Here is a 144,179-nt window from a genome sequence, read left to right on the forward strand (position 1 = left end):
TGAGCGGTGAGAGCCACAGATCAGGCTGCTGTGTTACAGCTTTCAACAACTCTGCAGAACTGGGTGGTTTGTCAATTAAGCATTAAGCATGTTATCATCAGCACAGCCTGTTGCCGCTTGGCCAAGGCAGTGCAGCAGTGCTGTCTGCTTGTGACTGATGTGGTCATTTTGGAGGAGGAGGAGGTGCATGAGCTGAACAATGTGATCACATTGAGGTTAAATTGGTGATGCTGTTTTTTATGCTAAAGAAAGATCCTATTGTTTTGTTTTTTTACGTTATTTTTTAAGACAAATGCCTTCACCGGGAAATATCATTTTAACATTTTACAGCCTTATCTGTCAATGTGTTGTGTGACACATCATCAGACACATCCTTTTTTATTTATGATGTAGGGACTCTGAAAGTCATAAAGCCTATTTTTACAGGGACATCAGATGGCCCTTACTATTCTTAAAAGGCCAGCAGTCGGCCCTAGCTATTGTTAGAGAGCCATCAGCCGGCTATGCTTTGTTGTTCCCATTATTAACAAGAGGGTTTCCTATACAGCTATTGCGTATCCAGTGATTGCAAGGGCTGCCAAAAATTTGGACGCAACCCAATATCCCTTTGAAGAGACATAGAGCAGAGTCTCAGTAAAAAAAATGTTCCCATTATAAAGGAGCTGGTCTTCTATAGTTGTAATGCTCCTGCTGTGACTGCAAGGGCTGCCAAAATTTGGGAAAAACATCACTAAGAATTTAAAGACACATAGAGCAGGGCCACAGTAACAAGATACGACATGTTCCCATTAGAAGGGAGAGGGTCTGCTATACAATTATAGGGCATGTAGCAAGTCCAAAAGCTGACAAGTTTTAGGAAAAACCCCACTAAGAATTTAAAAACACATAGAATAGGGCCACAATAACAAAAAATTCCCATTAGAATGGAGAGAGTCTCCCATAGTGTTGGCCTATGCTGTGAATGCAAGGGCTACGAAAAATTTGGAGACACTTCAATGCCCCTTGGAAGAGACGTGAAGGAGGGCCTCATAAAAAAAATGTTCCCGTTAGAAAGGAGTGGGCCTCCTATACTTGTAATGCCCATGCACTAAGTGTATGAGCTGACAAACATTTACCCCTGGGGGGTATACAAGAACATACTGTATAAAAAAAAAATGATCACGGGCATCATAAACGCCCTTTGAAAAAATGATGTGGGTGTTGCATCGTAGACCACAGTCACCCTGGTGATATGGTGGTGGAGGATGAGGAGAAGGAGGAGGACAAGAGCAAATAGCAAAAATCAGGAAGCGTATACCCATGTGTGGGTGTGAAAAGGTGCATGGGAATATACCTCCCATGAAAAGACACTGGATTTGAGTTTGTGTTACGCTGCTATCATTTGGTGGTGGTGAGAAGTCTGGCCCAATCCAGCCCTTGTTCATTTTTATAAGAGTCAGCCTGTGAGCATTTTCAGTTGACAGGAGGATACGCTTATCAGTTATAATTGCACCAGCGCCACTAATAACCCTCTCTGATAAAACGCTTGTGGCAGGGCAGGCCAGGACCTCCAAGGCATAGAGAGCCAGTTCATTACACATATCCAGCTTGAAAACCCAATAATTATAAGGCACAGAGGAATCACGGAGGACGTAGGTACGGTCAGCAAGGTACTCCCTCAGCATCTTCCAAAACTTTGCACTCCTTGTGAGAGTACCTTGTGCCTCAGGGCCTCTGCGATGGGAGGGTCTGAGAAATCTCTCCCAGAACTTTGACAGTGTTCCCCTGCCTCTGCTGGATTGAAGTTCTGTCTCTCTCGCCTGTACTCCTTGGTTGTCCATCGAACTGTGACCTCTGCCGCCAGCGTTTTCATATGGGAATTTTTTTAATAGTTCCGCATCAAGGGCCTTCTGGTACAGCCCCATTTTTGTAGACCTGTCCACCTCAGGAATAAAAGATATAAAGTTCTCCTTGTAGCATGGGTCTAGAAGTGTCACCAACCAGTAATGACTGTCACCCAACGTTTTGAGAACGCGAGGGTCATGGGAAAGGGAGCGTTACGTAAACTCAGCCATGCGTGACAGACTACTAACAGGCAAGACTTCCATGTCCTCACCAAGAGGATGACTGACCATGCGATCCTCCTCCTCCTCTCTGTCCTCTGGCCATCCATGCTGAACAGACAGTATGACCGCTGTGCAGTTAATACCGTCTGTAGTGAATGAAACTAGCTCCTGTCCTTCCTCCTCCCCCTCCTCTTCCTCATTGTCACTCAATCCATGTTGGGATGAGATGAGGCTTGGTTGTGTGTAATCACCCTGTATGGCTCCTTGCTGAATCTCAGTGCTCCACCTGCAATGCATCCTCTTTGATTGTGAGCAGAGAGTGTTTCAGAAGACAGAGAAGCAAGATGGTGATGCTAATTATGGCGTCATCGCCACTCGCCATCTTGGTGGAGTCCTCAAAGTTTTGGAGGATGGTACATATGTCCGACATCCATGTCCACTCCTGAGGTCTTATGTGTGGAGTCTGAACTGAATACCGATGGCCTTCTTGATGCTGGCACTCAACAACTGCCCTCTTCTGCTCACAAATCCTTCCCAACATCTGCAGTGTAGAGTTCCAACGCGTGGTGACATCACTCACCAGTCTGTGAGCCAGAACCTGCAAAAGGTGCTGAAACACTACAAGGGCAGCAGAAGCTGTAGCTGACTTTCTAAAATGGACACACAGGCAGCGTACTTTAAATAGCAGATCCGGCAGCTCCGGGTAGGATTTGAGAAACTGCTGAACCACGAGGTTAAGCACATGGGCCAGACATGGTACGTGTGTGAGCTCGCCTCGCCTCAGAGCCGCCACCTGGTTCCGGCCATTGTCACACATGACCATGCCTGGCTGTAAGTTCAGCGGTGTGGGTCACAGATCTACCTGCTTTTTCAGAGCTGTCCAGAACTCTTCAGCATTGTGCGTTTTTTCACCTAAGCATATTTGCTTCAGCGCAGCCTGGTGCCGCTTGGCCGAGGCAGTGCTGCAGTGCTTTCAGCTTGTGACTGATGTGGTCATTTCAGAGATGGAGGCTGTAGAGGAGGTGGAGGCTGAGGAGGAAGAGGTGCTTGAGCTGTAGACAGTGGGGGCAACCCTGATTGACCTAGGGTCCGCAATCCTTGGCGTGGGGAGGACGTGTTCCATCCCTAGGTCCGACAGGGTCCCGGCTTCCACGATGTTAACCCAGTGTGCCGTCAGCGAGATGTACCGTCCCTGCCCGCAAGCACTTGTCCACGTGTCCGTGGTTAGGTGGACTTTTCGGGTAACTGCATTGTTGAGAGCACGGCTAATGTTTTGGGACACGTGTTTGTGTAATGCTGGGACGGCACACCGGGAGTAATAGTGGCGGCTGGGGACCGAGTACCGAGGGACGGCCGCCGCCCTCAGGTTGCGGAATGCTTCTGGCTCCAAGAGCCTAAAAGGCAACATTTCGAGCTCAAGCAGTTGTGAAATGTGAGAATTTAGTAGTGTGGCCTGTGGGGCGTTGGCTGCATATTTGTGCTTGCGTTCCAAGGACTGGGATATGGACTACTGAACGCTGCGCTGGGACAAGGACATGGACGTGCTTCCTGATGCTGCTACTTGAGAGTGTGCAATGACAGGTGCAGGGCAGGATTCGTCTTCGCGTGCAACATGGACAGGGGATTGGCTTGCATGCACAACAGCGGAAGAAGCAATGGTGCCACCCACAGACACTGTTCCTGGACCCTGGGGTTCGGCCCACAAATTCGGGTGCTTTGATGCCATGTGCCTGATCATGCTGGTGGTGGTCAGGCTGGTCATTTTGCCACCCCTGCTGATGCTAGCCTGGCAGGTGCTGCAAATGGCCTTTTTGGGGTTATCGGCAGAGTCTTTCAAAATCGACCAGACTCGGGAAGACCTAACAGTTGTACTTGCTACTTCCTTCATGTTGATGTTATGGGGAGCGGTTGCCTGCCTTCTGTCTGCCGCCACCACACTGCTTCTTCCTGCCTGTTGGTGTGCTCTGCCTCCTTTCCCCTGTGTGCTGCTGTCCTCGCTCTGCATATCCTTCTGCCAGGATGGGTCAGTTACTATATCATCCACCACCTCGTCTTCCACTTCTGCACCCTGGTCCTCCTCCTGACTTTCTGGCTATTGTGTCTCATCATTGTCCACGTCTTGTGACACTTTCCCACCGACACCTTCATGTGACCACGGCTGCTCAAATATTTGGGCATCGCTACACGCGATCTCCTCTTGCCCCGCTTCAAGTGGACCGGGCGAGAGGCCCGCATCTATAAATGGAAAAGTGAACAGCTCCTCAGAGTGTCCTAGTGTGGGATCAGTTGTCTCTGGGTAATCGGCATGGTGGGAGGAAGGAGAATCAGGGTGAGGAATATGCGGTCAAGACTCATGGCTACTGAGACTTGACCGTGTGGAAGACAGGGTGGTGGTGGTGGTGGCTAAGTGACTGGAAGCCTTGCCCGTTTTAAATGGAGGAAAGTATCTTCCACGATCACTACAAATGACTGAGTTGGAACGAACTTATATGTGATCTGTGTGATAGAGAAAAAAAGTTTTAAATACCTGGCCTGTAGGTAAGTAGTTTGAACAGCAAACTGCGGTGAATTGCTTCAATGACACACTAAAGGAAATTTTTAATGGAGGCCAGAAATGGCAGTATTTTCTGACAACGTATATGTGATCCGTTTGACGGAGAAAACATAGTTTTAAATAACTGACCTGTAGGTAAGTAGCTTGAACAGCAAACTGCAATGAATTGCTGCAATGACACACTAAAGGAAATTTAATGGAGGCCAGAAATGGCAGTATTTTAGGACAACGTATATGTGATCCGTGTGACGCAATAAACACAGTTTTAAATAGCTGGCCTGTAGGTAAGTAGCTTGAACAGCAAACTGGTGTTAATTGCTTCAATGACACACTAAAGGAAATTTTTAATGTAGGCCAGAAATGGCAGTATTTTCTGACAACGTATATGTGATCCATTTGACGGAGAAAACACAATTTTAAATAGCTGGATTTCAAGCGCTCTAATATGGAAAGGACCGGGCTGTATTCTGCAGTGCCAACAAGCAAATGGCACAGAAAAAATGGTGTTCTCTGGATTGCTTTTTAAGCAAATAATGAGGATTATGATCCAAAGAAAAGTATTCCTGACCCCTGAGACCTGGGCCTTTGTATAGAAATATCTAACAGCAGCAGAAGGCAGAATTGGAATGGAGCCTCTTGTGCTATATGCACTGCAGTCTGCTATTTACACTGCCTGCCTATACACCTTGCCTGCCTGATATCTCTGCAGATAGATTAGTCCTCAGAAGAACTGTTTGTTAAGATGGATATGTGTAATGTATGGTTTTTCTCCCTACACTACCTAATACACAAGCAAATCTGTCCCTGGCTCAGCAGCACCTCTCCCAAAACAAGGAAATGGTGCAGAAAAATGGTGTTCTCTGGATTGCTTTTTAAGCAAATAATGAGGATTAAGATACCAAGAAAAGTATTCCTGGCCCCTGAGACCTGGGCCTTTGTATAGAAATATCTAAAAGCAGCATAAGATAGAATTGGAATGGAGCCTCTTGTGCTATATGCACTGCCTGCCTATACACCCTGCCTGCCTGATATCTCTGCAGATAGATTAGTCCTCAGAAAGACTGTTTGTTTAAATTAATATGCGTAATGTAAGGTTTTTCTCCCTACACAATCAAATCTCTCCCTGACACAGCAGCACCTCTCCCTACACTGTCAGATCCGGAGTGACTGTGACGAGCATGGCGGCACCAGGTCTGCTATAGACCTGATGATGCTGTGGGGCCAACCAATCACTGTAATGCCCACAACCAACATGGCTACGGCATTAAAGTGCATGGCAGGCAAGCCCTGCATGTTCATTGGCTCTATAAAGTGCGCCAAACATGCAGGGAGGGGACCCGAGTTCCCGCCCGAGCAACCTAGAAATGCTCGATAAGCGCCGAGCATCTCGAGCAGTGAGATGCTCGGGTGAGCACCGAGCAGTAGCGAGCATGCTCGCTCATCACTAGTCTAGATGATATAATTGTTCATCTGGCTTGACATTGGTTATTACCTTGTTTCCTGCTAGGATTGTACACTCATAATCTTTGAATTTTACAGTAAGTCCTTTAGCTGTTAAGCATTTTACAGATAACAATCCTCCTTCTAATCCTGGAACATATAACACATCCTGTACAAGTATTTTTGAATCATGCCCAAACTTGTTAGAACAGTTTAGCATTCCTCGTCCAATACCTTCTGCAGTTATTTTGCTTCCATCTGCAAGATAAATGGCTTCCTTCTTATTTAAATTAAGTTCAGTAAAGAAATTTTTATTACTTGTCATGTGACTTGTTGCTCCTAAGTCCATAAACCAACCCAACGATGATTTCTTATCAGTCACTTTAAATGTGCCATTCCAATTATTTTCACATGAATCAGAAATTGTGTTTTTCACCTTCTGTGTATTTTCTTTATGATTAGTGTTGAGCGATACCTTCCGATATCGGGAAATATCGGATCAGATTGGATCGGACCGATACCGAAAAAGTATCGGATATCGCCGATTCCGATACCGGAAACCAATGCAAGTCAATGGGACAGAAATATCGGAATGAAAATAAACCCTTTCTTTCCTTGTAGGTTAATTCTACATGAAGGAAAACAACTAAGAATAATGTAGAATGTATTGGGGGAGGTGGGGGAGACAATAAAGGCATAGAGGTTTAGCCCAATCAAATGGAATAGCAGGAATTAATTTTTTTTTTAAGACGTTCTGAGTTACGGAAATATTGACTATGTTAAGTATTTTTATATTTTGTCAGATATTTATGTTTCACTACTTCCATGCTCTTCACCTTCTTTTTTACTTCTCCCACACTTTCTCCTTCATCATCTTCAGCATCTTTTTCATCCACTTCTTCTTCACCTTCTTCATCTTCTTCTTCTTCACCTTCTTCGTATTATTCTTTTTTTTTACATTCTTCATATTCTACTTCTTCATCTTCTTCATCTTCTTCTTCTTCATCATATTCTTATTTGTGGCAGGCATTCCTGTAGTTGTTATCTACGCGGACATTACACCTTTCGTTCTGCCCGTCACAAAAGATTTACAACAGGATTTGTCCGCGTTCAGTTTGGCCTGCAGCAACAGGTCTTTTCCAGGGGCACCACGAGGAGGAACGGACTCACCCCCATACACTGCTTAGTCATCTTCTGCTTATAATTTAGATATTATCTTTTGCTCTGATATTTAGTCTTATGCTTAATGTTCTTCCGCTTTTTGTTCTGCAGCTTCTTGTATTTCTGCTTCTTGGTTTTCTGTCTCTTGTTCTTCTGTATCTTGGTGCTTGTCTTCTCTTCTTTGTCCTCTTGGTCAACTTCTTCAGGGTCATCTTCTTGGTCTTCTTCGGGGTGGTCTTCAGGGTCGTCGTCTTCGGGGGTCCTCGTCTTCGGGGTCCTCGTCTTCTTCGGGGTGGTCTTCTGGGTCCTCGTCTTCGGGGTCCTCGTCTTCTTCGGGGTGGTCTTCAGGGTCCTCGTCTTCGGGGTGATCTTCAGGGTCCTCGTCTTCTTCGGGGTGGTCTTCAGGGTCCTCGTATTCAGGGTCGTCATCTTCGGGGTCCTCGTTTTCTTAGGGTTGGTCTTCGGGGTCCTCGTCTTCAGGGTCCTCGTCAGGGAGATCTAGAGTGATTACCAAGAACCATTTCAAAAAGCTTGAACTTGGAAATGTAGCAGAAGGTACAAGAAAGCTGAGGAACTACCGAGGACCAGCTGACGGTACTGGAACCCGGATGGGTAGCAGAAGGTACAAGAGCGAATGGAACTGCCGAAGACCAGCTGACGGTACTGGAACTCGGTTACTAAGCAGGAGGTACCTGTGCCAGAAAGCACTACCAAGGACCAGCAGATGTTGGTGGAACTTGGATACCGAGAAGGAGGCACCTAATCCAAAGGCACTGCCGAGAACCAGCTGACGGTACTGGAACCCGGATGGGTAGCAGAAGGTACCCATGTAAAAAAAAGTTCAAGGCCGCGAGCCGGCCGCAGTTACCAAAACCCACAGTCCTACAGGGGGTGATTGTCCTATTGGCACTATGGAACCAGCCTTCATTGCCAGATCCCGCAGCCCACATAGGAGTCACCTAAACTGCAGGCACCATAGAGTCGGCTAACCCGACCGCAACACGACAGGACAACGCATTGGAGGCAAAGTGACGTTGACACTACCCGGAAACAGCTGGCGTGCTGGAACCAGGCTGGGCAGGAGGGAGTATCCGTGCCAAAGTCACTGCCGAGAACCAGCTGACGGTACTGGAACCCGGATGGGTAGTAGAAGGTACAAGAGCAAATAGAACTACCGAGGACCAGCTGACGGTACTGGAACCCGGATGGGTAGCAGAAGGTACACGAGCCAATGGAACTGCCGAAGACCAGCTGACGGTACTGGAACTCGGTTACTAAGCAGGAGGTACCTGTGCCAGAAAGCACTACCAAGGACCAGCAGACGTTGGTGGAACTTGGATACCAAGAAGGAGGCACCTAATCCAAAGTCACTGCCGAGAACCAGCTGACGGTACTGGAACCCGGATGGGTAGTAGAAGGTACAAGAGCAAATGGAACTACCGAGAACCAGCTGGCGGTGCTGGAACCCAGGGTAAATACTAAAAACAGAGTGGAGCCAGAGGTGTAATTGGAGCAAGTTTTAAATCCGTAGAACAGTGGATTTGGACAAAGCAGGAGAATTTGCCGGACACTCAGCTGGGGATCAGCTGACGTTACTGAACCCCAATAACACTGGAGCAAGCGTTGACTGTGCAGACAGCACTTCTGAGCAGAAACTAGTGGTATTGGAGCCCAGGGTAAATACTAAAAACGGAGGAGCCAAAGGTGTATTTGGAGGAGGTTTAAAATCAGTAGTACAGTGGATGTGGACAAAGCAGGAGAATTTGCCGGACACACAGCTGGGGATCAGCTGACGTTACTGAACCCCAATAACACTGGAGCAAGCGTTGACTGTGCAGACGGCACTTCCGAGCGCCAACTGGTGGTGTTGGAGCTCAGGGATAATACTGAAAACAGAGGAGCCAGAGGTGTAATTGGAGCAACTTTAAAATCTGTAGTAGTGAGAATGTGGACAGAGCAGGAGAAATTGCCATCCGCACAGCAGGGGAACAGCTGACGTTACTGAACCCCAATAACACGGCAGCAAGTGTTGACTGTGCAGACGGCACTTCCGAGCGCCAACTGGCGGTGTTGGAGCTCAGGGATAATACTGAAAACAGAGGAGCCAGAGGTGTAATTGGAGAAACTTTAAAATCTGTAGTAGTGAGAATGTGGACAGAGCAGTAGAAATTGCCGTCCGCACAGCAGGGGAACAGCTGACGTTACTGAACCCCAATAACACGGCAGCAAGTGTTGACTGTGCAGACGGCACTTCCGAGCGCCAACTGGCGGTGTTGGAGCTGAGGGATAATACTGAAAACAGAGGAGCCAGAGGTGTAATTGGAGAAACTTTAAAATCTGTAGTAGTGAGAATGTGGACAGAGCAGGAGAAATTGCCGTCCGCACAGCAGGGGAACAGCTGACGTTACTGAACCCCAATGACACGGCAGCAAGTGTTGACTGTGCAGACGGCACTTCCGAGCGCCAACTGGCGGTGTTGGAGCTCAGGGATAATACTGAAAACAGAGGAGCCAGAGGTGTAATTGGAGAAACTTTAAAATCTGTAGTAGTGAGAATGTGGAGAGAGCAGGAGAAATTGCCATCCGCACAGCAGGGGAACAGCTGACGTTACTGAACCCCAATAACACGGCAGCAAGTGTTGACTGTGCAGACGGCACTTCCGAGCGCAAACTGGCGGTGTTGGAGCTCAGGGATAATACTGAAAACAGAGGAGCCAGAGGTGTAATTGGAGAAACTTTAAAATCTGTAGTAGTGAGAATGTGGACAGAGCAGGAGAAATTGCCGTCCGCACAACAGGGGAACAGCTGACGTTACTGAACCCCAATAACACGGCAGCAAGTGTTGACTGTGCAGACGGCACTTCCGAGCACCAACTGGCGGTGTTGGAGCTCAGGGATTACAGTTCAGGTGGTAGAAACATGAACAGAACAGGAGACCTGGATACTGTTGCCAACCAATTATTTATTTTGGAAGAGGACTGGCAAATTCATGAGCGATCCAGGCCTTGTTCATTTTGAGAAAAGTAAGCCGGTCAACGTTATTGGAGGATAGTCGCATGCGACGGTCTGTTAGTACACCACCTGCGGCACTAAAGACGCGTTCCGATAATACACTAGCAGCAGGGCAAGCTAGCACCTCCAATGTATACTGACTAAGCTCTGGCCATGTATCCAGCTTACAGACCCAAAACTTGAAGGGAGAAGAGCCGTCTGGGAGTACACTAAGAGGGCAAGACATGTAGTCTGTCACCATCTGACGGAAACGTTGCCTCCTGCTGACTGGAGCCGTCTGTGGTGGTGTAGACATTTGTGGCGGCGGGGACACAAAACTTTGCCACATTTCGGCCATACTGGTCTTGCCTTGTGCTGAGGCACTGCTTCTGCTCCCTCTTTGTGCAGAGCTTCCTCCACTGCCTCGACGCACTGAGCTGCTTTGTAAAGCACTAGCAGCACTGCTCTCGGTTGGAATGGAGAACATGATGGAATGCACCAGTGCGTCTTGGTACTCCCGCATTTTACGCTCCCGGTTCAACGGTGTTATGAGGCTTTGTAAGTTGTCCCGGTAGCGAGGATCTAGGAGGGTGGACACCCAATAATCAGCCGTGTTGAGAATGTGGGCGATGCGGCGGTAGTTTCTCAGGCACTGCAGCATGAAATCAACCATGTGCTGCAGACTGCCAACTGGCCAAGAAACGCTGTCCCCTGCTTGAGGCGTGATCTCTGCCTGCTCTGCATCACCCCACCCTCGCTCTAGATACTGACTACTAGAGCATTGTGTACCTCCCTCCTCTGGACAGATGTCTTCCTCATCCATTGACTCCTCCTCATCCTCCTCACAAAGTGTCCCCTGCCTAGGCCTTTGTGAGGAACCACGTTGCGCAGACTGTAGAGAAGCAGATGGCATTTGTGACTCCTCATCCTCCACCTCTTCCAAAACCTCGTCCCTTAGTGCTTGCAGTGTTTTTTCAAGCAGGCAGATAAGGGGGATAGTCATGCTGACTAGTGCATCATCTGCACTCGCCATCCGCGTGGAATAATCGAAGGCATGCAAAACGTGGCAAATGTCCTTCATAGAAGCCCACTCAGTGGTGGTGAAGTGTGAACGGCGCGCACTGCGACTTGCTTGCGCCTGCTGCAGCTGGTACTCCATTACTGCTGCCTGCTGCTCACACAACCTCTCCAACATATGTAACGTTGAATTCCACCTGGTGGGTAGGTCACATATGATGCGATGTTCCGGAAGACGTAATCGGCGCTGCAGAGCTGCAATGCGTGATCTTGCGTTGCTGGAACGCCGCAAGTGAGCGCACTCTATGCGGACCTTGTGAAGCAGTGCATCAAGATCCGGATAGTCCCTCAAAAATCTCTGCACGACCAAGTTGAGCACATGTGCCAGACATGGGATGTGAGTGAGGTTGCCTAGGCCCAGAGCTGCCACCAGATTTCGGCCATTGTCACACACTACCATGCCTGGCTGGAGATTCGCTGGCACAAACCACACGTCGCTCTGCTGCTTGATGGCATTCCAGAGCTCCTGCGCTGTGTGGCTTCGATTCCCCAAAGAAATTAATTTTAATATGGCCTGTTGACGTTTGGCCACGGCTGTGCTCATATCGGTCACCATAACAGGTAACCGTTCACGGGTCGATGTGAAGGTAGACCGTGACGGCTTCTGCAGCGCTGATTCAGAGGAACTGGAGTATGAGGAGGAGTCAATGTGTACAGACTGGATTCCTGCAATCCTTGGAGTTGGCAGAACACGTACAGCGCCACTCTCAAGATCTGTACCCGGCTCCACAACATTTACCCAATGGGCAGTGAGGGAAAGGTATCGTCCCTGTCCATGCATACTGGTCCACGCATCGGTGGTCAGGTGGACCTTGCTACTGACGGCGTTTTGTAGTGCATGTTTAATTTTTCCCTCCACATGATGTTGCAGGGCAGGGACGGCTTGCCTGCTGAAATAAAATCGGCTGGGCACGTTGTATTGTGGGACTGCCAATGCCATAAAGTTACGGAATGTGTCAGTCTCCACCAGCCTGAATGATAGCATTTCAAGGGCCAGTAGTTTAGCAATGCCAGCATTCAGAGCCTGTGCTCGGGGGTGGTTTGCCGAGTATGGGCGCCTTTTCTCCCATGCCTGTGCTAACGATGGCTGTAGACTGGCCTGGGAGTGTGAGGATGACTGGGAAAGTGGTGCTGTGGGTGGAATTACACTGTGTCTCTGTACAACAGTGCCAGAGATTCTTCCATGGCGATCCTGTGAGGAAGCCGAACCAGCTGTGTGTGAGCTGGAGGAAGAGGCTACAACACGAGCTGAAGAGGTGGTAGGTGGCGCTGTAGGTTGGCCTAGGTCTTCAGTGTGTTTTTGTAACTCCACCACGTGCTTGGTCCGCACATGTTTCCACATATTTGTGGTATTGAGGTTGCTGACACTTTTCCCTCTTTTCACCTTCTGATTACACAGCTTGCATTTGACAAAGCAAGTGTCATCTGCAACTGTGTCAAAAAAGGACCAGGCACTGCAAGTCTTGGGAGCGCCCACTTTGGATTTTGGAAGAGCCATGCTCCTAATGGGTGCCGAAGTGGAGGCTACAGGCAACCAAGTCTGCCCCCTCCCTCTCCCTCCTTTTTGGGCCATTCAGGGAATCTCTTCCTCAGAGCTGCTCCCACCACTTTCCTGTCCCTCACGCCATGATGGGTCAAGGACCTCATCATCTACACCACCCTCTTCAAACAACTGCTTCTCCTGGGTAGTCTCGATAGCACAGTACGCACCAGAAAGTGGCACCTGAGTCTCATCATCAGATGCGTACTGAGGTGTGCTGCTGACCATAGGCACTGGCCCACCCGCCTCTTCAGATTCAGAGAGACAAAACGGTTGCGCATCACTGCATACTACCTCTTCTTCAAATTCTAGAATTCTGCTTGGCTGGCCCCCTCTTTCCAAGCCAAGAGATTCAGAGAACAGAAGTAGAGATGGTTCCTGTCCAGGGCTCTCTGACTGCCTGGGCAATTTGGCAGGTGGTGAAGAGACAGATGGGTGCTCTTCAGTGCTCAGGACCTGAGAGGATCTGGAACTAATTGAAGTCGATGCGTTAGCTGCCATCCATCCGACAACGGCTTCAATTTGGTCCTCGCGCAGCAGTGGGGTACGGCTAGCTCCTACAAAGCTGCACATAAAGGACTATTCCCTGGTAAAACTGGGGGATGCTGAGTCACTGGTGCCCGCAGCAGGCACAGAATCCCCACGTCCTCTCCCTGCAGGCACAGAATCCTCACGTCCTCTCCCTGCAGAAACTCCACGCCCACGCCCACACCCACGCCCACGACCACATGCCTTACTCCCTGCCTTCTTCATCTTGGTAGACTGATAAAGATAGGCAGAAAAGTACTAAGGGCTTAGTGTGCTTATTCCTGAACAGCTGCTAACAGGTATAAGAAACACTAATTTTATAAAGTGTGGACTAGACTTTAATATGAGCTAATGTGGCCTACACAACTTTAAAGTGGAGTGTTTAGTGAACTTTATTTAGGTTTTTTTTGTCACAAAAAGACACTGGATGTGCCTAAAGATGTAATAACGATAGTATCACAAACTTTTTGTAGCTATTACAATGTAGGGAGGTAACCTACAATGCAATAGATGAGGCTGCAAAAAATAGGCTAATACTAATCTGCCTGGGGCTGCAGGGCCCAATGCTGCAGAAAGGCTCCTCTAACTGCTCCTATATAGTGTGTTTGGAACCAATATAGCTGAATACGGATGGAACCACCACACTAATAGGAGAAATCAGGAAAAATTATGAATTGGCAAAAAAGGACAATGTATGAGGCAGTGACACACACTGAGTGTACTACAACCAGACGTGGTTGAAGCACACACTACAGGTTGAGCTGCACTCACACACCAGACCTTGCAGACAGCGGTGAACAGTACAGATGCAGAGCACTGTGCACTAGCGCTGCAAGACCAAAAAAATTTCTCTATCTACTCCTATATAGTGTGTTTGGAACCACCACACTAATAGGAGATATCAGGAAAAATTATGAATTGGCAAAAAAGGACAATGTATGAGGCAGTGACACACACTGAGTGCACTACAACCAGACGTGGTTGAAGCACACACTACAGGGTGAGCTGCACTCACACACAGAGACCTTGCAGAAAGCGGTGAACAGCACAGAGAACTGTGCACTAGCACTGCAAGGCACAGTGATTTATAAAGTAGCTTGAGTAAAGCAGAGTAGACCAAATAGGTAGCTAAAACTGTCCCTCAGAACAACAGCGTCCTATCCCTAACTGAATTCACAGCAGAGTGAGCTCAAAATGGCGGCGGCAGCTTTTATAGTGCATCATGACATCATTTCAGCAGCCAATCACAGCCATGCCATTAGTTAAGATGCCTACATGCCTAACAGGATGTGCCCACACTTCTTAGGATCCTCATTGGCTGAATAAAATGAAAATGACTCATTGCATTATGGGAACTTCCGATTCCGGTATACGATATTGCAAAAGTATCGGAATTAAGTATCGGAATTCCGATACTGCGAATATCGGCCGATACCCGATATTTCAGTATCGGAATGCTCAACACTATTTATGATGTAATTTCTGTTTTTCTACTTTCCATATAGTACAGTCTTTCTTTAAATGTCCATTTTTCCTACATCTGGTGGTCATGGGGGATTCCCTGTTAAGAGGAACAGAGGTCGCTATCTGCAGACCAGACATAACCTCAAGAGAAATGTGCTGTCTTCCAGGAGCAAAAATTAAAGATGTGTCGGACAGGATATCAAGACTCTTCAGACCTACAGATCACTACCCATTCCTGCTAATACATGTGGGGACAAATGACACCGCAAGAAAGGACCTGGAAACCATCTGCAGTGACTTTGAAGACTTAGGCAAGAAAGTGAAAGAATTGGGAGCGCAGGTGGTCTTCTCATCCATCCTCCCAGTGGATGGCCATGGAACAATGAGGTGGAATAAGATTCTACAGGTGAACAACTGGCTACGTCGATGGTGCCGTCAACAAGGATTTGGATTTCTGGATCACGGAATGAATTACCTATACGATGGACTACTTGCTAGAGATGGGGTGCACCTTACGAAGACTGGAAAACATGTATTTGGAAGTCGCCTTGCTACACTCATCAGAAGAGCTTTAAACTAGAACAATGTGGGAAGGGAAGCAAAAGGCCAGAAAAAGCCATACAGCTGACAAATACTATTGAGATCTCTGCTACTGGAAGTGGAAAGGAAGAACAAAGACAAAACAATTTAAATAATAAAAATATGGGAGGAAGAGAAACCAATCACAAACTAAAATGTTTTTATACAAATGCACAAAGCATGGGCAACAAACAAGGAGAATTGGAACTACTAATGCAGGAAAAGGAATATGATGTCATTGGAATCACTGAAACTTGGTGGGACGATACACATGACTGGAATAAAAGGCTAAAAGGATACAACTTATTTGCAAGAAACAGACTTGATAAACGAGGAGGAGGTGTTGCATTGTATGTTAGAAAAGCGTATATCTGCACAGAGATTGAAGCTTCAGAGACTGGGAGTTCTGTGGAAACTGTTTGGGTAAGAATACAAGGAGAGAACAACGGAAAGGACACCATTGTAGGCATTTACTACAGGCCACCTGGGCAAGCTGAAGATATGGATGAACTCTTTATGTATCAAATGACCAAGTTCTCCAAAAAATATGACGTAGTGGTCATGGGAGATTTCAACTATCCAGACATTTGTTGGGAATCTCTCTCAAGTAAAACTAACAGGTCAAGCAAATTCTTATCCTCTCTTGCTGACAACTTTATCTTCCAAAAGGTAGGGGAGAAAACAAGGGGATCTGCTACTTTGGATCTAATCCTTATAAACAGGGAGGAAATGGTTGAGGAGGTAAAGGTGGCTGGGACCCTAGGAGGCAGCGATCATGCTATTATAGAATTTTGGATAACTAGAGGAGGAAGACATGTGAAGACTCAAACTTCAAGGTTAGATTTTAGAAAGGCAGATTTTAAGAGACTCAGAAAGAGAATAGGAGGGATCCAATGGCTGGATGTCCTTAAGGACAAAAATGTCCAGGAAGGATGGGAAATTTTTAAAAATGAGATTCTCAAAGCACAATCGTTAACAATCCCGAAAAGTAGGAAGAATGGGAAGCATTTAAGGAAACCAGGATGGATGAACACAGAACTTAAACACATGCTAAAAAGAAAGAAAGAAATGTTTATTAAATGGAAAGAGGGAGGCATATCTAAAGAAGATTATAATACAGTCTGCAGTTCCTGTAGGGCACGTATCAGGGTAGCTAAAGCTGACAATGAATTAAGGCTTGCAAGAGATGTCAAAAGCAATAAAAAAGGATTTTGGGGGTATGTCAAAAGTAAAAGAAAAGTCAAAGATGCTATAGGATTTTTACAGGATGAAAATGGAGAAATGGTAAGAGAGGATGTTGAGAAGGCCGAACTTTTTAATTCCTATTTTGCATCTGTTTTCTCTCAGAAAGAAAATGTAACATCAACTGATCTTCACTGTCCTTTTAAAGGAATAGAGGAATCCAAGTTATCTGTAAACAGAAAGATTGTGAGGGAATATTTAGCTAACATAAATGAGTTCAAGTCTCCAGGTCCAGATGAATTACACCCCAGAGTACTGAAGGAGATCGTAGAAGAAATTTTAGAACCACTCTCCATAATCTTTGAAAATTCTTGGAGAACAGGAGAAGTCCCAGAAGACTGGAGAAGAGCAAATGTTGTTCCTATCTTCAAAAAGGGGAAGAAGGTGGACCCAGGGAACTATAGGCCGGTGAGTCTGACTTCTATACCAGGAAAGATCTTTGAACAAATTATTAAACAACATGTATGTAAGTACATGGATAAGAATGAAGTGATTAACCAGAGTCAGCATGGGTTTGTAACTAACAAGTCATGTCAGACTAACTTAATTTCCTTCTATGACAGAATCACTGACTGGGTGGATCAGGGAAATGCTGTAGATATAGTATATCTTGACTTCAGCAAAGCATTTGACAAAGTATCTCACACCATCCTTATTGAAAAAATGACCAAGTATGCAATGGACCAGGCAACTGTTAGGTGGATTCATAACTGGCTTAGTGATCGAACTCAAAGGGTGGTTGTAAATGGCTTCACATCCAGCTGGATGAATGTCTCAAGTGGGGTACCACAGGGCTCCGTCCTGGGACCTGTATTGTTCAACATCTTTATCAATGATTTAGATGAAGGAATTGAGGGTAAACTGATTAAATTTGCTGATGACACAAAGCTAGGAGGGATAGCTAATACTAGAGAAGAGAGAGAGAGGATTCAAAAAGACCTAAATAAACTGGAGCAGTGGGCAGCAACCAACAGAATGGTTTTTAACAGGGAAAAATGCAAAGTACTACATCTGGGCAATAAAAATGAAAAAAGCATATACAGAATGGGAGGAAAAGAGCTAAGCAACAGTACATGTGAAAAAGACTTAGGTATACTAATAGATCATAGACTGAACATGAGTCAACAGTGTGATGCAGCAGCAAAAAAGGCAAATACAATTCTGGGATGTATTAACAGAAGCATACAGTCTAGATCACGTGAAGTCATTATCGGTCTTTACTCCTCTTTGGTCAGACCTCATCTGGAATACTGTGTACAGTTTTGGGCACCACATTTTAAAAAAGACATAGACAAACTGGAGCAAGTTCAGAGAAGAGCGACCAGAATGGTGACTGGTCTGCAAACCATGTCCTATGAGGAACGGTTGCAGGATTTGGGAATGTTTAGCTTGCAAAAAAGAAGACTTAGAGGAGACTTAATAGCTGTCTACAAATATGTCAAGGGCTGTCACATTGTAGAAGGATCATCTTTATTCTCATTTGCACAAGGAAAGACTAGAAGCAATGGGATGAAACTAAATGGGAGGAGACACAGATTAGATATTAGAAAAAACTTTTTGACAGTTAGGGTGATTAATGAGTGGAACAGGCTGCCACGAGAGGTGGTGAGTTCCCCTTCAATGGACGTCTTCAAACAGAGGCTGGACAGACATCTGTCTGAGATGATCTAGTGAATCCTGCTTTGAGCAGGGGGTTGGACCAGATGACCCAGGAGGTCCCTTCCAACTCTACCATTCTATGATTCTATGATTCTATGATTCTATGAAACATTCTCTTGTCTCTTTATTATAGGGTCTTTTTGATTCTGTAGCTTTAAGAGCATTTCCATTATCTTTTCAGTAGAAGAATCATTTGGTTGTTCTTTCCTTCTTTGATATTCATCTATGAGTCTGGCCTTCACAAACTCTAATGTAATGTCTGTTTCAGGTCTTGTCTCTAGTGCATTTATCAAAGCAGTATATGAATCCGGTAAACAGCACAATAATATTGCTGCTACCTGGCTTTCCTTAATATCTTCACCAATTGATCGCAGCTGTGATATCACTTCCATAATAGAGAATATATGCTTCTGCATGTCTTTGTCTGCACTTAGTCTCATACTGTAAAGCTTTCATAGCAGAAATAACTTGTGATTTAAGCTGGGTCTTTAATGTAGCTTTCTTAGTGCATCCCACATTCCCTTTGCTGTATCCTCATTCCTTATGTGGATTAATTGAGCATCATCCACTAATAGGCTGATGGTAGCTCTAGCTTGTCTATTTTTCTTAGACCAGATGAGGATAATCAGACATGGGATATCTGTAGTGATTACTTCCCATAAATCATCTTTAGACAATAACATTTCTACTTTGAACCTCCATAGCTGATAATTCTCATTATTCAGCTTAGCTACTGTGAGTTTTAGCTCTGTGCTGCTTGTCATCTTTAACTTGTCTTACTTGTTTGGAGAGAATTGTACTGAAGAATACTTCTGCATTCACCAGGGTCTTGCTGAGAGTTATGGTGTCCTGGGTGTCTCTGGTCCTCGGTGCCTGGGCCCATAACCTGTTGCACAGCTTCTGGATCCCCACAGTTGCAGTAGTAACTTCACAGAGCTGATTACATGAGATAACAACAAGTTTTACTTCTCAGAAGATGAGGTAAAGGAAAAGCGCACAGTCACACAGCACTGCACCAGGAAGTAAGAACAAAACAGAAAATACAAGAGAGACCTTTTTTCTTTAACAATACAGTAAGCAAGGAAACTTTACACAACATTGCCATCTACTGTCAGATCACCATAAAGTCCTCCTTCCCACAAACAAAGAAGTCCACAACTGTTGCATATACCAACACAAGGAAGGCTGTGCCAGCTGCTATTTGAGAGTTTTCAGGCTGTCTTCAGTTTCCAATGCCGCCTGAAACCCCTGAAGGGAATAGACGAGACCACTACGTCTCCTATCAGATCCCCGGGACCTGTCTCTTGGCCCCGTCTGACCTGGCAGCCACTTGGTTGGGAAGGGCAGAAGCAGTCGAACCCCTGAGGGGCTCCTGGGGCCCCGGCACTATCACTGCATGTGACAGAAGTCACAGCCACTGCAGCCACAGGTAATGCTCACTTCCCCTCTGCTTCTGACCAAGTAGTCAATCCAGACTTACTAACCCGGCCCTCTGACATCCCAGTGGTGGAAGAACTTTGCACTGAGGACTTACCAGAAAGCCCTACCTTTTCTGGGACAGCCCAACCCTCAATTGCATGTTCCTCCTCTACACCTGTCTGCCCCATGTCTGTCCTCTCTGTGACAAGCTTACAGAACAAGCGGTTTCAGCATGCTTGCTGGCCACACTCTAAGGCATTATTACAGCTTGATTGATCTCCTCCCAACCTCCCTGAGGTGAGAGGGACACAGTGCATCACCCACCCCCACATCCCCATCAGTAGGCATGTTATTCACATTGACATCAACAACAGGGGTGGAGATTACATTGCAGTCTGGAGGATCAGACCTTGGGGATTCAGTGGTCACATACTGGGACACTATTCGCCCTAAGACTTTCACAAGCAAAACACTTGCAGGAATATTCGAGGCTACCCCCTCCCCCCGCACTCCTTTCCTGGTACCCCAGTCCAACTACACCTTGGTGACGTACAGCGCCGGTTCAGCTCCTCCAATCCTGGAGACAAGAAGTGTTTTCCTGGGTACCAAGCCCTGTGGGGACACCAGCTCAGGCCGCACAAAAGTCATCTTAGCACCGGTGTCCCGCAGACCCATGGCCACAGCCTGGCCTACGGTGATGGGCTGAAAGTTGTCAAGGAACCTCCCACCACACCCACACAAAACAGTGGACAGTTTCTGGGACAGGAATGGGCCCTTCATAAGCTAGGTCCATAAACAACTGACAAACAAAGCAACACACTGTAACGCTAAGTATGCAAATATGAAATATATGAAATTTAATATATTTCATGTTCGCATACTTAGCGTTACAGTGTGCTGCTTTGTTTGTTAGTTGTTTATAGAGGTAACTGCTCTTAAGTAAGCACTTGTTCACACCTATTTCTTGTTTTGGAAGTGCCGGACAATTTTTTTCTGTTTTTATGTGTAAGCTTTGACTGAGCATTCAGCCTCTATGCCACAAGTGATTTTAATTGCAGCAGGATCTTATTATCCCACACGCAAGCAGACATAATCTCTTAGAGAGGTATTCACATTGATAGGGTCCTGGTATTTTGAGAGACGCCTTAATGTTGCTTCCAGGTACACATGAATTGGCCAATTTATGCGCTCATATTTCTTATTTATCTATTTTTTCTACAGCAGTAATGCTATTCAAATTTCATATATTTCATGTTTGCATACTTAGCATTACCGTGTGTTGCTTTGTTTGTTTGCTGTTTATGGAGATAGCTGCTCCTAAGTAAGCACCTGTTCATACCTATTTCTTGTTTTGGAAGTTCTGGACAGTTTTTTTCTGCTTTATAAGCTGGGGACATATGGTTTTAAACTGTTCTGGCTGTTTGCAGAGATGGCATAGTCGGAGTTCCCTTGCTGACATGGAGGGGGAAGCATGGGTAGGTGCCCTCTTCTGCTTGGGGGCAGGGGCAGTCGGCACCAAGCTCATCTTACCCCCTCTCCACCTGGTAGAATTCTTGGCCTCAGAAGTCTTGTTGTTGGAGTAATCGTCAACAAATGTCGCTGCTGCAGAGGCTCCCTTTGGCTTTGGGTCATGGAAATACTGCTGGAGGTCCTTCGGGCTGTTCCACAAAAACTGCTCGGTTGTGATGAGTTCCTTCAGCTGACGTTGGTGACCTCCAATCCTGTGGTCCATTGGTCAACTGCTCTCAGTAGAGCCTGCATGTGATTGGCCAAGATGTTGTCAGGACCCTGCTGCATACTCTGGAGCTTTTTCTGATACATCTCAGGGGTCAAATTGTACTGCCGGACAAGAGCCTGCTTGATATCCTCATTGCTCAGGGTGGTCTCACTGGGCAAGTACTCAAATATTTCCAAGGCTTTACCCCTGAGGCAATGGGAACCAGATCCACTGGTCCTCAGGCAGATGGCATTGATGGTAAGTTTTTTCAAATGCCAGAAAGGTGTCCAAGTCCCCTCTTTTGTCCAGCAGCGGAAAGTGCTCTGCTCGTAGCTTTGGAAACCAGATCTCACGGCACTCGCATCTGGATGGGGTTTGCGGCTGGAGCTGCAGTTGTAGCAGGAGCATTTTTAGCTGGTGCTCATGCTCACGCTGACATTCTGCCATGAGGGTCTCAAAGGTGGCCTTGTCTCCATCTGGAGCCTGATCAGGGAAGCTTGAAGGAGGGCATCTGAGCCTGCCTGGGGGATGGGCAGGTGGTGAGCGACCCACTGTGGGACTGACCACCGGTAACTGGGATCCTTGGCTTCATTCCCCCTTTGCTTGAGCAACATCGCCTTTCACCTCTTCCCCACGGTTTGTTGCATTGGCCTTCTCCCTAGCACTGCACCTGGTGCCACTAGCCATCCTTGCAGCCTTTGGTCACTGACCAGAGCTGCAACCTGATGCACCCACATACTTTACAGTATTTTCACTCGGATTTTCTAGTGCTAAGCTGCTCTTAAGACCCCTGTGACAAAAAGCTACTGCTGGTAGTCTTTCATGTCTAAAAGTATGGGTCCCGCACTCACACACACCATTATCGTGATCCCACAGCTGCCACCACATGTGAAGAACCTGCACCTCACAGCCCCGTCTGACATCATTATTATGGATCCCTATCAAGGGGTACAATCTCCTCACTTGCACCAACTTGACGTTCCGCACCCCTGGGGACACATACCATCAGCTTGGTACAGTTTTACACAGACACTCCCTATACACACAGGCCCAAGGAGGCATGTGGAGTGAGAGAATGTGGCCCATGCAACTTTCACTAGTACCAGTGAAAGAGAGCCTTGCCAGCCTGGTAAGACTGCTACCAGTTCCTCGTTAGATATATGGCTGGTTTATTAACCTATGAAGGTCACAGGCTGTCAGTTTTGCTGCAATTGGATCTGTCTGGGCCCCCCATTACGCTTGGAGAACAAACACAGCTTTGCTACCTAGCTTCTACTAGCCGTTCTGCGCATGTCCCCACCCTAGGATGGTAGAACCGATCAAGACCGTGGCATGCGTCGGGCCCATTCCAGAGATCTCAAAAATGTAACCGGTATACAGCTAGGACATATGATAACTCCATAATCTCCGTATGAAATTCCCATCTGTCTGAATTCAACAATTAAACACCATCAGGGGGGTCACAGTATCATGAGATCCTTAGTACTAGCTAAGTTGGTGGGGGTGTTTTTTCCCTTTGAAGTTCTGAGGCTGGACCACCTGCTTAGCTAGGTGTCCTGTTTCAGCTGCATATTTTGGAGGAGAATTGACCAGATTTGATCCAGTTGTCATGACATTAAATCCCCCCCATATTCCTCACAATGTCATTATGCACTATCGGTATTTAGCTTGAGATTTGTTGTAGAGTGGTGGTTTATTATATATATTTTACAAGATTTAAAAAAAAATTTCCTCTACTCATGGAGCAAAGACACTTGCTCAGTTTTGAACGGGATGAAGTAATTGCTACTTAACTATATGAAAAATATGTTCATTTCATTGGGACCCCAGCAGGCTTACTATTCTCAAAATAATTAAACAATTACAAAGGTTTTTTATCAAGCTTTTCAAAAATTATCTTTAAGAAGCAAGAACAGGTTAGCCGTTGCCAAAATGAAAAATCCATTTTTTGTCAACAAGCTTTTAAAAAACGATCCCCATTTTGGGAGCTGTTTAAGGTTTGTTCATTATCCATTTAATATGTTTCCCAGACTCAGTACTGCTTACCACCATAAAACACAATGTGAGGTCAGTTGATGTGGCCCTGATGTGGTTGTGCAGTGACTGAAGCCGCATGGTAGGTAATTATGAAGAGGAAATCAAGGAAATGCCTGCCAGAAATACAGTGGGAAATAGCAACCCCGTCAGCAGAAGTAAGACACAGTGGTCTGTCAAGTGATGTATTGATGGCGTGGCTGAGCAGTGATAAATGGGCTATGGAGCAGAGAAAAGCTCAATCGGGTCTTATCCGGTATACATTTTAGAGAATAAAAAGGTTATGCTAACCTTGTTTGGTTGTGCGCACACAACAAGGTTAAACTATAGAATCCCAGCTGCTGTAGGTTCATGTGTAATTGACGCGCCCCCTGGGCCATATTCTTTAGGGGGAATATCCGGAGCCGGATCAGATGGGAGTTGTAGTCTTCCGAGTGGCTGTGACCCGGTCCGTGCCCAGGGTGTCAAACTCAGTTGTATGTGGCAGTCCTACAGATGTTATAAGTTCTTTATTGTCGACTACGCCACCCGTTGTGCTGCGGTCACTATGGCCGCCGCTGCAGCAGGGTCCGCTGAGGCTGATGGTGTAGGTGCAGCTTTTGGTGGTATAACCCCCAACGGGTGGGGTATAGCCTCAGGGGGATCAGGTGCAGAGGATGGGGGTTGTGGTGATGCAGTGTAGACGGCAATCAGAGACAGAGTCGGGTTATGCAGTTTAGGATGTTTACTCACTGCTGATGTTCCGGTCACTCCAGCTTCGAGTGACCTCCCGAGCCGTGCTGCGTCCACCAGGTTCTGGATCCAGCCAACCCCCAAATAAGTCCGGAGCGTGACCCTGAGCTCTCCTTCTGTCTTTTCCTCTGGCCGTCCCCACCAGAGATCCACCCAGGTCCAGCTCCCTCGGGCCTTCTGTTGGGAGACCCTTGGCCTTGGGTTCCCTGACCCTCCACGTGGTGTGCCTTCGTGGTGGATGTGGTGGGTGGCCGTGGCAAACGCTGCCCACGGCCTCCGGTCTCTGGCTGGGGTGTGTTTTTGCCCCCACCAGCTTGGGTTCCGGTACCCTGCGCCGACTCTTCACCCGGGGATTTAATTTGGGGTCTTAGAGTCCTTTCTTCTGTTTCCCCCTCTGGGTCTCTCTCTCTCCTCTCTCACTCTGGGTCTCTCTTCTCCTCCGCTCGCTGACTTTCTCTCTGCAACTGACCCTGTTCTTAGTTGGTGCCCACCTTATATACACCCTCTATGTGTGAGCTCAGGTGACCAGCACCCAATGAGCTCCTATCTTTACCCAGGCTGCTCCCCCTATCTGCCCCTACACTACTTGGGATGTTCCACCCCCCTCCCACTCCAGCCAGGAACAGACTCGGTCGTACCTGCACATTTCTAAGTGGGAGTACCGTCGGTCTGCTCCTCGGAAATGGGATGTATGTAGTGCATGCAGCCTACCGAGCTCAGATCCACACTCCATCCTTACCCGGGAGTGGAATATCACACCTCTGGGTTGAGGTGCAATACCCCTGTAGCAGCCGAATCCTCAGGGTGCTACATAATGAGACTAGATACATAAGTGAAGAAAGGAATTGTGGATGTTCCACACTGCTGGTAGGTGGAAAGGCAAGTCCAGGTACACACAAAATAGATTTGCATTTTTTATTGTTGACTCGTTTTGAATTTTAGATACTTCTTTTTCAGGGCAAAAAAACATATAGAAGCAACACAAGACAGACACATTCATAGTATTGAGATTTCAAATAATGTCATGGTAAGACACAGCCATTACACAGTACATAGTAGGGACACATTTATAAGATAATCTCAGACAGGAACATTTTTTTAAACATATCCAATTGTGGAACTTATTATTATTCCATCAGCTATTGATTAATTTAATTTTGTTTCTGGGAAAATTACCAGAAATATTGCTACCATTTTAGCCATTATTCAATCTTGTGGCAATGTCCATGTTACAAGTGCGTCTAAAATAATCAAATACATTGGTCTGTCAATTACTGGTCGCAACTCCCTGTATATTTATGTATTAATGCCTTCTGGCCTGGGGCTTTTTTAATATTTAACTTGCTCAGCCATACTTCCTTCATTAAGTTAAATTATATTGGGTGATGAGCCTTGATTGCTACCTTGCTGAAAGCTATCTGGCACAAGCGCTTCATTGGTGAAAACAATGGAAACACACCCTTATGAGGCAGATGGAGTCACTCTGGACTCCATCTGGTCTCTGTTCCAGTGGTGTCCCATCATTTTTGCCGTCTTCTTAGCGCACAAGTGTAGTCGACCACAGATCTGTGCACGCCTAAAAAGATGGACACCACCGGAACACAAGAATGTGATCCCATCCTTATACTGGATCACATTAAATGTTATGTACCCCAAATGTTATTAGTAAAAACACTAACTTATGCCACACAAAACCAGCCCCCATTCAGGTCCGTCATCTGTCCTGGAAATGTAGGGGTTCCCATGTTACTGGTAGAACAAAGACTCTGGGAAAAATGACATGGCTCCCACCCCTCAAATAAAATTCAATTTAATCTGAACTCCCAAATCCACACAAGCTCAAGCTGGGCACAATATATAGGGGCACTACACTGTATGGGGCAAAATGTATGGGCACCAACCAGGCATATTTGCAATTCTCTAGAACAAAGCATGGCGTGAAAATTACAAAATAGTCACTGCTGCAATAGATGAATTCATTGAGAGGAGCAATTTATACAATGGGGGTCACTTTTGGGTGTTTTCTGCTGTTCTGGCAAACTTAGGGGATCTGCAAATGTCACCCGCAAAGTATTCTAGCAAAATCTGTGCTCCAAAAGCCAAATAGTGCTCCTACCTTCTCTGCCCTGATGTCTGGCCTAACAGTAGTTTCCGATGATAAATAGGGCATCACCGCGTTTTGTCCCTTTGCTCTATGTAACCCCGCCCACACCACTGATTAGCAGATTTCAGTAAATATACAGTATACACTAGGGTGGTCCTTACTTTCACACTTAAAGTGTGTTTTCTTGAGTAGGCACCCCTACATTCTGTTTCTGTATGTAAACTAAAAATGTAGAAAATAATTCAGCCAGATACACACAGATTTAGGGGTCCCTACCTACCATTTAAATGCAAATTTTGCCAAATATAGGCTAACAATAATAACACGCTCCTTCTCCAGCTTGCTCAGCCAATCAGTTCTGTCCTCTGATGCTGCTCCTCCTCCCCCAGGTTGCCATGGCAATACTGCTCTGAGAGGATTAATGTCTCTTTCTGAGAATCACTGTCTTTTCTGTTTGCATCAGTTCCTGTACACCATGCTCCTTTTTCTGGAGTTACAAAAATAAAACAATAGTTTGAAGAAGGAGGAAGAATGGAATGCAGGTTTGGACAACCTGTTTGATATCTCACATGTTAGGGCTATGCATATGACAAGAATACTGGTAGACAAGGAGATTTTGCTAGCTCAGAGACAAGCTGGACAAAATGGAAAAATGGGAGGCGTTGACAATGAGTTTGAGAAAAAACAAAGAAATTTTGAAGAAAGAGGCAAATTACAAGAAAAGAATTGAGAAAGAGAGACAACAAAGAAGTGCTAGAGAGGAAAAGGTGGTGTTGCAGTCATCATGTGATGAAGTAGATTCAGCCATGGAAGAAACATCAGAGGTACTGCCATCAGCAAAACAAGCCAAAAGAGGAAGAGTCAGTGTAGTAGAAGACAAACTGTTGGCAAGCTGTGACATGGCCAAAGTTAGTGACAGAAATGCTGCATTAATTCTCACACAAACCCTTCAGCACCTTGGCCATGATCCTACAGATTTTAATGTAAATTGTTCATCAGTTCATAGAGAAAGAATAAAACGCCATCAGACAATGGCTCTAAACATGAAACAGGAGTTTCAGCCAACTGTACCTTTAACAATTCACTGGGATGGAAAGCTGTTAGAATACATCAATGGCAGGAAAACTGTAGACTGTCTTCCCATTCTAGTATCAGGAGCTGGCATTGATCAGTTGTTTGGCATTCCAAAGCTTGCCAAAGGAACAGGTGAAGCTTGTGCTAATGATGTTTATGCTGCAGCAGTGACCTGGAACGTTACTAACAATGTGAAGTGCATATATTTTGACACCACATTTGTTGACACAGGTTTCAGCAACAGCGCCTGCAAACTTCTAGAACAGAAGCTTGGCAAGGACATGCTGTGGTTTACATGCCACCATCATATTCTAGAAATAGTGCTGGAAGCAGTGGTTGTTTATAGCCTTGATCCTTCGAAAGTTCCAGAAAAAATTATCTTCAGCAGGTTCGAGAACAACAGGCATATCATTGACTTGACTACCTTTCAGACAGAACTATCAGACCAGATCATGACAACATCAGTTTCTCACATTGCAGCTGAAATCATAACCTTTGCTGAGATGCAACTGCTTCACTACCAACCCTGTGAGGCCTACTGAGAATTATTGAAGTTAGCAATCATTTTCCTTGGTGATGTTCCATCTAGAGGCATTTCATTCAGAGCACCAGCTGGACTGCACAGAGCCAGATGGATGACAAAGGCCATCTATGCACTAAAAATATGGATGTTCAGGAGTCAGTTCATGCTGACAAGTGAGGAATAAAAGGTTATCACAGACATCTGTCAGTTAAATGTTTTGATCTATGTGAAGGCGTGGTTCCTGGCACCATCATCACCATCAGCTCCACACATTGATCTCCAGCTGTTCAAGGACATCTATCTGTATATGGAACAGAACAACTCAGTGTCAGAAGTTGCAATGAAGATGGTGACAAGACACTTATGGTACTTTCCTGAGGAACTGATTGCTCTATCCTTGTTTGATGATGCTGTGTCAAATGACACAAAGCATCTGGTGGTGACCGTCCTACAAACACCAGCTGCAGAACATCCTCGCAAGAAGATAACTGTCAATTCAGCATCAGTTGTGACAAAGAACCTGGAAGACTTTGTTACTCAGGAAACTTACAGGTTCTTTAGCACCATCGACATGTCATCGGCATTCCTGTCCAAAGATGTAGATCTATGGTCTGCAGTTGAAGGCTACCAGGCTGCCAAGAAAACCGTCAGTGGTATGAGAGTGATCAATGATACTGCAGAATGAGGAGTAGCACTGATGGAAAAATATAACAAGTTGCACAGAACAAATGTAGAACAGAAACAATTTCTTCTGCTGGAAGTCAAGGAGTATCGAGAACAATATGGAGATAGAATGAAGAAGACACTCATAGACTGCATATAATAAGTGACGCTATTAAATAAGCATTTAACTGTCAGGCAACAAAAGTAACTCTATTTGTTGAGCACTAAACATGATTTGTAATTGTTGATCATACTAGTTAATTTTTACCAAGATATGTTCAAACGACTATATATCTTAATTGTTAGGGACTAGTGTTGAGCGAGCATGCTCGACACTGCTCGGTACTCGCCCGAGCATCACGCTACTCGGGATGTTAGGCGGGCACCGAGCATTTCCGGGTTACTCGGGCGGGAGCTCGGGTCTCCGCCCTGAATGCTTGGCGCTCTTTTCAGAGCCAATGAACATGCAGGGATTGCCAGCCAGTCACTGTAATGCTGCAGCCATGTTGTTTGTGGGCGTTACAGTGATTGGCTGGCCGCACAGCATCACCTCGAGTATTTAAAACCGGGTGCCGCCATCTTTGACACAGACGCTCCGGATCAGACTGTGCAGGGACAGCGCTGCTGAGCTAGGGAGAGATTTTTGCTGCAAAATAGCTAGTGTAGGGTCTGTAAAGGCTTCCAGAACAAACAAACAGTCCTTCTCAGGACTAATGTCCATCCTAGATATCAGGCAGGCAGGCAGGCTGTATAGGAGACGCAGTGGGGTTATACCAGCAAACGCTGCATTACAGTCCTGTGTGCTCCGGTTTCTGAAATTTCTGGACTTAGCTGCAGGTCTCGGGGGCCAGTAAAAATCCTTTTTTTTTTCATCTAAATCCTCTTTTTTATTTCCTCATACACACTGTACAAATACCCGTCTTATTAAACTATTGGTGTCCCCCCCCCCCCCCCCCCCAAAAAAAAAGTGTGACTCTGATTTTTCAGACACAAATATATCTGTTGAAAAGAGTCTGGTATAGGCCACAGAAGCAGAAGTGTGGTTTTGCAGTTCAACTGGTAAAATCTGTGTAGTATCCAGTTTTGGGCCTTTGGTATCTAAAAAAAAACAGTTTGAGTGTGTTGCTCACTGTTTAGCCGCAAATCTATATATTTTAAAAAGTCTGGTATACACCAGTAAATTCAAACTGTGGTTTTGCTGTTCCATGGTAAAAAATCTATTATCCTGCTTTTTTCATTTTTTTGCAGTTAAAAAAAACAGTAGTGTCTCCTAAGTGTTCTGACTCAAAAATATATTTGTTGAAAATAGTCTGGTGTACGCCTGACAAATCCCAGTGTGGTTTTGCAGTTGAATGGGTAAAATCTGTGTAGTATCCAGTTTTGGGCCATTTGTATCTAAAAAAAAAAAACAGTTTGAGTGTGTCGCTCACTGTTCAGCGGCTGATCTATATATTTTAAAAAGTCTGGGGCCGTGGCCAATGCGAAAATGTGCCTCAACCAACAGCTACATCTTCTCGCTCCCACTTCTTGACCGAATTACTAGGGAAGCACAGAACAACACCAGTATTGCGAACTTATCAGTGTGAACAGGTTATTAATTGGATAGCAGATAATACTTCCAGTTACCTGGGCACCACCACCTCCGGTCAGTCTTCCTCACGGTCAACTCTTAGTAGCCGTGAATCTCTACCGCATACTCCTCCTCATCCTGATGCTCCTTCCTCCCACCATGCAGAGTGTCGTCAGACAGCAAGTGATCCAACACTTGGACACTCTGAAGAGCTGTTCACTGGTCCATTTCCATATTTGTGCCCCTCGCCTGCTACGCTTGAAGTGGTGGAAGAAGAGATCCCATTTAGAAATGCCCAAATATTTGAACAGCCACAGCCAGAGGAAGCCGATGCTGGCAATTTATCACAAGAGGTGGACGATGACGAGACACAATTGCCAGGAAGTGAGGAGGAGCTTCGTGGTGTGGAATTAAGGCTTGCAAGAGATGTCAAAAGCAATAAAAAAGGATTTTGGGGGTATGTCAAAAGTAAAAGAAAAGTCAAAGATGCTATAGGATTTTTACAGGCTGAAAATGGAGAAATGGTAAGAGAGGATGATGAGAAGGCCGAACTTTTTAATTCCTATTTTGCATCTGTTTTCTCTCAGAAAGAAAATGTAACATCAACTGATCTTCACTGTCCTTTTAAAGGAATAGAGGAATCCAAGTTATCTGTAAACAGAAAGATTGTGAGGGAATATATAGCTAACATAAATGAGTTCAAGTCTCCAGGTCCAGATGAATTACACCCCAGAGTACTGAAGGAGATCGTAGAAGAAATTTTAGAACCACTCTCCATAATCTTTGAAAATTCTTGGAGAACAGGAGAAGTCCCAGAAGACTGGAGAAGAGCAAATGTTGTTCCTATCTTCAAAAAGGGGAAGATGGTGGACCCAGGGAACTATAGGCCGGTGAGTCTGACTTCTATACCAGGAAAGATCTTTGAACAAATTATTAAACAACATGTATGCAAGTACATGGATAAGAATGAAGTGATTAACCAGAGTCAGCATGGGTTTGTAACTAACAAGTCATGTCAGACTAACTTAATTTCCTTCTATGACAGAATCACTGACTGGGTGGATCAGGGAAATGCTGTAGATATAGTATATCTTGACTTCAGCAAAGCATTTGACAAAGTATCTCACACCATCCTTATTGAAAAAATGACCAAGTATGCAATGGACCAGGCAACTGTTAGGTGGATTCATAACTGGCTTAGTGATCGGACTCAAAGGGTGGTTGTAAATGGCTTCACATCCAGCTGGATGAATGTCTCAAGTGGGGTACCACAGGGCTCCATCCTGGGACCTGTATTGTTCAACATCTTTATCAATGATTTAGATGAAGGAATTGAGGGTAAAATGATTAAATTTGCTGATGACACAAAGCTAGGAGGGATAGCTAATACTAGAGAAGAGAGAGAGAGGATTCAAAAAGACCTAAATAAACTGGAGCAGTGGGCAGCAACCAACAGAATGGTTTTTAACAGGGAAAAATGCAAAGTACTACATCTGGGCAATAAAAATGACAAAAGCAGATACAGAATGGGAGGAATAGAGCTAAGCAACAGTACATGTGAAAAAGACTTAGGTATACTAATAGATCATAGACTGAACATGAGTCAACAGTGTGATGCAGCAGCAAAAAAGGCAAATACAATTCTGGGATGTATTAACAGAAGCATACAGTCTAGATCACGTGAAGTCATTATCGGTCTTTACTCCTCTTTGGTCAGACCTCATCTGGAATACTGTGTACAGTTTTGGGCACCACATTTTAAAAAAGACATAGACAAACTGGAGCAAGTTCAGAGAAGAGTGACCAGAATGGTGACTGGTCTGCAAACCATGTCCTATGAGGAACAGTTGCAGGATTTGGGAATGTTTAGCTTGCAAAAAAGAAGACTGAGAGGAGACTTAATAGCTGTCTACAAATATGTCAAGGGCTGTCACATTGTAGAAGGATCATCTTTATTCTCATTTGCACAAGGAAAGACTAGAAGCAATGGGATGAAACTAAATGGGAGGAGACACAGATTAGATATTAGAAAAAACTTTTTGACAGTTAGGGTGATTAATGAGTGGAACAGGCTGCCACGAGAGGTGGTGAGTTCCCCTTCAATGGACGTCTTCAAACAGAGGCTGGACAGACATCTGTCTGAGATGATCTAGTGAATCCTGCTTTGAGCAGGGGGTTGGACCAGATGACCCAGGAGGTCCCTTCCAACTCTACCATTCTATGATTCTAAGATGGTGGATGATCTATTAACTGACCCAACGTGGCAGGAGGACATGCAGAGTGAGGCCAGCAGCACACAGGGGGAGGGAGGCAGAGTACCCCAACAGGCAGGAAGAAGCAGTGTGGTGGCCGCAGACAGAAGGCGGTCAACCGTTCCCCGTAACACCAACACGAGGGACATTGCCAGTACAAGCGGTAGGTCTTCCAGAGTCTGGAATTTTTTTTAAAGACTCTGCTGAAAACCCCAAAAAGGCCATTTGTACCACCTGTCATGCCAGCATCAGCAAGGGTGACAAAACTACCAGACTGACCACCACCAGCATGATCAGGCACATGGCAGCAAAGCACCCGACTTTGAGGGGCGAACCCCTGGGTCCACGACCAATGTCAGCGGGTGTCACCACTGCTTCTTTCACTGTTGTGCATGCAATAGAACCCCCAGTTGTGTGTGCAAGGCAATCCTCTGTCCATACTGCATGTAAAGATGCCCCCTCCTCTCAGTCTTCACTTGTTATGGCAGTTTCTCAAGAAACAGCATCAACATCCACGTTCACGTCCCACCGCAGCGTTCAATTGTCCATATCCCAGACCTCTGAACGAAAGCGGAATTCGCAGCTAATGCTCCACAGGCCACAGTCCTAAATTCGCACATTTCACGACTGTTTGCGTTGGAAATTATGCCTTTTAGGCTGGTGGAGACAGAATCCTTCCGCAACCTTATGGCGGTGGCCGTCCCTCGGTACTCAGTCCCCAGCCGACACTATTTTGCCCGGTGTGCCATCCCCCCACTACACAAGCACGTGTCCCAAAACATCTGCCGTGCCCTCAACAAAGCAGTTACCGAGAGAGCCCACCTGACAACGGACACGTGGACATGTGCTTGTGGCCAGGGACGGTACATCTCCCTGACGGCACACTGGGTAAACATAGTGGAAGCCGGGACCCAGTCGGACCTTGGGACGGAACACATCCTCCCCACACCGAGGATTGCGGGCCCTAAGTCAGTCAGAGTTGCCCCCACAGTGTACAGCTCCGGCGCATCATCAAAATGTTGGGTGACAATCATTACTGGTTGGTGACACTTGTAGACCCCCGCTACAAGGAGAACTTTCACTCTTTTATTCCTGAGGTGGAGAGGTCTACAAAAATGGGCCAGTACCAGAAGGCCCTTGCTGCAGAACTGTTAAAAAAATTCCCATCTTAACACGCTAGCGGCAGAGGTCACAGTTCGTTGACCAACCAAAGTGTACAAGCGAGAGAGAGGCAACTCCAATCCAGCAGAGACAGTTTTCTCAGACCCGCCCAGCTTACAGGCCCTGAGGCGTGGGGTACTCTCACAAGGAGTGGAAAGTTTCAAAGGATGGTGAGGGAGTACCTTGCTGACCGTACCGGCGTCCACGGTGATTCCTCTGTGCTTTTTAATTATTGGGTATCCAATCTGGACACTTGGAATGAACTCTCTATACGCCTTGGAGGTCCTGGCCTGCCCTGCCGCTAGCGTGTTATCGGATCGTGTTTTTAGTGCCGCTGGGGGAATTATAACTGATAAGCGCATTCGATTGTCAACTGACAAGCTGACCCTTATCAAAATGAACAAGGGCTGGATTGGGCCAGACTTCTCATCACCACCAAATGACAGCAGAGTAACAAAGTCAAATCCACTGTTATTTCGGGAGGTGTATTCCATGCACCGCTTCACACCCACACATGGGTATACACTTCCTCATTTCGGCTGATTTATGTTCTTCTCCTTATCCTCAGCCTCCACCACCACTATACCACCAGAGTGACCGAGGTCCGTGTTGCCATTATTGAAAGTTCCTCCGTCCTTATTTTTGTCAGCTTTTGCTTGGAAGGCATAAGCAAAGACTGTGGGAGACCCACTCCCCAATAAAGGGAATAATATTTTTAAGATGCTGTACTGTATGGCTCTTGTAAGGGGCATTAAAAGCGTCTTGTTATACCACTCTGACCTCCACGTCTCTTCTGAGGGGCATTAAAAGCATCTTGTTATACTACTCTGACCTCCACGTCTCTTCTGAGGGGCATTAAAAGCATCTTGTTATACCACTCTGACCCCCACGTCTCTTCTGAGGGGCATTAAAAGTGTCTTATTATACCACTCTGACCTCCACGTCTCTTGTAAGGGGCATTAAAACCGTCTTGTTAAGCTACTGGGACCTCCACGAGTCTTCGAATGGGCACTGCATTTCCTCCTAATTTTTGAAGCTTTTGCTTGGAAGGCATAAGCAAATACTATGGGAGACCCACTCCCCAATGATGGGACTTATATTTGTAATATGCTGTACTGCATGGCTCTTGTTAGGGGCATTGCAAGTTGGTCCGTCCTAATTTTTGAAAGCTTTTGCTTGGAAGGCATAAGCAAATAATATGGGAGACCCACTCCCCAATAATGGGACTTATGTTTGTAATATGCTGTACTGCATGGCTCTTGTAAGAGGTATTGCAAGGTCCTCATAATTTTTGGAAAGCCTTCCATTCACTGCTTAGACCAACAGTGTACAGGAGACCCAGTTGGCATAAATGGAAAAAATGGTTTTAGTTAAGGCCCTCTGACCTCCATGTCATTTCCAACGGGCATTGGAGTGCCTCAAAATTTTTGGTAGGCATTGCACTCACTGTATGCCCTATAACTGTGTAGCCAAACCTCTCCTTTTGTTACAGAAACATAACCTACAAGACATATGTGGTTGACTGGTCTGATATTGATGTGAATGGTCCCTGTTCCTCCTGCTCTTTCTCCTTTGCCACTACCTTATCCATCATTTTATCACCTGAAGCTTTGTTTTAACGGGAGTCATAGAACTGGGATAGTAGCTGGAAAACATCCAGCAATCCACGGAGGAGGTAGGATATGCGCCAAAACGCTGACCACCTCAGGCCTAGCCGCTACTACATACATGCGCTTGCATTCCAAGAAAACAAAGCAGATGCTAACTTGTATCATCATCATCATGGTCCTCACCTTGGCACTCTCAACTCCCCTGATGGAGAAGCCGGGGCCCACCAGAGGAGTCTGGTTCTCTGGTGGCCTCGCCCAATGCTGCCCTGAAGCAGGCCGGGCTAAGAAAAGTGTGTGGGGGGAACTTGACAGGAGAAATAGTGGCGGCTGGGGATCGTGTGTGGACACCCGGCCGCTGGGCGGATGGGGACTGAGCATGGACACCCGGCCACCCCCTGGCGGCTGGGGACCGAGTGTGGACACCCGGCCGCCGGGCGGCTGGGGACTGAGTATGGATTCCAGGCCGCCAACACAGCCATGACGTGGTGGCCAGATTCCGCCTCCACATGCCTAAAAGGCCCAATTTCAAGTTCAAGCAAGCAAGCAGTATGGTATTGCAGCCTGGGGATGGGTGGGTGGCAGGCTGCATACTTGTGTTTGCATTGTAAGGAATGGGAGAGGTACAATTGAACAAGTCTGCAACGACGGGTGCAGGGTGGGAGGCATCTTCGCATGTACCATGAACAGGGGTTTGGCATGCACACAATACAGCGGAATAGGCTGTCCTTCCCACTAAATGCACTGTGGAGGGCACAGGTAATGTTTTGGTATACGCGCTTAATCTTATGTATAAGGCACACCGGGACAAATAGTGGCGGCTGGGGACTGAGTATGGATACCTCGCTGCCGAAGCAGCCATGAGGTAGTGGCCAGCTTTGGCCACCTCCAAACTAAAAGGCCCCATTTCAAGTGCAAGCTAGCAGTATGGCATTGCAGCCTGGGGGTGGGTGAGTGGCAAGCTGCACACTTGTGCTTGCATTAAAAGAAAACAAAGCAGATGCTAACTTCTATCATCATCATCATGCTCCTCACCTTGGCACTCTCAACTCCCCTGATGAAGAAGCCAGGGCCCACCAGAGGAGTCTGGTTCTCTGGTGGTCTCGTCCAATGCTGCCCTAAAGCAGGCCGGGCTAAGAAAAGTGTGTGGGGGGAAGTTGACAGGAGAAATAGGGGTGGCTGGGGACCGTTTATGGACACCCGGCTGCCCCCAGGTGGCTGGGGACCATGTGTGGACACCCGGCCACAGGGAGAATCTGGAGAATTACATATGTTGTTCTATGAAACTCTCAAAATGGCCAGAAAAAGAGAACTTTCATGTGAAACTCAACAGTCTATTCTTGTTCTTAGAAATGAAGGCTATTCCATGCGATAAATTGCCAAGAAACTGAAGATTTCCTACAATGTTGTGCACTACTCCCTTGAGAGGAGAGCACAAACAGGCTCTAACCAGAGTAGAAATAGAATTAGGAGGCCCCGCTGCACAACTGAGCAACAAGACCAAGTACATTAGAGTCTCTAGTTTGAGAAATCGACGCCTCACAGCTCCTCAACTGGCAGCTTCATTAAATAGTGCACGCAAAATGCCAGTGTCAACGTCTACAGTGAAGAGGCGACTCCGCGATGCTGGCCTTCAGGGCAAAGTGGCAAAGAAAAATCCATATCTGAGACTGGCTAATAAGAGGAAAAGATTAATAAGGGCAAAAGAACACAGACATTGGACAGAGGAAGATTGGAAAAAAGTTTTATGGACAGACGAATCAAAGTTTGAGGTGTTTGGATCACACAGAAGAACATTTGTGAGACGCAGAACAACTGAAAAGATATCAAGCATGGTGGAGGTAATGAGATAGTCTGGGGTTGCTTTGGTGCTGGTAAAGTGGGAGATTTGTACAAGGTAAATGGGATTTTGAATAAGGAAGGCTATCACTCCATTTTGCAACGCCATGCTTACCCTGTGGACAGCGCTTGATTGGAGCAAATTTCATCCTACAACAGGACAATGAGCTAAAGCACACCTCCAAATTATGCATGATCTATTTAGGGAAGAAGCAGGCAGCTGGTATTCTATCTGTAATGGAGTGGCCAGAGTAGTCACCAGATCTCAACCCCATTGAGCTGTTGTGGGTTTAGTTGAGCCACCCCCGTAGTGTTCGGGTTCGGTTCGGTTCATCGAACACCGGTGGCATGCAAACAGAAACACATAAACACATAGAAAACACCTTCAAAGGTGTCCGAAAGCTGACAAACTGCTCAGAAGACACAACTAACACATGGAAAAGTGACAAGTACATATAGTCATGCGAACAGAAAAGAGGTGGAGGAGTAAGAGGAGGGGGAGACACAGATATAGGCATGTCATGCCCTTCTAAAATCAAGAAAGGCAGGAGTTAAAATCTAAAATCAGCCTACCAACACCCAGACGTCGTGACAAGAAAATTAAAAAAAGAAATATCTTTAGGTAGAATGGCGGTTCCATTCAGAACACTTTCCTTACAAGACGTAGTGGTATCCCCGTTGTGAGTTGTGCCAAAAACGGAACCCAATACATTCGGACTAATCCACCATTTGTCATATCCAAGGGGCAGGTCAGTAAACGACAACATCGACGCGGAACAAGTACAGTAGTATGTACTGTACATCCTTTGACAAGGCAATCAGGCGGATCAAGAAGTTGGGAAGGGTCAACCTAATGGCCAAAACAGACATTGATGCGGCGTTCCGGTTACTTACTGCCTGTGCCTCCGAATAGTGTCCACCTATTGGGTTGCTTCTGGGAAGAAGCATACTATATAGATCGCTGTTTGCCCATGGTGTGCTCCAGATCCTGCTCACTATTTGAGGCGTTTAGTTGCTTCCTCGAATGGGTTGTAATGGACATTTCTAAAGGGGCACATATTATCCATTACCTCGACAACTTCTTATGCCTGGGCCCAAAAGATTCGCCACAGTGTGAATACACGCAGTAGTCCACCTGTGAGAAGGAGAGAGCTGGAGCGAGAGCGGACACCAGAGAGACCAGGGGTTAGATGGAGAACGGAAGAAGGAAAGAGGGTGAGGGAGGTAAGGGAGTACAGTAGAAGGCCGACCTGAGCTCCCCCACGTTCCTGCTGGGCGTGGAACAGAACTGGGAAGAAAAGCCACTTGCGCATCCCTTTGAGGTGACGGGCGCGAGCGGGCAGAGGGACTACGCTGGAGTGCGAAGCCGACACGGCCGGTCCGTTCCTGCCCGTGCGACCTCTGTGTCGCCGGGTTTGTGTCAGAGCCGCGGTGGACCCTGACGGCCAGCCCCCCTCTCCCAATACTGGTGCCTGTCCACTGGTGGGTCGAGACCCCCGGCGGTGGGTGGGGGAGTAACATCTGCAGAAGAAAGACCATCTTCCAGCCAAACTAAGATGTCTACTTCTTTTCGTGGACAATGTGATACGATCCCTTTCTTATGGACACGCCCATCGCAACAAAATCCAGATGACGCACAAAACAGCAGGTGCTTCAATGGATATCAAGTGCTCCTTCAATTGGGCTCTCCTCCACCTCAACTTCAACATTACAAATACTCCAGTCCACAGAGGTGTCACCCCAATCGCACTTGATTCCTCACAGCTCCCAAGTCTCCAGCTGCCCGTCTGAGTATGGGGTAGAACAGATGGTTGAGTCTGCACAGCTGTTTACTCATACTATAGCCTGGGAAACGGAGGTCTGCTCCAGAGCTTCTGTTAATCCAGATGAGGAAATTATCTGCACTAATGCCCAGAATCTTTGGGTCGGATCAAGTACCAGATGAAGAAGGTTCTGAGCATAATGTAGACCCTCATTCCCAAACTGTAACTCCTGTTGGTGGAGACAATGATGAAGGCGATGATGAAACTCAAATACCTGATTGGAGCGACAACTTGACTTTTCGGTCAGGGCGGAAAGAGGTTGGCTCTGAGGACGACGGGTGTGAGAACACACAGGGTGATGATGATGAGGTTGGAGATCCCACTTAATGTCAACCCACAGTCAGCCAGTTGATGAGGTCAGCAGAGGAGGTGGAGGGGGATGCTAATGACGACGAGGTTAGGTTGTGCCTTCCTGGACAGAGACGGAGTACTGGAAGCACGTCAACAACTGCATCATCAACCACAACTCTGCCTCTGACCACAAGTTGTGGTGGCTCTTCAGGTCGCATGGGCTCTAAGCCTTGCATAGCCTGGGCATGTTTTCAGATCGATAAGGATGAACCAACTCGTGTTATCTGTAATATTTGTCACCAAAAGCTAAGTAGAGGCCAAAAAATCCATAGTTTGAGTACTTCATGCATGAACCGTCACATGGATATGAAGCATAAGTTGCAGTGGGAAGCTCACTGTGCTACAATGCGGCCTAGCGGGCCGGGCAAACCACCGTCTGCCCCATATTGTGCATCCGTGGCCTCTTCATCCTCTGTGACTGGGGGGACAGCAGTCACACATGTTTTTGGATGTAGACCTGCAACCTCTTTACCCACAACAGCCAGTGTGATTGGCAGGTCATCATTTCATTTGGAAGTGGAAACACCAGCTGGTGTTGAGAGCTCTCCGACATCGAGAGCACCACCTTTGGATCAAGGCAGCCTAACTTTTCCGCCTGCATCTTTCTCACAGACCGGCAGTTTGCCGGGGACACCCTACTCAACCCCGTCTAAGGACAACAGCCAGCCCTCTGTGCCTCAGATGTGGACAAGTAAAAGACCATTTCTCATAGCCATGACAATGCTAAGAGGTTGAATTTCACCATCTGCAAGCTCTTGGCTACAGAAATGCTACCTATCCGCCTGGTGGACACAGAGGATTTTTGAGACCTTATGTCTGTCGCAGTGCCCCAGTACAAGATGCCCAGTCGGCACTACTTCTCAAAGAAAGGTGTGCCTGCGCTACACCAGCATGTCGCACACAACATCACCGCTTCTTTGAGAAACTGTGTGTGTGACAGGGTGCATTTCACCACAGACACTTGGACGAGTAGGCATGGACAGGTGCGTTACATGTCGCTGACTGGGCACTGGGAAACTATGGTGACAGCAGGACAAGGGGTTGCTGTCCAAGTCTTGCCGTCCCCATGAGTTGTGCGTCAATCCTCTTTATCTAGAAGTTCCTCCACTGCTTCTGCCTCCTCAACCTCCTCTCGGTCCTCCACCTGCACCCAAATTCTGTCTGGTAATTCCACCCACTTTCTAACTGCGCAGAAGGAATCCTGCACACCTCCTTACTATGCTGGCTGCAGGGCTCAATGGCATCAGGTGATGTTTACTTTGAAATGTCTGGGAAACGTGATTCACAAAACTGAGGAGTTGTGGTCAGCTCTGGAGACCCAGTTTCATGAATGGTTGACTCCACTGGGCCTGCAACCAGGGAAGGCCGTGTGCAACAATGCTGCAAACCTGGGTGCGGCCCTTCGCCAGAGCAATGTCACACACGCGCCTTGTATGGCTCACGTGTTGAGCCTGGTTGTCCAGCAATTTTTAGCCCACTATCCCGGACTAGATGGCCTTCTGCAGAGGGCACGGTCGCTGTGTGCTCACTTCTGCCATCCGCATCCCGCAGCTCAATGACTTGCATCTCTACAAAAGTCGTTGGGTCTGCCTGTTCACCGGCTGAAATGCGATGTGCAGACACTGTGGAATTCAACTCTGCACATGTTGCAGCGACTGTGGCAGCACCGACAAGCCCTGGTGCAATACGTTCTGATGTATAGCCTTAGCCAACGAGATCCAGAGGTGGGGCAAATCACGCTGCAGGAGTGGTCTCAGATCAGGGACCTATGCACCCTTCTGCACAGTTTAGTGCTGACGATGCCATTATCAGCATGACTATTCCGGTGATTTACATGCTGGAGCACGTATTCTACAGAATTCGGAGTCAGGTGGAGGGACAAAACTGCATTTAGCCCAGGCAATACTTTGGGCGTAGTAGCACAGCTGCGAAGCAAGCTGCACTGCCTGTGTATCTAATAAGAATTTTTAACTGCATCTGACCTAGGCAGACTTTGGGGACCCCCAACCAAACCCAGACGCTCACCCCCCCCTACCCCCCTCCTTTCCTTGACAATACAATAATGTAACTCTTTCAACTGGATAGGTGAGGATCGGTCACAGCTTTATTAACCCTTTATACTCATTCCATTAGAAAGGCATTATATTTCTAAAATAATTCAGCTTGTTGCAGCATGCCCTATGTCTCCACACCGGCAAGTTGGCAAAAAAATGTAACTCTCCAGCATGTCCTTTCTATTTCCAGGCCACGGAGGATCCTGCGTACTCGTATGCAGGACTCTGACCCCCATGCATCACTCTTAACGCTTGTTCCACTCCGTCCTGGAATCCTGACAGGAATATGTCCAGTCCAATATCCATTAAGTGAACACCGTTGGGCATTATGAGGCCTGCTTTATCTCCTTCCAGTTGTCGGTGTCGTATCACTACACTGCCTCTGTCTCTTCTAAATTTTGCCATCCGAATATTTGTTACCCGCCTTTTCCGTTCGATGGCCGTGATGTCTCGCGCACCTTGCCATACCGCTATCGGCACAATCTCTTACCATACTATAGTTAGTTTTGTGAAAAATTCTCTGAAGCTCTGTGTATAGTTTCACTATTGCCATTAGTTATGCGCTCTTGTGATAACCTAGGTCATTTCCCCCGGCCTGTATAACTAAGATGACCGGACCTCTTGCCTCTCTGCCTACCTTGATTACCTCCATTAGTACCTGTGGCCATTGCAGGCCTCTAATACCTCTCCAGTTGAAATATGTGTTATGACACTCCAATTTCCTCCCGCCTGGGTGGGCTTTCACCCTTTTTTCTGCCCAATATATATACGAGTGGCCTATCACCCACACTGTTGGCTTAGCGTCACCTGTAAAAGAAACAAACCACGTTAGGATAACCAGTCCGGTCTTATGTATCTCGCCAAACACGTGGATCGCCATCTCCCTATCCTCTGAACTTCCGTTTCTGACAGTCCTGCTCTTGCTGCTTCCGTGGCCGCGCCTTTGCGGAATGAGTGTGTTCCAAAATCTTTGGGGTGGTTCCCTGCCGATGTTAGGCATTTATTAAATATAGCTTTGAACTGTTATCTTGATAATGGCATTCCATCAATGTGTGATAGGAAAAAATTACTTTGTGATCTGATGGTTATATATGTTTTTACTATTGCTACCTGACTCAGTGTACCGTTTGTGGGTTGTAGAAGTACCCAAGTGCCCCTGCCCGCTGGAACCGTTTTCGATTTGCATATGCGTAGACTTATTGCATTATTGCCTATGAATATGTTCTGGTACAATAAGCCTCCACTGGTGGTAATTTTGGATTGAGGGACTAATTCACTTATGCATAGCGCCCCGAAGAAGGCGATCGCAAATGCAGTAGACAGTAGTGTTGCTTAAAATTGTGAGTGTCATGTTAATGGTGTTAGGGATATGATGTGAGGAATCAGTTTTAGTGACACGGGACGGGACGTCTACACTCCTGACTTGGCTGACCCCTTTTCCACCCTTTTATGGATTGTCTGATGATGAATCTCTTTGTCACATCTCCCCAATTCAGTAGTTGGAAGTGAAATGCTACTCCGGTCAGACACCATTGCGCTGACGCCCTTGATATGCCCCTTTATCATTAGCTGGTGGAGAAATTCTATAGTGACTTGTAATCTGGCTTGTTCACATTTGTCAACCCGTCTGCCTGCTACTAGTCGTGTCCACTCTTCCAATGCCTTACCGTATGCTTGCCACGTCGACGGGGCAACTGACGCTCTAATTAAAGGCATCAACTATTCGCCACTAGATCCCATAGGGAGGGTGGGCAACTGTTGCCCGATGGGTGGGCGTTGGGGAGGAGCTCTGTGAAAATCGGCCAATTGAATTGTGATAAAGCGTTAGCAGCAGCGTTAGACCCCTCAGCATCGTGGCTTGCGCGGACCCATACATTGTGTTTTAGGCACAGGAATGCTAGCCTGCGTAGTAGGCCTAGCACTGGGAGAGACGATGATGCCATCTTATTAATGCAGTGCGCTAGGCTGGTGTTTTTTGTTATGAAGCGTATACATTTGTTAGCCAGGCGCGCACCCCATATTTCTATTGCTACCACTATTGGGAAAAGTTCCAGGAGTGTCTGTTTTTTTGTGAGCATTTGTTCTGCCCAATACGGAGGCCATAAGCATGTGCACCATTGGTTATTTAGTATCGCTGCATATCCGTACAGATGGGCTACTTCAATGAGTAACAGACACTGCTACTATGCCCAAAAGGTTTTACTGGGCTAGATGCAGTAAAAAATTGTTATTAAATACAAAGTCGATGTTGCTTGGTACAGATGTGCTACTCCAATGAGTAACAGACACTGTTACTATGCCCAAAAGGTTTTACTTGGCTAGGTGCAGTAAAAAATTGGTATTAGATACACAGGTGGTGTAGCTTGCAACACAGATAGGCTACTCCACTGACTAACACACACTTCTAGAGGCCCAAAAGGATTGGCTTAGCTAGATTTAGCCAAATGCTGTGAAAAACACTTGCACAGCTCTGGCACAGACCTGCCTGGAAAAAAAGTGATAGGAACTGCTGTAACCTAGCCCTCAAAAGGGCTGCAATTACATCTAGTCCCTACTCCCTAAACCTATCTGTCTATTTAAGAGCAAATTCACTTGCAATTCACACAGTTACAAAGTATACCGCCCACAGCAGCAGCGGTGCCGTCTAACACGCAGCTGCAGCAGTGAGAAAATGGTGGCGACGGGAAAATGGCTGGGTCTTATAGGGCAAGGACATGTGACATACACTGCCAATGACACATGCCCTTGCTTGTGTGAAAAAAAAAGCACTTCGCTGCGTGTGTGCGCTGCTGATAGGCTGACAGACTGCACCTCCCCACTGTAAATGTGAGAAAAAAAAAAAATGGAGATCGGCATTATTTCTGCAGAGATCCATCCCCTGCCCCTCCCCCCGCCCACTCTACACTGAAACTGTCAACATTGATTAACAGTATTACTGTGGAAAAATCCAGTTACAATTTTGGTGCATGAACAGTTTTCGAACATAACCTTTAACAGCCGGATTTTTTTGCAAATCGTTCGGGTTCGTCGAACGGCTCGAACACCGCCCAAAACAGCTTAAATTTGAGATTGGTGAACAGTTCTAGTCGAACACTGCTCATCTCTAGTTGTGGGAGCAGCTTGACCATATGGTACGCAAAAAGTGCCCATCAAGCCAATCCAACTTGTGGGAGGGGCTGCAGGAAGCATGAGGTGAAATTTCTCAAGATTACTTCAGCAAATTAACAGCTAGAATGCCAAAGGTCTGCAATGCTGTAATTGCTGCAAAGGGAGCATTCTTTGACGAAAGCAAAGTTTGAAGGAGAAAATTATTCTTTCAAATAAAAATCATTATTTCTAACCTTGTCAATGTCTGGACAATATTTTGTATTCATTTTGCAACTCATTTAATAAATAAAAGTATGAGTTTTCTTGGAAAACACAAAATTGTCTGGGTGACCCCAAAATTTTGAACGGTAGTGTATGTCATAGAAAATATTAAAAATCTCTCTTTCCCTCCAAACCCCTCATCCACACTCCCCTATACCATTTGTCAGAGTAGAAGAGCTCACAATCTAAGGAGCAGTTGCTATGCAAATGGAAGTCCACACAAGAAGTGGCAAACTCAATTATCCAGGGTTCAAAGGGAAGCTATCACACTCCGCACAATAGCCGGGTCATTCTCATTTGCACAGTCCTTTAATCACCAGACATCAGGCAGACTCATGGGTACCGACATGAAATATTGAATATCGGAAGTTCTATAATTCCAATTGTGATGGGACATATATTTTTAGCGGTGGGGCTAACTAAGGAAAGGTATGCATATTTTTCCGGATCTGTGCACCCTGCCAGTAAGTGTTAACATAACGGACAGAAGCAAGGTCATGTCTGGTCTGTAAAGAAGGGTAAAATCACAATAAAAAATATGGCATCACTTGCTAACTTCTGCTATCAACCAGCGAAAAGTTATCCCAGAAATTACAGATTTCATAAAACCATTATGGAGAGACCAGCCCACATGAGGTCATCACAGGGGAGTGTGTGGGCAGGGCCCTCCTTCGGCATAAAAGATCCAGCTGAATATAGTTCTAATCTCATGCCGGGAGAAACATATTTGTTTAATCAGGGTTCCCGTTCCATAATGGCCAGAATTGGAGTGCTTCCCTCCAGCTAAAATGAATCGTCAATGCGATCGGTCTAGTAAGTTTCTTCTGTTAATCCCTTCTATGTTGTCTAACTGTATATGCTGTATTGTCTTGTCCCCTTTTGTAAAATATTTTGTATATTTTTTTCAGAAACACTGCCTCCCTTTGGATTAAACATAAAATATATTTAATAGCTCTGTTTTTTCTATTCTGTAATCGTCCCTCTCCCGAAGCAATATACGCTACAAGAAAGCAGGCGTCCAATCAGGCCTGTATTGGATTTTATATCTTTTAAAAAATGAAACTGATTGGTGGAGGCAGTGAATAATCTTTATTTGGTTATCGTGAAGCTGACAGTGATCGTACTCAGGCATACACATATTCCATGCATTGGAATTCGGTGGTGTGTACGCCATACACTCACTGTTCACTTGCCGATAGCTATGTAGTGAGTAATCGGGATCGTGCATGTGCATAATCCCTGACAATATATATATATATTGTTTTTGTTATGAAGAGTCTGTAAAGCTCTGAATACCTAGATGTTCTGAAAATGTCTAAATGTTTTTAAACATTTTTTTTTGTTATAACGTTTTTCTGTAAAGAAAAAAAAATAGAAGTGCAAGGATGTTTTGTTTGTATAGAGCCAGACATGAATGTCTTTGTCTGAAAAATCTATCACTAACTATAGAACCACAGTTTTAGAATGGAAAGTTGGGAAATTAGACTTAGATGATCTCAGCGGGAGTCTGGGTGAAAGTGACAGATGTGATGTCCTTATGTGTCAGATAAAAGTTGCATTCTATAGAAAAAATACAATTATAAAAGATACATCTGGCAGATTGTTGCTTTATAAAAGTTTCAAAATTCTCAAAAGTTAAAAATCAAACACTTTTACTACTTTACCTTTTTTTCCCCAGGGCGATGATGGCTACAATGCTGAAATCAATATTCAGCTTATATTGTCCTATAAGCATCAAAAACAACTTTAATAGGAACAAATATTTAAAGGGACATTCAACTGTAGTCATATATAACAAATGTTTTATGTTAGAGAGTCACTAAGTTGGGACATATTATATGAGTAATTGGAGAATTGTAGAATTGTCCATTTTCAGTGTCCAAAGTCAGTAAATTAGTCCCAGACTTATGAATATGAGTGCATTAATAAACCATATGTGACACTGAGTCATAAATGTGATGCTGAGTCACTACCCTTGGATAAGCCATGAGACAGGATAGTCAATAGGTCCAGGGTCATATATGATGAGATCTTGTCATAAACAGAGGGGTAAGACACAGGTGTAGTCAGACCACAGTCCGAAGTCAGAATCTCAGGAAGGTAATGGATCAAGACAAAGGGGATAGGCAAACAGATGATCAAAGGCAAGGTCCTAGGTTGAGCAGAAAAAGATCAGAAATAGAGAACTGGAAAAAAAGGCACAAGCACAACCAGCTAATGCTACGAATGGCAATAATCAGAAACTGACAGCCAGCTAAATAGCCAGGTAATCATCTAAAATGTGAAATACCTGGAAAAACTCAGCACTCCCCTGCCCTTATTAGTGACTGGACATCTCAGCATGCCCCTGCCGTAGATTGGATTGCTAAGATGTCACTCACAATGCAATCCTGATTCTATAGGTTGACTGAGCTGTCACTCACTGTTTCCAGGACACAGTGAGTGGTGGAATCGTGACACCATTACTTTAAAACTAAAGACAGTAAATATCACTGATTATTAGTGTTGGGCAAGCACTAAAATGCTCGTGTGCTCGAAGCTCTGGCCGAGCTCATCGTGATACTCGGGTGCTCGACCCGAACAACGAGCCCAATGTTAGTCTATGGGAGACTCGAGCATTTTTTGCGGCGGCACTCCCGGCAGTCTGTAGAAAGCCTAAAAAGTGCCCAAAACGATAGTGACAGTGCTCAAATGACATGGAGACAGCATGGGGATCGCCCCAGGAAGCATTTCTGACCCCAAGGTCACTGCTGTCAACAACGTGGTCAGAGGTATTAAGCCACTTTTACGGGCTCACAATAAAACATACAAAAACGAAACTGAAACTGTTTTCCTGTGAAATATGTTAAGGAACATCCTTTCCAGGGTAAAGACTTGTGTATAAGGTAAAATAAATAGCCAAAAACAAAAATTCTCCTCCACACCTTGGGCTATGTTCACTAGTAGCATTTTATATTTTTGCACTTTTGCATTGCTTTCAACCATGACAAATGCATTCACCGCAAAATGTCATTTTAAAATTTTACAACCTTATCTGGCCACGTGCTGAGTGACACATGCATACAGTGCTGAAAAGACATGGGAACAGCATGGGGAAGACCCCGGAAGCATCTCTGACACCCAAGTCAATGACTAAAAGTGTGTCCATCAGAAGTGATCCTTGCCGCATCAGAAGATGCAGACTTGCAGCTATCCCCGTTCAAGTCCTTGTCCCAGGGCAGTGTTCAATTGTATCTCCCCCATTCCTTGCAATGCAAGTGCAAGCATGCAGCCTGCCACCCACCCACCCCCAGGCTGCACTACCATACTGCTTGCTTGCTCTTGAAATTGGGCCTTTTAGGTATGTGGAGGCGGAACCTGGTCACCACGTCATGGCTGCGTCGGCGGCCTGGTATCCATACTCGGTCCCCAGTCGCCCCAAATCCGGGTGCCCACACACGGTCCCCAGCCGCCTGGGGGAGGCCGGGTGTCCTTAAACGGTCCCCAGCCGCCCTTATTTGTCCCGGTGCACCTCATACACAAGCGCACATACCAAAACATTACCTGTGCCCACCCCAGTTCTTTTAGTGGGAAGGACAGCCTAACCACAAACACGTGGACAAGTGAATGTGGCCAGTGATGGTCCATCTCACTGATGCTTTCACAGTGGGTTAATATTGTGGAAGCCGGGACACAGTTGGACACTGGGATGCAACACGTCCTCCAGACATAGAGGATTGCGGGTCCTGGGTCAATCAGGCTTCAACACAAACTTCAGAAGGTAGACAGCAGCAGTGGTCGGCCTCCTACACAATGAGTAAATTATTCATGATGATGAGGCCATCCATTTCCTTAGCTTTCTGTTCCTTGGAATGCAAGTGCATGTATGTAGTAGCGGCTAGGCCTGAGGTGGTCAGCGTTTTGGCGCATATCCTACCTCATCCGAGGATTGCTGGATGTTTTCCTGCTACTATCCCAGTTCTTTGACTCCCGTTAAAACAAAGCTTCAGGTGATGAATGATGGATGAGGAGGTGGCAAAGGAGAAAGAGCAGGAGGAACAGGGACCATTCACATCAGTATAAGGCCAGTCAACCACACATGTCTTGTAGGATATGTTTCTTTACCAAAAGGAGCGGTTCGGCTACACCGTTGTAGGGCATACAGTCAGTGCAATGCCTACCAAAAATTTCGAGGCACTCCAATGCCCCTTGGAAGTGACATGGAGATCAGAGGGCCTTAACTAAACCGCTTTTTCCATTTATAGCAACTGGGTCTCCTGTACACTGTTGGTCTAAGCAGTGAATGGAAGGCTTTCCAAAAATTATGAGGAACTGCAATGCCCCTTGAAACAGACGTGGATTACAGCATACTAAAAACGTTCTACCCATTATTGTGGAGTGGGTCTCTCTTAGTGTTCACCTATGCAGTGAAAAGCAAAAGCTGTCTAAAATTAGGAGGAAATGCAATGCCCGTTGGAAGAGTCATGGAGGTTAGAGGTAATTAAAAACAACATTTCAATGCCCCTTGGAAGAGCTGTGGAGTTCAGAGTGGTTTAACAAGACGTTTTTAATTCCCATTGGAAGAGATGTGGAGGTCACAGTAGCTTAACAAGATGGATTTAATGCCCCTTGGAAGAATAGTGGAGTTCAGAGTGGTTTAACAAGACAGTTTTAATGCCCCTTGTAAAAGATGTGGAGGTCCCAGTGGAATAAAAAGACAATACCAATGCCCCTTGGAAGAGTGGTGGAGGTTATAGTGGAATAGAAAGACAATATCAATGCCCCTTGGAAGAGACGTGGATGTCACAGTAGCTTAACAAGATGGTTTTAATGCCCCTTACAAGAGCCATGCTGTACAGCATATTAAAAACATTATTCCCATTATTGGGGAGTGGGTCTGCCAAAGTCTTTGCCTATGCCTTCCAAGCTAAAGCTGCCAAAAATTAGGATGGAGGAACTTGCAATGCTGGCAACATGCCCCATGGTCACCCTGGTGGTATAGTGGCGGTGGAGGCTGAGGATAAGGAGAAGAGTAAAAAACAGCCGAAATGAGGAAGCGTATACCCATGTGTGGGTGTGAAGTGGTGCATGGGAATACACCTCCAGAAATAACACAGTGGATTTGAATTTATGTTACTCTGCTGTCATTTGGTGGTGATGAGAAGTCTGGCCCAATCCAACCCTTGTTTGTTTTGATAAGGGTCAGCTTGTCAGCATTGTCAGTTGACAGGTGAGTGTGCTTATCAGTTATAATTCCCCCAGCGGCACTAAAAACACGCTCTGATAACACTCTAGTGGCAGGGCTGGCCAGGACCTCCAAGGCTTACAGAGCGAGTTCATTCCAAGTGTCCAGCTTGGATACCCAATAATTAAAAGGCACAGAGGAATCACGGAGGACGCTGGTACGGTCGGCAAGGTACTCCCTTACCATCTTTTGAAACTTTCCACTCCTTGTGAGAGTACCCCGCGCCTCAGGGCCTGTAAACTGGGCGGGTCTCAGAAAACTGTCCCAGAACGTTGACAGTGATCCCCTACCTCTGCTGGATTGGAGTTGCGTCTCTCTCGCCTGTACGTGCCCTCTGCCGCTAGTGTGTTCAGATGGGAATTTTTTTTACAGTTCTGCAGCAAGAACCCTCTGGTACTGCCCCATTTTTGTAGACCTCTCCACCTCAGGAATAAGAGAGAGAAATTTCTCCTTGTAGCGGGGATTTAAAGTGTCACCAACAAGTGTGTAATCGCCCGCTATGGCTTCTTGATCCATCTCATCATACTCTGGCTGCAATGCCTCCTCTTTAATTCTCTGCAGAGAGCGTTGCAAAAGACAGACAAGTGAGATGCTGATGCTAATGATGGCTTCATCGCCACTCACCATCTTGGTGGACTCCTCAAAGTTTGTCAGGATGGTACATATGTCAGACATCCAGGTCCACTCCTGAGGTCTTGTGTGTGGAGTCTGACCTGAATATCGACCGCCTTGTTGCAGCTGGTACTCCACAACTGCTCTCTTCTGCTCACAAATCCTTTGCAACATGTGGAGGGTAGAGTGCCAACGTGTGGGGACATCACACATTACTCGGTATGCCAGAAGCTCCAAACGCTGCTGCAACACAGTAAGGGTGGCGGAAGCTGTAGCTGACTTCCGAAAATGAGCTGACAGGCGGCGCACTTTGACGAGCAGATCTGGCAACTCAGGGTACGACTTAAGAAACCTCTGAGCCACGAGGTTAAGCACATGAGCCAGGCATGGTACATGTGTGATCTCACCTCACCTCAGAGCCGCCACCAGGTTGCGACCATTGTCACACACGACCATGCCGGGATGTAGGTTCAGCGGTCTCAGCCACAGATCTGCCTGCTCTTTCACAGCTGTCCACAACTCACAAGCAGTGTGAGGTTTATCACCTAAGCTTATGAGTTTCAGCACAGCCTGTTGCCGCTTGGCTGAGGCAGTACTACAATGCTTCCAGCTTGTAACTGATGTGGTGATATCTGAGATGGAGGCTGAACATGAGGAGGAGGAGGAGGATGGTGCGCCGGAGCTGTACACTGTGGGGGCAACTCTGACTGACATAGGGCCCGCAATCCTTTGTGTGGGGAGGATGTGTTACGTCCCAAGGTCTGACTGGGTGACTGCTTCAACTATGTTTACCCAGTGTGCCGTGAGGGAGATGTACTGTCCCTGGCCGCAAGCACTTGTCCACGTGTCCGTTGTCAGGTGGACTCTCCCAGTAACTGCGTTGTTGAGGGCACGGCAGTTGTTTTGGGACACGTGCTTGTGTAATGCGGGGACGGCACACTGGGAGAAATGGCGGCGGCCATCCCTCGGTACTTGATCCCCAGCCGCCACTATCAGGTTGCGGAATGCTTCCGTCTCCACGAGCCTAAAAGGCAACCTTTCGAGAACAAGCAGTCGTGAAATGTGAGAATTTAGTAGTGTGGCCTGTGGGGCGTTGGGTGCATATTTTCACTTGCATTCCAAGGACTGGGGTATGGACAACTGAACGCTGCGCTGGGACAAGGCGGTGGACGTGCTTCCTGATGCTGCTACTTGAGAGTGCGCAACGACAGATGCAGGGCAGGAGGCATCTTCGCATGCACCATGGACAAAGGTTTGGCATGCATGTCCAACAGCAGAAGAAGCATTGGTACAAGCTGCAGACACTGTTCCTGGACCCTGGAGTTCGGCCCACAAAGTCGGGTGCTTTGCTGCCATGTGCCTGATCATGCTGGTGGTGATCAGGCTGGTCGTTTTGACACCCCTGCTGATGCTGGCATGGCAGATGGTGCAAATGGCCTTTTTGGGGTTATTGGCAGAGTCTTTAAAAATCAACCAGACTCAGGAAGACCTAACAGTTGTACTGGCAACTTCCTTCGTGTTGGTGTTACGGGGAACGATTGCCTGCCTTCTGTCTGCGGCCACCACACTGCTTCTTCCTGCCTGTTGGGGTGCTTTGCCTCCCTCACCCTGTGTGCTGCTGTCCTCGCTCTGCAAGTCCTCCTGCCAGGTTGGGTCAGTTACTATATCCTCCACCACCTCGTCTTCCACTTCCGCACCCTGGTACTCCTCCTGACTTTCTGGCAATTGTCTCATCATCGTCCAGCTCTTGTGACACTTTCCCACCGTCGCCTTTGTGTGACCGTGGCTGCTCAAATATTTGGGCGTCGCTACATGCGATCTACTCTTGCCCCACTTCAAGTGGACTGGACGAGAGGCCCAAATTTATAAATGGAAAAGTGAACAGCTCTTCAGAGTGTCCAGGTGTGGGATCAGTTGTCTCTGGGCACTCGGCATGATGGGAGTCAGGTGGACTCTCCCAGTAACTGTGTTGTTGAGGGCACATCAGATGCTTTGGGACACATACTTGTGTGGTGCGGGGATGGCACCCCGGGCAAAATAGTGTCGGCTGGGGACCGAGTACCAAGGGACGGCCATCGCCATAAGGTTGCAGAAGGATTCCGTCTCCACCAGCCTAAAAGGCAGCATTTCCAATGCAAGCAGTCGTGAAATGTTCAAATTTAAGACTGTGGCCTGTGGGGCGTTGGTTGTGAATTTGCGCTTTCGTTCAAAGCTCTGGGATATGGACAATTGAACGCTCCAGTGGGATGTGAACATGGATGTTGATGCTGTTTCTTGAGAAACTGCCATAGCAAGTGAAGACTGAGAGGAGGGGGCATCTTTGCATGCAACTGTACAAGGGATTGCGTCAGGGATTCCAGAAGGGAAGAGGTTTGCTAGCCTCTAGTCTAGCAGCCAGAGACTATTGACCTGGCCAATAAACCAGAGTCCCGCAAATAGATCTTTCCACCTCTAGCTAGTACCTACCAAAGAGTAGTCCAAGGAAAGACTACCAGAGCACCATCAGCAGGGTCTTGCAAGATTTATTGATGAACAATGGGAGTAAAGGCTAGCCCATCTAGTCTGATCCCTCAGAAGAGGTACAATTGAACAAATTCATTAAGAATAAATATATTGCGTACTTTATTGTTAATGTGAAACAGATATACTAAAATAAAGAAAACAATGCATGATATATAATTTTTAAAATAATTTGCATATATTTTTGATTCTTCTTAACTCCAAATTTTATACCAAATAAGTGATTAGTTGCTCATTGCACTGTATTTACATTAGTGTTAAGTGATTCATGCTCCAGATCATTTATATTCAGTAGGCATGCTTCTCTGTGCAGTAATTGTCTGGTATTATAAAGAGATGACTGCTGCACTAGTAATGGAATTACCATCAGTGTTTCAAGCTGGTAAAGAGATTCAGTATTTCTGTTAAAGGATTAAAAGAAAAGCATGTACTGAATGTATATTGAAATGTATAATACCAGTGAATTACTCTCATTCATTTCTATTTCATGTAACAATGGTTCATGCTGTTTTGCAATCTATTGACAGATGTCATTAGTCAGTGCTAATAAAGCTTCATTATATTTAATAATCAATCCCTTACTCATAAAAAGCAATGTTTTGCAACATTTCAAAATACCTAAAGAGGAATATTTAGTCAAATAAAAATATATGCTGTTATTTTGACTACTTTGTTGTATATACAATTTATGAGATTGCATCTCCTGCTGTAGATCTTACGGCATGAAAATATAAACTCAAAGATTGTTTATGACATAAAATATGATTAACTTTGTCAACTCTCTCATATGAATCAGAGAGGATGTTTCTGACCCCTTAGAGATTGAACTAATTTTGGCTTTAAAGGCAATGGATACATTTGACAAGAAAAAAGCCATTTTTATATACAAATTGTCAAGATTAAGTTTAAACAACTGACAAAGGAAGTGGATAACTTTATTCTGGGACAATGACACCTTAGAATTCAAATTTATAAGCAAAACTAAACTATAGGTTAGTTCATAAAGCTGATGCTTTGTGCAAGCATAAGGCACTAAGTGACTTTGACAAGGGCCAAATTGTGATGACTAAATGCCTGGTCTTGTATGGTGTTCCTGGTATGCAGTTTTTATCTATACAAATTGTTCCAAGGAAAAACAGCTTATAAATTGGCATATGGTTATAGGTATTCCTGTTTGTTTCGCTCTCATAGAAAGCATGTACAATTGCACCACAGAATAATAGAATAATAGAAGAAGGTGACCTAGGGTGAAATATTGCATTTTTTTTACATTATGTGGCTATCCAGGTGATTGAGTGTCACCTTCCAAGAGAAAAGATGAAAAGATGCAATAGGATGCACTATAACGTTAAGGGAAGGCTATAGAGGCACTGTAATGTTCTGGGCATTATTCGGCTGGGTCTTCACATTCAAGTGGATAGACATGTGCTTAAATATAGTTGCAGACCAATGTAAATCCCTTTCATGACAACAGTACTCATTAAGGGTATGTTCTAGAATGGTTAAAATGGCAAGGCACACTGCAAACATTGTTCAGGTATTGTATGAGGAACATTCCAAAAATCCCAAATTGTGGACATAGCCTCCAAATTTTCTAGATCCCAATCCATTTAATCGTTAATATAAATTTGTGGAATAAATTGAGATCATTACTATTTGTGGAAATATCTTTCTGTCTTTCCTGGAGAGAATCTTTAAAGCTCTTTGCTTTAAGGGAAATGCATTATCAACATTAAAAATGACTTTATCATCACCAAACTTATTTACTATCAACAAGATGAGAAACATGTTTAAAATTTCTATATTAGTGCACTTACAGGTGGGGAAATGATGGTTGGTCCTTCACCTGACATGCAATTCTATAACATAATAAATGACTAAGGAAAATGTGGGTATCTTCAAGCAGTCATTCTTGTAGATTTTTTTGCAACAGTACCAGACAAAAGTTCTAGTACTATTGACTGGAATGATGCAAATTAATAATTTTCCACTTAATATCACTTCATCCAATTATCAACACTAGGGAAGAGCGAATCCGAACCAATCACAGCCAATTATCGGTGCACCACTTGACCCGGCCTGTATGTTGGATCATGGGTGCTGCCACTATTCTGCTCTGATTAGTATAGGGACAAAACGCACCTGAAGTGAGGGACAGTATTAGACTTTGTGTGTGCACACTCTGCAATAAAGACTCTGTGTGTATACTCTGCACACGCCTCAGTGGAAGCACTGTGCCAAAAAGCCTCTGTGTGTACTCGGCACCCCCCCCCCTGTGGGAGTACTGTGTCTTTAAGCCTCTGTGTGTACTCTGCACCCCTGCCTGTGGGAATACTGTGCCAAAAATCCTCTGTGTGTACTCTACATCCCTGCCTGTGGGAGTACAGTGCTAAAAAGCCTATGTATGTACTCTGCACCCCTGCCTTTGTCAGTACTGTGCCAAAAATCCTGTGTGTACTCTGCAGCCATGTCTGTATGAGTAGTGGGCCTAAAAACTAATTTTCCTCTAACCCGTGTCTGTATGAGTTGCGGCCGTGCCTGAAAAACTAATTATACGCTACCGCTGTGTCTGTACAAGTTGTGGCCGGGCATAAAAATAATTCTATTTTTCCACTGTGTCCATACGAGTTGTGGCTGTGCCTAAAAAAATAATTATACTCTATTGCTGTGTCTGTAAAAATTGTGGCTGAGCCTAAAATTTTAATTTTACCGCTGTGTCTGTATGAGTTGTGGCCGTGCCTAAAAAACAAATTATACTCTACCGCTTTGTCTGTACAAGTTGTTGCTGTGCCTAAAAAACTAATTATAGTCTACCGCTGAGTCTGTACAAGTTGTGGTCAGGCATAAAAAATAATTCTATTTTTCCACTGTGTCTGTACGAATGGTGGCCGTGCTTAAAAAATAGCTATACTCTACCGTTGTGTCTGTACGAGTTGTGGCTGTGCCTAAAAATCTAATTATACTCTTTTGCTGTGTCCATACAAGTTGTGGAAAGGTATTAAAAATAATTCTGCTCTACGTGTTTCGACCCAAACGGGCTCTTAATCATATATTACATTGCTGTAATTAAAAGACATATATATGCATATGGACTGAAAACAAAAGAGAAAATAGGGTGGAGACCAACAAAAAACAGGAAATTAATTAGTGAATGAAAAACCTCCTGAGGATAATTGATCCCATTGATGTGCCATCCTGGATGAGCTGCACTACCTGAGCAACATCTGTGTGCTGTAGAGAACACATAAAAAACAGAATATAACTCCAAGTAAATTAAACTTCTGTGAAATCAAACTGTCCCCTTAAGAAGCAACACTGACTGACAATCAATTTCACATGCTGTTGTGCAAATGGAATAGACAATAGAAAGAAATTATTGGCAATTATCAAGACACACTCAATAAAGGAGTGGTTCTGCAGGTGGGGACCACAGACCACATGTCAGTACCAATGCTTTCTGGCTGATGTTTTGGTCACTTTTGAATGCTGGTTGTGCTTTCGCACTCGTGGTAGCATGAGACGGACTCTACAACTCACAGAAGCTGCTCAGGTAGTGCAGCTCATCCAGGATGGCACATCAATGCGAGCTGTGGCAAGAAGTTTGCTGTGTCTGTCAGAATAGTGTCCAGAGGCTGGAGGCACTACCAGGAGACAGGCCAGTACACCAGGAGATGTGGAGGGGGCCATTGGAGGGCAGCAACCCAGCAGCAGGACCGCTACCTCCGACTTTGTGCAAGGAGGAACAGGAGGATCACTGCGAGAGCCCTGCAAATTTACCTCCAGCTGGCCACAAATGTGTATGTGTCTGCACAAATGGTTAGAAACCGACTCCAGGAGGGTGGTATGAGGGCATGATGTCCACAGATGGGGGTTGTGCTCACAGCCCAACATTGTGCAGGACGCTTGGCATTTGCCACAGAACACCAGGATTGGCAAAGTCACCACTGACGCCCTGTGCTCTTCACAGATGAAAGCAGGTTCACACTGAGCACATGTGACAGACGTGACAGAGCCTGGAGACGCCGTGGAGAGTGATCTGCTGCCTGCAACATCCTTCATCCATCCTGCCATTATGTACCGAGATGAGATCCTCAGACCCCTTGTGAGACCACATGCTGGTGCAGTTGGCACTTGGTTCCTCCTAATGCAGGACAATGCCAGATCTCATTTTGCCTCATTTTGACTTGTGGCTATCACTGGCCGCTCACAGGCAGCAAATGACCCCTCCCACTTATGTCACGTCAAGTGTGGCATGGCTCAGCGCTGGGGTAACCCCGCCCACAACCCAGCATCCACCGTGGAGCACAGAAGAGAGACCCCCGGCTGCATCCGGAATCATGACGTGACATCGGCGGATGTCAAAGTCGGCTGCAGCTTGGGGTCACGTGATGCTTGTGAGCGGCAGTGATAGCGCCGCTCACAGGCAGAAACAGCAAAGGAAGGTATTTACAAAGAAGCTTCTATTCATCATAAAATACATTGGGCTATTTTCAATTGTAGTGGATAACTGCTTTAATAAAAGTGAATAGGCTGTGCATGTATAACTTAAAATCCAGACGTGTCAGGCAAATTTGGAGCTCATATTTGGAATCAGCGCATTGAATTTAGTTTATTTATTTGAATCACGTTTTTCTCGCAGTAGCAAAATCATTGTTGCAAGGTGTATTCGGATCCTTCCTACTCAAATACTATTTGAAAGTCCCCTTAAAGGGGTTGTTCAGTCAAAAGTGATAAGTCTGCAGTCACTCTGTGTTACTGCAGACTTATGAATCCCCCCATCGCAGGCACTGTATGCTGCAGGGATTCACCAGTATGAGACCCGGTAATGAAGAGTATGTATGTGTTATGTAATGACCGGAGGTCGGAGAGAGATCCAGTGAGCCACAAACTGAGACAGAGATAGAAATAAACAACACTTTCTTAAGTAAAACAGGGATTAGCAACAAAAAAGGATTTTGGGGGTATGTCAAAAGTAAAAGAAAAGTCAAAGATGCTATAGGATTTTTACAGGATGAAAATGGAGAAATGGTAAGAGAGGATGTTGAGAAGGCCGAACTTTTTAATTCCTATTTTGCATCTGTTTTCTCTCAGAAAGAAAATGTATCATCAACTGATCTTCACTGTCGTTTTAAAGGAATAGAAGAATCCAAGTTATCTGTAAACAGAAAGATTGTGAGGGAATATTTCCAATAATCAGCCTCATTTAATTTAATCTATTCGACTACCTTTCCCTTATTTTTAATGTCTGGGAATGGCACTTGGTTACATCTTTTTCTGGTTTGAAGTGGGATAGATACTGTCAAAGTATTAGTACATCTTGAATTCAAGAAAATAGCTCCAAAATTTATTGGGGTAGTATAGAATTGCAGTACAGCTCAATATTATGTTTCCCAAGTGTTCAGTCATGAAATGAGTAGTGGTATGTTAGAACATAACTGGAGGAGTTCCGATCGCATTAGAAGAGTCATATGGCATGATCTTACAAATTTGATCAATCCAGTAGTAGTCTTTCAGATTACTAGGGCAATTGATTTGTACTCAAAAACACATTTAGGCATTTATGAGTTCAAATAAACCAAGCACCTCCACTAATAAGGTACAGCAGTACTGTAAAGAATGGGCAGCTGTAGACCTTCTAGCTAATCTAAGAAACCATTAAAAATAATACTCCCTTGTGCATGAACACCATACATGAATCCCATTATTATGCTATACTGACAGAAATCTTTAAATAATTGATCTTAATATTCTGTGCAAAGGTAGATTTTAAAAGTTAAATTTTAGAATACAGGATCAAAGAGAGAGCTCCTGGCGTGTGACTTCACTTCCTGTATGCTGTGAGTGGCCTCTAGTGGCCGATGTCCATTCCTGTGTGAGGGGGTGGTTGAAGATTCCCACTGTACTCCCATCTACAGCTGTTTTAGTAAATATGATTACCTATGTAAATAGAAAAGATGTTATTGGTGTTTAGCAGATATGTATTACATGTATAAAAATAATTGATGTTCTTGGGGTTTTGGCCATTAGATGGCAGCGGTTTGCAGATTCAGACTACTGTCACCTGTGTGTCAGTTATCACACAAGAGATAAACCAGTTTGAACTGTCCCAAGTGACAGTTGAAAATTGAAGGATTTCTGAGGGTTAATGGAGGCCATCTTAGAGCACAGTTGTAAGAGACAGTGAACAGAGACAGACGTTAGAGGCTTCCTGACTGTTCCTGTAACTCCTGTCAGAGAAGAAGAAACACGTTGAGGGAATGACTACGGTTGGATGCAGAATTGGATCCCCCCAAAAAAGCATTGGCTGTGACGCAAATGGCCTTCTGCTAGCCTGTCAGGCTAAAACTGCGCTTCAGGTGACAATCCCAGGATCCACTCCGCGATCTCCCAGCTAAACAGCTGTTCGGAAGATCACACAGCCTTTTTAGTGATCAATAGTGATGAGCGAGCACTAAAATGCTCGGGTACTCGTTGTTCGAGTTGAGCAAATTGGAGTGCTTGAGTGCTCGGTATGACTAACGAACCCAATGTAAGTCTATGGAAAACTTGAGCATTTTTCCAGAGTCGCCCCCCCCGGCGATCTGCAGAGGGCCAAAAAATTGCCCAAATCGATGGGAACAGTGCTCAAATGGCATGGGAACAGCATGGGGAAGACCCCTGGAAGCATTTCTGACTCCCAGGTCACTGCTGTCAACAATGTTGTCAGAGGTATTACGCCACTTTTACGGACTCAAAATAAAACATGCAAAAACAAAGCCAAAACGGATTTTCCAGGGAAAACGTCCTTTCAAGGGTAATGACTTGTATATAATGCAAAATAAATATACAAAAACAAAAATGCTTCTCCACACCTTGGGCTATGTTCACATGCAGCGTTTTTGATGCATTTTTGCACTTTTGCATTGCTTTCAACCAAGACAAATGCATTCACCGGGAAATGTAATTTTAACATTTTACAACCTTATCTGGCCATGTGGTGTGTGACACATCATCAGACACATTCTGTTTCATTTCTGATGGAGGGACTCTGAAAGTCACAAAGCCTATTTTTATAAGGCCATCAGGCGGCCCTTACTATTATTAAACGGCCAGCAGTCGGCCCTCGCTATTGTTAGAGAGTCATCAGCCTGCTGTGGTTTGTTGTTCACATTATTAACGAGTGGGTCTTCTATACTGTTATTGTGTATCCAGTGACTGCAGGGGCTGCCAAAAATTTGGATGCAACCCAATACCTCTTTGAAGAGACATAGAGGTGAGTCTCAGTAAAAAAAATGTTCCCATTATAAAATAGCGGGTCTCCTATAGTGGCAATGCCCATGCTGTGACTGAAAGGGTTGCCAAAATTTGGGAAAAACCCCATTAACAATTTAAAGACAAATTGAGCTGGGCCACAGTAACGACATGTTCCCATTAGAAAGCAGAGGGTCTGCTATACAGTTATAGGGTATGCTGTGAGTCCAACGACTGCCAAAATTTAGGAAAAACCCAGCTAACAATTTACACACACATAGAGCTGGAACAAAGTAACGACATGTTTTCATTAAAAAGGGGAGGGTCTGCTATAGATTTACATGGTATGCAGTGAGTCCAACGGCTGCCAAAATTTAGGAAAAGCCCCACTAACAATTTAAACACACATAGAGCTGGGCCACAATATTAAGTACGACATGTTCCCATTAGAAAGGAGAGGGTTTGCTATTCAGTTATAGGGTATGCAGTGAGTCAAACAGCTGCCAAAATTTAGGAAATACCACACTAACAATTTAAAGACACATAGAGCTGGGCCAAAGTAACTATATGTTCCCATTAGAATGGAGAGGGTCTGCTATATATATAAGATATGCAGTGAGTCCAATGGCTGCCAAAAATTAGGAAAAACACCACTAACAATTTAAACACACGCAGAGCTGGGCCACAGTAATGAGTATGACATGTTCCCATTAGAAAGGAGAGGGTCTGCTATTCAGTTAAGGGGTATGCAGTGAGTCTAACGGCTGCCAAAATTTAGGAAAAACCCTAGTAACAATTTAAAGACACATAGGAGGTGGGCAACAGTAATGACATATTCCAATTTGAAAGGAGCAGGTCTCCCATACTGTTTACCTATGCAGTGACTGCAATGGCTGTCCAAAATTTGTAGACACTCCAGTGCCCCTTGCAAGAGACGTACAGGTCAGAGGGGTCCTAAAAACAATGTTCCCATTATTAGGAAGTAGGTCCCCCATACTGTTTGCCAAAGCAGTGAAGCAACGGTTGTCAACAATTTGGAGGAACTCCAATGCCCCTTGCAAGAGACATAGAGGTCAGAGGGTCTCCTGAAATAATGCTCCCATTATTAGGAAGTGGGTCTCCCCTACTGTTTGCTAATGCAGTCCTGCAACGGCTGCCAAAAATTTGGAGAAACTCCAATGCTCCTTGCAAGAGACGTAGAGTTAGAGCTCTCAAAAAAAGGCACTGTATTTGAGTTTATGTTGTGCTGCTCTCATTCGGTGGTGTTGAGAGGTCAGGTTCAATTCAGCCCTTGTTCATTTTTAAAAGAGTCAGCCTGTCAGCATCTTCAGTTGACAGGCAGATGCACCTATCGGTTATAAATCCACCAGCGGCACTAAAAACCCACTCTGAGAAAACGCTAGTGGCAGAGCAGGCCAGGACTTCCAAGGCATAGATAGCCAGTTCACGACACGTGTCCAGCTTGGATATCCAAAAATTATAAGGTACAGATTAATCACAAAGGATGTTGGTACGGTAGGCAAGGTACTCCCTCAAAATCTTCTGAGGGATTTGAGGGTCTGAGAAAACTGTCCCAGAACTTTAACAATGTTCCCCGAGCTCTGTTGGATTGAATTTGTGTCTCTCTCGCCTGTATTCCTTGGTTGTCCAACGAACTGTGACCTCTGCCGCCAGCGTTTTCAGATGGGAATTTTTTAAATAATTCCGCAACAAGGGCCATATCGTACTGCCCCATTTTATTAGGCCTGAACTGCGCAGGAATCAGACAGAATGTTCTCCTCATAGCGGGGGTCTAGAAGTGTCAACAACCATTTAAAACTGTCACTCAAAATTTGGAGAATGCGAGGGTCACGGGAACAGCAGCGTAACATATACTCAGCCATGTGTGCCAGACTGCTAACAGTCAAGACTTCCGTGTCCTCACCAAGAGGATAACTGACCATGCTCTCCTCCTCTTCCTCCTACTCCTCCCTGTCCTCAGGCCATACACGCTGAGCAGAGGGTATGACAGTTGTGCAGGTAGTACCATCTATTGTGCAGGAAACTACCTCCTCTTCTTCCTTCTCCTCCTCCTCCTCTTCCTCATTGTCACCCAATCCACATTGGGATGAGATGAGACTGGGCAGTGGGTAATCGCCCTGTATAATTCCTTGCTCCATCTCATTGTGCTTCGCCTGCAATGCATCCTCTTTAATTGTGAGCAGAGAGCATTTCAGAAGACAGAGAAGCGTGATGGTGACGCTAATCATGGCATCATCGCCGCTCACCATCTTGGTGGAATCCTCAAAGTTTTGGAGGATGGTACATATGTCTGACATCCATATCCACTCCTGAGGTCTTATGTGTGGAGTCTGAACTGAATACCGACAGCCTTGTTGATGCTGTTAGTCAACAACTGCCCTCTTCTGCTCACAAATCCTTCCAAACATCTGCAATGTAGAGTTCCAACACGTGGGGACATCACAGATCAGTCAGTGAGCTGGAAGCTGCAAATGCTGCTGAAACACGGCAAGGGCGGCGGAAGATGTAGCTGACTTTTTAAAATGGGCACACAAGTGGCTTACTTTGACAAGCAGATCCGACAGATCCAGGTAGATTTTGAGAAACCGCTGAACCACGAGGTTAAGCGCATGGGCCAGGCATGGTACGTGTGTGAGCTCGCCTCAGAGCTGCCACAAGGTTCCATCCTTTGTCACACACAACCATGCCTGGCTGTAGGGTCAGTGGTGTGAGCCACAGTTCTGCCTGCTCGTTCAGAGCTGACCACAACTCTTTCAACTCTTCAGCGTTGTGCTGTTTGTCACCTAAGCATATTAGCTTCAGGACAGCCTGTTGCCGCTTGGCCGAGGCAGTGCTGCAGTGCTTCCAGCTTGCAACTGATGTGGCCATTTTGGACATGAAGGCTAAAGAGGAGGAGGAGGTGCAGGAGCTGTAGAATTTGCGGGCAACCCTAATTGACCCAGGGCCCGCAGTCTACGGCAACTGGAGGACGTGACCTGTCCCAAAGTCCGACTGTGTCCCGGCTTCTACTATATTAACCCTGTGTGCCGTCAGCAAGATTTACCATCCCTGCCCACAAGCACTTGTCCACGTGTCCGTGGTTAGGTGTGGGACACGTGCTGGTGTAATGAGGAGACAGCGCACCGGGAGAAATAGTTGCGGCCGAGGATCGAGTCCCGAGGGATGGCCACCGCCATCAGGTTGCAGAAAGCTTCCATCTCCATGAGCCTAAAAGGTAACATTTCAAGCTTAAGCATTGGCAGAATGTGTGAATTTAGTAGTGTGGCCTGTTGGGCTTTGGCTAAGTATTTGTGCTGGCATTTCAAGGGTTGGGGTAGGGATAACTAAACGCTGCACTGGGACAAGGACATGGACGTGGTTGCTGATGGTGGTAGTTGAGAGTGTGCAACAAAAAGTGCAGGACGGGAGGCATCTAGGCATGCGCCATGCACAGGGGATTGGCGTGCATGCACAACAGCAAAAGAATCAGTGGTGTCACCTGCAGACACTGTTGCTGGACCCTGGGATTCGGCCCACTTAGTCGGGTGATTTGCTGCCATCTGCCTGATCATGCTGGTTGTGGTCAGGCTGCTAGATTTGCTAACCGTGCTGATGCTGGCCTGTCAGGTGGTACAAGCGGCCTTTTTGGGGTTATCTGCAGAGTCTTTAAAAAACAACCAGACTCGGGAAGACCTAACAGTTGTACTGGAAACTTCTGTCATGTTGACGTTACGAGGAATGGTTTCCCGCCTTGTGTCTGCGGCCACAACACTGCTTCTTCCTGCCTGTTGTGGTGCTACGCCTCCCTCCAAGTGTGTGCTGCTGTCCTCGCTCTGTATGTCCCCCTGCTTGGCTGGGTCAGTTACTATATCATCCACCAACTTGTCTTCCACTTCTACACCCTGGTTCTCCTCCTGACTTTCTGGCAATTGTGTCTTATCATCATCATCCATCTCTTGCGACAGTAATTGCACTTTCCCACTGTTGCCTTCATGTGATAGTGGCTTTTAAAATATTTGGGCATCGCTACACACGTTCTCCTCTTGACTCGCTTGAAGCTGGCTGGGCGAGAGGCCCGAATATACAAATGGAAAAGTGAACAGCTTTTCTGAGTGTCCAAGTGTAGGATAAGTTGTCTCCGGGCACTCGGCATGGTGGGAGGATGGAGGATCAGGGTGAGCAATATGCGGTGCAAACTCACGGCTACTGAGACTTAAGTGTGGAAGACAGGGTAGTGGTGGTGGCAAAGTGACTGGAAGCATTATCTGCTATCCAACCAACAAGCTTTTGACACTGTTCTGGATTCAATAGTGGTGCACTGTGGTACCCTAGTATTTGGGACAGGAAGGTCGAGAAACAAGATGAGTCTGTTTGTTGTGACACAATTTCAGCTTGCCCACGACCATGTCTTCGGCCTCTGCATGCACCATAATGATCACGTCCTCTTCCCTGTCCTTTGCCATGCACATTGCCTCTTTTAAATGGAAATAGAAGGACTGTTTGTTCAGATGGATATGGATATATATATATATATATATATATATATACACATATATATATATGTATATATATATATATATATATATACAGTACAGACCAAAAGTTTGGATACACCTTCTCATTTAGAGATTTTTCTGTATTTTCATGACTTTGAAAATTGTACATTCACACTGAAGACATCAAAACTATGAATTAACACATGTTGAATTATAGACTTAACAAAAAAGTGTGAAACAACTGAAAATATGTCTTATATTCTAGGTTCTTCAAAGTAGACACCTTTTGCTTTCATGACTGCTTTGCACACTCTTGGCATTCTCTTGATGAGCTTCAAGAGGTAGTCACCGGAAATGGTCTTCCAACAATCTTGAAGGAGTTCCCAGAGATGCTTAGCACTTGTTGGCCCTTTTGCCTTCACTCTGGGGTCCAGCTCACCCCAAACCATCTCGATTGGGTTCAGGTCTGGTGACTGTGGAGGCCAGGTCATCTGGCGTAGCACCCCATCACTCTCCTTCTTGGTCAAATAGCCCTTACACAGTCTGGAGGTGTGTTTGAGGTCATTGTCCTGTTGAAAAATAAATGATGGTCCAACTAAACGCAAACCGGATGGAATAGCATGCCGCTGCAAGATGCTGTGGTAGCCATGCTGGTTCAGTATGCCTTCAATTTTGAATAAATCCCCAACAGTGTCACCAGCAAAGCACCCCCACACCATCACACCTCCTCCTCCATGCTTCACGATGGTAACCAGGCATGTACAGTACATCCATTCACCTTTTCTGCGTCACACAAAGACACGATGGTTGGAACCAAAGATCTCAAAATTTGGACTCATCAGAACAAAGCACAGATTTCCACAGCTATTTTACCATGAAGGCCTGTTGCACAAAGTCTCCTCTTAACAGTTGTTGTAGAGATGTGTCTGCTGCGAGAACTCTGTGTGGCATTGACCTGGTCTCTAATCTGAGCTGCTGTTAACCTGTTATTTCTGAGGCTGGTGAATCGGATAAACTTTTCCTCAGAAGCAGAGGTGACTCTTGGTCTTCCTTTCCTGGGGCGCTCCTCATGTGAGCCAGTTTCTTTATAGCGCTTGATGGTTTTTGCAACTGCACTTGGAGACACTTTCAAAGTTGGCCCAATTTTTCAGACTGACTGACCATAATTTCTTAAAGTAATGATGGCCACTCGTTTTTCTTTACTTAGCTGCTTTTTTCTTGCCATAATGCAAATTCTAACAGTCTATTCAGTAGGACTATCAGCTGTGTATCCACCAGACTTCTGCACAACACAACTGATGGTCCCAACCCCATTTATAAGGCAAAAAATCCCACTTATTAAACCTGACAGGGCACACCTGTCAAGTGAAAACCATTTCCGGTGACTACCTCTTGAAGCTCATCAAGAAAATGCCAAGAGTGTGCAAAGCAGTCATCAAAGCAAAAGGTGGCTACTCTGAAGAACCTAGAATATAAGACATATTTTCAGTTGTTTCACACTTTTTTGTTAAGTATATAATTCCACATGTGGTAATTCATAGTTTTGATGCCTTCAGTGTGAATGTACAATTTTCAAAGTCATGAAAATACAGAAAAATCTTTATATGAGAAGGTGTGTCCAAACTTTTGGTCTGTACTGTGTGTGTGTGTATATATCTATATCTATATCTATCTATCTATCTATCTATCTATCTATCTATCTATATATATATATATATATATATATATATATCTATATCTATCTATCTATCTATCTATCTATATATATATATATATATATTGTATATGTTGTGGAATACCAATACTAACGAGATGTTCAATGGACCCTCTAGTGTTGTATCATGCATTGCAGTCTGCCACATACCCTGCCTGCCTAACTCCTGCTATCACCACTGAATAAATGCAGCTGGATTATTCCTCAGAATGACTGTTAGTTCAGATGGATATACAGTATATATATGTTGTGGAATACCTATACTAACTGTAAAGAAGCAAATCTCTCCCTGACTCTGCCAGTTCCCGGCGTAGACTGTGATGAGCATAGCGGCGCCAGGTCTTATATAGACCTGATGATGCTGTGCGGCCAGCCAAACACTGTAATGTCCACAACCAACATGGCTATGGCATTACAGTGCATGGCAGGCAATCCCTACTTGCTCTAAAGCGCGCCAAACATGCAGGGAGGGGACCCGAGTTCCAACCCCAGCAACTCGGAAATACTTGCCGAGCTTGTCGAGCAGAGTGATGCTCGTTCGAGTACCGAGCAGTGGCGTGCACATTCGCTCATCACTAGTGATCAGTTAATGGCCAGAAAGTCCTGAGCTCAGGCCCAACCACGTGGATCCCGGTGGGCGTATGCACGCAGTCTATAGATAGAGTTTTGTGCGAAACACAAATTCTCAGTTAGAGACATTGTTTGCTTATAGGGCAATGTGAACATTAGCTAGATCCTCCACTCAGTGGGTGAGCTTCTGTATAGATAGCACAGCTGAATTGTAATTTTAGAGAATTGTTAAGTTTGTGAATCTCTGCGCTACAATACTGCAGGGGTTGCCTCTTGCACTCATCGAATTACACCCTTGCTTTGGGTAACTCCCGGTTACCGCATTAAGCATAACCACAGGTCAAGCAAATTATAGAACCTGAAAAGAAATCTGAAAGAACATACTGGGCCTATCGGTTGTGCAGCGCAGGGGTCCTAGCTAATCTGGGCTAGGTGTGCGTGATAGTTATCTGTGTTTCTTGCAGGGATACATATCATCTTTGCATAATTTTATGCAATTCTTGAACACCAATGATCATAATATACACATTACGTATCAATTTGACGAATATAAGGTGGAGTTCCTGGATATGTTGTTGCAGAAAAATTAAACTAATTGTATACAAACGTGTATATTCCCAAACCCACATCTACGAACGCACTTCTGCATACCTCCTCAGCTCATCCTAGACAAATGATTCGATCCATACCTATAGATCAATTACTGCGACTGAAACGACTCTGTTCTCCCACAAAATGAATTTCAGAAACAGGGAAAAGATCTAAAACAAAGATTTTACGATCGTGGGTATAGCCGCAGGACGGTTAAACATGCATACCATCAGGCAAAACATTCCACCTGACATAACCTCTTGTATGGATCTGGGACTGACAGGAAGACTGCTGAAAAAGTTAGATTTATAACTAATTATAATTCACAATTCTCCCGTGTACGGGGGGTATTGGCCAAATCATGGCATAATCTGAAGGCAGATCTGGTCTTTTCCAGATTTATACCAATTGAGCCATCTATCACTGTCCGGAGAGCTAAAAACCTACGAGACAATCTGGTGAGAAGTCAATATGTTGGGGTACCAGTGACTACATTTTTTAATTACTTTGGTGGGAGGCATGGATGTGTCCCGTGTGGTCACTGTGTGGCATGCTCCAATGTGGATCGGAGAGAAATCTTCTTTAATTCTAGTGGCACGAAGACATATAAAATCGGCAAGTTTATTACATGCACAACTAGAAATGTTATTTACTTTTCCACGTGTCCATGTGGTCTCATCTATGTGAGCTTAACCACCGGATAATTGAAGGTGAGGATAAGGGAGCATGTACTTAGCATCATTGCCGCATACGACAACACGGACACATCCACGCTTAAAACCTTACCCCGTCACTTCAAGAAATACCACAACTGTGATGGGTTCCTTTTGAGAATTGGGGGCATTGATTGCATAACCACCAATATTAGAGGCGGTAAGATAAGCCAAAGATTGGCACAATTGGTGTCTCGCTGGATCTGGACATTGGACACTGTGCAACCCAGGGGGTTGAATGAGAATATTTCCTTTGCACCCATTCTGTGATCGCCCATGTAACATCCCTGGCAGCGTGCTTGCATGGCTTACCACCTCTCACCATGCAAGACCGCAATCTTACCTATCAGGCCAGGCTGCACACTTTGCTCCAGTACCTGCTGTTTGTATGTCTCTTGTCTGCCTGCTTGGGGCGGCGGCGCTGTTGCATCTTGATTCTTAAAGCTACAGTGTGTGCAGTCCTAATGCGTCCCCAGCCTATTGCTGTGAGTCACTGGATACTTAAACCCCCTCCACCCAGTAGGAGGTGCCTGAGCAACACTTTCATTCAGTGTGTTCTGGGCAACTGAGTTGCCAGGTCTTGTCCTGTATCTAGTCAGTTTCTGCCACCCTGGGGGCTGTATACCCAGGCCTGTTACCTGTACCTGTGACTTTTAGTCTGTTTCCGCCACCCTGGGGGCTGAGTTCCCAGGCTCGTTCCTGTATCTTGTTCCTGGTTCAGATCCTGTCTGAACAGTGTCCTAGTCCGTTACCTGTTTGTCTCTGTCTGCACCTTCCCCTTTTCCTGCAGTATCTGAACATGCACCTAACTCCAACTCGTTGTCTCTGTACTTCTGTTTGTGAGTTTTGTGTCCACTCGCTACTTCACTGCAAGTACCTTGTGTGTATCTGGTTCTGCTTGTTCTGTTTCCCTGCCTTCGTATCTAACTCTTTTGTTCCAGCTATCTTCTTGTGTTTTCCAGTCTGTTCCATGTGAACAGAGCCCTGTTTGGCTCTGCTTTGATTGTTCATTGCATCTGTGGGTTTTGCTCTGCTTTGCTTGTTCACCGCATCTGCGGTTTTGGCTTGCTCCGCTTGTTCACCGCATCTGCGGGTTTTGCTCTGCTCTGCTTGTTCACCGCATAGTTACATAGTTACTTAGTTACATAGTTTATAAGGCCGAAAAAAGACAAGCGTCCATCCACTTCAGCCTATTTCTTGTGCACTGCAGCTATTCCGCAACGTTGATCCAGGGGAAGGCAAAAAAAAAAACATGTGGTATAGGCCAATTTACATCATTGAGGAGAAATTCACTTCCCGACTCCAATCTGCCAGTCAGATTAAATCCCTGGAATAATTAACTATCACTAAGCATAAGATGTAATTTTATTGTTCTCAAGAAAGGCGTCCCGGCCTCTCTTGAACTCATTAAGTGAGTTGGACATCACCACTTCCTCACCCAGAGAGTTCCAGAGTCTCACGGCACTGACCGTAAAGAATCCCCTTCTATGCTGGTGCAGGAACCTCCTTTCCTCCAGACGCATAGTGTGCCCCCTCGTCTTTGTCACCATCCTTGGTATAAACAGGTCAAGGGAGAGATCTCTGTACTGCCCCCTGATGTATTTATACATGTTTATGAGGTCTCCCTTAAGCCTTCTCTTTTCCAACGTAAATAGGCCTAATTTTGACAACCTCTCTGGGTATTCTAGTCCCTCCATTCCCTTTATTACCTTAGTCGCTCTCCTTTTGTACCCTCTCTAGCTCCAATAAGTCTTTCCTGAGCACCGGAGCCCAGAACTGTGCACAATATTCTAAGTGCGGCCTTACCAGCGCTTTATACAGAGGAAGAACAATGTTCTCATCATATGCCCCTATTCCTCTTCTGATGCATGCCATGACTCTATTTGCCTTTGCAGCTGCTGCCTGACACTGGGCACTCCAATTTAATTTGCTGTTAACCAAGACTCCCAGGTCCTTCTCCATGTCAGATTTCCCCAACGGTTTCCCATTTAATATGTATGGGTGACTGCTGTTTTTCTTTCCCATGTGCATGACCTTACATTTATCGGCATTGAACCCATTTGCCATTTTTCGACCCAACTCCCCAATTTTTCTAAATCCTCCTGCAGCTGTGCCCTATCCTCATCTGTATTAACTACTTTACAAAGTTTAGTATCATCTGCAAATATTGCTATTTTACTATGCAACCCTTCCACTAGATCATTAATAAATATATTAAATAATATAGGGCCCAAGACAGACCCTTGAGGCACCCCGCTAGTAACCCTGACACACCCTGAGCTTACTCCATTGATAACCACCCTCTGCTTTCTATCACTCAGCCAGCTATTTACCCACTTGCACACATTATCCCCCAGACCAAGCATTCTCATTTTATATACCAACCTTTTGTGTGGCACAGTAACAAACGCTTTGGAGAAGTCAAGGTATACAGACTCTCCCCGGTCCAGCTGTGAGCTCACCTCCTCATAGAAGGCGATCAGGTTTGTTTGGCAGGAGCGATCCCTCATGAATCCATGTTGATATGGAGTTAGACAGTTATTATCATTAAGATATTCTACAATAGCATCTCTAAGAGATCCTTCAAACAATTTACCCACAACAGACGTTAAGCTTACTGGTCTATAGTTCCCAGGGTCACTTTTAGACCCCTTTTTTGAATATTTGTACCACATTTGCTTGGCGTCAGTCTAGTGGGACAGTCCCTGTCCATAAAGAGTGCTTGAATATAAGATTCAGCGGTCTGTCTATCACATTACTTAATTCTTTAAGTACCCGGGGGTGTATGCAATCTGGGCCTGGTGACTTGCCTATTTTGATATTATTTAGGCGTTTCTGAACTTCCTCCTGGGTTAGGTGGGTGATATTTAGTGGAGGGTTTACTTTATCACTCTGCATTTCCTCTGATAAATTGTTTTCTTTTGTGAAAACAGTGGAGAAGAAGCTATTGAGTAGGTTTGCTTTACCCTCATCGCCCTCTATCATTTTACCCAGGTTATTTTTCAATGGGCCAACTCCATCAGTTTTAATCCTTTTACTCTTTATATAGTTAAAGAACAGTTTGGGATTAGTTTTACTTTCCTTGGCAATTAGTCTCTCTGTCTCCTCTTTTGCTATTCTTATTTGTTTCTTACAGATTTAGTTTTTTTCCCTATAAGATATTAGCGCTTCCTCGCTGCCTTCTTGTTTAAGTTTACCGAAAGCCCTTTTTTTGTTTTTCATTGCCCTCTTGACTTCCTTATTTAGCCACATTGACTTCCTCCTATTCCTAGCCCTTTTATTCCCATAAGGTATGTACCTTCTACAGTGACTATGTAGGACTGTTTTGAAAATTTCCCATTTTCTATCCGTGCTCCTATTACTGAAGATACTATCCCAGTCTATAAGGTGAAGGGCATCTCTTAGCTGATCAAACTTTGCCCTCCTGAATTTCAAGGTTTTTGTGACTCCCTTGATGGGCACCCTACTGAAGCACATGTGGAAATGTATAATGATGTCGTCACTATTTCCCAGGTTCCCCCTGATCTGCACCTCAGTTATTCTGTCTGGCCTGTTAGTTAATATTAAGTCCAAAAGGGCCATCCCTCTAGTTGGTTCCTGCACAAGTTGTGACAAATAATTGTCTTTGATAATTGACAGAAACCTGTTTCCTTTCTGAGACCTACAGCTTTCGGTTTCCCAGTCTATATCCGGGTAGTTGAAGTCCCCCATAATAATCACCTTGTTATTTTTTGCTACTTCGTCTATTTGTCTCATTAATAGACTTTACGTGGCTTCTGCTATATTTGGTGGTTTATAACAGACTCCGATGATAATTTTATTGTTTTTTCCCCATGTATCTCCACCCATAAGGACTCGACCTCCTCATTTCCCTCCCATACATCCTCCCGTATTGTAGGCTTTAGACACGTCTTTACATATAGACAGACTCCACCCCCTTTCCAATTTCTTCTATCCCTTCTAAACAGACTGTAACCCTGTAAGTTAACTGCCCAGTCATAGCTTTTATCTAACCATGTCTCAGTTATTCCCACTATGTCATAGTTACCTGTAGATATTTCTGCTTCCAGTTCATCCATCTTGTTTGTCAGGCTTCTGGCATTTGCTAGCACGCAGTTTACACGATTTTGTTTTGTTCCAATCTTCTCCCTGTGGATTGTATTAGAAATTTTCTTACCTTCCTTCCAAGTATCTTGCCTACCTTCTTTGTCGCACTTCATATCTTTCATTAGTATGTTCTCTGTTTTCATGTTCGTGTCCGGTGTTTTTCTTCCCATCCCCTCTTCTTCTAGTTTAACGCCCTCCTGATGAGTGTTGCAAGTCTCCTGGCGAATGTCTGTTTCCCGGGTTTGTTGAGGTGTAGTCCGTCTCTGGCAAGGAGTCCGTCATAGAGGTAATTCACACCGTGGTCCAGGAATCTATATCTTTGTTGTCTGCACCATCGTCTCAGCGAGTTGTTCACAACAAGGATCCTGTTCCATCTCCTGATGCCATGCCCGTCTACTGGAAGGATAGAAGAAAAAACTACCTGCGCATCCAGTTCTTTTACTTTCTTCCACAATGCTTCAAAGTCCTTGCAGATTGTCGGTAGGTCCTTCCTTGCCGTGTCATTGGTGCCAACATGTATCAGAAGAAATGGGTGGACATCCTTGGAACTGATGAGCTTCGGTATCCTATCGGTAACATCCTTGATCTTCGCACCTGGGAGGCAGCATACTTCTCTTGCGGTTATGTCCGGTCTGCAGATAGCTGCTTCTGTTCCTCTCAGTAGTGAGTCTCCCACCACCACCACTCTTCTTCCCTTCTTGGCTGTCCTTTTTCTTGTCGCTTCAGGGTGTTTCTGGGTGCTCTTTTCTTCTTTGCTTGCTGGTAGTGCCTCATCCTTAGGTGTGCCATCTTCATCCTCCACAAGTCCTTGGAATCTGTTTCTCAGTTGAGTGGTTGGTGGTGTCTCCATGTTCTTCTTGCTTCTTTTGGTCACTTGCCACCACTTGTCTGCCTCTGGAGGTTCTCTGACGCTTCCTTCACTTTCCGTGACCAGTTGTGACGCTTCTGTTCTGTCCAGGAAGTCTTCATTTTCCTTGATGAGTTTTAATGTCGCAATTCTTTCTTCCAGTCCCCGCACCTATTCTTCTAAAAGAGCCAGTAGTCTACACTTCTGGCGGGTGAAGATGGTTTCTGCGGGTTTTGCTCTGCTTTGCTCATTCACCACATCTGCGGTTTTGCTTTGCTCTGCTTGTTCACCGCATCTGCGGGTTTTGATCTGCTCTGCTTGCTCACCGCACCTGCGGTTTTGCTCTGCTTTGCTTGTTCACCGCAACTGCGGGTTTTGCTCTGCTTTGCTTGTTCACTGCATCTGCGATTTTGCTCTACTCCGCTTGTTCACCATCTGCGGTTTTGCTCTGCCCTGCTTGTTCACTGCATCTGCGGGTTGTTCTCTGCTCTGCTTGTCTACCGCAGCTGCGGTTTTGCTCTGCTCTGCTAATTCACCGCATCTGCAGGTTTTGCTTTGCTCCGCTTGTCTACCGCACTTGCGGGTTTTGCTCCACTCTGCTTGTCTACCGCACCTGCGGCTCCGTTCCTGTTTCCCAGTCTGTACTGGTCCCTATCCTGCCTACGTTCCTATCTGCCAGTACCCGCCTCTCTGCATGTCAGCCGTGCCTGCCTGTGCCCACCTGTCTGCACGCCAGCCGTGCTTGCCAGTGCCCACCTGTCTGTATACCAGCTGTGCATGTCAATATCCACCTGTCTGCATACCAGCCGAGATTGCCGGTACCCACCTGTCTATATGCCAGTCTAACCTGCCAGTTCCTGCATTCCCCGGTGTGGGTCAACAGCTGTGACCGGGGTCTGACGTGGAGTAGCACCTGGTCCCTCTGCTCGCTTCCTCCCTGGTTCATGGTGTCGACTGAGCCGCCGTGCGACCTAGGTCGGACCGGGTTGATACTTAGTTACGCCCCTCCAGGCACTCCTCAGTTCATGGTCCAGTGGGATCACTAATCATGCTCATGCCAGTCAGTCCGGGCCCGAGCGCAACAGCCCATATGCTGTATCATCCGTATGTGGATATGCTGATGTCCATGTTCAATTTAATTTTATTTTTTTTTACTTATATATTTAATTTGCTTTACTAAGGTTCTTTAGCCGCCACTAATTTTGAATGAATGACTGTACTTACCATTGGTTGGTTCATTGTGCCCTGTGGGTCGCGGAGGATCATCGTTGCTTGGTATTCTCTCGACATCATGCCCGCCTGTAAAGAAAGTTATATTATTACATTCTGATATGCTCCTAGAAGATGTACATACAGTTTTTAATCATGGTCATAAAATATGTATATGTGCATTCATTTTCTTCCATATATGTATGTATAGTCTCTATCTATGGTCATGAAATATATATACAGTATGTGCATTGATCTTTCTTCCATATATGTGCACTAAGCCTAAGATAGGGTTAGGATGCGTATGGGGCTATGGCTGATGTATTCTAAATATTCTTTAAAAATACTTCTTATAATAATTAATTGTAGTAATCTTTATGTACATGATGCTCTAATTATGGTCGTGACCTCCATGTGTATCCTCCCATAATTGTGGGCCTATTTATTGGTTACTGTTTGTTGATTCATATATCTTTTTGATTGTTATTATGCCTTGAATAATACAATATATAGTTATGTAACCATCTTATATATATGCCACTTATAGCATTTTTGATGTTTTGTTGATATAACCATCTACTTTGACATATGCTGTGGCATGTGCTATATTATCTAGTGAGTGCATGACTTCTATATTATGGCATGGGTTATTCCAATATATTGTGCTATGGCTATCTTCCGACTTTGATGATCATATAGTCTCCTGATATGATTTACCATCAGATATTTCCCACAGTCTATCCTCTATGATCCTCGTCCTGGTCCTGTACGCATGTCTGCTATGTGTCCCGCAGTCCCCGCTGGTGTCCCGTGTCTATGTGTTGGGTGACGCCACTACATGACTCGGGTGCCGGCTGGCGTCGCAGTTCTCATGGCAACGCATGCGTCACTTCCAGAACGACATGCTTGTGGCCTTTTTAAAATTAACTTGTACCTCTCACCTATGCCTCCAGATGAAGGTGACACCAAAACGCGCATTGGGGTGGGCACGCTGACACGGAGCCCAATATACGCCTTTTCCTCCATCTCAGAAACACTATTGTGTTAGTCACTACTAGGATCTCTCTTAAAGATTTCATTCTCTTATATGCATGGATATGCATATGGGATACAGACATGGTTCTACTCATTGACATGCTGTCGCTGTATAATAACATATTTAATGTGGCTCCATGTCTGGGCACCCATTTGTGCACATGATTGTTGGCACTTCTGCACCTATTTATATTTTATACTATGTATGGCCTTTTGATCATTGTTTTCTCTGATTGTTTATCATATTCTCCTAAATATGTAATTTTTTGTATTAGATGGAATACAATTTTCAAATATAATATCCCCAAAACTCGTAAATCTCATCATTTCTGTTGATTATTACAATGTAAGGTTTGTATTATTTTATTATTTCTTTTATTGGTGCAAAAATACATATCAAATATAACCAATAAGCACAGTAACAACCTCACATTTAGAGATACATGAAATATCATAATTTTGCTTCACCAGCATTTAGACACATTTAGCCATCAGGTTCAAATTGCATGAAAACATTTACCAGTAAATAGCAAATAAAGCATATGGATTTTGTTGCTTTTTGCCCTATTGATTTATCTAGAGCCATGTATCACCCACTCAAACAAATTACAACATAGTACTCCCAAGGCTATGATCAAACACTATCTTGACTATTTAAAGTACATCATGGATCTGGATCGTTAAACTAAACATCTAACCTTGCAAACAATTTTCTCACTCATGTGAATAATGAAATGCAGCAATAACAGACACATCCCATGGATTTCAGCAGAGGTATTTATTAAAAATATATAAAAAAGACCTTTTGCTCCTGCACTCCTCATTGAAACTCTTAGGCTATGTGCCCACGTTGCATAAATGAAGCAGAAAATTTCTGCTTGATTTCTGCAAGTCCTCTCCCGGAAAAACGCATGCGGAATTCCGCACGCGTTTATCACGCGTTTTCCACATGCGGAATTGCCTTGCGTTTTTTATGCATTGGACAAAGGCAATTCTGCTTGCGGAAACGCAAAATTAATTGACATGCTGCGGATTTTTGAACGCAGCATAAACGCTGCGGAAAAATCCGCAGCATGTGCATAGAACTTGCGGAATCCCATTGGGGACCATGGGGTGCGGGTTACCAAGCGTTTTACAAGCGTTTCCGCTGCGGAAATTCCGCATCAAAAACGCTTGAAAAACGCTACGTGGGCACACAGCCTTAAAGTCAGCAAACACTGAAAAAGTTATTTATGCAGGGACAAATTAAGGATAGACAGGGCGTGGTTGCCTGGCTTAGAGTGTGTGGACTTCCTTAGGACCTGATGTATCATGTGACATGACTTTTTTCAATTAACACACAGGTGATCTGATGTACATCTGCAGACATACAGTATTATACATAGCATAGAGCATCAATAGAGCATACTATATAATAAGGGATAGTGCTATATATAACAAGAGAGGAAATTATGTAATAAAAGATAATGCTATACATAAAAAGAGAGGACACTATATAATAGGGGATGGCACTATATATAATAAGGAAGTTTATTTTGCAAAGAGTATTACTCCCATCATCTCTCTGCAAGTAAAGCTGCATTTACATTAAAAGATTGTTACCAAGAATGCTCGTTCACGACAATGTTTCAGTGCAAACAGGCTGACAATCACCAGATGAACAAGCAAAATGTGCTGGGTGATGCCATTACATGACGCGGGTGCCGGCCGGCGTCGCAGTATTCATAGCAACGCATACGTCACTTCCGGAACGTGACGACATGCCGGTGGCCTTTTCAAAACTCACTTGCACCTACCTCTCACCTATGCCCCCAGACGAAGGTGACACCGAAACGCGCTTTGGGGTGGGCGCGCTGACACGGAGCCCAATATATGCCTTTTCCTGCATCTCAGGTATACTATTGTGTTAGTCACTACTAGGATCTCTCTTAAAATGCTCGTTCATCTGTTGCAGTAGTATTTTGCGTAGCACAAAAGATTATCATTCCTGACTTGTATTGTCTTGTGTAAGCAGGACTCGCACTACCCCATCGTTTGGAGCACACCTATGCACACTCTGTTACATATCGCTCTGTGCTAGAGATGAGCGAATTGATCTGCGGAGGATCATGTTGAGTTTCCTGAAATTCATACACTTTGAGATATGATTTATGGTTTGAAAAAATAAAAAACTTGCCTAGCACCAATTCTCACACTGCTGAAGCACCAGAGAGCAAGCTAATGTCTTTTTGCATGGCCACACAAGCTTCCTCATAATGGCCTTCAGCTATGACATCTAGTGGATTTAGAGAAATCCTCTGTGTGCGCATGCAGCCAGGGACAGGCACTGCACATTCGCACACATGCTAGCAGCTTTTAAGAGACAGTTCTCGCTCTGGGTGCCTTGTTGTCCCCTTACGTGCTTACAAATTAAGTTATTTTCTAGGTGCATTACCAGTAATAGGTACAGTGCTAGTATGGTTTTTATAGGGACTATGTCCTCTACAACACTGTATAGCACATTTAAAATGCATTTTGGGGGTGACAGACTCCGCACACAGAGTAAACACTTCTCCTCGTGAAAGCCCCTCTGCAGAGCAGTACAAAAAGAGCCAAATAGTTAAAAGTTATTAAACCAAAACTCTGAATTCCTTAAACAACATTTTCTGCCAAAAAATGATCATTTTTTCTAAAATTATTTAGAATTGTTTTCGGCATGGGAATTGAAATATTACCAGTAAAATATGAGTTCCTTAGTTGGTAAAGCTTGTATGACCAGGTGACCACTATGCACTCCCTGCAGAATCAACACATTACACATGCACAGTACACACATCAAACATGTACTAAAAACACTGCGCACATACCACACATTCACAGCGCACCCATCACATATAGTGAGCATATATCACACTAGCACATTTCTTAAATAAGACATATCACAAATTCACAGCGCACACTACATATATCTATAGTGCATACATCATAAATGTCACACATGCACAGCAAAAGCATAGCACCAGTACTTCACACACATAAGGCATATTACAGAAGCACAACACACATGTTAGACATGTCACACAAGCACACATATCAGATATGTCACTGAAGCAGGACACACGCTGAACATGTAGACCAGACAAGGACAAACACAAATGCAGCATGTGAACAATTAGCACTGCACAAGCCACATTATAAAAAAGCAGTCACACACTTAGACATGATTACTTTTTCCAGGACACATGTCCAGTAGGCTCAATTCAAAAGTTACAATATTCCAGCCAACAGTTAAGCTCAGTCCATAAGAGCTGTCAAGCTACACCCACTAACACAGCTATACAACACCCCTATTTAACCAGCAATGTTTGCTTTCTTGGGTCATGGGCCCAAGACATTATGTGGTCCATAGTTCAGGGCTTTCTATATGTGAGGATTCTGCTTCCTTTCTGGTCTTCTGCACAAATACACAGGTCACACATATGGTACTTTTGCTCTTAACTGGAGCTCATTTGCTCTGTTAGGACTTTTGTCCTGGTATAGTATCCGAACTTAGTCCCAGAAGAGACTTGTCTGATTCTCTGTTGCGCCAAAACAATTAAGATAAAAATGCTATCTCGTTGAATTTTTTCAATAGACAATTGTTTTCTGGATACTCACATTTACCATTACCATTTATTAGAGATAAGCAAATGGATTTGATGCTAATTGAATTTGTATTAGATTTCATGAAATTCTCTTGCCATGCCAATTTCAAGCAATGCAGCATTTGATTCATGGGAATTACAATAAAAAATCCTGGTGCTATTTCACATTGAAACTTCCCCATAATGCCTTGCAGCCAGGGGCGCTCCATCCATAGCAGTTGCCCACATGGCTGCTATGGGGCCCATGAGTTGAGGCACTGAACCCCAATTTCTCTGTCAGTCATCAAAATCTAAGCCATATCCGCATCCCCATCCACATCCTCCAACCCTCAGCCATATCCTCACACTACAAAGACCAGAGCAGCAGGCTGGGGGAATGGAGTGAGAGGACTAGTGTTTTTTTTAATATCAGTAATTGTGGGGGCTATCATACTAAATAAAAGGTTGTGAGGGCCAATTATATTGAATGAGCGGGGGCTGGTGAGGTCCGGTCAAACTGAATAGTGGGCTTGTGGGTACCAATCACACTGAATGGGGTGCTGGTTGGGGAAACTATACTGAATTGGGAACTGTTGGGGTTCATAATGCTGATTGGATGGCTGGTGAGGGCCGTAAAACTGAGTGGGAGGCTGATAGGGGCATTATACTGAGTGAGTTACTGGTAGGGGCATAATCCTGAGTGGTGGGCTGGAAGGGGCATTGTACTGAATGAGGAACTGGTGGGGACTATAATACTACGTAAGGAACTGTGGGGGACTGGGACAGCCCCCATTTTGAGTTGGTGAATGTGAAAGCCCCCATATTGAATTGAGGACTGTGAGGGAGCTGTGTGTGCCCTCATAATGTGCGAGGAACTGTGGGGTCCCTCTCACTGAGTAGGAGGCTGTGGGACTCTCATTCTAAGTAAAGAACTGTGGGGGCCTTTAACTGATTAGGAGGCTGTGGGAGCATCAAACTGACTGGCCATCATACTGTGTAGGGAGCATGACACTGTGTATATTGAGGAGACTATGGTGATATCATACTATAGGAGGCACTTTCAGTGCATCCCACTGTGGGGGTATCGTGCTATATTGGTGGCACTGTGTAGTCATCATGTTCTATACTGTACATGTGGGGCAAAACTGTGGTGGGGATTCACTGTAGGGATACCATATTCAGTGTGTGTGTGGATGGGAGCATTTTTGGGAGGATCATATAATGGCGATAAAAGGTATATCGCTAGTGAGAACTCTAAGGAGTTTCAATAGGAGCATAATTACTGCGCATGAGCCACAGTACATGTCCTTCTCCTGGTTTATAAAAGTTGGAAAATATGATCCTGCTGCTGAGGTAGGGAAAGCTGCAGCCATTTTGGGGTTTTGCAGCCCAGACAAAGTTCCTCAGAATTCATAACAGCATCAGAGATGGGAAGAAAAAGCTCTAAAGCATTAGACAAATACTCCAGACAGACTGTGATGTATTACTGCAGATGATCAGTGTAGTAGGCAGTATGTGTATAATGAAAAGGTTCAATTGATATAGGGAGAGATAGGAGGACTGACAACAGCAGTGCCAGACTTCATGTGATTGATCAGTGATGTGGTGTAGCTGGCATAAGTCCTGCAGCATTTGAATTACCAATTTTTTTTATCAGTCTTCATGGACTTGAAAACAGCCAACCACTCTGCTTAATCTATTTTGCAGCAAAAGAAATTACAAAGCAGTGTTAGTCAGAGAATCTGTGCTGCTTGTCACAAAAGATTGCATTGTATAATTGTTCTAGAGGTGGGGGAATAATTTCTATATACGTACACTGCTCAAAAAAATAAAGGGAACACTTAAACAACAGAATATATCAGAATATAACTCCAAGTATATCAAACTTGTTTGAATTCAAACAGTCCACTTAGGAAGCAACACTGATTGACAATCAATTTCACCTGCTGTTGTGCAAATGGAATAGACAATAGATGGAAATTATTGGCAATTTTCAAGACACACTCAATAAAGGAGTGGTTCTGCAGGTGGGGACCACAGACCACATCTCAGTGCCAATGCTTTCTGGCTGATGTTTTGGTCACTTTTGAATGTTGGTTGTGCTTTCACACTCGTGGTAGCATGAGACGAACTCTACAACCCACAGAAGTAACTCAGGTAGTGCAGCTCATCCAGGATGGCACATCAATGCGAGCTGTGCCAAGAAGGTTTGCTGTGTCTGTCAGCGTTGTATCCAGAGGCTGGAGGTGCTACCAGGAGACAGGCCAGTACACCGGCCAGTACACCAGGAAACATGGAGGGGGCCGTAGGAGGGCAACAACACAGCAGAAGGACCGCTACCTCCGCCTTTGTGCAAGGAGGAACAGGAGGAGCACTGCCAGAGCCCTGCAAAGTGACCTCCAGCAGGCCACAAATGTGCATGTGTCTGCACAATCGGTTAGAAACCGACTCCATGAGGGTGGTATGAGGGCCCGACGTGCACAGATGGGGATTGTGCTCACATCCCAACATCGTGCAGGATGCTTGGCATTTGCCACAGAACACCAGGATTCACAAAATCGCCACTGGCGCCCTGTGCTCTTTACAGATGAAAGCAGGGTCACACTGAGCATATGTGACAGACGTGACAGAGTCTGGAGACGATGTGGAGAGCGATCTGCTGCCTGAAACATCCTTCAGCATGACTGATTTGGCAGTGGGTCAGTAATGGTGTGTGGTGGCATTTCTTTGGAGGACCGCAGCGCCCTCCATGTGCACGCAAGAGGTAGCCTGACTGCCATTAGGTACCGAGATGAGATCCTCAGATCCCTTGTGAGACCATATGCTGGTGTGGTTGGCCCTGGGTTCCTCCTAATGCAGGACAATGCCAGACCTCATATGGCTGGAGTGTGTCAGCAGTTCCTGCAAGATGAAGGCATTGAAGCTACGGACTGGCCTGCCCGTTCCCCATGCCTGAATCCGATTGAGCACATCTGGGACATCATGTCTCGCTCCATCCTCCAACGTCACGTTGCACCACAGACTGTCCAAGAGTTGGCGGATGCTTTAGTACAGGTCTGAGAGGAGATCCCACAATAGACCATCCACAACCTCATCAGGAGCATGCCCAGGCGTTGTAGGGAGGTCATACAGGCACGTGGAGGCAGCACACAATACTGAGCCTCATTTTGACTTGTTTTAAGGACATTACATCAAAGTTGGATCAGCCTGTAGTGTGCTTTTTCACTTTAATTTTGGGGGTGACTCCAAATCCAGGTTTCCATTGGTTAATAAATTTGATATCCATTGATGCTTTTTGTGTGATTTTGTTGTCAGCACATTCAACTTTGTACAGAACAAAGTATTCAATGAGAATATTTAATTCATTCAGATCTAGGATGTGTTATTTGAGTGTTCTCTTTATTTTTTACATATTTTTTTTACATATTTTTATACACACATGGTAAAAATTGTTGGTACCCCTCGTTTAATGAAATAAAAACCAACAATGGTCACAGAAATAACTTGAATCTGACAAAAGTAATAATAAATTAAAAATCTATGAAAATGAACAAATGAAAGTCAGTCATTGCTTTGCAACCCTGCTTCCACAGAATTTTTAAAAAATTAAACTCACGAAATAGGCCTGGACAGAAATGATGGTAGTCTTAATTTAATATTTTGTTGAACAACCTTTTGAGGCAATCACTGCAATCAAATGATTCCTGTAACTGTCATTGAGACTACTGCACCTCTCGACAGGGATTTTTGCCCACTCCCCAAGAGCAAACTGCCCCAGTTGTCTCATGTTTGAAGGTTGCCTTTTCCAGATGGCATGTTTCAGCTCTTTCCAAAGATACTCAATAGGGGCTCATAGAAGGCCACTTCAGAATAGTCCAATGTTTTCCTCTTAGCCATTCTTGGGTGTTTTTAGCTGTGTGTTATGGTTCATTATTAGTGTTGAGCCACCCCCGTAGTGTTCGAGTTCGGTTCGGTTCGTCGAACACCCGTGTGTTCGCCGAACTGTTCGTCGAACACCTTCGAACACCGTTAAAAAAAATGGCAGGCAAACAAAAACACATAGAAACACATATAAAACACCTTCAAAGGTGTCCAAAAGCTGACAAACTGCTCAGAAGACATAACTAACACATGGAAAAGTGACAAGTACATATAGTCATGCGAAAAGAAAAGAGGTGGAGAAGTAAAAGGAGGGGGAGACACAGATATAGGCATGTCATGCCATTCTAAAATCCAAAAAGTGAGAAGCCGACACGGCCAGTCCGCTCCTGCCCATGCCACCTCCGTGTCGCCGGATTTGTGACAGTCGCGGTGAACCCTGACGGCCAGCCCCCCTCTCCCAATACTGGTGCCTGCCCGCTGGTGGGTCGAGCGAGCCCCCCTGTGGTGGAGGCAGCTCTAAGCTTTTTAATTTAAATTGTCTCTCTAATTTAAATGAATACACTTGAAATCCATTTACAAGGATCTACTGGAGGGCAAGTCTCATGCCAGCAGCCGCGTAATTCCAGCTACAGTAGCGTCCACTAAAGCTGCTGCAGTTAAAAAGCTTTTACAAGGATCGAGCTCGGCTGTCCACCGCAAGGCATCCTACTGCCAGTCCCAGCCCCTATGCCTTGGGGTGCCTCCTGATGATCTTCACTGAGTATCCCGTGGTCCCGAAGCATTTCCTTTGAAAAGATTAAGTGTCCAAACTACAGGTGGTGTAGCTTGCTTAACAGCCGGGATAATCCGCTGACTAGCAGACACTGCTACTAGGCACAAAGTATTTCCTGGGCTAGATGCAGTTAAAAATTTGTAATTAGATACTCTCGTTGGATGCTGAGAAAGCATTCCATAGAGTCTCCTGGCACGCAATATATTATTCTCTTAAAAATTTTGGGGTAGGGGTCTAGGGGACCCTTTTATAGCCAAAATCACAGCCCTGTATCGCAATACGTCACCTAGGCTGAAGATAAATGGAACTGTAGCACCCTGAGGGCTCGGTTGCTACAGAGGTATTGCACCTCACCCAGAGGTGTGATATCTCACTCTCAGGTAAGGATGGAGTGTGGATCAGGACCCCGACACCTGCATGCATTACACCACATTGCCGTGGGGCAGGGCGACCAATATGCCCCTGAGATGTGCACGACAGTTCCTGTCCCTGGCTGGAGTGGTGGGAGGGAACACTGAGGAAAGGGAACCCTGTAGTGCAGGAGCAGGGAGGAAGCAGTTCCTGGGTGCATTGAGAAGGGAGTATAAAAGGTGGGCACCATCTTAGTTCAGTGCAGAGAAGTCTGAGCAGAAGTGACAGGGAGTAGGGGCTCTGCATGAGCTCTGCTCCGGAGGCGGGCCTAGTAACAGAGGCCCAGGCCTGGAAGAGGGAGAAGGAAGGGAGAGGAGCGGAGAAGGCTCCAGGAACGAGGAACGAAGGGATCCCAGGGGTGCGGACGGGCGAGTCGCCACCGCACGCCCGAATCCACCTGGCTGGAGGGGTCAGGCAAAAAGGGGGAGACCGGTCCCCAAAACTAGCGGAGGCGGGAAATGACCCTCAGCTAGAAACCGGAGGCTGTGACATTCTATGTGGCGCAGCCCCTCTCTACACCAGCTAGGAAGGCACCACATAGGGTCAGGGAAACTGGCACCAAGTTTACCAAGTGGAGGCCCGAGGCAGCCGGACAGAAGGGTTGGTAAGAAAGGCCAGACAAAGGACACACAAAGGGGCACCTGGTGAGCACAGTACGACGTGCGCAGCCGTTACCTGCAGATGTGGTCTGGATAATAAGAACTGTGAGTAAAGGCCCTGGACTGCATCACTGACTCCGTGTCGCTACTGCTGCTGCCCTGCACCATCACCCCCATCCTCTGCATACACTGTCCTGAGGCTTCACTGTGCTGCATCCACAACACCAGCCTCAGCGGTCTGCCCTGCAGCGGCGGTTCACTCTGACCGCAATCCACGGGTGGCGTAGTCGGACATTTAAACATCAAAACCACATAAATAGTTCCGCCACTGGTTTGACCGCCCTGAACCACGGAACCGGGTCGCCGCCACGGAGACTACAACCACCAGCATCCACCAAAAAGGGTCCGGCTCCGGGTGTCCCAAGGCCCAGGGGGCGCGTCAGAACATTTTCATCACCTGTCATAATCACCAATGGGACAAGGCAGGGATGTCCTCTGTCCCCTCTCGTATACATCCTAGTGATGGAGCACCTGCTCTCATCGATTCGCCATAACCCCAAAATTAGGTGGATTGAGGTGGGAGGCACCAAGTACAAGTGCTCTCTATTTGCTGATGATGTCCTAGTATATATCACTCAATCACATATATCCATCCCTGCTGTTATGGCTGAAATAGATCGCTTTGTTACATGGTCAAATTTTAAAATCAATGCAGCGAAGTCTGAGGCCCTCGATGTCTCCCTCCCCAAATCCATACAGGATTCCATCCAGTCCAACTTTCCCTTTGTCTGGCTCTCACAGGGTATCAAATACTTAGAAATTCCTATTCATAGAGACCTCTCCAGTCTATGTTATCTTAATTTCGGGCCCTTTAATGAACAACTCCATACAGACCACGGTTGGCAAGTTAGAACTGTAAGATTCACTACGTGAACCACTGGTGTTTTGTGGAAAAGCACATGTACACTGTGTTCCAAATTATTATGCAAAAAGTGTTTAGGAGTGATAAGGTAAGAATTTTTTTGTTTGTCAGTTAAACTCGTTGATGGTGATGTGTGTCAGGGCTCTTTATATCACTGTAAGCAATTGCAGACACCTGTGCTAATTAGTTTGGCAGGTTTGTCCAATGAAAGGCAAGACTACTTAAGAAGGCTGTCCCACATTATTAGGCAGCCTACATTTTCTGCCAAAATGTGAAAGAAAAAGGATGTGTCGGCTGCTGAGAAGCAACAAATTGTGGAGTGTTTAGTTCAAGGCATGACTACAATCAACATTGTGCGATGATCAGGATGAAGTGTCTTGGCAATCAAGAAGTATGTAGCTGATTCACAGTACACACGTGTGTGTGCTGATAAGGGCAAATTGAGGACTCTTTCCTACAGGCAATTATGTCAGGATAAAAGAGCAGCGTCAAAAAAGCCTTGTCATAGCAGCAGACAAGTTTTTGAAGTTGCTGGTGCCTCCAATGTCACCCGAACAACTAGATGCAGGGTCCTTCAGAGGTTTGCAGCTGTGCATACGCCATCCTGTCGACCTCCACTATCCACTTCACACAAGCAGAAATGGCTCCAGTGGGCCAATCATTACATGAAAACTGATTTCAAAACTGTTTTGTTCATGGATGAGTGCCGTGCAACGCTCGATGGTCCAGATGGATGGAGTGGAGGATGGCTGGTTGATGGACACCCCATGCAAACACGGCTACAGCGCCAACAAGGAGGAGGTGGAGTAATGTTTTGGGCTGGAATCATGGGGAGAGAGATTGTCGGCCCCTTTAGGATCCCTGAAGGGGTAAAGATGAACCCCATAATGTATGTGGAGTTTCTCAAACAGCACTTCCTGCCATCGTTCAAGAAGAAGAACCGTGTATTCCACAGCAAGATAATTTTTATGCATGATAATGCACCGTCTCATGCTGCACATAACACATCTGCATCTCTGGCTGATATGGGCATAAAAGGGGACAAACTTATGGTGTGACCCCCATGCTCCCCTGACCTCTACCCCATTCAGAACCTCTGGAACATCATCAAAAGGAGTGTCTATGATGGCGGGAGGCAGTTCACATCTAAGCAACAGCTCTGGGAGGGTATTGTGTCTTCATGCAAAACAATTGAAGCAGAAACCATCCAAAACCTGACAAATTCAATGTACGAGAGAGTTCAGAAGCTCCTTTCGAACAAGGGGTCCTATGTTGATTTCAGTTTCTAATAACCTGCTAATGCTTATAATTTCAAAAATGACCATTTTTTTGTTCTTTATTAAAATGAAAAGGTTGATCGAAGAGTGTGGGGGATCTAAGAGTGTGGCAACCCAGTAGTCAGGATTACTTCAAATACTGAGAATCTGAGGGTCATGTTGCAGGTAGTGCAGCAAGAAGGCACTTATGTGTCTTGCACATCTCGGAGCCCCAAAATTATTTTCTGGGCTAGATGAAGCTAAAAATTATTATTAATTTTAAATCTGGTGGAGCTTAGTATAGATGGCTTAATAGAATCAGTACTGCACACTGCTACAAAGCCCAAATAATTTTCCAGCCAAGATACAGATAAACATGATTAGTAATTTGAAAGCTTAAAATGGTTGGTGAGGTGATTTTAACAAATCATCAAGCTTTTACTCTCCCCAGGATGACACAGCGGTAGAAAAGTCGTTTCGGATCCATGATTTGTTCATCTTTATAAACGTGAGTCTGTCTACATTATCAGTGTAGAGCCGCGTGCGCTTATCTGTCAGCACACCACCAGCAGCGCTGAACACACGTTCAGACAGAACGCTGGCTGCGGGGCATGACAAGATCTCCAAGGCGTAAGTGGCTAGCTGCGGCCATTTATCCAGATTGGAAGCCCAAAAAGAGCAAGGGTCCAGTGACACAGTCATGGCTTCAATGCTTACTTGGAAATACTCCTGTACCATCGTCTCTAGGCGTTCGCTATGTGTCAGGCTTCTTGTCTCCTGTGGCCTTGCAAAGGATGGGCTAAAAAAGTGGTGAAATGATTCCGCAAAATTGATGTTACCAGCAGATACTGTGTTTCTGTTACGGTTTGAGTGCTGAACACTCGACGGTCCCACGGTTGGCAAGTTGGAACTGTGAGATTCAGTACGTGCACCACTGGTGTTTTGTGGAAAAGCACATGTAAGATTCTGCAACAGTCTCTGCTGATTCTCCTGCATGCGTGCATCCCTTTCTATGGCAGGAATAATTTCTGCAAATTTACGTTTGTACCGGGGATCTAACAGTGTGGCAACCCAGTAGTCAGGATTATTTCTAATTCTCACAATTCGAGGGTCATGTTGCAGGTAGTGCAGCAAGAAGGCACTCATGTGTGTTGCGCATCCAGGAGCACCAAGTCCCTGTTGTGTTGGTGGCGAGGTAACAATCATGCTTACTTCCTCTGTCCTCTCCCCCCAACCTCGCACAACAGAAATGTGATCAAGGTCTCCCTCATCTGATGAGTCTTCCATCTGTTCGTCCTCCACTGCTTCCTGGGCTCCTGCACCTTCCTCACTAGTTTGGCTGCTACCATGCGCCCTGGTAAAACCATCTCCCCCACCCTCACATGCCTGCTGCCTTGGTGCTGCCGACCGTCTGGACCTTGCAGATGTTAGCCCTTCCGCATACAACTCCTCCTCCTCTACTTCCTCCACCTCCTCTTGTGCCACCACCTGACTCCGAATTCTGTTTAACATGTGCTCCAGCATATAAATCACCGAAATAGTCATGCTGATAATGGCATCGTCAGCACTAAACATCTTCGTCGCCATTTCAAAACTGTGCAGAAGGGTGCATAGGTCCCTGATCTGAGACCACTCCTCCAGCGTGATTTGCCCCACCTCTGGATCTCGTTGGCCTAGGCTATACGTCAGAACGTATTGCACCAGGGCTTGTCGGTGCTGCCACAGTCGCTGCAACATGTGCAGAGTTGTATTCCACCGGGTAGGCACATCGCATTTTAGCCGGTGAAGTGGCAGGCCCAACGACATCTGTAGAGATGTAAGTCGCTGAGCTGCGGGATGCGAACGGCGGAAGTGAGCACACAGCGATCGTGCCCTCTGCAGAAGGCCATCTAGTCTGGGATAGTGGGCTAAAAATTGCTGGACAACCAGGTTCAACACGTGAGCCATACTAGGCACGTGTGTGACATTGCCCCGGCAAAGTGCCGCACCCAGGTTTGCAGCAATGTCGCACACGGCCTTCCCTGGTTTCAGGTCCAGTGGAGACAACCATTCATGAAATTGGTTCTCCAGAGCTGACTACAACTCCTCAGCTGTGTGACTCACATTTCCCAGACATTTCAAAGTAAAAACCGCCTGATGACGTTGAGCCCTACTGCCAGCATAGTAAGGAGGTGTGCAGGATCCCTTCTGCGCAGTTAGAAAGCTTGTGGCATGACTAGACAGGCTTTGGGTGCAGGTGGAGGACCGAGAGGAGGTTGAGGAGGCAGAAGCAGTGGAGGAACTTTGAGATAAAGAGGATTGACGCACAACTCGTGGGGACGGCAAGACTTGGACAGCAGCCCCTTGTCCTGCTGTCACCATAGTTACCCAGTGCCCTGTCAGCGACATGTAACGCCCCTGTCCATGCCTACTCGTCCAAGTGTCTGTGGTGAAATGCACCCTGTCACACACAGAGTTTCTCAAAGAAGCGGTGATGTTGTGTGCGACATGCTGGTGGAGCGCAGGCACACCTTTCTTTGAGAAGTAGTGCCGACTGGGCATCTGGTACTGGGGCACTGCGACGGACATAAGGTCTCGAAAATCCTCTGTGTCCACCAGGCGGAACGGCAGCATTTCTGTAGCCAAGAGCTTGCAGATGGTGAAATTCAACCTCTTAGCTTTCTCATGGCTAGGAGGAAATGGTCTTTTACTTGTCCACATCTGAGGAACCGAGGAATGGCTATTGTGCTTAGACGGGGTTGATAAGGGTGTCCCCGGCAAACTGCCGGTCTGTGAGGAAGATGCAGGTGGACATGTTAGGTTGACTTGATCCAAAGGTGGTGCTATCGATGTCGGACAGCGCTCAACACCAGCTGGTGTTACCACCTCCAAAGAAAATGATGACCTGCCAATCACGCTGTCTGTTGCGGGTAAAGAGGTGGCAGGTCTGCGCCCCAAAACAGGTGTGACCGCTGTCCCCCCAGTCACAGAGGATGAAGAGGCCGCGGATGCACAAGATATGGCAGACGGCGGTTGGTCCGGCCGGCTATGCCGCACTGTAGCACTGTGAGCTTCCCACTGCAACTTATGCTTCATGTCCATGTGCCGGTTCATGCATGAAGTACTCAAACTATGTATTTTTTGGCCTCTACTTAGCTTTTGCTGACAAATGTTACAGATAGCATGAGTTGGGTCATCTTTATCGATCTGAAAAAATGCCCAGGCTATGCAAGGCTTAGCACCCATGCGACATGAAGAGCCACCACGACTTGTGGTGAGAGGCAGAGTTGTGTTTGAGGATGCAGTTGTTGACGTGCTTCCAGTACTACGTCTGTCTCCAGGAAGGCGCAACCTGACCTCGTCATCACTAGCATTCTCCTCCACCTCCTCTGCTGACCTCATCTCTTGGCTGACTGTGGGTTGACAGTAAGTGGGATCTCCAACCTCATCATCATCACCCTGTGCGTTATCACACCCGTTGTCCTCAGAGCCAACCTGTTCCTGCCCTGACAAAAAACTCAAGTTGTCGCTCCAATCAGGTATTTGAGTCTCATCATCGTCTTCCTCATTGTCTCCACCAACAGGAGTTACAGTTTGGGAATGAGGGTCTACATTATGGTCAGAACCTTTAGCGTCTGGTCCTGGATCCGACTCATAAAGATTCTGGGCATCAGTTCAGATCATTTCCTCGTCTGGATTCACAGAAGCGCTGGAGCCGACCTCTGATTCCCAGGCTATAATATGAGTAAACAGCTCTGCAGACTCAACCATCTGTTCTACCTCATACTCAGATGGGCAGCTGGAGATTTGGGAGCTGTGAGGAAGCAAGTGCGATTGGGGTGACACCTTTGAGGACTGGAGTATTTGTGATGTTGAAGTTGATATGGAGGAGAGCACCAGCAGCAGGCCTTTTTCCACTCATTTTGGTGGTTAACTAATTCACAACTCTGGAGTTGTTTGCACAAAAAAACAATGGATGGGAACCGAGCAGAGCTGAGTGGCCAAACTGTGGTATTATGCCAAAACTATTGGCTGAGTTAGATGCAGAAAAAAATTATATTCAATTTGCAACCTGATGGAGGTCAGTATAGATGGACTAATAGAACCAGTCCCACACACAGCTAGAAGCCCAAATATTTTTTCAGAGGTAGATGCAGAAAAAAATTATATTCAATTTGCAACCTTATGGAGGTCAGTATAGATGGACTAATAGAATGATGCTATGCCCAAAAGATTTTACTTCACTAGGTGCAGTAAAAAAATTGGTATTCTATACACAGGTGGTGTATCTTGCAACACAGATAGGCTACTCCACTGACTAACACACTCTGCCATAGGCCAAAAAGGATTAGCTTTGCTAGATTCAGCCAAATGCTGTGAAAAAAACTTGCACAGCACTGGCACAGACCTGCCTGGCAAAAACTGATAGGAACTGATGTAACTTTGTCCTGAAAAGGACTGCAATTACAATTAGTCTTTACTCCCACAATCTATCTATTTAAGAGCACAGACCAGCCTGATAAAAGTCGTAGGAAATGCTGTAACCTAGTCCTTAAAAGGACTGCAATCACAACTATTCCCTACTCCCAAGCTATCTGTAGATTTGTGCGAAAATTGTCTTGAAATTGACAAGGTATAGCGCACACAGCAACAGCGGTGCCGTCTAACACGCAGCTGCAGCAGTGAGAAAAGGGTAGCGACGGGGAAAATGGCTGCGTCTTATAGGGCAAGGACATGTGACATACACTGCCAATGACACATGCCCTTGCTTGTGTGAAAAAAAGCACTTCGCTCCGTGTGTACGCTGCTGATAGGCTGACAGATTGCACCTCCCCACTGTAAATGCGAGAAAGAGAAAAAAAAATGGAGATCTTCATTATTCCTGCAGAGATCCATCCCCTGCCCCTCCCCCCGCCCTGCTGTACACTCAAACTGCGTATTAACATTAATTTTCATCATTACTGAGAAAAAATCCAGTTATGATTTTGGTGCACGAACAGTCATCGAACATAACCTCGAACAGCCGAATTTTTCTCAAATCGTTCGTGTACTCCGAACGGCTCGAACACCGACCAAAACAGCTTGAATTTGAGATTGGTGAACAGTTCGAGTCGAACAACGCTCATCTCTAGTCATTATCCTGTTGCAAGACCCAAGAACTGCGACTGAGACCAAGCTTTCTGACACTGGGCAGCACATTTCTCTCTAAAATGCATTGATAGTCTTGAGATTTCATTGCACCCTGCACAGATTCAAGAGACCCTGTGCCAGATAAATCACCACATCTACACTACATCATGTACAGAAAAACAAAGAGATCCATTAGTATATAGACAAAATTTTATTAATCAATCAATTAAAATCATGACAAACCAGACCAAGTAATACACATAACATATAATTAAAAAACAGAGTGCCCAGTATAAGGGGAATAGCTCCTGCCCAAAATATAATAATTGTATAGCATCTAATAGGCTCTAAAATAAGTTAACCTAATTGGTCATAATTATCATGGGTACAATAATAAAGCAATCACATCTGCCATAAATTTATAATATAGCATGGCTATGAAAATATATCAAGGGTGTAAATTGATGAGGGGACACAAACCCCTTCCTAAGATCAAGTAATTCCCAATATTATAAGAAAAGCCAAATATATATTATAATTTAATTTATGACACGCCCCCGGAAGAAGTAAGCGGTTAAACGCACGTTGGGGTGAAGGGGGACAGCATCCTGCCCGGTCCTTGGAGTATTCTATATCACAGCTCACCTACTAGCTTAACCTGGATCAGGTACATGATTTACTCTATATGAATTATAATCACAACTCTTTCTATATTGATATATCATGTTGATCTGTTAAAATTAATTAAAATCGTGCTGTTTTAGATGGTTAATATATCTGCATCAATTAAATTATAATATATATTTGGCTTTTCTTATAATATTGGGAATTACTTGATCTTAGGAAGGGGTTTGTGTCCCCTCATCAATTTACACACTTTATATATTTTCATAGCCATGCTATATTATAAATTTCTGGCAGATGTGATTGCTTTATTAATGTACCCATGATAATTATGACCAATTAGGTTAACTTATTTTAGAGCCTACTAGATGCTATACAATTATTATATTTTGGGCAGGAGCTATTCCCCTTATACTGGGCACTCTGTTTTTTAATGATATGTTATGCGTATTACTTGGTCAGGTTTGTCATGATTTTAATTGATTGATTAAAAAAATTTTGTCTATATACTAATGGATCTCTTTGTTTTTCTGCACATGATGTACAGTAGATGTGGTGATTTATGGACTTGTTTGAAGAGCCATTCTCTATATATCTATATCCAATTATTGATGTTAAACCCTGTGCCAGATGCAGCAAAGCAGCCCCAGAACATAACAGAGCCTCCTCCATGTTTCACAGTAGGGACAGTATTCTTTTCTTGATATGCCTCATTTTTCCGTCTGTGAACATAGAGCTGATGTGCCTTGCCAAAAACTTCCATTTTTGTCTCATATGTCCATAGGACATTCTCCCAGAAGCTTTGTGGCTTGTCAACATGTAGTTTGGCAAATTTCAGTCTGGCATTTTTAGGATTTTTTATCAACAAAGGTGTTCTCCTTGGTAGTCTACCATGAAGTCCACTTTGGATTAAACAAGGATGGATGGTGCGATCTGACACTGATGTTCCTTTAGCTTGAAGTTCACCTTTAATATCTTTAGAAGTTTTCTGGGGCTCTTTTGTTACCATTCGTATTATCCGTCTCTTTGCTTTGTCATCAATTTTCCTCCTTCGGCCACATCCAGGGAGGTTGGCTACAGTCCCATGGATCTTAAATTTCTGAATAATATGGCAACTGTAGTCACAGGAACATCAAGCTGCTTGGAGATGGTCTTATAACCTTTACCTTTTACATGCTTGTCTATAATATTCTTTCTAATCTCCTGAGACAACTCTTTCCTTCGCTTCCTCTGGTCCATGTTGAGTGTGGTACACACTGTTACGCACACACCCGGACTGACTGGCGTGAGCGTGGTTAGTGATCCCACTGGACCATGCACCGAGGAGTGCCTGGAGGGGCGTGACTAAGTATCAACTCGGTCTGACCAAGGTCACACGGCGGCTCAGTCGACTCCGTGAACCAGGGAGGAACCGAGCAGAGGGACCAGGTGCTACTCCAGGTCAGACCCCGGTCATCGCTGTTGACTAACTCCGGGGAATGCAGTAACAGGCAAGTTAGGCTGGCATACAGACAGATGGGTACTGGCAGGCACGGCTGGCATGCAAACAGGTGGTTATTGACAGGCACGGCTGGTATGCAGAAAGGTGGGTACTGGCAGGCATGGCTGGTGTGCAGACAGGTGGGTACTGGAAGGTAGGAACGCAAACAGGCTCGGCTGGTGTGCAGACAGATGGGTACTGGCAGGTAGGAATGCAGGCAGGATAGGGACCAGTGCAGACTGGGATACAGGAACAGAGCCACAGGTGCGGTAGACAAGCAGAGCAAAACCCGCAGGTGCGGTAGACAAGCAGAGAAGAGCAAAACCCACAGGTGCGGTAGACAAGCAGAGCAGAGCAAAACCTGCAGGTGCTGTAGACATGCAGAGCAGAGCAAAACCCGCAGGTGCGGAAGACAAGCAGAGCAGAGCAAAACCCGCAGGTACGGAAGACAAGCAGAGCAGAGCAAAACCCGCAGGTGCGGTAGACAAGCAGAGCAGATTAAAACCCGCTGGTGCGGTAGACAAGCAAAACAAAGCAAAACCCGCAGGTGTGGTGGATAAGCAGAGCAAAGCAAAACCCGCAGATGCGGTAGACAAGCAGAGCAGAACAAAACCCGCAGGTGCAGTAGACACACAGAGCAGAGCAAAACCCGCAGATGCGGTTGACAGGCAAAGCAGAGCAAAACCCGCAGGTGCAGTAGACAAGCACAGCAGAGCAAAACCCGCAGGTGCGGTAGACAAGCACAGCACAGCAAAGCCCGCAGGTGCGGTAGACAGCAGAGCAGAGCAAAACCTGCAGGTGCGGTAGACAAGCAGAGCAGAGCAAAACCCACAGGTGTGGTAGACAAGCAGAGCAGAGCAAAACCCGCAGGTGAGGTAGGCAAGCAGCTCAAAGCAAAACCCGCAGGTTCGGTAGACAAGCAGAGCAGAGCAAAACTCGCAGGTGCAGTAAACAAGCAGGGCAGAGAAAAACCCGCAGGTGTGGTAAACAAGCAGAGCAAAACCAGCAGGTGCGGTAGACAAGCAGAGCAGAGCAAAACCCGCCGGTGTGGTAAACAAGCAAAGCAGAGCAAAACCCGCAGGTGCGGTAAACAAGCAGAGCAGAGCAAAACCCGCAGGTATGGTAGACAAGCAGAGCAGGGCAAAACCCGCAGGTGCGGTAGACAAGCAGAGCAGAGCAAAACCCGCAGGTGCGGTAGACAAGCAAAGCAGAGCAAAACCCGCAGGTGCGGTAAACAAGCAAAGCAGAGCAAAACCCGCAGGTGCGGTAAACAAGCAGAGCAGGGCAAAACCCGCAGGTGCGGTAGACAAGCAGAGCAGAGCAAAACCCGCATGTGCGGTAGAAAAGCAGAGCAGAGCAAAACCCGCAGGTGCAGTAGAAAAGCAGAGCAGAGCAAAACCCGCAGGTGCGGTAGACAAGCAGAGCAGAGCAAAACCCGCAGGTGCGGTAGACAAGCAGAGCAGAGCAAATACACACAAGGTACTTACAATGAAGTAGCGAGTGGACACTAAACTCACAAACAGAAGTACATAGACAATGAGTTTGGAGTTAGGTGCAGTTTCAGACACTGCAGGAAAAGGGAAGATACGGACATAGAGACAAACAAGTAACGGGCTAGGACACTGTTCAGACAGGAGCTGAACCAGGAACAAGATACAGGAATGAGCCTGGTAACTCAGCCCCCAGGGTGGCGGAAACAGACTAGAAGTCACAGAAACAGGTAACGGGCCTGGTATACAGCCCCCAGAGTGGCGGAACAGACTAGAAGTCACATATGCAGGTAACAGGCCTGGGAATACAGCCCCCAGGGTGGCGGAAACAGACGAGATACAGGACAGGACCTGACAACTCAGTTGCACAGAACACACTGAAAGAAAGTGTTGCTCAGGCACCTCCTACTAGGTGGAGGGGGCTTAAGTATCCAGTGACTCACAGCTATAGGCTGGGGACACATTAGGACTGTGCACACAGTAACTATAAGAAACAGGCAGTAACCGCGCCGCCGCCCTAAGCAATCAGACAAGAGACATGCACACAGCAGGTACTGGAGCAAAGTGTGCAGCCTGGACTGATAGGTAAGATGGCTGTCTTGCATGGTGGGAGGTGGTAAGCCATGCCAATACGCCGCCAGGGATGTTACACACACCATGTCACCAAACAGCACAGTGAGTATCTGTAGTCATATATATATATATATATATACATGCCCACTGACTGATTACAAGATTGTAGACACCTGTGATGCTAATTAGTGGACACAACTTAATTTAACATGTCCCTTTTGTCACATTATTTTCAGGGGTACCATCATTTCTGTCCAGGCCTATTTCATGAGTTTAATTTTTTTTAAAATTCTGTGGAAGCAGGGTTGAAAAGCAATGTCTGATTTTCATTTGTTCATTTTCATAGATTTTTAAATTATTATTACTTTTGTCAGATTCAAGTTATTTCTGTGACCTTTGTGGTTTTTTCTTTCATTAAACAAGGGGTACCAACAATTTTGACCACATGTTATGCTTGGGGGAAAAATGTATGGTAAAAGAAAAAATGGCACTTGCAATGGAAGATGTTGTGTGAAAGAAAACAAAACCCATACTATAGTTAATAATGTAAGAGCTGCTAGCAGCAGCACCACTGACAATGCTGGCACCAGCCGTCTGGACTGTATACTACCAAGAGCAGGACATAATTGGCCTTCTTCTCTAATAAGCATGTTAGAGAGGAGGAAGCTGAAAACATAATGAGCTTTACAGTGCCTTGAAAAAGTATTCAAACCCTGTGAACATTTTCACATTTTTCATGTCACACCCACAAACTTAAATGCCTTTTATTGGGATTTTATTTGACACGCCAACATAAAATAGCAAGTAGTTGTGAAGTATAAAGGAAATGATACATGACTTTCTAAATATTATAAAAATATAAACCTATAAATAAAATCCTGAGTGACCAATTGCCTCCAGAAGTAAAATAATTAGTAAATTGAGTCCACCTGTGTGTAATTTATTCTCAGTATAACTATAGTTGTTCTGTGAAGGCCTCTGGGGTTTGTTTGAAAGCATTAGGGAATCAAACAGCATGATAAAGAACAAGGAACATGCCAGACGTGTCTGGGATAAAGTTGTGGGGAAAAGTAAAGCAGGGTTAGGTTTTTTTTAAAACTAGCCTAAGCTCTGAACATCTCACGGAACACATCCATCATTCAAAAATTGAAGGAGTATTTTACAATTGCAAACTTGTCAAGAACGGCCATCCATCTCAATTGACATCCCAAGGAAGCAGAACATTAATTAGAGAATCAGCCAAGAGGCATATGGTCACTCTGGAGGAGCTGCAGAGATCCACAGCACAGGTGGGAGAATCTGTCCATAAGACAACTATCAATCATATACTCCACAAATGTAGCCTCTATGGAAGTTTGGCAAGAGGAAAGCCATTTTTAAAAGCAATTCATAAGAAGTTACATTTGCAGTTTGCAAAAAGCCATGTTGGGGACACAGCAAGCATTTGGTGCTCTGGTCAGATGAGACCAAAGTAGAACTTTTTGGGCTAAATGCAAAACACTATGTGTGATGAAAAACTAACACTGCAAATCACACTGAAAACACCAACCCCTCCATCAAACATAGTGGTGGCAGCTTTATGCTGTGGGGATGTTTTCTCCAGTAGAGACAGGGAAGCTGGTCAGAGTCGAAGGGAATTCGATATTGACTCAGGGAGTCTAGATACAAATGAAAGTCGCAAATTTCAGATTTATATTTTTAAAATATTTAGACAAACATGTATCATTTCCTTTATACTTCATAAATGCTTGATACATTTTTTTGCTATATCACTTAAAATCCCAATAAAAAAGATTTAAGTTTGAGGGTATAATGAGGAAAACTGTAAATTCACAGGGCATGAATACTTTTTCAAGGTACTATAAGGCACACATATGTAGTGTGGGATATATTTACCCACACTAAGGCAACTATCAATCAAGTCAGATATGCTGTTTACAACGATGATGATAACTGTGTAGTGGACAATAACTGTTAATCATATCGGGGTGCTTTTAAGTTGATTACATCATAGAAGGAAGCCTTGATGATTCATAGTGCATCTATAAAGGTAAAATTTACTTTTTCTCTGGTCAGCTCTTGAGCAGACAATGTCACACAAGCTGTTAGTGAAAGGGGCTAAGTAGCACCAGAAAGCTCTGCTCTTGGTCATGGTGATGACAAGTCCTAAGTCTTTTGTGGCCCTATGGCTGAATTATTTGAGCAGCAGCAATGCAGCACTACAATCAGGACAAATGGTGAAACCTCTAATGCAGGTAACTGTGTCTGGTTTTAATGCCTGGTGTCAGTTATTTGTCAACTCCTATATCTTCTCTGCACTCTCAACAGGCATGACCTTAACATCAACAACTAGAAGGTATTGGTTTGCACCCAAGAACCCTTTTCGTTTTATTCCTACTAAGTAAAGTGCTACCAAGCATTTACAGAAACTGTGGATCTTATGTAATCCCCTCATTTGTATTTTGTTAAATACACTTACAGGGGTGCAACAGGGCATGGAGGAAGCTGAGCAATTTACAGATGTTCATCACCACCTTTGAGCTGTTGGGGACTGACAAGGTCAAAGTTACATGCAACAGTATGGCAAGGAAGTGGAAAATAAGGAGGTGAAACAACAGTAGTAGGTGGATGGTGAGGAGGGCTTGAGTTAGCGCATACAAAGGATGTGGATGAATATCAAAGGGAAATTGAGGATGACAGCTAACCATAGCAACAGGTGTGGAAAGTGAATCAACAGGGTCCTCTGTCATGCTCACAGGCTTGGCAAACTGAATGCTTGATTGCTTGTGGGATGACAGACGTATTGTTAGCATCAAGCAAAAAGACTTGCACTAAACAAAAGGAATGGCCATTAAATAGCCATGCTTTCAGTCCCTTGTTAATAAATGAAAAGTTTATTTCTGGTTTCTGCATTACCAGGATAAGCTTTGGGACCTATTTGGGGAAAGTTTCTGCTAACTGCCCTTCTATCCAGGAGACCCCTTCTACTGATTACTATATACAGTGGGGAAAATAAGTATTTGATACACTGCCAATTTTGCAAGTTTTCCCACCTACAAAGAATGGAAAGGTCTTTCATTTTTATTGTAGGTACGCTTCAACTGTGAGAGACAGAATCTTAAAAAACATATTCCAGAAAATCACATTTTATGATTTTCATATAATTAATTTTCATTTTATTGCATGAAAGTATTTGATACAATAAAAAAACAGAATGTAATATTTGGTACAGACAGAAATCTTTCTTTTCACTTACAAAGGTCAGATGTTTCCTGTAGTTCTTGACCAAGTTTGCAATCACTGCAGTCGGGATTTTGGCCCATTCCTCCATACAGATCTTTTCCAGATCTTTCAGGTTTTGGGTCTGTTGGTGGGCAACATTGAGTTTCAGCTCCTTCCAAAGATTTTTTATTGGGTTCAGGTCTGGAGACTGGCTAGGCCCCTCCAGGACAATGAAATGTTTTTTTGGAGCCAGTCCTTAGTTGCCCTAGCTGTGTGTTTTGGGTCATTGTCAAGCTGGAAGACCCAGCCACGACCCATCTTCAATGCTCTTACTGAAGGAAGGAGATTGTTGGCCAAAATCTCGAGACTCATGACCCAATCCATCCTCCCTTCAATAAGGTGCAGTGGTCCTGTCCTCTATGTAGATAAGCACCACAAATATTTCCCCCACCATGCTTCATGTTTGGCACGGTGTTCTTGGGGTTGTACTCATCCTTCTTTTTCCTCCAAAAGTGCCGAGTGGAGTTGATACCAAAAAGTTCTATTATGGTCTCATCTGACCACGACCTTCTCCCATGCCTCCTCTGGATTATTCAGATAGTCATTGGTGAACTTCAAATCGGCCTGGACATGTGCTAGCTTTAGCAGGGTTAGCTTGTGTGCACTGCAGGATTTTAATCCATGATGGTGTAGTGTGTTACAAATGGTAATGTTTGAGACTGTGGTCCCAGCTCTCTTAAGGTCATTGACCAGGTCCTCCCATGTAGTTCTGGGCTGATTCCTGACCTTTCCCAGAATCATCCTTACCCCACGAGGTGAGATCTTGCATGGAGCCCTAGACCAAGGAAAATTGACAGTCATCTTGCGTTTCTTACATTTTCTAATAATTGTGCTTGCAGTTGTTGCCTTCTAACTAACCTTCTTGCCTATTTCCCTGTAGCCCATCCTAGCCTTGTTCAGGTCTACCATTTTGTCCCTGGTGTCCTTAGACAGCTATTTGGTCTTGGCCATGGTGGAGAGGTTTGAGTGTGATTGATTGAGTGTGATTTGTCAACCAGAGATTATCACTACTCCAACCCCTCCCCCAGCACTGATTAGCAGCTCTCTGTCACTATACAGTGTACACAGAAAGCTGTGGTGTGGATGTGGTTATACACAGCTCCATAACTGAGCTTTTCAGGAATTGCAGCAGAGAAAACTGTGACCCTATCATAACTGTTGCACCCAGTAAGCTAAATGATACATCTTTTGAATCACATCTCACTCTCTGTCCCTTCCTCATGCTGCTGTCCGATTACATAGCAAAAACCTGTTGACAGATTCTATTTATCTAGTAAAGACAGTTTAGTATTAATAGTAAATGAGCCAAAGTTTAGATTCAAGTGATTCTTCAAATTTGGCAGAAAAATTACATTTGCATCAAAGTTATTTAATGCAATTGCAAATGTTTCTTATCATGATCTCCCCAAACCCCAAAGAATAATAAAGGTGTTCATTCTTCCTTTTCAGACATCTTCACTGCACATTGTAACTGCAAAAGTCTATTCAGTGCAGGAAGCCCTGGCAAAGTGTAGATGCCTAGAAAAGAACAGCACGTGTTAGTGGAAGAAGAAAGTAGGAGATCGATTGGAGCAAAGGTCTGGATGGTAGGATGAGGCAGCGCAAAGACAGGTGAGCAGCAAGATGAGTATTATTTTTTTTTACACTCCTTTCTTGGCACCTTACAATTCAGAATGATGGTGACTGGCCACCATTTTGCTTAATTCGTATAAAGCAAATTGTAAGAAATGCTGATTCAGGAGTATCAATTTTTTTTCAAGATTGAAGGCGAATTAAATTTGCCACAAACATATTCGCTCATCTATAATTGGTAGTCTTGCTAATATAGTATGACACCTTGTATACGATCCCATAAGGCACCTAAATTCTCCAAATTTTTCATGTAGTAATACCTGTATATTAAATGTTGCGTTTTCTTGCCTCAAAACTGAGGTTAGCAGCTAACCTATTGTTAGTTTCAGATACAAAAGCCCTAACAATGTACATACTTTACATTTAGATGTGCTAAGTAGTGGCAGTGGTATTTTATGTAAGAAACATTTAATTGTTTTATAGCTATTTTTGTGCATTTTGTTTCTGCCTACTGTATGGCATTACAAGAAAAAAGAAAAAAATACAGATGTATAACAAAGTTTTTTCAGTAGACATACAATATTGTTTTAGGAGTGTATAACATTGTTCTATTTCTTTTTGGACGAATGCACTCTAAAGAATAAAAAGTCAAATAAATTATACATTTCTCTGCAACCTTCTGCTTTGTATGTCTGCACTCTTCTGAAAAGTATGTAAAATCTCTAGACAATTCATATCACTTGAAAAACAAGGTGCAATTTGTCTGTCTAAGGTATTCATTTGTAACTATGTAGAAATGTGATGAGTGTCAGAAAATGTATAGTTTCTATACACATAAACTATCAAGAAGTAAAAATTTAAGGTTACATTATTACAGAATGATTGCTCTGAAACATATTGGATACAATTTTGAATTTTCTCATATGTAGTTATTCTGCAACAAGTGTTTAAAGTCAATGGAGACTATTTCTTGACTTTTTATGTCAGTACTAAGACAATAAAAAAATGCAATTGAATCATATTTAAACAATGCTTTTCAGCATACACTACTTTTTATACAAAAATGTCGTCACATCGGTGCTGGTTTCTACTTCGGCCCATAAGGGGCATCACGCCTTTGTAGCTGGTGATGTTTTCCAGAATCAAACCGATATGATTCCTGGGACTTGTGGCTCTGGTCAGTCCAGAAGCTATGAGGTTAATGCTGTTCTTTTGGGTTTCCATGTTCTGTCAACATTGGGGGAAGCTGTTATTATTTAAACCCCTGAGAGCCAGTTCCCACTGCCAGTAAATGTTTTTGCTACGTGGCTTTACCTGTGTGCTGTGAATCTGGCGTGTCTATCTGATTTATCCTGTTCCCTGACTTTGGCTATTTTCTTGACCTTTCTTCTGCCTGATGATTTTTTACCTTCTGTATATTCTGGATCCGACTCGGCTGCTTGTCTATCCTTCTTGCCAGCTTGTACCACCAAGCAGCAGCTGATTCTGTGGCCTTAGCTCAGGGACCCCTGTGTAAGTCCAAATCGCTGTACAGGGATTAAAAGGTGAAAGCCAGGGCAATCCCTGGGTTGTGAGAATCAGAGTAGACTGCACCAAGCCTGTTGGTGGTAGCCATTTTGGGGCTGCCGGGTGACTACAAACAGTGCTCACATGACAGACGTATACAACCCCTATTCCGAAAGAGTAAGGATGCTTGTGTAAACAAGAAAGAAAACAAGAATACAATAATTTGGAAATCTTTTATAACTATATTTTATACACAACAGAGTTTGAAACACACATCAGAGGATGTTGGTGTTCACCATAATTGCACACCCCAAACACAGTGCACCTTAAAGCTGCAAGTTAGTTTATTTTCTATATTCAGTCTGCATATTGTTTATTAGTGCTGACTTATTCTATATTTCAATCATCCTGATTGGTTTGGGTGTTTCTTTATAGTGTAATAGCTACAACCTATAATGCAGAAACCAGATGTTTTACTTTATATTCCTTTGTATTACATAAAGTTTGTGCTCCCAGATGCAACTACTTTGCAGCTTTGTTACCTATAGTAGTAGCATTAGTGGTTTCTCTTTGTACATGTGTTTTTGATTAGGATCACTTTTTTTTCCAGCTTTGCGTTAACTCAGTCCAAAGTTTTTTGAGATGTGTTGGTGCCATCAATTTGTAAATGAGTAATTTTTTCAAATTGAAATGGAAAATGTCTAACTCTCAATTTTATGAATAAAATATGGCTACAAGAGATTTCAAAATTATTGCATTCTAGTTTTCTTTACATTTTACACAACTTCATAACTTTTGTGCAACAAGGGTTGTATTAAAATTTTTTATAAAATAAGTGTATTGATTTTGTAATTTTAAATAGGCTCAAACAGAAGCATGCAAAATATTGTCAAATGGATCAAAATTCATGTACTACACAAGTCTACAAAGAAAAAAAATTCTCAGGTGCCAAGGTTTTTCTGAAAGGATTTAGGGTATTTGGAGGATGCTAAATTAAAAGAAAAATTATTTTGCTGAATTGATTCTTGAGAAAATTCATCCATGAAAATAATGAATTTATCCATGAAAATAATGTATTCCCCCAATGTGACTTGTGTGTGATAACAAATGCAATAGCTTTTGGTCTGTCTTTTGACTCTTTATCACTGTCTTAGGTAAGGAAATATCCCAAATAATTATTTTGTATTTCAATTTGTAGGCTTACAATGCTATAAAAGCGACTTTTTGAAGCCAGAATTCTAAAGCAATTAATTATTAAATATCTCAGAAACTAGAGCCAATCTGGCAAAACTGAAGTCATATTTTTAAATCAGCACCATAAACCTAATATAAAACCGGTCAGACATCATTGGCACCAAAATCACTGTATACCAGTGTTATCATTCAGCTAAGAGAAATTGAAAGAAGTTAACCTTTAAAGTGTTATTAACTTTTTGATAATTTAGCAACAACCATTCCACAGTCACTTCTATGCCCTATTCTAAGGATTTGAAGGGGTCAAGTAGATGTGACCCCCCAGTGATCAGCAAGTTATCACATCCATTCATTCAATATTCAGAGATAAATAAATCGGATAAATTGAAAATTTGTCAGATTTGCCCAGAAATTCAGTTTTCACCCCACACAACGTTATACTCATGTTTCCTCGGCTCTACCTATATCTCTCCTACCGACACCAGTCCTCTAATAACTCCAAAAGACTTCACTTGTGGAGAGTGTGAAGGAAAAGATTCTATTTTGTGTGATGTTTGAATAGCATAGAGACTTTGCCTTTTCATCATGATGAGTTTCTACTGCAACATAAGGATGTCTAAGATGGCGATTGGAAACAACTTCTACTTACATTAACTTTGGACAAACAACTTGACTTTGCATGAACTGAACTTGAAATGATGGCTGCATGCCAATATAACCTTATGTGTGAGAACGATGAATAGAACTTGTTAATGGATTGGATAATTTACAAAGCCTATAGTTATGGAATTTGATAATTAACAAGTCTATAGTTTGCATATTGTGTGTAACAAATAAAATAAGATATGTGTGGGTGTTGACCAATTAAGTGGCTATGCAGGGGGGCTTTATTCCTTCATCATGACGCCTGGACACACTGGCACCCCCTGCTGTTGGCAGATTGCCATAACAAGAGTGAATCACATCATTGTTGTAAATGTTGTGTGTTGTCCGATCACGCGTGGCAAGTCACATGAATTATAATGTATGCAGTACATCATGTCCCACATGACAAAGTAGAGTTTTGTGAGAAAAGGCAGTACAAGAGGTATTGGAAAGAAGAAGACAGAAGACAGAGAAGTTGTTTGGAGGACTGGCACCGGCAAAATAGGCATGGGGAGAGCCAAGGAATGGTGAGTATATATTTTTTTTAAACCCCTTTCCACCCTAAGAATTAAATCAAAACGTCATCTGTCTGGCTGTATTTTTGCTTGCATTCCTGTAAATTGAATCACAAAAAAATTTGTAGGGTAGTGAATCTAATATTTTGGGAAAATTCATAACAAATCTATTCAATTAGTTTGCTCATCTCAATAAATCAGGAAATGGGGATAACTCTCTGTAATACTAGAGATTGATTTTATTTAAGGTTTTAAACGGTTTAATTAATATATCTAGATATACAGTACAGACCAAAAGTTTGGACACACCTTCTCATTTAAAGATTTTTCTGTATTTTCATGACTCTGAAAATTGTACATTCACACTGAAGGCATCAAAACTATGAATTAACACATGTGGAATTATATACTTAACAAAAAAGTGTGAAACAACTGAAAATATGTCTTATATTCTGGGTTCTTCAAAGTAGCCACCTTTTGCTTTGATGACTGCTTTGCACACTCTTGGCATTCTCCTGATGAGCTTCTAGAGGTAGTCACTGAAAATGGTTTTCACTTCACAGGTGTGCCCAGTCAGGTTTAATAAGTGGGATTTCATGCCTTATGAATTGGGTTGGGACCATCAGTTGTGTTGTGCAGAAGTCTGGTGGATACACAGCTGATAGTCCTACTGAATAGACTGTTAGAATTTGTATTATGGCAAGAAAAAAGCAGCTAAGTAAAGAAAAACGAGTGGCCATCATTACTTTAAGAAATGAAGGTCAGTCAGTCCGAAAAATTGGGCAAACTTTGAAAGTGTCCCCAAATGTAGTTGCAAAAACAATCAAGTGCTACAAAGAAACTGGCTCACACGAGGACCGCACCAGGAAAGGAAGACCAAGAGTCACCTCTGCTTCTGAGGAAAAGTTTATCCGAGTCACCAGCCTCAGAAATCGCAGGTTAACAGCAGCTCAGATTAGAGACCAGGTCAATGCCACACAGAGTTTTAGCAGCAGACGCATCTCAACAGCAACTGTTAAGAGGAGACTTTGTGCAGCAGGCCTTCATGGTAAAATAGCTGCTAGGAAACCACTGCTAAGGACAGGCAACAAGCAAAAGAGACTTGTTTGGGCTAAAGAACACAATGAATGGACATTAGACCAGTGGAAATCTGTGCTTTGGTCTGATGAGTCCAAATTTGAGATCTTTGGTTCCAACCACTGTGTCTTTGTGTGACGCAGAAAAGGTGAACAGATGGACTCTACATTCCTGGTTCCCACCGTGAAGCATGGACGAGGAGGTGTGATGGTGTGGGGGTGCTTTGCTGGTGACACTGTTGGGGATTTATTCAAAATTGAAGGCATACTGAACCAGCATGGCTACCACAGCATCTTGCAGCAGCATGCTATTCCATTTGGTTTGCATTTAGTTGGGCCATCATTTATTTTTCAACAGGACAATGACCCCAAGCACACCTCCAGGCTGTGTAAGGGCTATTTGACCAAGAAGGAGAGTGATGGGTGCTACACCAGATGACCTGGCCTCCACAGTCACCAGACCTGAACCCAATCGAGATGGTTTGGGGTGAGCTGGACCGCAGAGTGAAGGCAAAAGGGCCAACAAGTGCTTAGCATCTCTGGGAACTCCTTCAAGATTGTTGGAAGACCATTTCTGGTGACTACCTCTTGAAGCTCATCAAGAGAATGCCTAGAGTGTGCAAAGCAGTCATCAAAGCAAAAGGTGGCTACTTTGAAGAACCTAGAAAATAAGACATATTTTCAGTTGTTTCACACTTTTTTGTTAAGTATATAATTCCACATGTGTTAATTCATAGTTTTGATGTCTTCAGTGTGAATGTACAATTTTCATAGTCATGAAAATACAGAAAAATCCTTAAATGAGAAGGTGTGTCCAAACTTTTGGTCTGTACTGTATATACAGTTATATGAAAAAGTTTGGGCACCCCTATTAATCTTAAGCTTAATGTTTTATAAAAATTGGTGTTTTTGCAACAGCTATTTCAGTTTGATATATGTAATAACTGTTGGACACAGTAATGTTTCTGCCTTGAAATGAGGTTTATTGTACTAACAGAAAATGTGCAATCTGCATTCAAACAAAATTTGACAGGTGCATAAGTATGGGCACCCTTATCATTTTCTTGTTTTAAATACTCCTACCTACTTTTTACTGACTTACTAAAGCACTTTTTGGGTTTTGTAACCTCATTGAGCTTTGAACTTCATAGCCAGCTGTATGCAATCATGAGAAAAGGTACTTAAAATGGCCACTTGCAAGTTGTTCTCCTGTTTGAATCTCCTCTGAAGAGTGGCATCATGGGCTCCTCAAAACAACTGTCAAATGATCTGAAAACAAAGATTATTCAACATAGTTGTTCAGGGGAAGGATACAAAAAGCTGTCTCAGAGATTTAACCTGTCAGTTTCCACTGTGAGGAACATAGTAAGGAAATGGAAGAACACAGGGACAGTTCTTGTTAAGGCCAGAAGTGGCAGGCCAAGAAAAACATCAGAAAGGCAGAGAAGAAGAATGGTGAGATCAGTCAAGGACAATCCTCAGACCACCTCCAGAGAGCTGCAGCATCAACTTGCTGCAGATGGAGTCACTGTGCATCGGTCAACTATACAACGCACTTTGCACAAGGAGAAGCTGTATGGGAGAGTGATGCGAAAGAAGCCGTTTCTGCAAGCACGCCACAAACAGAGTCAGCTGAGGTATGCAAAAGCACATTTGGAGAAGCCAATTTATTTTTGGAAGAAGGTCCTGTGGACTGATGAAACCAAGATTGAGTTGTTTGGTCACACAAAAAGGCATTATGCATGGCGGCAAAAAAACACAGCATTCCAAGAAAAACACTTGCTACCCACAGTAAAATTTGGTGAAGGTTCCATCATGCTTTGGGGCTGTGTGGCCAATGCCGGCACCGGGAATCTTGTTAAAGTTGAGGGACGCATGGATTCCACTCAGTATTAGCAGATTCTTGACAATAATGTTCAAGAATCAGTGATAAAGTTGAAGTTACGCAGGGGATGGATCTTTCAGCAAGACAATGATCCAAAACACCGCTCTAAATCTACTCAGACATTCATGCAGAGGAACAATTACAATGTTCTGGAATGGCCATCCCAGTCCCCAGACCTGAATATCATTGAACATCTGTGGGATCATTTGAAGAGGGCTGTCCATGCTCGGCGACCATCAAACTTAACCGAACTGGAATTGTTTTGTAAAGAGGAATGGTCAAAAATACCTTCATCCAGGATCCAGGAACTCATTAAAAGCTACAGGAAGCGACTAGAGGCTGTTATTTTTCCAAAAGGAGGATCTACTAAATATTAATGTCTCTTTTCTGGTGAGGTGCCCATACTTATGCACCTGTCAAATTTTGTTTGAATGCAGATTGCTCATTTTCTGTTAGTACAATAAACCTCATTTCAAGGCAGAAACATTACTGTGTCCATCAGTTATTACATATATCAAACTGAAATAGCTGTTGCAAAAACACAAATTTTTATAAAACAATAATCTTAAGATTAATAGGGGTGCCCAAACTTTTTCATATAACTGTATATGTAAATATACAGTGTATATATGTATGTATATATATATATATATATATACAGTGCCTACAAGTAGTATTCACCCCCTGCAGATTTAGCTGGTTTGATAAGATGCAAATAAGTTAGAGCCTTCAAACTGCAAACGAGAGTAGGTTTTATGAACAGAAGCATAAATCTTACAAACCAAAAAGTTATGTTGCTCAGTTGAATTTTATTAAATTTTAAACATAAAAGTGTGGGTCAATTATTATTCAACCCCTATGTTTAATATTTTGTGGAATAACCCTTGTTTGCAATTACAGCTAATAATTGTCTTTTATAAGACCTGATCAGGCCGGCACAGGTCTGTGGAGTTATTTGGCCCACTCTTCCATGCAGATCTTCTCCAAGTTATCTAGGTTCTTTGGGTGTCTCATGTGGACTTTATTCTTGAGCTCCTTCCACAAGTTTTCAATTGGGTTAAGGTCAGGAGACTGACTAGGCCACTCCAACACCTTGACTTTTTCCCTCTTGAACCAGGCCTTGGTTTTCTTGGCTGTGTGCTTTGGGTCGATGTCTTGTTGGAAAATGAAATTACGACCCATCTTAAGATCCTTGATGGAGGAGCGGAGGTTCTTGGCCAAAATCTCCAGGTAGGCCGTGCTATCCATCTTCCCATGGATGCGGACCAGATGGCCAGGCCCCTTGGCTGAGAAACAGCCCCACAGCATGATGCTGCCACCACCATGCTTGACTGTAGAGATGGTATTCTTGGGGTCATATGCAGTGCCATTCAGTCTCCAAACATCACGTGTGTGGTTGGCACCAAAGATCTCGATCTTGGTCTCATCAGACCATAGAACCTTGAACCAGTCAGTCTCAGAGTCCTCCAAGTGATCATGAGCAAACTGTAGACGAGCCTTGACATGACGCTTTGAAAGTAAAGGTACCTTACGGGCTCGTCTGGAATGGAGACCATTGCGGCGGAGTACGTTACTTATGGTATTGACTGAAACCAATGTCCCCACTGCCATGAGATCTTCCCGGAGATCCTTCCTTGTTGTCCTTGGGTTAGCCTTGACTCTTCGGACAAGCCTGGCCTCGGCACGGAAGGACACTTTCAAAGGCTGTCCAGGCCGTGGAAGGCTAACAGTAGTTCCATAAGCCTTCCACTTACGGATGATGCTCCCAACAGTGGAGACAGGTAGGCCCAACTCCTTGGAAAGGGTTTTGTACCCCTTGCCAGGCTTGTGACCCTCCACGATCTTGTCTCTGATGGCCTTGGAATGCTCCTTTGTCTTTCCCATGTTGACCATGTCAGAGTGCTGTTCACAAGTTTGGGGAGGGTCTTAAATAGTCAGAAAAGGCTGGCAAAAGAGATCTTTAATCCACACATGTGAAGCTCATTATTCTTGGTGCCTGAACTACTTCTTAATACTTTAGGGGGACCAAACAAAATTCTTGTGGTTTGAGGGGTTGAATAATAAATGACACTCTGAATTAACTTTTAACGTTTTAAAAAAGCAAAAAAAAACAAAACAAAAACAAAATTTGCTGCAGTGCATTTCCCACTTCCAGGCTGATCTACAGTACAAATGTCACAATGCCAAGTTAATTCCGCATGTGTCAACCAGCTAAATCTGCAGGGGGTTGAATACTACTTGTAGGCACTGTATATATATATATATATATATTTATATATATATATATATATATATATATATATATATATATACAGTATATAAATATGTATATGCATATATATTAATTTCAGGGAGTTCATCAGAAGGTCATTGATATTGAAATGATCAACCAGATAGCCTATTTAACATAGGAATGTAAAGGACCGGTCATTTGTTGATATCCTCTAACAAAGGACCTTTGATGTTCAAGAATGAGAGAAACTGATTAGATTGGATGTAATTTTTTTACCAAAGATCTCATCTTGTGAAATCTTACCTGTTGGTTTAAGATGTTTTCTTCCTGGCATGCCATGGAAGATCAAAGCTTTTAACTGAGATGTTTTAAAATATAAAAGATGACTGAACTCTGGGGAGAGATTGGCGTTTGGGACATTGAGAAGGAAGTTACATACAGGGACAGAGAGAAGAGCAGGCATTTTACAGAATCTTGAGAAGTCCAGAACCAACATTACTTTCATTCGGGGACAGTTGCGCACACCATCCAGGATTGTTATTATTTGAAGCTAATAGATATGAGCGAGCATGTTCGCTACTGCTCGGTGCTCGCTCGAGCATTTCACTGCTCGACATGAACGGCGCTCGCCGAGTATTTCCGGGGTTGCTCGGTGGGAGCTCGGGTCTCCTCCCTGCATGTTTGGCGCTTATTTAGATCGCCAATGAACATGCAGGGATTGCCAGTCACTCACTGTAATTCCATAGCCATGTAGGTTGTGGCGTTACAGTGATTGGTTGGCCGCACATCATCATCAGGTCTATATCAGATCTGGCGCCGCCAAGCTCGACACAGTCACTCCGGAATCAGACAGTGTAGGGAGAGGTGCTGCTGAGCTAGGGAGAGATTAGCATGTTTCTAGTTAGTGTAGGTGTACCAAACTATATTAGAGACACATATCCATCTCAACAAACAGTCCTTCTGAGGACTAATCCATCTGCAGAGATATCAGGCAGGCAGTGTATATAGGCAGGCAGGGTATACAGCAGACTGCAGTGCACATAGGACAAGAGGCTCCATTCCATTTTTTTCTGCTGCTGCTGTTAGATATTTCTAGAAATAGGCCCAGGTCTCAGGGGCCAGGAATATTTTTTTGGGGATCTTAACCCTCATTATTTGCTTAAAAAGCAATCCAGAGAACACAGTTTTTCTCCGCCATTTGCTTGTTGTCACTACAGAATACAGCCAGGTCCTTTCCATATTACAGCGCTAAAAATCCAGCTATTTAAAACTGTAGTTTGTCCGTCACATGGATCACATATAATTGCTCTGAAAATAGTGCCATTTCTGGCCTCCATTAAATTTTTTTCAGTGTGTCAGTGAAGCAATTGACACCAGATTGCTGTTGAAAATAGTTACCTACAGGCCAGGTATTTACAACTGTGTTTTCTCCGTCACACGGATCAAGTATACATTTTCAGAATATACGGCCATTTCTGGCCTCCATTAAATTTTTTTGTCAGTGTGTCAGCAAAGTTTTTGACACCGGTTTGCTGTTCAAAATAGTTACCTACAGGCCAGGTATTTAAAGCTGGTATTTAACGCGTGGATCACATATACGTTTTCATAAAATACTTCCATTTCTGACCTCCATTAAAAATTTGTTTCAGTGTGTCAGTGAAGCAATTGACACCATTTTGCTGTTCAAAATAGTTACCTACAGGACAGGTATTTAAAACTGTGTTTTCTCCGTCACACGAATCACATATACGTTTTCATAAAATACTGCCATTTCTGGCCTCCATTAAAAATTTATTGCAGTGTGTCAGTGAAGCAATTGACACCAGATTGCTGTTTAAAATAGTTACCTACAGGCCAGATATTTAAAACTGTGTTTTCTCCAACACACGGATCACATATACGCTTTCATAAAATACTGCCATTTCTGACCTCCATTAAAAATTTGTTTTAGTGTGTCAGTGAAGCAATTGACACCATTTTGCTGTTCAAAATAGCTACCTACCAGCCAGGTATTTAAAACTGTGGTTTGTCCATCACACGGATCACATATAAGTTTGTTCCGAATTCAGTCATTTGTTGTGTGCGTGGAAGATATTGTCCTCCATTTAAAATGGACAAGGCACGTGGCAAGGGACAGGGAACTGGACGTGATGGTGAAGATGGTGCATGCAGAGGCCGAGGCCGTGGGCAAGCTGAAATTGTGCCACAGCAAACACCCACATCCTCTCGCTCGACCTTCCTGTCCAAATTACTAGGGGACCGCAGAAGACCACTATTTAACACAGAGCAGTGTGAAAAGGTTATTGGTTGGATAGTAGATAATGCATCCAGTCACTTAGCCACCACCACCACCTTGTCTTCCACATGGTCAAGTCTCAGTAGCTGTGAGTCTAGACTGCATATTCCTCACCCTGATCCTCCTTCCTTCCACCATGCCAAGTGCCCGTAGACAACTGATCCCACACTTGGACACTCCGCTGAGCTGTTCACTTTTCCATTTATATATTAGGGCCTCTCGCCTGGTCCACTTGAAGCGGCGCAAGAGGAGATAAAATGTAGCAATGCCCAAATACTTGAGCAGCTACGGTCAGATGAAGGTGACGGTGGGAAAGTGTCACAAGAGGTGGAGGATGAAGAGACACAATTGGCAGAAAGTCAGGAGGAGGACCAGAGTGAGGAAGTGGAAGACGAGGTGATGGATGATATAGTAACTGACCCAACCTGGCAGGAGGACATGCAGAATGAGGAGAGTAGCACACAGGGGGGGGGGCAGAGCAACCCAACAGGCAGGAAGAAGCAGAGTGGTGGCCGCAGAAAGAAGGCAAGCAACCATTCCCCATAATACCAACACAAAGGAAGTTGCCAGTACAACTGTTAGGTCTTCCCGAGTCAAGTTGTTTTTTAGAGACTCTGCCGATAACCCCAAAAAGGCCATTTGCACCACCTGCCAGGCCAGCATCAGCAAGGGTGGCAAAATGACCAGCCTGACCACCACCAGCATGATCAGGCACATGGCAGCAAAGCACCCGACTTTGTGGGCCGAACCCCAGGGTCCAGGATCAGTGTCTGCAGGTGGCACAATTACTTCTTTCGCTGTTGTGTATTCAAGCCAATCCCCTGTTCATGGTGCATGCGAAGATGCCTCCTGCCCTGCACCTGCTGTTGCACACTCGCAATTAGCAGCATCAGGAAGCACGTCCACGTCCTTGTCACAGTGCAGCGTTCAGTTGTCCATACCCCAGTCCTTGCAAGCGCAAATACACAGCCAATGCCTTACAGGCCACAGTACTAAATTCCCACATTTCACGACTGCTTGCGCTCAAAATGTTGCCTTTTAGGCTCGTGGAGAAGGGAGCATTCCGCAACCTGATGGCGGCGGCCGTCCCACGGTACTCTGTCCCCAGCCACCACTATTTCTCCCGGTGTGCTGTCCCTGCATTACACAATCACATGTCCCAAAACATTAGCCATACCTTCAACCACGCAGTTAACAGGAAAGTCCACCTAAACACGGACACGTGGACAAGTGCTTGTTTGCAGGGACGGTACATCTCACTGACGGCACACTGGGTTAACATAGTGGAAGCCAGGACCCTGTCGGTCCTTGGGAAAAAACACGTCCTCCCGACGCCAAGGATTGCGGGTCCTAGGTCAATCAGGGTTGCCCCCACAGTCTACAGATCCTGCACCTCATCCTCCTCAGCCTCCTCCTCCTCTTCATCCTCCATCTCTGAAATTACCACATCAGTCACAAACTGGAAGCACTGAAGCACTGCCGCGGCCAAGCGGCAACAGGCTGTGCTGAAGCTAATATGCTTACGTGACAAACCGCACAATGCTGAAGAGCTGGAAAGCTCTGAGAGAGCAGGCAGATCTGTGGCTCACACCGCTGTACCTACAGCCAGGCATGGTCGTGTGTGACAATGGACGGAAACTGGTGGGGGCTCTGAGATGAGGCAAGCTCACACACATAACATGCCTTGCCCATGTGCTTAACCTTGTGGTTCAGTGGTTTCCCAAATTATACCTGGAGCTACCGGATCTGCTTGTTAAAGTACGCCACCTGTGTGCCCATTTTAGAAAGTCATCTACAGCTTCCGCTGCCCTTACCGTGTTTCAGCAGCGTTTGCAGCTTCTGGCTCACAGACTGGTATTTGTTGTCCCCACGCGTTGGCACTTTACACTGCAGATGTTGGGAATGGTATTTGAGCAGAAAGGGGCAGTTGTTGAGTACCAGCATCAACAAGGCAGTTGGTATTCAGTTCAGACTTCACAAATAAGACCTCAGGAGTGGACATGGATGTCAGACATATGTACCATCCTCCAAAACTTTGAGGACTCCTCCAAGATGGTGAGCGGCGATGAAGCCATAATTAGCGTCACAATCCCGCTTCTCTGTCTTCTGAAATGCTCTCTGCTCTCAATGAAAGAGAATGCATTGCAGGCGGAGCATGATGAGATGGAGCAAGGAACCATACTGGGTGATTACACACAGCCCAGCCTCATGTCATCCCAATGTTAATTGGGTGACAATGAGGAAGAGGAGGAGGAGGAGGAGCAAGAACAGGAGCTAATTTCATGCGCTATAGACTGTACTACCTGCACAACTGTCATACTGTCTGTTCAGCGTGGATGGCCAGAGGACAGAGAGGAGAAGGAGGAGGAGAGCATGGTCAGCTATCCTCTTGTTAAGGACACGGAAGTCTTGCCTATTAGCAGTCTGTTTGGAATGGCTGAGTTTATGTTATGCTGTCTTTCCCATGACCCTCGCATTCTCAAAATGTTGGGTGACAGTCATTACTGGTTGGTGACACTTCTAGACCCATGCTTCAAGGAGAACTTTATATCTCTTATTCCTGAGGCGGAAAGGTCTACAAAAATGGGGCAGTACCAGAATGCCCATGTTGCGGAACTAATAAAAAAATTCCCATCTGAAAGCACTGGGGGCAGAGGTCACAGTTCGTTACACAACCAAGGAGTACAGGCGGGAGAGTCAAAAATGCAATCCATCAGAGGAAGTTCTGGGACAGTTTTCTTAGACCCTCCCATTTTACTGGCCCTGAGGTGCGGGGTACTTTCACAAGGGGTGTAAAGTTTGGGAAGTTGCTGAGAGATCACCTTGCCGACCGTACCAACTTCCTCTGTGATTCCTCTGTGCCTTATAATTATTGGGTATCAAAGCTGGATACGTGGAATGAACTGGCTCTTTATGCCTTGGAGGTCATGGGATGCCCTGCCACTAGCGTTTTATCAGAGCGGGTTTTTGGTGCCGCTGGTGGAATTATTAACTAATAAGCGCATGCGCCTCTCAACTGAAAATGCTGACAGGCTTATAAAAATGAACAAGGGCTGGATTGGGCCAGACTTCTAAACACGACTGAATGATAGCAGCGTAACATAAACTCAAATCCAGTGTCTTTCTTTGGGAGGTGTATTCCAATGCACCTCTTCACACCCACACATGGGTATACGCTTCCTGATTTTGGCTATTTGCCTTGTCCTACTCCTTCTCCCCATCCTTATCCTCCACCACCATATCACCAGGGTGACCGTGGTCCTTGATGCAACACCCACATAATTTTTTTAAATGGTGTTTATGATGCCCGTAAAAAAAAAAAAATTATACAGTATGTTCATGTATACCAACCAGGGGTAAATGTTTGTCAGCCCATACACTTAGTGCATGGGCATTACAAGTATAGGAGTCTCGCTCCTTTCTAATGGGAACATTTGTTTATGAGGCCCTATAAGTCTCTTCCAAGGGGAATTGGTGTGCCTCCGACTTTTTGGCAGCCCTTGCATTCACTGCATAGGCCAACACTATGGGAGACCCTCTCCTTTCTAATGGAATTTGTCTTTACTGTGGCCCTGCTATATGTGTCTCTAAATTCTTAGTGGGGTTTTTTCTAAATTTGGTCAGCCGTTGAACTCACTGCATACCCTATAACTGTATAGCAGACCCTCTCCTTTCTAATGGGAACATGTCATACTTGTTACTGTGGCCCTGCTCTGTGTCTTTAAATACTTAGTGAGGTTTTTCCTAAATTTGGTCAGCCGTTGGACTCACTGCATATCCTATAACTGTATAGCAGACTCTTTCTTTTCTAATGGGAATTTGTCGTTACTGTGGCCCTGCTGTATGTGTCTTTAAATTCTTAGTGGGGTTTTTCCTAAGATTTGTCAGCCGTTGGACTCACTACATACCCTATAACTATATAGCAGACTCTCTCCTTTCTAATTGGATTTTGTCGTTAATGTGGCCCTGCTCTATGTGTATTTACATTCTTAGTGGGGTTTTTCCCAAATTTTGGCGGCCCTTGCAGTCACAGCATGATAATTACAGCTCCTTTATAATGTGAACATTTTTTTTACTGAGACCCTCCTCTATGTCTCTTCAAAGGGGTATTGGGTTGCGTCCAAATTTTTGGTAGCCCTTGCAGTCACTGCATACGCAATAACAGTATAGGAGACCCGCTTGTTAATAATGGGAACAACAAAGCATAGCCGGCTGATGGCTCTCTAACAAATAGCGAGGGCCGACTGCTGGCCTTTTAAGAATAGTAAGGGCTGCCTGATGGCCCTATAAAAATACACTTTGTGACTTCCAGAGTCTCTCCATCATAAATGAAACACGATGTGTCTGATGATGTATCACACACCACATCGCCAGAAAAGGTTTGTAAAATGTTAAAATGACATTTCCCAGTGAATGCATTTGTCTTGGTTGAAAGCAATGCAAAAGTGCAAAATCGCATCAAAAACGCTATGTGTGAACATAGCCCAAGATGTGGAGGAGTAATTTTGTTTTTGTTTATTTATTTTGCCTTATATACAAGTCATTACCCTGGAAAGGATGTTCCTTAACATATTTCCAAGGAAAATCCATTTTGGTTTCGTTTTTGTATGTTTTATTGTGAGTCCGTAAAAGTGGCTTAATACTCTGATAATGTTGTTGACAGCAGTGACCTGGGAGTCAAAAATAGTGTTGAGCCACCCCCGTAGGGTTCAAGTTCGGTTCAGTTCGTCGAACACCCGTATGTTCGTCGAACTGTTCGTCGAACACCTTCGAACACCATTAAAACCAATTGCAGGCAAACAAAAACACATAGAAACACATAGAAAACACCTTCAAAGGTGTCCAAAAGCTGACAAACTGCTCAGAAGACACAACTAACACATGGAAAATTGACAAGTACATATAGTCATGCGAAAAGAAAAGAGGTGGAGGAGTAAAAGGAGGGAGAGACACAGATATAGGCATGTCATGCCCTTCTAAAACCAAAAAAGTGCGAAGCCGACACGGCCAGTCCGTTCCTGCCCGTGCGAGCTCCGTGTCGCCGGGTTTGTGCCAGAGCAGCGGTGGACCCTGACGGCCAGACCCCCTCTCCCAATACTGGTGCCTGTCCGCTGGTGGGTCGAGCAAGCCCCCCTGCGGTGGAGGCAGGTCTAATCTTTTTAATTTAAATTGTCTCTCTAATTTGAATGAGTACACTTTAAATCCTTTTTTTACAAGGATCTATTGAAGAGCAAGTCTCCTGCCAGCAACCGCGGTAATTCCAGCTCCAGTAGCGTCCACTAAAGCTGCTGCAGTTAAAAAGCTTTTATAAGGATCGAGCTTGGCGGTCCACCGCAAGGTGTCCTACCGCCAGTCTCAGCCCCTATGCCTTGGGGTGCCTCCCTGATGCTCTTCACTGAGTGTCCTGGGGGCCCGAACCATTTCCTTTGAAAAAATTAAGTGTCCAAACTACAGGTGGTGTAGCTTGCTTAACAGCTGGGATAATCTGCTGACTAGGAGACACTGCTACAAGGCACAAAGTATTTCCTGGGCTAGATGCAGTTAAAAATTTGTAATTAGATACTCTCGTTGGATGCTGAGAAAGCATTCCATAGAGTCTCCTGACACGCCATATATTATTCTCTTAAAAAGCTTGGGGTAGGGGTCTAGGGGACCCTTTTATAGCCAAAATCACGGCCCTGTATCGCAATACGTCACCTAGGCTGAAGATAAATGGAACATTTTCATCACCTTTCATAATTACTAGAGATGAGCGGTGTTCGACTAGAACTGTTCGCCAATCTCAAATTCGAGCTGTTTTGGGCGGTGTTCGAGTTGTTCGATGAACCCGAACGATTTGCAAAAAATTCGGCTGTTCGAGGTTATGTTCGATAACTGTTCGTGCACCAAAAGCGTGTCCTGCATGTCTGGCGCTATTTAGAGCACCAATCATGCAGGGATTGTCTGCCACTCACTGTAATGCCACAGCCATGGTGGTTGTGGCATTAGAGTGATTGCCCAAATCGATGGGAACTGTGCTCACAGTGAAACATGAAAAGCCGGCAATTCAGCAGCGGCGTACACCGGTACCCGACAATTTAGAACCGAAAGAATAGAGCTTCACACATAGATTAGATAGATAGAAACATGTCAGTCACATATATAAGAAGTACAGTGACAGTGTTGCTTACTGTACTTGTCATTTAGTGTAAAGGATTTATTAAAAAAATATATTAGTGTTTTCATGCACCGTCTCTTTAAAAAAGCCGGCCGGCAATTCAGCAGCGGTACCCGACAATTTAGAATGGAAGGAATAGAGAATCACACATAGATTAGATAGATAGAAACATGTCAGTCACACATATAAGAAGTACAGTGACAGTGTTGATTACTGTACTTGCCATTTAGTGTAAAGGATTTATTAAAAAAAATATTAGTGTTTTCATGCACCGTCTCTTTAAAAAAGCCGGCCGGCAATTCAGCAGGGTACCCGACAATTTAGAATGGAAGGAATAGAGCATCACACATAGATTAGATAGATAGAAACATGTCAGTCAGATATATAATAAGTACAGTGATAGTGTTGGTTACTGTACTTGTCATTTAGTGTTAAAATAAAGGATTTATTTAAAAAAAAATTGGCGTGGGGTTCCCCGTAATTTTAGGCTCTAGCGGAGGTTAAGCAGACAGCTGGGGCAGATGTTTGAAGCCTGGGAAGGGGTAATACCCACGGAGTGACGTGCATGAGGTGAGCCGAGTTCATTGGACATTATCTCGGCTCATCTGGATGCCCTCACAGAGAGACACTGTGGAGCGCAAGCAAGCCTGCGCTTCTCAGTGTCTTCAGGATGACAGGCTGGATGGCAGCGTTCTGCTGCGGTCCAGCCTGTCATCTCGATGTAGCAGAGCTGAAGCTGTCATGGGAACCATGGAAAGGTAAGGATGATGTTGCTTTATTATTTTTCTTTTATTTCAGGAGATCGTTGGCTTCAGCTGGAATGGGCGTGACGGTAAGTATGGTTTAATTTAGAACAATAAAGAATTGTGTGTTTATTTCAATTAAAGGACTTTTTTCTTGGTGTTGTGTTTTTTTTTTAAATACTTTACTAGAAATTCATGGTGGTCATGTCTAATATTGGCATGACCCCATGAATTTCGGGCTTAGGGCCAGCTGATAATGCCAAGCTGGCCCTAACCCCTTTATTACCCAGTGAGCCACCGCACCAGGGCCCTGGATGAGTTGGGTACAGCGCCAGAAGATGGCGCTTCTATGAATGCGACATTTTCCGGGGTGGCTGCGGACTGCAATTTGCAGCGGGTGGGGCCCAGAAAGCTTGGTCCTCCCTGCGCTGCGGATTCCAGCCCCCAGCTGCCTAGTTATACCTGGCTGGACACAAAAACAGGGCGAAGCCCCACGTCAATTTTCTTTAAATTATTTCATGAAATAATTAAGAAAAAAAGGGCTTCCCTACATTGTTGTGTTCGGCTAGGTACAAATAGGCAGCTGTTGGTTGGGGGCAGCCCGTTCCTGCCTGCTGTACCTGGCTGGACACAAATATAGTGCGAAGGCCCACGTTAATTTTTTTTTTAATTATTTCAGGAAATTTATGAAATAATTAAAAAAAAAATACGTGGGGCTTCGCCCTATTTTTGTGTCCAGCCAGGTACAACTAGGCAGCTGGGGGTTGGAATCTGCAGCGCAGGGAGGCCCAAGCTTTCTGGGCCCACACCCCGCTGCAAATTGCAGTCCGCAGCCACCCCGGAAAATGGCGCGTTCAAAGAAGTGCCATCTTCTGGCACTGTACCCAACTCATCCAGGGCCCTGGTGCGGTGGCTCACTGGGTAATAAAGGGGTTAGGGCCAGCTTGGTATTATCAGCTGGCCCTAAGCCCAAAATTCATGGGGTCACGCCAGTATTAGACATGACCGCCATGAACTTCTAGTAAAGTATTTAAAAAAAACACAACACCCAGAATAAAGTCCTTTAATTGAAATAAACACACAATTCTTTATTGCTCTAAATTAAACCATACTTACCATCACGCCCATTCTAGCTGAAGCCAACGATCTCCTGAAATAATAGAAAAAAATAAAGCAACATCATCCTTACCTTTCCATGGTTCCCATGACAGCTTCAGCTCTGCTACATCGAGATGACTGGCTTGACCGCAGCAGAACGCTGCCATCAAGCCTGTCATCCCGCAGACACTGAGAAGAGCAGGCATGCTTGCGCTCCTCAGTGTCTCTCTGTGACGGCATCCAGATGAGCTGAGGTCATGTCCAATGAACTCTGCTCACTTCATGCACGTCACTGACAGCGTGGGAAAATTCTCACGCTGAAGCGCTGAGTGCAAGAGAATTCTCCCACGCTGTCAGTGACGTGCATGAGGTGAGCTCATGTCCAATGAACTCAGCTCACCTCATGCACGTCACTGAAAGCGTGGGAAAATTCTCCTGCACTCAGCGCTTCAGCGTGAGAATTCTCCCACGCTGTAAGTGACGTGCATGAGGTGAGCTGAGATCATTGGACATGAACTCACCTCATGCACGTCACTGACAGCGTGGGAAAATTCTCATGCTGAAGCGCTGAGTGCAGGAGAATTTTCCCGCGCTGTCAGTGACGTGCATGAGGTGAGCTGAGTTCATTGGACATGAGCTCACCTCATGTACGTCACTGACAGCATGGGAGAATTCTATCACGCTGAAGCGCTGAGTGCAGGAGAATTTTCCCACGCTGTCAGTGATGTGCATGAGGTGAGCCAAGTTCATTGGACATGACCTCGGCTCATCTGGATGCCGTCACAGCGAGACACTGAGGAGCGAAGCAAGCCTGCTCTTCTCAGTGTCTGCGGGTTGACAGGCTGGATGGCAGCGTTCTGCTGCGGTCCAGCCTGTCATCTCGATGTAGCAGAGCTGGAGCTGTCCTGGGAACCATCGAAAGGTAAGGATGATGTTGGTTTATTATTTTATTTTTATTGCAGGAGATCGTTGGCTTCAGCTGGAATGGGCGTGACGGTAATTATGGTTTAATTTAGAACAATAAAGAATTGTGTGTTTATTTCAATTAAAGGACTTTATTCTGGGTGTTTGTGTTTTTTTTAACTTTCACTATGGGGTTAGTAATGGGGGTGTCTTATAGACGCCTCTCCATTACTAACCTGAGATTGATGTCAGCTGGCATTATAAGCTGACATCAACCCCAGCCCTATTACCCCACTGCCACCGCTACAGGGCAGTGGGAAGAGCGAGGCTAAGTGCCAGAATTGGCGCATCCTATGGATGCGCCATTTCTGGGGCGGCTGACGGCTGGTGTTTCTAGCCTGGGAGGGGCCAATATTCATGGCACCCTTCCTGAGCTATTAATATCAGCCCCCAGCTGTCTGCATAGTCTTTGCTAGCTATTAAAATAGGGGGGACCCCACATCATTTTTTTGGGGGGTCCCCCATTTTAATAGCTAGTAAAGGCTAGGTATTCACCTGGGGGCTGATATTAGTAGCCTGGGAAGCTCCGTGGGTATTACCCCCTTCCCAGGCTTCAAACATCTGCCCCAGCAGTCTGCATAACCTCCGCTAGAGATTAAAATTACGGGGAACCCAACGCTAATTTTTTTTTTAATAAATCCTTTATTTTAACAGTAAATGACAAGTACAGTAACCAACACTATGACTGTACTTATTATATATCTGACTGACATGTTTCTATCTATCTAATCTATGTGTGATGCTCTATCTTTCTGTTCTAAATTGTCGAGTACAGATGCTGAATTGCCGGCCGGCTTTTTTAAAGAGACAGTGCATGAAAACACTATTATTTTTTTAAATAAATCCTTTACACTAAATGACAAGTACAGTAAGCAACACTGTCACTGTACTTATTATATATGTGACTGACATGTTTCTATCTATCTAATCTATGTGTGAAGCTCTATTCTTTCTGTTCTAAATTGTCGGGTACCGCTGCTGAATTGCCGGCCGGCTTTTTTAAAGAGACGGTGCATGAAAACACTAATATTTTTTTTAATAAATCCTTTACACTAAATGACAAGTGCAGTAACCAATCCTGCCACTGTGCTTCTTATATGTGTGACTGACATGTTTCTATCTATCTAATCTATGTGTGATGCTCTATTCCTTCTTGTCTAAATTGTCGGGTACCGGTGTATGCCGCTGCTGAATTTGCCGGCCGGTTTTTTTAAAGAGAGTGTCTTCTGAGCAGTTTGTCAGCTTTTGGACACCTTTGAAGGTGTTTTCTACGTGTTTTTGTTTGCCTGCCATTGGTTTTAACGGTGTTCGACGGTGTTCTAAGGTGTTCGACGAACAGTTCGACGAACAGTTCCTCGAACATCCCCGTGTTCGACGAACCGAACCGAACCAGAACACTATGGGGGTGGCTCAACACTAATAATCACTAATGGGACAAGGCAGGGAAGTCCTCTGTCCCCTCTCTTATACATCCTAGTGATGGAGCACCTGCTCTCATTAATTTGACATAACCCCAATATTAGGTGGATTGAGGAGGGAGGCTCTGAGTGCAAGTGCTCTGCATTTGCTGATGATGTCCTAGTATATATCACTCAATCACATATATCCATCCCTGCTGTTTTGGCTGAAATAGATCTCATTGTTACATGGTCAAATTTTAAAATCAATGCAGCGAAGTCTGAGGCCCTCGATGACTCCCTCCCCAAATCCATACAGGGTTCCATCCAGTCCAACTTTCCCTTTGCCTGGCCCTCACAGGGTATCAAATACTTAGGAATTCGTATTCATAGAGACCTCTCCCGTCTATGTTATCTTAATTTTGGGCCCTTTATTGAACAACTCCATACAAACCACGGTTGGCAAGTTAGAACTGTAAGATTCACTACGTGAACCACTGGTGTTTTGTGGAAAAGCACATGTACACTGTGTTCCAAATTATTATGCAAAAAGTGTTTAGGAGTGATAAGGGAAGAATTTTTTTGTTTGTCAGTTAAACTCATTGATGGTGATGTGTGTCAGGGCTCTTTATATCACTGTAAGCAATTGCAGACACCTGTGCTAATTAGTTTGGCAGGTGTGTCCAATGAAAGGCAAGACTACTTACGAAGGCTGTCCCACATTATTAAGCAGCCTACATTTTCTGCCAAAATGGGAAAGAAAAAGGATGTGTCGGCTGCTGAGAAGCAACAAATTGTGGAGTGTTTAGGTCAAGGCATGACTACAATCAACATTGCCAAGACACTTCATCCTGATCATCGCACAATCAAGAAGTATGTAGCTGATTCACAGTACACACATGTGCGTGCTGATAAGGGAAAATTGAGGACTCTTTCCTACAGGCTATTATGTCAGGTTAAAATATCAGCGGCAAAAAAGCCTTGTCATAGCAGCAGAAAAGTTTTTGAAGCTGCTGTTGCCTCCAACGTCCCCCGAACAACAAGATGCAGGGTCCTTCAGAGATTTGCAGCTTTTTTAAGCCATCCTGTTGACCTCCTCTATCCACTGTAAACAAGCAGAAACTGCTCCAGTGGTCCAAACAATACATGAAGACTGACTTCAAAACTGTTTTGTTCACCGATGAGTGCCGTGCAACGCTCGATGATCCAGATGGATGGAGTGGAGGATGGCTGGTTGATGGACACCCCATGCAAACACGGCTACGGCACCAACAAGGAGGAGGTTGAGTAATGTTTTGGGCTAGAATCATGGGGAGAGAGATTGTCGGCCCCTTTAGGATCCCTGAAGGGGTAAAGATGAACTCCATAATTTATGTGGAGTTTCTCAAACAGCACTTCCTGTCAAGGTTCAAGAAGAAGAACCATGTATTCCGCAGTAAGATAATTTTCATGCATGATAATGCACCGTCTCATGCTGCACATAACACATCTGCATCTCTGGCTGATATGGGCATAAAAGGGGACAAACGTATGGTGTGTCCCCCATGCTCCCCTAACCTGAACCCCATTGAGAACCTCTGGAGCATCATCAAAAGGAATGTCTATGATGGCGGGAGGCAGTTCACATCTAAGCAACGGGTCTGGGAGGGTATTCTGTCCTCATGCAAAACAATTGAAGCAGAAACCATCCAAAACCTGACAAATTCAATGGACGAGAGAGTTCAGAAGCTCCTTTCGAACAAGGGGTCCTATGTGCAAATGTAACATCACCTAGAATAAAGTTTTGAGTTGAAAACTGTTTGATTTCAGTTTCTAATAACCTGCTAATGCTTATAATTTCAAAAATGACCATATTTTTGTTCTTTATTAAAATGAAAAGGTTGATCGAAGAGTGTGGGGGATCTAAGAGTGGGGCAACCCAGTAGTCAGGAATATTTCGAATTCTGACAATCTGAGGGTCATGTTGCAGGTAGTGCAGCAAGAAGGCACTCATGTGTCTTGCGCATCTAGGAGCCCCAAAATTATTTTCCGGGCTAGATGCAGCTAAAAATTATTATTAAAGCAGGTGGAGATTAGTATAGATGGCCTAATAGAATCAGTACTGCAAACTGCTACAAGGCCCAAATTTTTTTCCAGCCAAGATACAGATAAACATGATTAGTAATTTTAAATCTGGTGGAGTTTAGTATAGATGACCTAATAGAATCAGTACAGCACATGGCTACAAAGCCCAAATTATTTTCCAGCCAAGATACAGATAAGCATGATTCGTAATTTGAAAGCTTAAAACGGTTGGTGAGGTGATTTTAACAAATCATCAAGCTTTTACTCTCCCCAGGATGACATAGGGGTAGAAAAGTCGTTTCGGATCCATGATTTGTTCATCTTTATGAACGTGAGTCTGTCTACATTATCAGTGGAGAGCCGCATGCGCTTATCTGTCAGCACACCACCAGCAGCGCTGAACACACGTTCAGACAGAACGCTGGCTGCGGGGCATGACATGATCTCCAAGGCGTAAGTGGCGATCTCCGGCCATTTATCCAGATTGGAAGCCCAAAAAGAGCAAGGGTCCAGTGACACAGTCATGGCTTCAATGTTTACTTGGAGATACTCCGGTACCATCGTCTCTAGGCGTTGACTATGTGTCAGACTTCTTGTTTACTGTGGCCTTGCAAAGGATGGGCTAAAAAAGTGGTGACATGATTCCGCAAAATTGATGTTACCAGCAGATACTGTGTTTCTGTTACGTTTTGAGTGCTGAACACTCGACGGTCCCACAGTTGGCAAGTTGGAACTGTGAGATTCACTACGTGCACCACTGGTGTTTTGTGGAAAAGCACATGTAAGATTCTGCAACAGTCTCTGCTGATACTCCTGCATGCGTGCATCTCTTTCTATGGCAGGAATAATTTCTGCAAATTTACTTTTGTACAGGGGATCTAACAGTGTGGCAACCCAGTAGTCAGGATTATTTCTAATTCTCACAATTCAAGGGTCATGTTGCTGGTAGTGCAGCAAGAAGGCACTCATGTGTCTTCCGCATCCAGGAGCACCAAGTCCCTGTTGTGTTGATGGCGAGGTAACAATCAAGCTCCCTTCCTCTGCCCTCTCCCCCCAACCTCACACAACAGAAATGTGATCAAAGTCTCCCTCATCTGATGAGTCTTCCATCAGTTCGTTCTCCACTTCTTCCTGGACTCCTGCACCTTCCTCACTAGTTTGGCTGCTACCATGCGCCCTGGTAAAACCACCTCCCCCACCCTCACATGCCTGCTGCCTTGGTGCTGCCGACCGTCTGGACCTTGCAGATGTTAGCCCTTCCGCATACAACTCCTCCTCCTCTACTTCCTCCACCTCCTCTTGTGCCACCACCTGACTCCGAATTCTGTTTAACATGTGCTCCAGCATGTAAATCACCGGAATAGTCATGCTGATAATGGCATCGTCAGCACTAAACATCTTCGTCACCATTTCAAAACTGCGCAGAAGGGTGCATAGGTCCCTGATCTGAGACCACTCCTCCAGCGTGATTTGCCCCACTTCTGGATCTCGTTTGCCCAGGCTATACGTCAGAACGTATTGCACCAGGGCTTGTCGGTGCTGCCACAGTCGCTGCAACATGTGCAGAGTTGAATTCCACCGGGTAGGCACATCGCATTTTATCCAGTGAAGTGGCAGGCCCAACGACTTCTGTAGAGATGTAAGTCGCTGAGCTGCGGGATGCGAATGGCGGAAGTGAGCACACAGCGACCGTGCCCTCTGCAGAAGGCAATCTAGTCCGGGATAGTGGGCTAAAAATTGCTGGACAACCAGGTTCAACACGTGAGCCATACAAGGCACGTGTGTGACATTGCTCCGGCGAAGGGCCGCACCCAGGTTTGCAGCATTGTCACACACGGCCTTCCCTGGTTTCATGTCCAGTGGAGACAACCATTCATGAACCTGGTTCTCCAGATCTGACCACAACTCCTCAGCTGTGTGACTCACGTTTCTCAGACATTTCAAAGTAAAAAACATCTGATGACGTTGAGCCGTGCTGCCAGCTTAGTAAGGAGGTGTGCAGGATCCCTTCAGCGCAGTTAGAAAGCTTGTGGCATGACCAGACAGGCTTTGGGTGCAGGTGGAGGACTGAGAGGAGGTTGAGGAGGCAGAAGCAGTGGAGGAACTTTGAGATAAAGAGGATTGACGCACAACTCGTAGGGACGGCAAGACTTGGACAGCAGCCCCTTGTCCTGCTGTCACCATAGTTACCCAGTGCCCAGTCAGCGACATGTAACGCCAATGTCCATGCCTACTCGTGCAAGTGTCTGTGGTGAAATGCACCCTGTCACACACAGAGTTTCTCAAAGAAGCGGTGATGTTGTGTGCGACATGCTGGTGGAGCGCAGGCACACCTTTCTTTGAGAAGCAGTGCCGACTGGGCATCTTGTACTGGGGCACTGCGACGGACATAAGGTCTCGAAAATCCTCTGTGTCCACCAGGCGGAAAGGCAGAATTTCTGTAGCCAAGAGCTTGCAGATGGTGAAATTCAACCTCTTAGCTTTCTCATGGCTAGGAGGAAATGGTCTTTTTCTTGTCTACATCTGAGGGACCGATGGCTGGCTGTTGTGCTTAGACGGGGTTGAGAAAGGTGTCCCTGGCAAACTGCCGGTCTGTGAGGAAGATGCAGGCGGACATGTTAAGTTCACTTGATCCAAAGGTGGTGCTATCGATGTCGGACAGCGCTGAACACCAGCTGGTGTTTCCACTTCCAAAAAAAATGATGACCTGCCAATGATGCTGGCTATTGCGGGTAAAGAGGTGGCAGGTCTGTGTCCCAAAACAGGTGTGACTGCTGTCCCCCCAGTCACAGAGGATGAAGAGGCCACGGATGCACAAGGTGTGGCAGACGGTGGTTGGCCCGGCCACTAGGCCGCATTGTAGCACAGTGAGCTTCCCACTGCATCTTATGCTTCATATCCATGTGCCGGTTCATGCATGAAGTACTCAAACTATGTATTTTTTGGCCTCTACTTAGCTTTTGCTGAAAAATGTTACAGATAACACGAGTTGGGTCATCTTTATCGATCTGAAAAAATGCCCAGGCTATGCAAGGCTTAGCACCCATGCAACCTGAAGAGCCACCACGACTTGTGGTCATAGGCAGAGTTGTGTTTGAGGATGCAGTTGTTTACGTGCTTCCAGTACTACGTCTCTGTCCAGGAAGGCACAACCTGACCTCATCGTCACTAGCATCCTCCTCCACCTCCTCTGCTGACTTCATCGACTGGCTGACAGTGGGTTGACCATAAGTGGGATCTCCAACCTCGTTATCATCACCCTGTGTGTTATCACACCCGTCGTCCTCAGAGCTAACCTCTTCCTGCCCTGACAAAAAACTAAAGTTGTCGCTCCAATCAGGTATTTGAGTCTCATCATCGTCTTCCTCATTGTCTCCACCAACAGGAGTTACAGTTTGGGAACGAGAGTCTACATTATGGTCAGAACCTTATGCATCTGGTCCTGGATCCGACTCATAAAGATTCTGGGCATCAGTGCAGATCATTTCCTCGTCTGGATTCACAGAAGCTCTGGAGCCGACCTCTGATTCCCAGGCTATAGTCTGATTAAACAGCTCTGCAGACTCAACCATCTGTTCTACTCCATACTCAGATGGGCAGCTGGAGACTTGGGAGCTGTGAGGAAGAAAGTGCTATTGGGGTGACACCTCTGAGGACTGGAGTATTTGTGATGTTGAAGTTGATGTGGAGGAGAGCCCACTTAAAGGAGCACTTGATATCCGTTGAAGCACCTGCTGTTTTGTGCCTCATCTGGAATTTGCAGCGATTGGCGTGGCCGTAAGAAAGGGATCTTATCACATTGTCCGCTAAAAGAAGTAGACATCTTAGTTTGGCTGGAATATGGTCTTTCTTCTGCAGATGTTACTGTTGCTTTAACACCTACCCCACGGACACAACCTTTTTTTTCCCTTCCCAACACTCCTATTCCCCTTTCCACCAGCAGCAGGCCTTTTTCCACTCATTTTGATGGTTAACTAATTCACAACTCTGGAGTTGTTTGCACAAAAAGCAATAGATGGGAACCGAGCAGAGCTGAGTGGCCAAACTGTAGTATTAGCCCAAAAGTATTGGCTGGGTTAGAAGCAGATAAAAATTATTTTGAATTTGCAACCTAGTGGAGGTAAGTATAGATGGACTAATAGACCAAGTCCCACACACTGCTACAAGCCTAAATATTTTTTCAGAGCTAGATGCAGAAAAAAATTATATTGAATTTGCAACCTGTTGGAGGTTAGTATAGATGGACTAATAGAACAAGTCCCACACACTGCTACAAGCCAAAATATTTTTTCAGAGCTAGATGCAGAAAAAATTATACTGAATTTGCAACCTGGTGGAGGTTAGTATACATGGAATAATAGAACAAGTCCCACACACTGCTACAAGCCGAAATATCTTTTCAGAGCTAGATGCAGAAAAAAATTATATTCAATTTGCAACCTGGTGGAGGTTAGTCTAGATGGATGAATAGAACAAGTCCCACACACTGCTACAAGCCAAAATATTTTTTCAGAGCTAGATGCAGAAAAAAATTGAATTGAATTTGCAACCTGGTGGAGGTTAGCATATATGGACTAATAGAACAAGTCCCACACACTGATACAAGCCGAAATATTTTTTCAGAGCCAAATGAAGAAAAAAATTATATTGAATTTGCAACCTGGTGGAGGTTAGTATAGATGGACTAATAGAACAAGTCCCACACACTGCTACAAGCCAAAATAATTTTTCAGAGCTAGATGCAGAAAAAAATTGTATTGAATTTGCAACCTGGTGGAGGTTAGTGTAGATGGACTAATAGAACAAGTCCCACACACTGCTACAAGCCGAAATATTTTTTCAGAGCTAGATGCAGAAAAAAATTATATTGAATTTGCAACCTGGTGGAGGTTAGTATAGATGGACTAATAGAACAAGTCCCACACACTGCTACAAGCCGAAATATTTTTTCAGAGCCAAATGCAGAAAAAAATTATATTGAATTTGCAACCTGGTGGAGGTTAGTATAGATGGACTAATAGAACAAGTCCCACACACTGCTACAAGCCGAAATATTTTTTCAGAGCTAGATGCAGAAAAAAATTGTATTGAATTTGCAACCTGGTGGAGGTTAGTGTAGATGGACTAATAGAACAAGTCCCACACACTGCTACAAGCCGAAATATTTTTTCAGCGCTAGATGCAGAAAAAAATTATATTGAATTTGCATCCTGTTGGAGGTTAGTGTAGATGGACTAATAGAACAAGTCCCACACACTGCTACAAGCCGAAATATTTTTTCAGAGCTAGATGCAGAAAAAAATTATATTGAATTTGCAACCTGGTGGAGGTTAGTATAGATGGACTAATAGAACAAGTCCCACACACTGCTACAAGCCGAAATATTTTTTCAGAGCTAGATGCAGATAAAAATTATATTGAATTTGCAACCTGGTGGAGGTTAGTATAGATGGACTAATAGAATTATGCTATGCCCAAAAGGTTTTACTTCACTAGGTGCAGTAAAAAAAATAGTATTCTATACACAGGTGGTGTAGCTTGCAATACAGATAGGCTACTCCACTGACTAACACACTGCAAGAGGCCAAAAAGGATTTGCTTTGATAGATTTAGCCAAATGCTGTGAAAAAAACTTGCACAGCACTGGCACAGACCAGCCTGGCAAAAAGTGATAGGAACTGATGTAACCTAGTCCTCAAAAGGACTGCAATTACAATTAGTCTTTACTCTCAACCTACCTATTTAAGAGCACAGACCTGCCTGATAAAAGTCGTAGGAAATGATGTAACCTAGTCCTTAAAAGGACTGCAATCACAACTATTCTCTACTCCCAAGCTATCTGTAGATTTGTGCGAAAATTGGCTTGAAATTAACAAAGTATAGCGCACACAGCAACAGCTGTGCCGTCTAACTCGCAGCTGCAGCAGTGAGAAAATGGTGGCGACGGGGAAAATGGCTGGGTCTTATAGGGCAAGGACATGTGACATACACTGCCAATGACACATGCCCTTGCTTGTGTGAAAAAAAGCACTTCGCTCCGTGTGTGCGCTGCTGATAGGCTGACCGATTGCACCTCCCCACTGCAAATGCGGGAAAGAGAAAAAAAAATGGAGATCTTCATTATTTCTGCAGAGATCCATCCCCTGCCCCTCCCCCCCCCCCCGCTGTACCCTCAAACTGCGCATTAACATTAATTTTCAGCATTACTGAGAAAAATCCAGTTATGATTTTGGTGCACGAACAGTTATCGAACATAACCTCGAACAGCCAAATGTTTTTCAAATTGTTCGTGTTCACCGAACGGCTCGAACACCGCCCAAAACAGCTCGAATTTGAGATTGGCGAACAGTTCGAGTCGAACACCGCTCATCTCTAGTCAGAAATGCTTCCAGGGGTCTTCCCCTTGCTGTTCCCATGTCATTTGAGCACTGTTCCCATTGATTTGGGCATTTTTTAGGCCCTCTGCAGACCGCCAGGGAGAGACCCCTGAAAAATGCTCGAGTTTCCCATAGACTTACATTGGGCTCGTTGCTCGGGTCGAGCACCCGAGTATTCCAATTTGCTCGACCTGAGCAACGAGTACCCAAGCATTTTAGTGCTCGCTCATCACTAGAAGCTAAGCATCTTAATTACACTCATTTATTGATTTAATTATTGTTTAATTTTATTTTGTTTAAAACTCTTATTGTAATTTTCTCTTAAATTCTTAAGTAAAATTATAATTGATCACTTATTTAGTGAAAATCATTTCTTTTATGCAGAACAATCATACAGATTATAAACCCGTTACAATACACTCTCTGTAAGTGAAAGTCTAGTCTTGAAAATTATTAGATTTTTACTTTTTCATCTGAATTAGTGACAGATAAAGAAAATATCAGTGGCATAAACATTTATTTTTATGGTTTATAGCAAACATATTCTGTTATCTTAAATAAAGAGCTTGGCCCACAAACAACAATTATCACCTATTCACAGGTGCGCTGTTCACTCACTGTCTATGGAATTATACTCAGCTACTGTGGTCAGCTCCATAGACAATGAATGGAGCAGTAATCACACTTTCACACTGTCCCTCTATTTTCACAGAGGTAACAGGGACCCTCATCCTCGTGATCATGAAGGTCTCAGTGGTCTGAGCCCTAGTAGTGGCCATTCATTTATAACCTATAAATGTTGCTCATGGATCAACCCGTTTAAATATGCACTGACATGATGTATTCATTGCAGTAACAAGAAACATTACACCTCAAAAACAGCATGTTAATGTAAAGAAGAAGCTTATCACAGATTACATGGTCCCACTAACCTTGGGGCAAACCTCGGCGTGGAGTTGTCACACTGTCACAGAATACTGGAGGTAGGGGGCCTAAGCTGACCCTAAGCTGGGGCCCTGACTAATCCCTCAACCTGGAGGTACTGTTAAAGGTACAGAGGTCCAGGCCGCCAGCGTAACCCCTACCTCCTGAGGATCCCTGCACCTCAGTAATCTAGTCCTGAGAAGGACCCCGATCACAACAATTGGGAACCAAAAATAATATGCCCACACACAGTATTTAGACGAACGAGACAGTACAAGGGAAAAACCAAAACCACCTTGCATACAACTTCTACACAACTACAACAGAGGGAACACCAACGGGAAAGGAGATAAATGATAAAGCGAAGAAAGGGAAAAAACACTTCCAAATACACTTATCTCAGCAACTCCAAACACCACGATCCGCTCTGTAAGTCTGAATGAAAAGCTTTCACCGACACCTCCCAAACAGACCTGCAGGAATATGAAGGAGTCTCACTAAAGAAGCATTGATTGCAGCTGGGCGAGGCTGGACCTCAGCTAGCCCAGAGAGAGAGAGAATTAACTCCTTCACTGCCGAAAAAACACAAAGCACCAACAAGTCAGCTGCGAGAAGTCAGGCTGTGTACTCGTGACGATCTTCGTGGCAACACACCCGTGACAGTACCCCCCCTTCTACGAGGGGCCTCCGGACCCTCAGGGCCAGGTTTATTCGGGTGAGTCGTGTGGAAGGCCCGAACTAATCGGTCTGCGTTAATATCCGACGCAGGAACCCACATCCTCTCCTCAGGACCATACCCCTTCCAATGAACCAAGTACTGAAGGGACCGGCGATTAAAGCGTGAATCAATGACCCTCGATACCTGGAACTCCAAGTTACCATTGACAACCACAGGAGGGGGAGGTAAAGGTGACGGTACCACCGGCGCCACATACCTCTTAAGCAATGATCTGTGAAACACGTTGTGAATTTTAAACGTAGGGGGGAGGTCAAGACGGAATGCCACCGGATTAATAACAGAACTGATTCTGTACGGCCCGATGAACCTGGGACCCAGTTTCCAGGAGGGAACCTTAAGTTTAATATTCCTGGTAGACAACCATACCTGATCGTTCACACTTAGGTCCGGACCAGACACTCTCCTCCTATCAGCCATACGTTTGTATCGGTTCCCCATAGTATTCAGATTCTTCAGCACCCCTCTCCTTACTGAAGCGAGAGATGAGGAAAATCGTTCCTCCTCCGGAACCCCCGAAGAGCCCCCCCTACTGAAAGTACAAAACTGGGGGTGAAAACCATATGCCCCAAAAAACGGGGACTTACCAGTGGACTCGCTCCGCCTATTATTGAGAGCAAACTCTGCCAGAGGTAGGAAAGAAGCCCAGTCCTCCTGGTTCTCTGACACAAAACACCGAAGATATGTCTCCAAGCTCTGGTTCATACGTTCCGTCTGACCATTGGTCTGAGGATGAAAAGCCGACGAGAATGACAAATGCATCCCCCGCCGTGCACAAAACGCCTTCCAGAACTTGGACACAAACTGAGACCCCCGATCAGACACCACCTCGGAGGGTACCCCGTGAAGCCTCACAATCTCCCCAATGAACACCTGCGCAAGAGTTTTAGCATTAGGGAGAGCCGGAAGAGCGATAAAATGTGCCATCTTGCTGAACCTGTCCACTACAACGAGTATGACCGTTTTACCCGAAGACGGAGGGAGGTCCGTAATAAAGTCCATAGACAGATGAGTCCAAGGACGCTCCGGGATCTTCAAAGGTAAAAGGGCCCCAGACGGACGGGTATGTGAGGTCTTAGAGCACGCACAAACCCCACAGGACGCGACAAAAGTTACCACCTCTTTATGTAAGTTAGGCCACCAAAACCGACGCGAGAGGAGATCCACAGTTGCTTTACTCCCCGGGTGTCCTGCAAAAACTGAGTTATGGTGTGCCTCGATCACCTTTTGTCGCAACTGATCTGGAACGAACAGTCTCCCCGGAGGTCCAACAGGGGCGTCCCCCTGAGCCTCCAATATCTCCTCCTCCAGCTCAGAGCATACTGCCGAAACCACCACCCCCTCCTGAAGAATAGGAATCGGGTCGTCCGTATTCCCGGCCCCAGGGAAACTACGAGATAAGGCATCCGCCTTTACATTTTTAGACCCAGGACGATATGTAACGACGAAATTAAACCTGGTAAAAAACAATGACCACCTAGCTTGTCTGGGATTCAGACGTTTAGCGGACTCCAGATATAGCAGGTTCTTGTGATCGGTGATGACGGTGACCGGATGAACTGCCCCCTCCAAAAAATGGCGCCACTCCTCAAAAGCTAACTTAATGGCCAAGAGTTCCCTATTGCCGACATCGTAATTCCTCTCAGCGGACGACAATTTTTTAGAGAAAAAGGCGCACGGATGCCACTTACCAGGGGACGAACCCTGTGACAATACTGCTCCCACCCCTACCTCGGAAGCGTCTACCTCTACAAAGAATGGCTGAGACGCATCAGGTTGAATGAGTATGGGTGCCGAGGCAAAACATTTTTTCAAGGAGGAGAATGCTTGACAAGCCTTGTCAGACCACCTAGAAAAATCCGTCCCCTTTTTAGTCATGTCTGTGAGAGGCTTAACCATGGGCGAGAAATTACGAATGAACTTCCGGTAATAGTTAGCAAACTCCAGGAAACGTTGTAGTGCCTTAAGATTCTCCGGCCGATCCCACTCAAGAACTGCCCGCACTTTCCCAGGGTCCATACGAAAACCGGACGCTGAAACCAGGAAGCCTAAAAACTGGAGTTCCTGTACGGCGAACACACACTTTTCCCACTTGGCATACAGTTTATTATCCCGCAAGATCTGTAACACCTGTCTAACGTGCTCCTGATGAGACACCAGATCCGGCGAGTAAATTAAGATATCATCCAGATATATGACAACAAACTGTCCCACCAGGTGGCGAAAAATATCATTAACAAAGTGTTGAAACACCGCCGGGGCATTAGTCAGACCGAATGGCATGACAAGGTTCTCATAATGCCCCTCCGGAGTGTTAAAAGCCGTCTTCCACTCATCCCCCTCCTTCATCCTAATCAGATTGTACACCCCCCTGAGATCCAACTTAGAGAACCATTTGGCGCCCACGATCTGATTAAAGAGATCGGGAATAAGTGGGAGCGGATACGGATCTCGGACCGTAATCCGATTAAGTTCACGGAAATCCAGGCAAGGGCGTAGGCCTCCATCTTTCTTCTTAACAAAGAAGAACCCCGCGGCCACCGGTGAAGATGAAGGTCTAATATGCCCCTTAGCCAGACTTTCAGAAATATAATCCTTCATGGCCTGCCTCTCAGGACCAGAAAGGTTATACAACCTAGCTTTAGGTAACTTGGCCTCAGGGAGCAGTTTTACAGAACAGTCATACTCGCGATGAGGAGGTAGTTCCTGACACCCATTCTCCGAGAATACATCCTCAAAGTCCGCCAGAAATGGAGGTAAGACCCAAGGAGTAACCGCACCGATGACCGTGTTCATGCAGTTTTTATTACAGAATTTACTCCATTGGCTTATCTCTCTGGTTTGCCAATTAATAACCGGGTTATGCTTAGCTAACCAAGGAAGGCCCAACACTATAGGAGTGGGAAGACCCTCCAACACGTAGCAAGACAACAGTTCTTTATGTATTGCCCCCACTTGAAGTTTTACGCCATGCACAGCTTGCAAAAAACTTCCCTGACCGAGAGGCCTGGCATCGATCGAGAATATGGGGATGGGTTTAGCCAACTCACTCAATCGCATACCTTGAACCCGGGCAAACCGAGCATCAACCAGATTAGCCCCGGCCCCACTATCCAGAAGAACAGATATCCTCTCAGTTCTCGCACCCACCACCACCTCCGCCGGTACGAGAAACTGAGACGAACCTAGGGACGAAATACCTACTCCCAGATTGCCGTCCACCACACAACCTGGGATCAACAGTTTTTTCGACGACTCTTTACTCTGCAAGGGACGGGATGGACACCCCCCAATAAAATGTCCCTTTTTCCCGCAGAGGAAACACCTTCCTGTCTTATGGCGCTCCACCGGTCCCCTTCCCCGAAATGATGTCCCTCCTAATTGCATAGGCTCCTCCGGACTGACCAGGGGAACCACCATATGAGGGGACCTTGTAGGAGGTGGAGACATTACAGGGGGTAGAGTTATCCCGCACCTCTCCCGAAGCCGTCTGTCAACGCGAATGGCAAGGGCCATAGCGGCTTCCAGTGACGCGGGAGAGTCATACTGTGCCAACACATCCTGTAATTTGTCGGATAAACCATGACAAAACTGGCTCCTAAGAGCCGGGTCATTCCACTGGGTGTCCGTGGCCCACCTACGGAACTCCGAACAGAATTCCTCCACCGGACGATCTCCCTGCTGAATCCTACGTAACTTAGACTCAGCAAGGGAGATCCGATCTGGGTCATCATATACGAGTCCCAGAGCAGCGAAAAACCTATCCACTGACTGGAGAACCGGGGAGCTTGGGGGAAGAGAGAACGCCCAAGATTGTGGGTCCCCTTGTAGGAGCGAGATGACAATTCCCACCCTTTGTTCTTCGCTGCCCGATAACCGAGGCCGCAGCCAAAAGTACAATTTGCATGCCTCCCGGAAAACAAAAAACTTGTCCCGCCCCCCAGTGAACCTGTCAGGGAGAGCTACTTTAGGTTCTGGTCCGGCTTGCTCCAGAGGATGCAAAACCTTGGACCTAACGTCCGCCAGCCCCATGGACAAACTCTGCAACTGCCGAGCTAGACCGGCTACTGGATCCATGGTAGCTGGAGAAAAACTAAGTTGGTCGGTGACAATGTCACACTGTCACAGAATACTGGAGGTAGGGGGCCTAAGCTGACCCTAAGCTGGGGCCCTGACTAATCCCTCAACCTGGAGGTACTGTTAAAGGTACAGAGGTCCAGGCCGCCAGCGTAACCCCTACCTCCTGAGGATCCCTGCACCTCAGTAATCTAGTCCTGAGAAGGACCCCGATCACAACAATTGGGAACCAGAAATAATATGCCCACACACAGTATTTAGACGAATGAGACAGTACAAGGGAAAAACCAAAACCACCTTGCATACAACTTCTACACAACTACAACAGAGGGAACACCAACGGGAAAGGAGATAAATGATAAAGCGAGGAAAGGGAAAAAACACTTCCAAATACACTTATCTCAGCAACTCCAAACACCACGATCCGCTCTGTAAGTCTGAATGAAAAGCTTTCACCGACACCTCCCAAACAGACCTGCAGGAATATGAAGGAGTCTCACTAAAGAAGCATTGATTGCAGCTGGGCGAGGCTGGACCTCAGCTAGCCCAGAGAGAGAGAGAATTAACTCCTTCACTGCCGAAAAAACACAAAGCACCAACAAGTCAGCTGCGAGAAGTCAGGCTGTGTACTCGTGACGATCTTCGTGGCAACACACCCGTGACAGGAGTGTTATGAACTTACTTCTAGTCACCCCTACAGGTATCAGGACTTTGCTGTCAAAAATCCCCAGGCTTGACTCAATACCAGGCTTGCCAACCTTATTTCTTATTTTTTCTGGACAGCTTCTCAAAAAATCATGGACAGCCAACTTTTTTATGGACAAAGTAGAAAACTATAAAAAAATTAAGGTTAAGTAATACAGGTCTACAGCTCCTAATTCTGATATCAAGACATCAGCTACATTCATTGTGAATTGTAAAATGATGATAATTACAGTCTGGATGAATTTTTGGACTGCTGGCAACCCTACTCAATATCACCTGATATGTCATTGTTCACCAACACCAAGAAGTTGTACCTAGTCCGTAGACATAAATCATAGTCAAGATGAGCTCACATCACAGTAGTCAGTGAACCATCAGCAATGGAAGGCATTATAGTTCAGATTGTCAGCTATGGAATGTACATTCATTAATAAAATATTTTCCCATCAATTCCTAGTATAAACTAACTGGTAAACAATTCTTATTGTGGAACATTTAATAAAAAAACACTTAATTTTGAATATCCCTTGTTTTTGGAACTATTTGATGAACATTCAACATACACTATTTTCTACAATTATTCACATTCAAAATTACTTGCAAACATTTTTAAACAACTAGATATTCAACCCGTTTTACGCCGCCCGGGTGGCAAGCATTTTTATTGGTATATGGACTCCCATCCTTTTATGGGCTGCCCCCATCCTGTTATGTGCTGCGCCCATCCTGTTATGTGCTGCCCCCATCCTGTTATGCGCTGCCCCCATCTTGTTATATGCTGCCCCCATCCTATTATGTGCTGTCTCCATCCAGCACCCCCATCCTGGTATTTGTGTTGCCCCCATCCAGGTATTTGTGCTACTAAATCCTGTTCCCCCATCCTGTTATGTGCTGCCCCCATCCTATCCTGGTGTGCATGGCACCCCTCATGCCTATCCTGGTATGCATGGTACCCCTCATCCCTATCCTGGTATGTATGGTACCCCTCATCCCTATCCTGGTATGTATGGCACCCGTCATCCCCAATCCTGGTATGCATGGCATCCCTCATCCCCAATCCTGGTATGCATGGCATCCCTCATCCCCAATCCTGGTATGTATGGCACCCCTCATCCCCAATCCTGGTATGCATGGCACCTATTATCCCAATCCTGGTATGCATGGCACCACATCCCTCATCCTGGTATGCATGGCTCCCTCATCCCCAATCCTGGTATGTATGGTCCCCTCAGCTATATCCTGGTATGCATGGGTCCCTCACCCCCATCCTGGTATGCATGGCACTACTTATCACTAGTGTTGAGCCACCCCCGTAGTGTTCGGGTTCGGTTCGGTTCGTCAAACACCGGGATGTTCGAGGAACTGTTCGTCGAACTGTTCGTCGAACACCTTAGAACACCGTCGAACACCGTTAAAACCAATGGCAGGCAAACAAAAACACATAGAAACACATAGAAAACACCTTCAAAGGTGTCCAAAAGCTGACAAACTGCTCAGAAGACGCTTTCTTTAAAAAAGCCGGCCGGCAATTCAGCAGCGGCATACACCGGTACCCGACAATTTAGACAAGAAGGAATAGAGCATCACACATAGATTAGATAGATAGAAACATGTCAGTCACATATATATGAAGTACAGTGACAGTGTTGCTTACTGTACTTGTCATTTAGTGTAAAGGATTTATTAAAAAATATAATAGTGTTTTCATGCACTGTCTCTTTAAAAAAGCCGGCCGGCAATTCAGCATCTGTACCCGACAATTTATAACAGACAGAATAGAGCTTCACACATAGATTAGATAGATAGAAACATGTCAGTCACATATATATGAAGTACAGTGATAGTGTTGGTTACTGTACTTGTCATTTAGTATTAAAATAAAGGATTTATTATTAAAAAAAATTGGCGTGGGGTTCCCCTTAATTTTAGTCTCTAGCGGAGGTTAAGCAGACAGCTGGGGCAGATGTTTGAAGCCTGGGAAGGGGGTAATACCCACGGAGCTTCCCAGGCTACTAATATGAGCCCCCAGCTGAATACATAGCCTTTACTAGCTATTAAAATGGGGGACCCCCCCAAAAAAATGACGTGGGGTCCCCCCTAATTTAATAGCTAGCAAAGGCTAGGCAGACAGCTGGGGGCTGATATTAATAGCCCAGGAAGGGTGCCATGAATATTGGCCCCCTCCCAGGCTAGAAACACCAGCCGTCAGCCGCCCCAGAAATGGCGCATTCATAGGATGCGCCAATTCTGGCACTTAGCCTCGCTCTTCCACGCTGCCCTGTAGCGGTGGCAGGGAGTAATAGGGCTGGGGTTGATGTCAGCTTATAATGCCAGCTGACATCAAGCCCAGGTTAGTAATGGAGAGGCGTCTATAAGACACCCCCATTACTAACCCCATAGTCAAAGTTAAAAGAAAACACAAACACCCAGAATAAAGTCCTTTAATTGAAATAAAGACACAATCCTTTATTGTTCTAAATTAAACCATACTTACCATCACGCCCATTCCAGCTGAAGCCAACGATCTCCTGCAATAAAAGAAAAATAATAAAGCAACATCATCCTTACCTTTCCATGGTTCCCACGACAGCTTCAGCTCTGCTACATCGAGATGACAGGCTGGACCGCAGCAGAACGCCGCCATCCAGCGTGTCATCCCGCAGACACTGAGAAGCGCAGGCTTGCTTGCGCTCTGCAGTGTCTGGCTGTGACGGCATAAAGATGAGACGAGTTCATGTCCAATGAACTCGGCGCACCTCATGCACCTCACTGACAGCGTGGGAGAATTCTCCTGCACTCAGCGCTTCAGCGTGAGAATTCTCCCACGCTGAAGCGCTGAGTGCAGGAGAATTTTCCCACGCTGTCAGTGACGTGCATAAGGTGAGCTCATGTCCAATGAACTCAGCTCACCTCCTGCACGTCACTGACAGCGTGGGAGAATTCTCCTGCACTCAGAGCTTCAGTGTGAGAATTCTCCCACGCTGAAGCGCTGAGTGCAGGAGAATTTTCCCACGCTGTCAGTGACGTGCATGAGGTGAGCCGAGTTCATTGGACATTAACTCGGCTCATCTGGATGCCCTCACAGAGAGACACTGTGGAGCGCAAGCAAGCCTGCGCTTCTCAGTGTCTGCGGGATGACAGGTTGGATGGCAGAGTTCTGCTGTGGTCCAGCCTGTCATCTCGATGTAGCAGAGCTGAAGCTGTCATGGGAACCATGGAAAGGTAAGGATGATGTTGCTTTATTATTTTTCTTTTATTTCAGGAGATCGTTGGCTTCAGCTGGAATGGGCGTGACGGTAAGTATGGTTTAATTTAGAACAATAAAGAATTGTGTGTTTATTTCAATTAAAGGACTTTTTTCTGGGTGTTGTGTTTTTTTTAAATACTTTACTAGAAATTCATGGTGGTCATGTCTAATATTGGCGTGACCCCATGAATTTTGGGCTTAGGGCCAGCTGATAATGCCAAGCTGGCCCTAACCCCTTTATTACCCAGTGAGCCACCGCATCAGGGCCCTGGATGAGTTGGGTACAGCGCCAGAAGATGGCGCTTCTATGAACGCGCCATTTTCCGGGGTGGCTGCGGACTGCAATTTGCAGCGGGGGTGGCCCAGAAAGCTTGGGCCTCCCTGCGCTGCGGATTCCAGCCCCAAGCTGCATAGTTGTACCTGGCTGGACACAAAACAGGGCGAAGCCCCACGTCAATTTTCTTTAAATTATTTCATGAAATAATTAAGAAAAAAAGGGCTTCCCTATAATGTTGTGTCCGCCCAGGTACAAATAGGCAGCTGGTGGTTGGGGGCTGCCCGTTCCTGCCTGCTGTACCTGGCTGGACACAAATATAGTGCGAAGCCCCACGTCAATTTTTTTAAATTATTTCATGAATTTCATGAAATAATTAAAAAAAAAATACGTGGGGCTTCGCCCTATTTTTGTGTCCAGCCAGGTACAACTAGGCAGCTGGGGGCTGGAATCTGCAGCGCAGGGAGGCCCAAGCTTTCTGGGCCCCCCCCCCGCTGCAAATTGCAGTCCGCAGCCACCCCGGAAAATGGCGCGTTCATAGAAGCGCCATCTTCTGGCGCTGTACCCAACTCATCCAGGGCCCTGGTGCGGTGGCTCACTGGGTAATAAAGGGGTTAGGGCCAGCTTGGTATTATCAGCTGGCCCCAAGCCCAAAATTCATGGGGTCACGCCAGTATTAGACATGACCGCCATGAATTTCTAGTAAAGTATTTAAAAAAAACACAACACCCAGAAAAAAGTCTTTTAATTTAAATAAACACACAATTCTTTATTGTTCTAAATTAAACTATACTTACCATCACGCCCATTCCAGCTGAAGCCAACGATCTCCTGCAATAAAAGAAAAATAATAAGCCAACCTCATCCTTACCTTTCCATGGTTCCCACGACAGCTTCAGCTCTGCTACATCGAGATGACAGGCTGGACCGCAGCAGAACGCTGCCATCCAGCCTGTCATGCCACAGACACTGAGAAGAGCAGGCTTGCTTGCGCTCCTCAGTGTCTCGCTGTGACGGCATCCAGATGAGCCGAGGTCATGTCCAATGAACTCAGCTCACCTCATGCACGTCACTGACAGCGTGGGAAAATTCTCACGCTGAAGTGCTGAGTGCAGGAGAATTCTCCCACGCTGTCAGTGACGTGCATGAGGTGAGCTCATGTCCAATGAACTCAGCTCACCTCATGCACCTCACTGACAGCATGGGAAAATTCTCCTGCACTCAGCGCTTCAGCGTGAGAATTTTCCCACGCTGTCAGTGACGTGCATGAGGTGAGCCGAGTTCATTGGACATGACCTCGGCTCATCTTTATGCCGTCACAGAGAGACAATGTGGAGCGCAAGCAAGCCTGCTCTTCTCAGTGTCTGCGGGATGACAGGCTGGATGGCGGCGTTCTGCTGCGGTCCAGCCTGTCATCTCGATGTAGCAGAGCTGAAGCTGTCGTGGGAACCATGGAAAGGTAAGGATGAGGTTGCTTTATTATTTTATTTTTATTACAGGAGATCGTTGGCTTCAGCTGGAATGGGTGTGACGGTAAGTATGGTTTAATTTAGAACAATAAAGAATTGTGTCTTTATTTCAATTAAAGGACTTTATTCTGGGTGTTTGTGTTTTTTTTAACTTTGACTATGGGGTTAGTAATGGGGGTGTCTTATAGACGCCTCTCCATTACTAACCTGGGCTTGATGTCAGCTGGCATTATAAGCTGACATCAACCCCAGCCCTATTACCCCCTGCCACCGCACCAGGGCAGCGTGGAAGAGCGAGGCTAAGTGCCAGAATTGGCGCATCCTATGGATGCGCCATTTCTGGGGCGGCTGATGGCTGGTGTTTCTAGCCTGGGAGGGGGCCAATATTCATGGCTCCCTTCCTGGGCTATTAATATCAGCCCCCAGCTGTCTGCCTAGCCTTTGCTAGCTATTAAATTAGGGGGGACCCCAAGTCATTTTTTGGGGGGGGTCCCCATTTTAATAGCTAGTAAAGGCTATGTATTCAGCTGGGGGCTGATATTAGTAGCCTGGGAAGCTCTGTGGGTATTACCCCTTTCCCAGGCTTCAAACATCTGCCCCAGCTGTCTGCTTAACCTCCGCTAGAGCCTAAAATTAAGGGGAACCCCACGCCAATTTTTTTAATAATAAATCCTTTATTTTAATACTAAATGACAAGTACAGTAACCAACACTATCACTGTACTTCATATATATGTGACTGACATGTTTCTATCTATCTAATCTATGTGTGAAGCTCTATTCTGTCTGTTATAAATTGTCGGGTACAGATGCTGAATTGCCGGCCGGCTTTCTTAAAGAGACGGTGCATGAAAACACTATTATTTTTTTTAATAAATCCTTTACACTAAATGACAAGTACAGTAAGCAACACTGTCACTGTACTTCATATATATGTGACTGACATGTTTCTATCTATCTAATCTATGTGTGATTCTCTATTCCTTCTATTCTAAATTGTCGGGTACCGCTGCTGAATTGCCGGCCGGCTTTTTTAAAGAGACGGTGCATGAAAACACTATTATTTTTTTTGATAAATCCTTTACGCTAAATGACAAGTACAGTAAGCAGCACTTTCACTGTACTTCGTATATATGTGGCTGACATGTTTATATCTATCTAATCTATGTGTGAAGCTCTATTCTTTCGGTTCTAAATTGTCGGGTACCGGTGTATGCCGCTGCTGAATTGCCGGCTTTTCATGTTTCACTGTTGGCATTGTTCCCATTGATTTGGGCAATCACTGTAATGCCACAACCACCATGGCTGTGGCATTACAGTGAGTGGCAGACGATCCCTGCATGATTGGTGCTCTAAATAGCACCAGACATGCAGGACACGCTTTTGGTGCACGAACAGCTATCGAACATAACCTCGAACAGCCGAATTTTTTGCAAATCGTTCGGGTTCGTCGAACAACTCGAACACCGCCCAAAACAGCTCGAATTTGAGATTGGCGAACAGTTCTAGTCGAACACCGCTCATCTCTACTTATCACCCAATCCTGGTATACATGGCACCCCATCCCTCGTTCTGGCATGCATGGC

Source organism: Phyllobates terribilis, unplaced genomic scaffold (assembly GCF_046119375.1).
Source record: "Phyllobates terribilis strain yellow unplaced genomic scaffold, ASM4611937v1 Scaffold_2__4_contigs__length_985480577, whole genome shotgun sequence".
NCBI classification, from domain to species: Eukaryota; Metazoa; Chordata; class Amphibia; order Anura; family Dendrobatidae; genus Phyllobates; species Phyllobates terribilis.